Raw genomic sequence first — 144,179 nt, forward strand, 5'->3', positions numbered from 1 at the left:
TTAATCTACTCCTGTGTTTTACCTTGATCTCAGTTTCTGTAAAAAGTTTTCATACTTGCCACGAGAGGGCATTTTATTAGCTTAGTATTGACACATATGAAGTTTTTTTTTTTTTTTTTTTTTTTAAGAAAGCCCCCAATTTTATCCCGGGAATACACCACTATTATCTTGAGCAGAGCTTCTTTATTCTAGAGTATAAATTATCATTGGCACTCAGAACAAAATGCTCTTTACCATCATGTCCATGAATGAAGATGCTATCACAGCAGTGGTCTATATATGTGTCTGAAGACAAAACAGAACCCTGCTCAGGCCATACTGAGAATATTGTGGTTTTCTCGGCTAATGTTCACTGTAATACAAATCGAACAAGCAGAGGAACGGAAAACAAGATAACATGAAGAAATCTGGGAAACTCCCTCTGTATGTCATTTGATAGAGTTGTGAATTGTAGTTTGGTGTCAGAGATCTTCATGTGATGTCATGGTGCTACTGTACTTCCTGTAGGAAGGACCTTATGTTATTATATTTTTATTTATATTGTAACGTCTCACAGCATGCCAACCATCAGCGTGCCCGGGGTTATACTTAGCGCGGGCACACTGATGATTGACAACCGGTCGCTGTAATATGATGCCTGTCTCCAAAGTGACTTACGTATATCAATTATTACAAGGGCCAGTCTCTGTGGAGCAACTCAGGGAAAAGTGCCTTGCTCAAGGGCACAATGGTGGCAGCCGGGAATTCAACCCACACCTTTCCTGGCTACTGAGTGCTAGCCCAGCTCCTTTACCACTGCACTACAACAGCCCGAGCATCAGTTAGACAGGTGAATCTGTTGAGTTTCATTTGGCTTGTTGTTGATGCTTGTGAGCTGTGTCACCTCTCTGTGGTCTGCATAAGTCAAGGTAAGTCAGATATTTCACATGTTTATATTGTTTGTAGTTATGACCCTGCGCTTAATCATGTGTCTCGTCCATCAGTTTACTGTAGCTTATGTTGGCTACAGAAAACACTCGCACCTAAAAGTCATGGGAAGCTCCCACACAGTTGTAATGCACCTGTAGCTTATGTTGGCTACAGAAAACACTCGCACCTACGTCAGCAGTTTCAATATTCACCCTTGAGAGCCCTGGATTACCCTGAAAAACATACAACTGCAATAAACAAGCTGAGTGAAAAGTCCATCATAGCAAAACAGCCTATTTGGTCTCTTTAGTTAAAGGTGCAGTCAGCAATTGCACGTGAGCATTATGTTGATCACATTCAGCAATCATCACTTTCCGATCCACTTGCTACCCAATCTGTGAGTAAATGTTTCCGTCAGTGGTTGCTCAAACAATTAAATGCCCAACACTGGTGCCTAAAAGAAAAACCTCATGCAAAAATATATGATAAAGATTACAGTTAAGATAATAGGACAGTGAGTGGAGGAAGTGGTGTAGCAGGTGTGTATGGTGTAAGTTATTTATTATTCACATAGCTGTCATATTTTGAGGGTTCCTTGTCTATGACTTGGCATCTTTTGTTCTTCTAAAAAACATTATGATCCATATAGTTACAGTTATTTAAAAAACAAAAATGTTTTTTCTAAAACCACAAGTCTCATTTTCTTATGAATGAGCTACACATTGTATTATTTCAAGGAATAGCATGTTGTTTCTTTCAATATGATTTGTCGATGTTTTTTTGTTTTTTGTTTGTGTTGTTTTGTCCAGTAACTGGTCATCTACATTTGCATTGCATTTATTCATTTGCCAGACATATTTGTCCAAAGCGACTTACAGCAAGTTGGAGTTTTGTTTCGACCTATTTCAGTAATCCAGCATGAAAAAAGTCCCTGTTTATTATGTTCATGTTGTTCTTTTCCCGTGAGAACAGTGTGCACACACTATTTCTGTGGTCAGGTGCACAGAAAAAAAGAAAGATAAAAAAAATGATCACTGTCATTACTGTGGTCAGTTGCCCATGAGAGAATAGTTTGCACTCTGTATCTGTGGTCAGTTGCCCATGAGAGAATAGTTCGCACTCTCTATCTGTGGTCAGTGGTCAGGGGTCTGATGTTGAAGCTGCAACTTCTGCTTGTGTTCTGTGTGGTGCACTCAATGACAGAAAAAAACAGGCATGTGCCATGGAGTGCATGTAGTTGAAATCATACACACATTTATTTTCTGTCAAAGTTGAAATCAATATACACTCTTATGCTTTACACAATGTCATGACTTTATCTCTTCATATTGGGATATTTGCTGCTATGCATAGTGTGTGTGTGTGTGTGTTTGTGTGTGTGTGTGTGTGTGTGTACATGCCCATGTCTTTTTGTGTAAATAGATAATATGTATATATTCATAAAGGTTCTGTTCAATGTAACTGTCCTCCAGAGTACACAAAAAGAAGAAATGCTTAAAAAACAGTGTCAGTTCCTGTATGTCAGTCCACCACAAGGGTGGCTCTCTACTAAAGTGCAGAGCTGCTTGGGCTCATTTACGGACTGAACTCAGCTCTCGGTGCAGTACTTTTGTGATACTGAGCTGTTACTCATTCACTGACCTGAACCTGGCACACATTTGGAGTTTTAACAACATTCTGGTGAGTTCTTACTGAATACAGCACTTTACACAGTAGTATGCTCATAGGGAGCTAGCTGAATGTTGTTAGCTTATGTTCTTGGAAGTAGCCTACTAGTGACATAAGTTAAAGAGTTTGATGACTTTCTGTCGATGGTTGTGAGCTGATATTAATATTAATATATATATATATATATATATATATATATATATATATATATATAGGTGACCTCTCTTTCTGTGAGTAAATCAGACATTTGACATGTTTGTTTGACATGTTTGTATTGTTTGTAGTCTATCGTGTGTCTCGTCCACCAATGTGCTGTAGCTTGTGTTGGCTACATGTAGTGGGGTTGAATCGGTTGCCCATGCAGGGTTTCCCATGATTGTCATGTGACTCCGCCAAATTAATGATCAATTCCCCCAGCTGCTGCCCAAATAACTACTGGCGTGTTTAATATTATATCAAGATCAAAACAAATGTGCTTGATATGGTTTTCAGTAGAAAGAGACTTACCGAGTGCTTTCTTGTAAAATCATTTGACCTAATTTAAGAATTGATTTATTTTAAGTTATTTTAAATCCAAACCATTTCTACACGCAGAGCCACATCGGCCCTCGCGGAGAAAACTACATTACTGTGCTGCGTGCTGTGGCTCGTACAGCAGCTACAGTACTTTGTCATTCTGCAAAAAGACGGCGTCTCATAGGCTACCATTATTGGACCTGAGACAGCTAAACTGTGCTAGGCAAATACACATTGTGCATGCTCACAACAAAAAAATATATATTTTAAAGGAAATATGCAAGGGGGATTCAATTTGGGGCATAGCCAAGAGGGCTCATTCCACTCAGGACATGGCCATATCTGGGGACTGGGACTTTTCTTTGCCATGTTCAGGCCTTTGGTTACACTGAAGCAACTGGCAGAGGATGCATGCAGGCATGTCACAGGATAGACGTGGGGTGGGTCCGACATGGGATGACGTAGGACAACTCATTGGCTCTTGGTTAAAAGTAGGCCTATACACAATCTGTGTACACAGAACATCCTCTCCCCTTACTTGCCCCGAAATACATTAATTATATTCTATAGTGACACCTTATGACCGTTTAACTAGGGGGCAGAAAAAGACACTCACTCGGTTGATGAAACTGGACATAGTCATTCATCCGCTTCAAAGTCACGCTACCGTAAGGCTAATAATAACTGTGTCCTCACACTATCGTTGTAGGCTGGGCCCTAGCTGGATAGCCCAGCCTACAACCAACACACCGGCCCCAGACCAATATGTTAGCTTGGCAATGTATACCTCCTATAATGATACCTCCTCTCCTAACACATCCAATAACATAACACACATAATACATGCTTACCACACACTTCCCTCTCCTTCCTGCTCCTGCTCTTCCACCACTTTCTTGTCCTATCACATATACTACCGACACTCCCATCCTCTAGTAAAGTTAAAACATTAGTGATTGTATTGCAATGTATTGAGAGATTCAGTTGTAATTCCTAGCTAAGGTCTCTTCTGCACTGTAGCTTGAATGCTATTCTATTGCTCTAAGTTGCTTTGGATAAAAACATCTCTTAAATTGGTTACACTTTACTTGACAGTATCGACATAAGAGTGAAATGACACTGTCATGAACGTATCATAAACAAGTCATAAATGTTTATGACATAACACTTCTGTTATTAAGTGTCATTTGGTTATCATGACAAGTTAGTGTTAGGGTTATGGTTATAATAAGCGTTAGGTTAGGGGAAATAAGATTTGTGGGACTGATATAGTACTCTGGTCTATTGGTACCTTACCCTAAGCCCTTCCTAAGTATAAAGTCATGTCAAAAATGTACAATTGAGTTTCCATGGTCTAAAACTTTATTTATTTAAGATAGAATTGTAAAAAAAAAGTTACAAATGTGTAATAAATAGTTCATAAATATATAATAAATAGGTAATAGTTCATTCAATGATAGAATTTGATACATTTCAAATCTTAATTAAAATAGAAAATCCAAAGCTTTGTTTTTTGTTAAGTGCTAAAAGGCATTAGGAGTGAAAAACATGAATATAATTAAATATGAATATAGATAATACACACTCAAACACACATAAAAAAAGGGTAACACTTTACGCTAAGGGTACATGAATCATCATGAATTTATGCATGAATTAATCCATGATTTATGTATTACTTAATTCCTTAATATCTCATGAATCATCAGGAATTGACATGAGTTCATAGTTTGTCATTTGTGACCTCAGTCCTGTTGTGAACAGCACATCAACTAAAGCATTAAATATGGTGGGCACATCATTATGATTTATGATTTATTAAGAATGATCATGATGATTTATTTTTCTGCCAAAAATGTCACTACTCAAATTCCAATTTGATCACAACTTGTGCAGTTCTCTAAGCACATGCCATTGTGTTGTTCATGCATAAGGTCATGAATGAAAGACTTTGAACTCATGTCAATTCCTGATGATTCATAAGATATAAAGGAATGAAGTAATGCATAAATCATTAATTAATTCTTGCATGAATTCATGATAATTTATGTACCCTTACTGTGAAGTGTTACCTTTCTGGATAAAAGGAGCATAGATTAATTTGATTTTTCATTGAGGGTTAGGGTTCATGTGTCATGACAGTGTCACGTGTTGTCACTCTTATGTTGATACTGTCAAGTAAAGTGTTACCGAATATTTAATTAATTTGGCTCCAAAACACTATATCCACCATTTTAATGAATTTTTATAAATATTTTTTTTTTCCATTTTGTTTTCCAAGGAATTTCAGTAGAACTGTAATTGGGTATTGTTATTTGATATATTTTTACTCAATCAAAACAACACAAGTGCAATTTGGTTGATATTACACAAATACATATCTTGACTTTTTAATGTTTTTAAAAACATTGTGTTTCTGCAAATGGATACTTTGTTTTAATATTTCTTTGATCAGGGTTGTGTGACTGAGAATGATGAACTGTCCAGCCTCCCTTGCTTTGGCAATTCTGTTGACCATTCAAGGTGAATCAAATACCGTATGTGTATTTTTTCTTGTTTATGAGATTAATGTAAAGGATTAGTGATTTGGTGTTAACCTTCTAACACTGTTCCGGTCAAAAATGACCGATTTACTCATTCCCTGTACCATAAATATGGCATTTTTATTCAGATTGCCTCAAAATCTTTTGATATCCTTCACAAAAGGCTTTTGAACACATAGAATTTATTTTGACTACTTTCTTTGAATTTTGAGTGATTTATTCAACGTAGAAACACTTTTTTTGTTTACGGTCAAAAATGACCGCCATAGGAAATTAATGGGAAAGAGTATACATTTCATCCAGGAGATTAAAAGATATCTCCTTACACACACTCCTACAACTTACCACCAATGTTCCCACACACATGCATGCATGCACACACAGAAGCACACACACCCACACACACACACAAACAGACACACATACAGTACACACACATGTACACCCACTAACAGACACACACACACACACTCAGTACATGTTGTCAGTTCATGTGGTCATGTTGCCACTTGTACGTGTGAACCACCAATGTCCGTACACATAGGCATTCACGCACATACGTGAATAGGGGTGAACAGAAACACACCCACCCACACACACATAAACAGACACACACACACATGTACACCCACTCACACACACATAACACACACACACACACACACACACACACACACAGTTCATGTTGTCATGTTGCCACTTGTGCATGTGAACCACCAATGTTCGCACACACAGGCATGCATGCACACACAGAAACACACACACACACACACAGACACATACTGTACACACACATGTACACACACACACACACACACACACACACACACAGTTCATGTTGTCATGTTGCCACATGTGCAGGAAAACCACCATGTTTGCACACACATGCATTTTCATACACGGAAACACTCAGACAGATAAACACTCTCTCTCTCTCTCTCTCACACACACACACATACACACACAGTTCATGTTGTCAGTTCATGTTGTCATGTTTCCACTGTGCATGTAAACCACCAGTGTCCGCACACATTCACGCACATACAGAAACACACACACACATAAGGGTCTGTCTTATGTTCTATTAAATAATACTTTTTGTCATGGTATTGGTATTTAAGAGCAGTTAACCCTCTAGGCGCCACTGTCGAGTTTACTCGACAAGATGCGGTACTGAATAAAACGGCCGATTTAGTCAAATAGGGTGTCATATTTCGTTCGACATCCACTCCACTAGGTGGCAAACATGTCATACGTCATCCCCGAGTCCGAAAAAGGTCATGGTTTAAACAAAAGTTTTGAGCTACAGCGTATTGAATCAGTGCGTGCAATACCGGAGCTAGTGTGCGTGTGAGCCACTTAGTCAGAGCGATATTGTCAACGTTAGCGAGTATTTGCATTAGATTATCGTCTAATGGCATCAAAAAAGTTTACCTGAAATGAAGTGTTGGGTCTTCTATTCGCGGACCCTGATTCTGAAGGGGAATATCTGCCTTCAGGAAATGACGGTGATTCGTTTAGTGAGGCTTCAGATGCGTCCCTGCCTTCAATGATGCAGCTGGACAAAGTGAGAGTTTACTCCATAGTTTAGCTTACACCAAGCACAAACGTTGAATCGTTTGCCCAATGTCACTGGTGGGAATAATGTTTCACGGGTTCGGAGTGTTCATCGGGAAGTTAGCAGGGTGTTAGTGGTGTGGCGAACAAGGCTGGAGGTAGCCTAATAGCGCTAGCTTCTGTCTTTTGCCTCTCCACAATCGCGGCGACAGTAACGTGGTGGAGCCTTTGTCTAATGCGACTGGGTATGTTAGACGAGGTCGAAGTGCTCATAGGAGAGTTAGGGGGGAACGTAGTGGCAGTGTGGGGAGTCGCAATGAGCATGACAGTAGGCCTAGTCCGAGCTGCGCAAATTCTCTCCACTCGACGCGCGCGAGGCAGATCTGGCCATGCTGCTCGCATGGTGGAGGTGGTGACACGCTCTCTCCCTCTCCCCCCCCCCCCCCCCCCCCACACACACACACACACACACATTAGGTCATGCATAGTCTATCACAAGATGATGGGAATGCCGGCCCTGTATGGATAGGGATAGGGAGTCATTATCTCTACAACAAAAGGCCTGCTACATAAAAAAAAAAAAAAATGTCAGCCATTTATTAGTAATGATTTACACTGTTGATTTGCTATCTATTTCCCTGATCATTTAGGACATACACTATGTGTTCCTTTTTGTGTGTTCATGTCCTTGTGATGTGTGTGTCTTTGTCAGCTAAGAAAAAAAAACATCAACAAAAAGAAAAAAAATACTAACATTGTCTCTTGTCTTGTCTCGTCATCTCACTCCTGATCTGTGCCTTGCCGTGGCAAATGAGCTTTTGAACTAAACAGGTCTTGTCTACTTGTGTTTGTGTGTCATCTGAATAATCTATATGTGCCCCATACATGGAATCAGAGTGCCTACTGTATGTAGTAAATGGAAAATCTCTACAGCAAAAGGCCAGTCTACTGCTACATGCATTTGGTTTGTTTCGGCCATTTATTGGTAATGATTTACACAGTTTGTTCACTACTTACTATTTACCTGAGCATTCAGTATTGTGCAATATAGCATACAGAAGGTGAGGGACATTTTGGGGGGAAAGAAGTGGTGCATTTTATCATTCAAACATGCGACTTTTCATGAAAATTCTATAATCCAAGATGGCCGCCACCATATGACGTCATAATATGCAAATTAGATATAAACATTTAATCTCTACATAAACTTTGGGTCATCCTTAATATTTCTCTAATTTACAGAAAGTCTCTATCTCTTATCACTTTTAAGATATAGCCTTTTGAAATGAAGATGTCAAAATTGATCGTTTCGGAAAAAAACCTCTGGCGCCTAAAGGGTTAAAACTGTTCGGTCAAATTTGACCGCGAACAGTAAATTAAGGGGGGTAGCAACGAACAGTGTTTAAAGGTTAAATTATGTGATTTGACATAAACATTTATGTAACTGAACACAGACAAGAAATATCCTGTCTTCACCAGAATGCATATTTCTGAGAACTGATACACTGTGTGTGTGAACAAATCTTTTTATTATACATTGTTTATGTTCATTGCTTATGTTCTCTGTTGCAGGTGTATGTGGTCAGGGGTGGTTCACTTACCAACCTGAGAGTGTCTGTGCATTTGTGGGAGCTTCAGTGAACATGTCCTGCTCTTACTACCCCAGTTACTTGACCATCAAACATATGTACTGGTCAAAAGAGAGCAGTCCGAATCCTCCTGATCTTATGTTTCACCCAGACTACAGAGACAGAACCACCGTAGGCTGTCAGCAAGGAGCTAACATATGTCATTTACATATTAAATTATTAACCATGTTAGACACAGGCAAATATTACTGCAGTATAACAACAAAGACATTAGGCAAGAAATTGATTGGAGTGACAGGAGTCTACCTGGACATCAAAAGTAAGAAAAACAGAAGTGAACTTATGAGGCTGTGACTAATGTACTCTGCTCTTATCTCTGCCCATGACGTTATGTTAGAGACCCACTCAAAACTGAGATTGTAACTGGCTACAAGAGTTCACAAGTGTCAGCAAAGACCCTTGATTACTAGCAAGATAGAGCAACGTAATTCATAAACTATGGGAGCAAAACGGGACAGTTCTGGTCTGCATGTGGGAGTGTCACCTTACGTCACTAAATAAACTTTCTCTCTTAATCAGCAATAACAGCATTTTGCCACTCAAAGCATGGGAACAAAAAATGCAATATTGCGTTTTTGGCACTCAAAGTGTTAAAATCTTACCTTAGCTAGTAGGCTAGCTAGCTTGCTAGCAACCGGGCAGTAACTGACAGCAGCATGGTCTTATATTAAGTTATTTTTTTTACAAATCCAAAACCCCAAAAAATTACACTATTAGGTTTGAAATGATCATAAACACTTACAGATGATTATGACAAAATTTCCTAAAAACTCCTCAACAAATCCAGAAAGACATAATGACTAATGTATTGGTAAAATTCCAGAAGTGTCCAATTGACATAGTGCAGAGAGGGCTTACTCTGGTCTGCATAAAGGGGGATTCCCCCCTCCCCCTTGTAATAATCGAACACGGAAGTTGTCAAACGTTTGCGGCTCTCACTCCCCTTTAACCCTCTCTGGTGTCAGTCTTGTAGATCTTAGGCTATGGTTATGGTTATGGGATTTGGCAGACACCTTTGTCCAAAGTGACACACAAATACAAAACAATACAATACTTAACTTTAACAGGGAGCAATTTAAAATGTTGGTCAGACTACATTATTGAGAATAGCAATTATAAACATCAATCAATTCAATAGTGTAATAACAATAACAATAGGGTTCATATGTGTCAATCTTAGTTCTTTGGATACATGTGTTCTCTTAATGATTCATGTAATCACACCAATGATCCCTCTCACAGATACCCCACTGACTTCAGTGTCCATCAGTCCCTCTGGTGACATACAGGAAGGCACAGAGGTGAGACTGACCTGCAGCAGCAGTTCTGATCTACCAGTGCAGAGCCTCTGGTTGAAATATGACTTATCTACAACAGCTGTGCACCTGGGGACAGGTCATACATACACCATCAAACACTTCAGACAAGAACACGGTGGAGGATATTTCTGTTATTCAACATTCAAATGTGGCTACGCATACTCACCTACTGTGTACCTCCAGGTTGTCTGTGAGTAGCGTTTGCCCTTACATTTAAAAATAATACAATTCAGGAGTTCTTCTTTTCATTAATATTCGTACCCATTTAGTGGTAATGGGGTGCACATGCACTCCTAGCCTGGTTTCAGCAGACTCACTACTTTATTTCACTTCATGAAGAGAGTCTGAATACTCTTAATTTGGGAAATGTTAAGTAATGTGCATAGACTATGAAATCGTTGGTCCAGCCTAAGCAATCATAATAATCAGGGATTCTGATTGGCAGACTTTATTGCGATCAGGAAGCAATGTATTTATATTGGCTGTATACATTTACACATTATTTTGATTGTATTTGTTGATATTTGCTTCTACCATTTACCACAGCCCTTTATATTTTGAAGCTCACTGTAAAAAGTTAATTCATCATTACTTGACATGTATAACAAATTACATTTGTTAATGCCTGGTAAAAAAAAAAAAAAATGTTGAATATATTTTGTCCCTTCCAGATTCCCCAAAGAATACAACAGTTTCATTGTCAGATCCTGGTGGGACAGTCAAGGGCAGATCAATGATGCTGAACTGCAGCAGTGATGCCAACCCACCAGTGGAGAACTACACCTGGTTTAAGCTGAATGAGTCCACTGCAGTAGGATCAGGACAGCAGTACAGCATCACTAACATCAGGTCTGTGGATGGAGGACAGTACTACTGTGAGGCCAGGAATAAATATGGAGCTGAAAACTCTACTGCTGTGTTCATCATAGTTGAAGGTATCAGTGGATCAGTTTTTAGTGCATCTCCATGCCTCTTCAGTGATGAGGTAGCATCAAGGATTCCCCTTTTTACTCCATTCTTATTTCATTAATTCCTTCAGGTGGCGAGAGCTCTGTCTACGCAGCTGTGACAATCTCCATCTGTGGAGCTGTGGGACTCTTCTGCTTGGTTTTCTTTGTGAGGTGAGTGACTGTGACTAAAACACAGTCTATGTTCATGTTCCTTAAAAAATATGACACAATATATATTTTTAATATGGTTTAAAAACCAAACACTAAGCAATACACACAAATGTTTGAAAATAGAAATTGGTAACGGCGAATAGTGATTGCTAACCAGTGGTGTAGTGGGGATTTTTAAAGTGGGGGGATGCTATTTTAATGATATAATTGCAAAAACTGGCACCTCCACATACATCGGTGAGTAAGGCCAAGGCCAAATTGTTGCCAGCTTTCGTGAACATGAAATCAAATCAAAAAGTAAAAAATAAATGACTTGGATTAGCTTCAAAATGTAATGCCACCCAAACTACAAATTTCCACCATTCACCCAAACTACACTACACTATTCAGCCAAACTACACCTTTCCACCAAAGTCTATGAATATTGTCTGTAGCTTTTCATTTTGTAGTAGGATAAACAGAAGAACTGTAATGTAGAGTAGCCTATGTAATCTAGCATAGTCTAATCTCCTTGACACATAACATGCCGCTGCATGGCTTCATTCATTACCACACGTAAACCATGGCAATAATAACAGCACAAGCAGAATTCACACGCATTCAACATCAGTGGCACCGGCAGGCGTAATCTTGTACGCACTGTGCGTACATTTTTTTATTTGTGAAATCATTCAATATGAGCCTACAACAATAAAAAAACCTTGTGTGACAACTAGCCTATATTTATTGACTATCTATTGGCATTATTCCGAATAAAAACGGAATATAGTGTGCATGGAAACCATAGACTATAAAATATGAATGACATGATAACGATTGGCCTGTGGTGGTTTTCGGGCGTATCTTTGGATGGGTTAATTCTGGCACTAAAAACACAACGTTCCATCCATTCATAGGATAATAGCCAAAATCATTCAGTCATGAAAACAAAACTGTCAGGATCCTCACCTGGACTTTGGTTTTTGTCTCCCCTACCTGTCAATGTGATGACAATTCTTTGTTTTGTTTTGTTGATCTAGCCATGTGCTATCATGTGCCCAGTGCCACGCCCATAACCTTATTTGGGCAACTTCCTGCCTTTGTTCTTTTCCCTCCATTTTGTCTGTTCACCTGTCCCTTATTGTGTCAATCAGTTGGGTATTTAAACCCTGCCTTTTTAGTTTAGTTTGTCGGATTGTCACAGTTTATGCTGTTAGATGCCTGACAAGACTAACTTTTCTACCAGTTCTGGACCCTGCCTGTTTTGTAGTGACGGCGAACTGAAGCTTTCTGAACCAGTCTGGGGCGTCACTAGACCTTATTCACTGGGGCACGTGCCTTAGTAAAAGTCTCCAGTGTCCCAGTAAAATTCTAGCGCGGCTCTAGCTGGAAACGGCATTCATGAGTGCATCTCCGTGCCTGCTTTAATCATGGCTCGAGCCTGTCACTTACCAGCCAATAAATTAAAAAAAAAACAAGGAATAAAGAAAGGGGCCATAATAGCCAATCAGGAAATAGAACGAGATTGAAAAAAAGATTGAACGCAACAACCAATGAAAATCGTTCACATGATTCTTCCGAGTGTTTCGTTGTACTGCACACACACTGTGGAATCTGCTGGAGCTCGTTACATCACTTTGAGCACAGAGTAAGTCGTCCCCTGTTTAATGTTACAACAAATTCACAACTTGTTTGACAGAAAAAATGACAAGTTGATCGCTGTTAGAGAGTGTTACCCACATAACTAGCATCTGTTTTTCAATGCTTAGCGTTATTGTAGCCTAAATTTAGCAACAGTTTACCAGCTTGTGCTCTCTCACTCACACACACACTCACACCATGTGTAGGCTGCATGCACACATGCGGACAATTAATAAGGATTTGCACGTATACTGTAGAGAGAGTCCTGTAAAAGTAGCCTATACTGTTTGTGAAGCTGTCCTACTGTAAAACTAAACATAGCCTTCTGATAAACTATTCAGAGATGGACATCAGAAAATTCTTCACGAACAGAGGCAGAGGGAGAGGAACAGTGAGGAGAATGGGGGGGGTATGATCATTTTGCCCACATTAATGGTAACATTAACATGTATGCTGGTAAGTTGGGGGCCTGTGCCCCAGCAAAGCTGTAGGTCTAGAATCGCCCCTGGAACCAGTGAAGCTTTCAATCCAATTGTATCGAAAAAAGCTTCAGAACTCTATGAGGACCTCTGCTGGTGAAAGTTAAGGATAACATTGTGTCACGAAGTGTTTCAGATATTAGCCATGAATGTCTTTGAGTCGAAGATGAATAAATGTTGAGCATGAATTAATGGATAAATAAATAATGTCATAAATAGGCCTAACTAAGCCTATTTTGTACCCTGCATAAATACAAATGTAATTGCCTTCTCTACAAAAACAATAAAGGTAGTATTTTGGCTGTGAACATTTCTTGTATTCGTAAACAAATACATCAATTTAGAAGGGAGATGAATAAAGAATGGGCATGCACATTGCACACACATTTCTGTGATTATATTGAGTACGTAGCCTAGACCAATTTTAATCTGGGTTGTGTTGTGTGCGATTCAGTCCTGTACACGCCTGGACTCAAACCCGCGAAACAGACGCACCTTAGAACGGGAGTCGAGCGTGCTGATAATTGAGCTAAAAGCCCGGGGTATAAGCTTTCGTGTCAGCAGCACTATTGAGTCTGTTGACTCTCCTTCTTCAACAACCCACAATGGCGCCCCCCGTGTCGCGCAACTTTAATGCTTTGAATTAAATTTCGAAGCAGTCACGTGGGTGTGTGTAAAACGAAGCTTCGGACGTCACTGATCACGTGATTATCACAAAACGAATCAAGCTCCGATACAAAGCTTCACTCCAAATTGGTTTTTCACGGGTAACATCACTACTGTTTTGACCAAGCCCGCTGCCTGTCTCTGACCAAGTCCTCTGCCTGCCCTGTCTGGATTGTTTGCCTGAACCTGTCTGTCTACCTGCCTGTGAACTCTGCTTGTCTCCGACCAATTCCTCTGCCTGCCCTGTCTGGATTGTTTGCCTGTACCTGACTGCCTGTCTGCCTTTGAACTCTGCCCGTTCCTGGACTGTGTTTTTGCCTGCCGATTGAATTAAAAGCTAAATAAATTGTTTCTCTGCGAGTTAGACTGGATCTGCTCTTGATTCCCAATCTGTGTTCTGACAAAAACAACAGCAACAGCTTAATATTTTTCAGGCGTTTAACCGTAACGTTAAAAGACGTACTGCTATCAGTGATGCTGACACTGACAGCAGTGAGAGATTGTCCTCTATGGTCACAGTCTACACATGTCTAAAATGTTGAACTGTTTGCTTTCCTCTGTAGGCTTATTTTAAAGAAGCCCTATGCAAGTCTGGTTATTCCTTCGCTGTTTCTGGGTTTTCGCCTGATTTTGGCTCGCATTTTTCACGACATAGCTCCCCCTGCAGCATCGGTAGCAAGTGACTGCTACACTAAACCCCGACTAGCTAGCGATCTAGCCATCAAGAAACCAAGCTAAACACATACAGGGCTCACAATAAAACGGTCGAGCAAACACATTGTTCAAGAGACTATCAAACCACATTACAAAAACGAAGTTCACCCAAGGGTAGGCTACTTACAATTTCAGCAGCAACAAAGCCAAGTCGGAGTCCGTTTTGCAGTCTTCTTAGAAACTACAATCTTACTACATTTTCGAGGCCTTCCGCCGAGTCACATCCGGATTTCTTCGGTCCGAGACCAGAAAGTTGCATATTCGGTTTTTCCACGGAGAAGCACTAGGGGGAGACGAAGGACAAGACGAAGCACCCACCAAACGACCCAAAAAGGGTTGTAGAACCATCAGAACGACTCTCAACCTGCATAATTAAGGTCATTTTTGCTAAAAATTGTTGCATAGGGCCTCTTTAAAAAATAAAGCACTGTTTGGAACAGGGATTCAGTTAATGTATGGTGCGTACTATGGATATACTATACAACCCTAGCGGCGCCCCTGTTCAACATGCTGTGTGGGCAGTGTAGCTCAGTTTCAGGGGGCGTCATATGAATGTCATTGCGAATGATTCAAATGCAGAGGTGCACAGTCAATAAAACAAAACAAAAAAATTAACAGAAAGTACATTGGGCAGGCAAGTGCCAGTCATTTGAAAAAAAAATTGTTTGGATGAAAGTAGCTGCACCAATCGTACATTTTTCCTAAAGTTGTTCAGGTTCACTGTTGGGTCATTACTTGTGGTTAAATAGCCTAGGCCTATCACTTACTGTATATTGGAGCTCCCTCGATAAAAATCACTCGTATTACTCACACATGCTTATCGTGTCATTTTGACCACTGGATTAGCCTACCTGCTTTCTGCAAAACACAAACGAAGGAATTGCAACAGTGGGCCATGAAGATGCTTGCTAGATTTGGATACAGGCAGCTGTATAATCAATGGTTTTCTAGCCACTTTCTAGCTACTTTCGGGTAACGCGGAATGACGAACTGCATCGCTTTTTAACGTCTTTTACGCATGCATGACGGTCATTCTTGTAACAAATTTTATGGCAAAGACACCTAATTGGAGTCATTTGCGTGATGCGTTGTCACTGGTAACAACACTTGTTATATTATTAAATGCTTATTAAAATGCTCAAAACAATGCCCAATGGAACGGCCTTCCCCCGCGTTCAATGCCTACTACACCCCTGTTGGTAACAGTAAAGAGTGATTGGTAACAGTGAATAGTGATTGGTAACAGTCAATAATCTTGAAAAATAAATGTATACTGTGGACAATGTCTGTGCTGTTTTGTTGCAGCAAGACTTGGAAGAAAGAAGCAACACGGACAAGGCAAGAACGGGTGAGAAATGCGATATAGGGACTCTTTGTGCAAAGCACACATTATTCAGCAACAACATTCATATGTGGTTTGTTTGACTCATAAATTATTTGGTCATGTGTATGCTATTAAATTGTTTATCATATGTTTACCAGAGCATGAACCCCAGCACCACCCAACCTGATGCAGTTTATCAGAACCTGAACCTCAACACCACCCAACCTGATGCAGATTACCAGAACCTGAACCTCAACACCACCCAACTTGATGCAGTTTACCAGAGCCTGAACCCCAACAACACCCAACTTGATGCAGTTTACCAGAGCCTGAACCCCAACACCACTCCACCCAATGCACTTACTAAAGCCTGAACACCAACACCACCCAACATGAGACAGTTTACCAAATTCTAAATGCAAATACCTCTTAAAGGGGTAATCTGCCAATTTTCCACATAACACAATTGATTTTACCTGGTTTGATTTGCTACGGCCAACAGCTACAGTAGCCAGACAGCTACAGCGCTACACTCTGGGAGCAAGAACATGGGAGTTCATGAACATGCCTCCAGAGTGTAGCAGTGTAGCTTCCTCAGATATCTAACTCGACAACCTACCAACTTGTGTTAGGTAATACCCATGGTTATTTTTATTATTATTATTTTTTAATCAACAGAACTCAGTGACCTAGAAAAATAGAGATATGTGAAAAATCACTGGATTTCTCCTCTTGTTCAACCACATTAAGGGCTTGCGAAGTAGGAATATTACACCTTCACCTTACAATTATTGAGTTGCTAGTTTATGGGTATGCAGGCGAGTCTCACTGCTCTGTCTAGCATTTTGTTTTTGTTATTTTTTTTTAATCATTTTCATAATTGAATGTAATGTTTTGTTAGATTTTTTGTATGTATTTTACCTGTAATACCTAGTCGCTTTGAATGGACATTACTTTTCTGTATATTCTGCCCTGACAGTGGTATAAAGCATTGATAGTTTTTTAGCCTGCATCGGGCTACCCAAAGGTGTAGGTTTTTGAACATTCTAAGTTCCGCAACAATTGAAGGTTCTAAAATTCTATGTTGAATTCAATGAACCCAGATATTCTTTAGAATGTTCATTTCTCAACATTCCCGTCACACCGGTGTGACGGTACTCCTTTAAGGGCTAACGTTGACCTAGGAGTCCTGTGAGATCTATTGCTGCCGTCGTAATCTGCTGCTGATAGACAGTGCTCCCCTTCAAGCATCTAGCATATTGAACTTTGACACTGGTGGGGGTTTGGCTCTGTGTCACTAGATCTCATAGATCTCTGTGTCACTAGATCACATATAAGGGCATTCTCAGATGTCAGAGTCAGGTGTCAGACATCAGATGAAAAGGCATCAGGTCTCGGGAAAACCTCTGTCATGTTTATGGAATTACACCGTCAGATAAAAAAGTGTCAGGAAAATCATTGTCAGATAAAACTGCATCAGAAAAAACAGCCTCAGCCTGATATCCGATTGAGCTTTTTGTCTGACACCACTTTTTCTGTGACTTGATGGCTTTCCATCTGATGTCTGAAATCTGACAGCTTTTCGTCAGACAGCTTTTCACTAGTTGCTACTGTAGTTGTTTGCTGCCGTCTTTTGCCGCTCTGTCTGGCAATCTGTGTGTGTGGAGCGCTTTGTGTTGAATTCTGTGCATGAAAAATGGGCTATATAAATAAAAATACTTAATTACTGGCTCACCTTCCTTGCCATTACTCACTATATGTCTGGCTACATCCATTTCCCGCACACACACACACACACACACACACACACACACACACACATATATATATATATATATATATATATATATATATATATATATATATATCTTTACAGTCAAACTGATCTGGGGACTCTGAGCCTGTAGTGGTTTGCAGCACTAAGGACTTCACATGAGCTTCTACATGCTTATTTTATTTATTTTTTTATTTTTTTTATTTTTTTATTTGCAAACATCATTGACATTACAGAAAATGCAACACTACGACATGCACATGAATACTACATACGACAAACAGACGTACATTACATAAACACATACTGTAACTTAACAAGACATCACATTGACTTGGCTTCCACAAACATAACACAACATTACATTAATAACAGAAAGGCTAAGGATGATTTGCGTCCAGGATGATTACAGGGATGAAATTGATGACCGGAATGAAAAGAAGGGGGGATGGGGGGGGGCGTGCGGATGGTAGCTCTAAGAGTGTGAATGAGGTGGTGTTGGGATGGGGGTGGGGATGGGGGGTGAGGGGTAGTGAGTATGTGAGGATGTATGTGTGTGTGTGTGTGTGTGTGTGTGTGCGCATATGTATAAGGCTGGCTTGCTGTTGGGCCAGGAGGAGAGAAGCTGGAACATAGAGAGGGAGGGTTTCAGAGGAGAGGAGTTGTAACTATTCTATTAATGATAAGTATAATGATAGGAATAACTGATTGCCTGGTTGATTGCCTGGATGCTTATTTTATTTGACAGCATTTGATATAAAGTCTCACTTGAGCTTGTCAGGCAACACTTATATCTGTGTGATTTAAGTGTGTTTCTCATGTTAGATTCATGATGGTGCTGTTTTTTTTACCGATGTGTTTTCTCTTGCAGTTCCCCTGTTCAACCAGAAGGGGAGCCTTCTCCCATCTACAGCAGTGTGCAGGGCAGTCAGGATCCCTCTGTGTCCATGTTCAGCCCAGAGGCAATATTGCAAACAAGCAAATTGTTTCACCTATTTACATACTTCTTCACAAACTACCTAATTACCATATTTTCTTTATTTATGTTTTGTTATTATTTAGACCCTCCAAGGAACACAAAGGTTGTGATTGATCCTGTGTCCGTGTTCAGCCCAGAGGCAAATAGCAGGATTCAATATGACAAAAAAAAAGCATTTCATGTTTTTGTGTGTGTTTATAGATGTATGTGTTGTTAATTATTATTTTAATTTCTCATTAAAGTTCAGGACAAGCACAATTATTATAGTGTTTTTCTTTCTTTCCTTCTTTCTGAAATTCTTACCATGCCATTCTGGCTCAGTTGATAAGCTCGTCTGGTGTTAACAGTAACTTAAAACACAAACACCACATTGCAGGGAAATGACGAATGGAGAATAATCTCTCTGCTTAGAACTTCCTTCCTCATTCATTAGCAGCGTTTAATAGTTGCGTTCTGAGTGAGAGTTCTTCATTTTACTCTCCAGACATTTGCTGACATTAGCCTTTGCTGATGGTAATGAGCTGCAAAACATGGTAAGAGCTATGAGCTATATTTTTAAGAGCTTCATAAAGCATGCTGTAAAAATATAAACAAATTCAGTTTAGCTATCCTTCTAAATAACATGTTTAGGCTGCTGTTCTGTACTGCTTTAGTTTTAGGTTCAGGAAAAACCAGCATGTTTCTAGAAAGCATGCGGATAAATTATTGAACTGAAACTTTCAGGGTTTGCTGTTGTTGGTAATAACCTCTCTGTCTGTGATGATCCTGGTCACAACTAAAGGTACGTAACATCAAACACTTATGTTTTTTTTCTGTTTATGTCACTGTTTTTTGTTCTTTTGTGAAAGCTTGTTAGCCTGTTAGCTGGTATCCTTTGATGATACAGTTGGCAGTGTTGTGGTGTGGAATGTTACATACTACAGTACATAGTTAGGCTAACTACTAGGACTGGCAGGTGTGTGTTTCCTGCATATGATCGGGAAAGTATTTAACACAATGTGAATAATGTACCAAAATGGTGATGGTTAATTTCATTGACATACATGTTAAACATATATACAATATTTAGTGCATTTCATGCGAGTTAAGGCAAACAGCAAACTTCTGCATTTCTATATAGAGCTGCAGCTCTTCTGAGAAGTGATGTGTGTATGAATGTGTTAGCCACAAAGAAAAAAGATTAAGGAAGTTAGCTGTGTGTGTGAATAACTGAATCTAAGCAGATGTGGGATTGGGTTTAGTACTAGGATGGGAAACCTCTTTTTTTTAATGCTGCTTTCCTTTTCAGTATGACATACAGTTATTGTGGTGTTTGTGTTGACCTTGATTCAGAACAATGTGTTTTGTTGTGAAAGTGGTAATACTGGTCAGCTCTCCATGACATGTGTTCTCTGTTTAATGTGTTTGTGTGTTCTCTGTTTAATGTGTGTGTGTGTGTGTGTGTGTGTGTGGTAATACTGGTAATCTCTCCATGGTGTGTGTTCTCTGTTGTAGGTGTGTGTGGTCAGCAGTGGGGTGTCACTTACCAACCTGAGAGCATCTGTGCTTTTGTGGGAGATTCAGTGGACTTGTCCTGCTCTTACACCTACCCTAGTGCGCTGACCCTTAAAGAAACTTACTGGACAAAAGAGAACTATTGGGATTATCGTGATCTCTTTTCTGACAGAGACTATAACTCCAGAATCCGTGTTGATTGCAGAAGAGCTGGGAGATGCCAGTTACGTATAAACTCATTAACTACATCAGATACTGGTCCGTATAACTGCAGGATAACAACACACACTGAAGGTGGAAAGTGGATTGGAACACCAGGGGTCCAACTGTATGTCAGAGGTAAAGGGAAATAACATGTCATTATGCTTGTTTACTAAGGTTCATCACATTTGTTTGTGTGTGTGTGTGTGTGTGTGTGTGTGTGTGTGTGTGTTTGAGAGTGTGTGTATTAGTGTATGTGAAGGAAACTCATTATCTCCTGCAATTGTCTCATATAATCAGACCTATAATCAGTGTTGTGTTGTCACTCATAGAAGCCCAAGATCCCCCACAGACTACATCAGTGTCCATCTGTCCCCCTGATAATAATATAGTGGAAGGAACACACGTGACTCTGACCTGTATCAGCAGACCTGATCTACATGTACCAGTGCTGAGCTACAGCTGGTACAAGATTGGTCATCATCTGACACAAGGAACAGAGAACACATACATCATCCATTACTTCACATATAGACAAAGTGGAGATTATTACTGTTATGTGAGTTACAGTAATGGTGCCCATGAGGCATCATCTACAGTTAACCTGCAAGTTTACAGTGAGTAGCATTTTCATTACTGGCTGCCATGTGTAAGATGTTCATATCTATTGCTCATCACCACAAGTACATGTTGTACATTTCTCATATATAATTGATCTCTGTGCTAGTGATATGTAACACTATATTCATAAGTATTCAACTACTTTTCTAAAACTGATAGTTCCGGTCCTTGACTGTGATTGGCTGAATCATGTCCAATGTCGTTGTAAAATGCAGCATAAACATACACCTTGACCGCATTTCGTTCTATATTACTGCACTACCATAACTTGATACAAAAGTTAAAGTAGCTGCGTCTCAACGTTGCTTACTTACTTATTAAAGCTTTTATTGTCCCCTAAGGGCGATTTGGTTTGCAGCAAGACATCCATAGACAACATAGGACAAAAAGTACAACATGAACACCCAATGGGTGAAGAAAACATACATGCTGAAAATCAGTGCAGTGTGTATACAGGCAAAAAAAATACAATAAAAACAGGAAACACTTTCAGCTGTCCATGGATAGCCTTCATACAGCAGGACATCATACCAATAGAGTTCAATAGAGAAATGGAACAAATGAAGGTCTATATCTATTGGTTTTAACTGCAGGGAATCTGAAGCGTAACTTAGAAGGTAGCAACTGAAACTCAGGGTGAAGAGGATGAACATTTGTTGATAAAATAGATTCTGCCTTTTTTTGGACAAATCTACTGTACATGTCTGATAGGCTGCTTTGCCTGGCACCTATGATTTTGCCACTGACCTTCACTATTTTGGCGAGTGACGGGGTTGCACCTAAAATCAATGACCATGTCCTAAGTTTTGGATACATTCAAGTGTAAGTGAGCACTATCACACCAGGCTATACAATTGTTTAAAAAAGGACCATGCTCAGATTCGACTGACAATAACTGAGTCGTCTGCAAATTTTAAAATATGTCTGTTTGTACTGTATGCTGGCTGCGACAGTCATTAGTGTATAAAATGTATAAAAGAGGGGACAGGACACAACCCTGTGGTGACCCTGTAGAGGACAGTATCTCTTCTGAAAGTACCCCATTCACCCTTACTCTCTGAGTTCTGCCCGTTAAAAAATCCAAAATCCAACCTGGACTAAACTGAAATCTAAATTAAAATTACTTAACAGCTTATCAACTAACATGTGTGGTTGAATAGTGTTAAAAGCTGATGAAAAATCGACAAATACAATTTTGGCATGAGTGTTGCTACCTTCAAGGTGCTTAAGTATCAGATTAAGCAGAGTGGCTGTAGCATCCTCAACCTCCCGCCTGGCCCTATAAGCAAATTGGCACCCTTTTCATTAGTTTTTCAAAACATTTCATCACCAATGAGGTCAAGGCAATTGGTCTAAAATCATTTAAAACCTTAGGGCGACTGATTTTGGCCACTGGAACAATAGTCACATTTTTCCAAATTTTGGGGACTCTCTGTTGCTTAAATGTGTAATAAAATATTGGACCAATTTGTTCAGCACACAAAGTGAGTAGGCGACCCCCTATGTTATCAGGCCCGGGGCTCTTCTTAACCTTTGAGTGTCTGAAGCTATCTACTACTGTATGCAAATCAAAGGGCGCTGGGGCACTGTCCATTAGGTAGGTTTTTTGCTCTAAAATGGCATCATTAAATGTGGGTGAGTCAAACCTCAGATAAAACTCAATTCAATGTCTGTGCCAGCTTTCTATCACATGTGTACGACGAAGTATTAGGGCCACACATGAAGAATTTTTTTTTTTTTTTGCCTTGACGAGATTAAAGTCGCCATGTCGACATTAAACTCGACATTTCGAGAATAAAGTTGAAATATCCTGTCGACTTTAATCTCGACGTGTCGACATTAAACTCAACATTTTGAGAATAGGCTAAAGTTAGTTTGGAGAGAGAACGACCGCTCGGGACGATTGAAAGGGAGGACGAATGAAACATTGCAGTTTTCTTCGAGTGCAACAATGATTAGACATAGACATAGGCCTACATCATGTGGACAAAACATAGAACATATTAACCTCCGTTGCTCAGCCAAATACTTTACTGTTATCACGGAGTTACAGGCGATAAATGCGATGGTCAAAAGTAAACGTCATTAGCGGTTTATTTATTTATTGTAGGCCTATTATTAAAGAGTGTTTTTCATCTAAAGGTTCAACTTCATGCTTATGCACTAGACTAGGTATACTAAGTGCTCTCCCCAATCCCAGACTTTCACATTGCATATTTGTTTGTAATGGATGCAAAACAGCCTATTGCTGAATGTCTATGGAGGGACGAATGAAGCTGCAGACATGTCCTCCTGACCAGGCAACCCCATTCTAGTGAGTAAACTAAGTAAATGCACACATATTCCCTAACGGGATCAAAAGAGTATAGGCCTATATACTTATACATAGCTGTGTTATAGCCTCCTATGCAGGTGAGACATGGAAAAGCAGTTTTAGAAAAATGAGTTCCATGTTAAGCTATGGAGAATGACGGCCTGTGGGTCATGAAGGGCAGTTATTTGGATGTGCGGTGGCCTTACCCATGTAAAACAGAGTGAAATAACATTTTGTAGCCTACTGTAGAAACATTATATCATTGGAAACATGTATTATTCTAGCTATATAATAGTGCATGGTATAACCGCGAGATACAGCGCTTCACGATGATGGCAATGAGTTAACAGAAGACGCAATCTATCTGAATATCTGCAATCTAGCAATCTTTCTGAAATAACACCTATTTGAAGTAGGCCTATTATTCATGCCACATATTGTGTGTTAGTGTAGGCTACATAGCTTAAACTGTAGGCTATGTTTAAACTGTATTTCGAGTTTAATGTCGATATCAACATGTCGAGTTTAATCTCGCCAGGGCAAAAATATTTTTTTTCTTCATGTGTGTCCCTAATACTCCGTCGTACATGTGAACCCATTCAGCTCCAATTTAGAATTTCTTATTTCCTTTGTTCCGATTATGGTTTTCATGCTATCCCAAGCAGAGCCTAAATTATTGTTCCCCAATTGGTCCTCGAGCTTTTCTTTATAGCTCCGCTTTGTTCTTGCGATTTCATGTTTAACTTCCTTTTTCAGTTTTTCAAGCTCCGGAAGGTTCCCCGCTCTAAATGCCTGTCTTTTCCTGTATAGGAGTGCCCTGAGTGCTTTCGTCCAGTGGCGTCGTTAGACCTGGGCATTCGGGGCTATAGCCCCGGATCCTGTGGGGATAGCCCCGGATCTATGGGCCGTCAACAACAAAAACTCTAATCGTGAATGAAATAAATAGCCCCGTAGAAGAGACTTTTGTGTTTTGTGTCCATTGTGTGCATTAACAGCAGCGCAAGACAATCTGACGTGATCTGGGCAGGTTTAGAATTATTTGTTGCAAAATGTTGCAATTTCAATTCTCCTCTACGCTATTACGCATTGCTGTTTCGTGCTTCTACTAACTAGCCTTAGCGAAATAAGTGTACAGAAGGACAAATGGATTAGAAGTTTCTTTAGAGAAAAAAAGGGCAGAGCAGGGACAAGAAGTGGAAACTCACAGTGTGTCATCATCTCCCGCAACCCAGGAGGACATTTCGATCAGCTCAGTTTCAATATATCGTGATTTACTATTGAATCACATGCGCAGTAAATATGGTAAACCTGACCTCATTTGAGGGGGCTTCCAAGCAATGCATGTTGGGCTTGATTTTGACAGAATGGAACTTTTTCTTTGGGCAAAAGTTTGTGATATACAACCCAAATGCATTGCTTTCAAGGCACCCATAGCCCATTAATTGAAGGGGATGACGTCCGAAATGTTTATCCCGAGACGAACGCTCACACCTGTGCACTTGACAGAGGTGCATGACGATGTTTATTCTACAGGCTATTTTAATGTCATATTTTGGGTGTAGTATGTGGTGCACTTTGGCAGAAGAGATGTTCTCCTTGAACGGTCTTTAAACATCAAAATATTCAGAATGCCGTGACGTGAGTCATTATGATTGGCCTTCCTTTTCATTCTCAAAGTAGGTTAAAATTGCATGTTCATCAGCACGATTTTCAAAATCTCTCGGGGGAGAAACCCCCGAACCCCCGGACAAAAAATAACTCTAACTTCTGGGCTCTAGCCCCGAATGTTTTAAATAGCTAGCGACGCCACTGCTTTCATCACCCATGGTTTACTATTTGGGTACACCTTTACAGTTTTTTCAGGAATAACATTATCTTCACAAAAGGTGACATAACAACTGACAACATCTGTAAGAACGTCAATGTCCGAACAGGATTGCTTAAACATTTCCCATTACTCATAGCAGCCCTGCAGACTCAGTATGGATTCATCAGTCCTGACTTTAACCCGCTTGGTGACCGTTTTTCCCCTCTGCAGTGCAGTGCAGTATGATGGGATAAGCTGAATACAATTATGGTCGGCCCCCCCAAGTGGAGAAAGGGGAATAGCTTTATATGCTCCTTTGATGGAGCCATAACACAAGTCCAGCGTTTTGTTGAGTCTGGTAGGGCACTTAACATATTGATCAAAGTCCCTAATGGTTTTCTGAATAGAACAATGATTAAAATTCCCTAGGATCAGCACTGGAGCGTTGGGTGATATTGCCTGTAGTTTTTGGGTAGATTGCAATATAGTCTTTGAGGCATTGTCAGCGTTTGCTCTTGGATGGATATACACAACCATGACAAACATTTAAGGGAACTCTCGGGGAAGATAAAGGGGGCGCAGTGATACGCACAACAGTTCAAAGTCTTTAGTGCACAGTCTTTCTGTTACGAGAACATTTTTGCAGTATCTTTGGTTCACGTATAGGCAGACCCCGCCCCCTCGTGACATACCAGTCAGCCAAACCAAACCAGTGAGCCAAAGCTGTCAAGTTCGGTGTCCGAATCCCTCTCCGACAACCATGTCTCTGTGATCGCCAACAAGCAAGCGTCTCTGAATTCGTGTTGGAATCTGACATTGGCTTGCAGCTCATCGACCTTGTTTCGAAGAGACCGCGCATTCGAGAGAATTATGGAAGGCAAAGGGATACGGGAGAGGGGTTGTTTCCTTTGTTGTTAGTTGTTGTTGTTAGTCTTTGACACAGGCCAGCTCGCTTTCCTCGCTTCCTGATCTTGCGGGGAATCGCGGCGGTAGAATCCCTTTTTCCACTTGTTTGATCGGCAAGACAGTTTAGATTGGGAACCACTAGATCCACACCACAAAGATCCTGAAAGTAACTCCATTGGAGAAGACAATCTCTGCTGTATGTTATGCGCTCCGGTTTGGTGAACCCGGTTAGCGCTTCCGCGAGATAGATCACTGTCCACATAAGGAACAAGACGGTTATCTCCATGATTTGATGCTTTTCTGGTCAACTCAATAAAATATATTAAAAGTCCAGCAGTAAGATGTTTTGTTGGCCATTAAATACTATGCGTAAAAGGTGCGTAAAGACACAATCACAAAAACAAACAAACAGAGTTTACGAACAGACGTGACTTACTGCCGGTCCCTGCACGAGCATGCGCCCAGGAGATGCAGGAGATGTCTGCAGTGACTGCTGCCGGCTGACTGGCATGATCCCTTGGCAACCATTCCAATAGAGGAAATATATTTTTTAGAGGAAGAATAATTATCTAGGAATAACTTGTTATATTTCTTGTTGCCGTGCCTTTACTTTATGAAACTTTGCCAGGTATTTATAGTAACAGTTTTAGAAAAGCAATAAGCCACTCGAGTCCGTAGGTTGCACTGATTCTACAACAGCTAAGGGGGGGTTGTGCCTAACAACACCCCTTAGCTGTTGTAGAATCAGTGTAACCTACGACCTCTCGGGGCTTATTGCTTAAACACATTATGTACACGACTACATATTTTTCCTTATTTTATAAAATGGCATAAATCAATTTGATTGTGTTTTGTGTTTAGACGGTCCAAGGACTCCAGTGGTTGTGATTGAACCTCATGGGCAGATAGCTGAGGGAAGCAGAGTGACTTTGACCTGCAGCACTGATGCAAACCCACCACCACAAACATACAGCTGGTACAAGGGAACAATACCACTGAGCAACAGGGATAAGGTGCTAACCTTCACTGTCCGTGCTGAGCACAGTGGAAAATACACCTGCCAGGTCACTAACACCTATGGTCACAGCACATCTCATTACAAAGAACTACATGTTACATGTGAGTTTAAAGTAATTGTTTTATATGTCATCAGGAAAAAATGAAACATACAAGGTTTCATAGAGGTTTGGCATTGTTGGGCAGTCGTGGTCTACTGGTTAGGGCTTCAGGCTTGTAACCGGAGGGTTGCCGGTTCGATCCCCGACCCCGATATGAACGGCTGAAGTGTCCTTGAGCAAGGCACCTACCCCCTCATTGCTGATGCCAACCCACCCCCACACACATACAGCTGGTACAAGAGAGAGGGAACAATACAAGTTAACTACAGAGAGAAGGTGTTAACCTTCAGTAATGTCCGTTCTGAGGACAGTGGAAACTACAGCTGTCAGGCCACTAACACCTATGGTTCCAATACATCTCCTAATACAGAAATACATGTTTTATGTAAGTTTAAAAAGCAATGTGTCTTTAGACAAAATAACAGATAAAAGGTTGCATGGACGTTTGGCAATTTTCACACTCTGACTTGCATTTTCTCATATTTCAATAATCCCACAAATAATTTTCTCTTTAGATGGTGCAAGGACTCCAGTGATTATCATTGACCCTCCTGGTAACATAGCTGAGGGAAGCAGAGTGACTCTGACCTGCAGCAGTGATGCCAACCCACCAGTGGAGAGCTACACCTGGTTTAAGGTGAATGAGTCCACTGCAGTAGGATCAGGACAGCAGTACAGCATCACTAACATCAGCTCTGAGGATGGAGGACAGTACTACTGTGTGGCCAGGAACAGACTGGCAGGATCACAGGTGTCCACTGCAGTATCCATCACAGTTGATATCATCAGTGCATCAGGTATCAGTGCATCTCCATGTCTCTATAGTGATGATTAACTTGGGATTCCCCACCTCACATCATTCCCATTGACTGTTACAGGAGAGCAGAGTCCACTAGTGACTGCTGTGGTTGTAGTCTCTGTGTGTGGAGTGGTGGGTCTGCTGTGTATGCTTGTCTGGCTGAGGTGAGTCAATGGGACTCAGACACTCAAACTCAGACTAAACATTTCTTACAGGTTTGTATCTTATCACTATTCATAATGTATTTTTTCATTTATATGATTATATGTGTCATTCCACAGGCAGATGAAAAGGAGACAGGAACCAGGTGGACAGGTAAAGTGTCTGATTCTCCAGTGTCAGGTTCAGTCCATCCTGCTTCAGCATCTAACTCTGACTTCATCATCTGTCTCCTCAGGACCAGCACTACTTCAGTGTCACCGGCCAGAGCACAGCTGCTGAGGATGCAGGAGGAGCAGAGGATGCTGGTCACTACTCCACCGTCCAGCCCCACGGCTCCAAACAGACTGCAGGAGGAACAGAGGATGATGGTCACTACTCCACCGTCCAGCCCCACGGCTCCAGACAGACTGCAGGAGCTCAGGAGGATGATGTCCAGTACTCTAGTGTCCAGTTCAAGAAGGCCGGAGCTGCAAAGGGGTGAGTCTCTGACCTGACACCAGTGAGCACTAAAATGCAGGTGTTGATGGATGCATAGGTGATCTCTTCAGCATTTAGAGTTTATTACTGACTCTGCTGGCATGAGTTGTGAGAAACATAATTTTCACAAAAGTGAATTGTTGTATTTACATATTTGATGATTTTAAATACTTTGATGTAAAATTATATTTTATGCTGTAAAAATGCAAATTATGAGAATAACATAACTTATTTTATCCTCAGCTGATACAGTATGTGTACTGTCAGAGCCAGTGTGTTTTCTAATGTCATATCCATGATTATGACTTTGTTGATGTGTTTCTCTTGTAGTTCCCCTAGTTGTGTTCAGCCAGAAGGGGAGCCCTCTCCCATCTACAGCAGTGTGCAGCCAAGAGTGGATAACTCTGTGGTCTACAGCGGTGTTCAGCCCAGAGGCATCTAGCAAAGGAGAGACTCCACTCACACAGAAGGGATGAAATGTTTTCATGTTCAACTGTAGACTTGAACAGAGACACAGAAGGCCTAGGAATTGGCTTCATAATGTATGTTGAAATAGATATTTTAATGTAGCACTTTCTCACATAAGTCTATCTGCTGTGTTCCCACCTTTGTTAACTGCTCTTGTGAATGTATAAGGTCAACTAGGCCTTTTCATGCTATTAAGTGTTTGTTATTATTAGCACATTAGCATTTGAACTTTCTTATGTATTTGCCAGAACGAGGCTAAAGGGTAAACTTCCCATTACACCTAAGTCCAGCAGATGGTGGTGGTAATGCACTCAGTTTGCAAAACTGCCAAAACAAACTCACTGAAGAAAAAGAACAGGCCAGTGAACCCTTCTTCTTTTTCGGTGAGCTTTATTAGCCTCGTTCTGGCCGCCGGGTGAATAAGGTGAATACAGTGAAGTGTGGTAACTGCAGCTTATGACATGTACAGGATAACTGCTGTTGCAGATGCATTATAACTTTTAGAACGGCACGGTGAACCTGTAACTTAGTTTTTCTCCATGTTCTCTCAGCTTTTCTACATGATCTTTTTAGATCATGGATATTTTCGTTCATCCAAGGTGTCAGTTTGCTACAGGGCCTTTTTTTTAGTCTTTAAGGGTGCCACTCCGTCAAGCAGAGCGCCTAATTCACGATTGAGAGCCTCTACCATTTGATCAATGGGATGATGTAAAATATCTAAATTTATGGAGTCTATAAGAGCTATGAACTGCTTGTAATCAAGGCTTGTATCATGAAAACATCAGCTGTAGTATTTCAAATTAAATGTGTTTTGCTTTCTCACATCTCTAGGGTTATTTTCTTTATTTGTATCAATGTGATTCAAAATGTTGGAAATAAAGACACTTGTTAACATGTAGGTATCAGAGCCAGAGTCACATGAACTAAAACATCTGGACCACACATGACACAGCTCCAGCTCCAGTCAGGTTGGGGTGATGGTCATGCCATTGACTCCACAGTCATGTCAGCACTCTGTAGATGGTTAAGAGCATGTTCACATTTGTTGTACCTAGTCCAAAGTGGACTACAATGCCATTACAAAACATTACATTAGCATTAAAGTCAAGAGCCTATGGTTAAGTCAAATTATATAAAATGGCAATATTATTAATAGACAAAATAAAATTAACAGAATTATAACAATACATAAAGATACATCTATACAAACTGAAACTCTGAGGTATTTAAATAGTTAAAAAACATGTCTTAAACCCTTTTAGAAGAGTATTAAGCAAATAAGAAAGATAGACCGTGAGCCAGGGCCTCCAAATATGGAAACCGTTACCGAAAAAGTGGCAAAGGCTACCATACCTTTTCTGAAAGCCTGGAATCTCAGCTTTTCAATGATGTATGATGGCCATCTGACAAGAGTAGCTGTTTTGAGTTATCACACATAATGTAAACTAAGGTTGAGAAAACTAGATGTACCGCAGAGCGGTACAAAATATGACCGCCGCCCAGTCCAGCACATTTTTTCCACAAAAATAAATCACGCTGAAAGGCCTATATGATTCTAACTGTCTCACTAAATTGCATTATCCACACTCAATTCTCACTGGTATCTGCTAGACAACAGGTACCAAAACATGATTAGTTCATAGATTTCACATGTAAAATTGATTTTATACAACCCCACCCCCATCTTGCCTGTTCATAATTTTGAGAAATTCTTGAATTGTGTGCATGTGTGCGTGCACACGTTTTTGTTTATGTGTGTGGGTGTGTGTGTGTTTGTCTGCGTATGTGTGTGTGTGCATGTGCATGCATGCGTAGATATGTCTACTATGTGAGTATGTGTCATACGTATGATTACTGTGAATGTATGTGTGTGTGTGTGTGTATCTGTTTATGCACATGTGTGCACATGGAATGGAATGGCCCCCCCATGAACGAAAGTTCACAAAACTTGGCATTCATTTGGAAGGTGTCATAATGATCCTACACTTTCAATTTTGTGCAGTTTTGACCATGTCAGCCAGAGATATTATGATGAAAACACCTAATTTTTGGCTTTTTAATTTTTAACTAGGTGGCGCTATACATGAAATTAGTGGTAATGGGATGAGTTGACATGCCCCCTTAAGACCAACATACAAAAAAAGGTGGACCTCCTAGGCCCTACGGTTCTCGAGATATTCACAGAAAACTGTCTCCGGCCACCTACAGGCCAGTTGGTGTATAGTAACATAAATTAATTTATTGTGTGGCCCCCCATGAACGGAATTCCACGAAACTTGGCGTGCATTCAGAGGGTGTCATAATGATCCTACATTTCCAATTTCGTGAAGTTTTGACTATGTTAGGTCACAGATACGCTGCGCGGCGGTCATAATTACTGAATAAGGATTCAGATAGAGAGAGCCTCTGTCGGGTCAACCGTCTCGTACATCACAAACTGTCGAGAAGGTGCCCTCGCACACCAGACACATACACTGGAAAAGTGCTTCCCCTTTTTGCGCTGTGGCTGTATGGTATCTGCGTTTCGGCCATGTAGCGAATGTCATGCATGTGGCTCCAGTGGGTGTGGCTCAAACTAATGAATGGCAGTGACACTATGGGAGGGCCAGTGCTATAGGGTCCTGTGATCAAAATGGGATGTGGATTTAATGTGTTGCCCTCACATTGTAGCCTAATATAGACCCTTTCAATAAGGTAAACAAAAACAATGCTTGAACGTTCTATTTAGGCCCCAATCTACTTCCTCTGCATTAAGATAACATATGGAATGTTAAAAAGGAAGTCTTGTGGGGCCAACTATGATGCTGATAATGGAACTCTCTTGAAAGGGTCCATACAGTAAGAGCCTACTACAGAATTCCGAAAAGCAAAAAATGTCCACCATATACGTTAATATAACCTATAGACTACATACTAGTGTGTTAATATAACCTATAACCTATAGACTACATACTAGTGCGTTAATATAACCTATAGACTACATACTGTCTATATCATGTCTATGTCTATGTCTATGTCAGACAGATGTGTTGTGTCTGAAAACACAACACATCTGCTGCTCTTACATAACTTGCACCACTATGTCACTTTCTTTCTTACTTAGGTCAAACAGAACTACACAAGCCTTTTATTGGCCTGACTTTGCACTAGTATTTTATTGACTGTCTATGCACAATTTCAACCAAATTTTGCTGCTCTTATTTTTTTCATTATTATATGTGCCCTCTTATTTACTTACTTTTTTGTTTACTTGAATGTTATGTTTGTCTGTGGACTTAAATTGGTAAAATATGTCTTGTCTTCACCGTGGGATAGTGAGAAACGTAATTTCGATCTCTTTGTATGTCTGGAACATGTGAAGAAATTGACAATAAAGCTGACTTTGACTTTGACTTTGATACTAGTGCGTTAATATAACCTATAGACTACATACTAGTGTGTTAATATAACCTAGACTACATACTAGTGTGTAGCACACACACACGCATGCACGCACGCACACACACACACACACACGTGCACACACACAGGGCAATCCACCATATACGTTAATATAACCTATAGACTACATACTAGTGTGTAGCACTAAGTGTGTAGTAATAGCACTAGTGTGTTTATTAATATAGACGAGGCTACTAAAGTGTATACATGTAGCACTAGTGTGTTTATTAATATAGACGAGGCTACTAAAGTGTATAGCACTAGTGTGTTTATTAAAATAGACGAGGCTACTAAAGTGTATAGCACTAGTGTGTTTATTAATATAGACGAGGCTACTAAAGTGTATAGCACTAGTGTGTTTATTAATAAACAACAACATAGGCTACTAAAGATTAAGTGATAAATACTATACATATTTTAAAAATAACTAAGTGAAGCTAGCGACACTTTTTGCTAACAATACGTTTATTGTCATAGCCTATACGCTAGTTTATATTTCATGTGGCCTTTATTGCATTATATAGCCTAGGTTATATACAAAAATAAAATAAACTGGCACCCCCCCACTGACCCACTGCCTGCTCAATGGAGCAGCACTGGAGCTGATTCTGGCATATAGCCTATTATATATTTCAAATTTAAAAACACAGGCTACAGTTTATAGACCTATTTTACCCCCCATGTTCTGTATGTGTTTGTGTGTGTGTGTGTGTGTGTGTGTATGTGTGTGTGTGTGTGTGTGTGTATGTGTGTATGTGTGTGTGAGTGAGAGAGAGAGAGAGAGAGAGAGAGAGAGAGAGAGAGAGGGATATATTTACAATTGGATGAAATATGATGGTTACAAGATAACATTCCAGCTGCTCTGATGTTGTCTGTAAGAACACCACAGACTCTCTCCAGCTACAATCAGTGTTGGGCAAGTTACTTCAAAATCGTAGTATACATTACTTATTACTGTCATTTCAAAGTAATTTGTTACTGTCTCTGAATTGTAAGGCATTACATTACTATTGCATTACTTTTAAGTTACTTTCACCAAAATATCTAGAAATATGGATTTGCCATTATAAATGCAGTTTATTACGCTCAATGCAGCTCATTGCTCTTCCAATGGAGGGAGATGTGGTATAGCATAATGACTGAGCTAGACTTAAGGCTAACAACATACAGTAAGAATGCAATAGGTGCAGTGCCCATGATGCAAAACAAGGAACAATCATAGTCAGAATTTTGTTAAAAACCGACAAAAGGTCAAAGTCTGGTAAATTGTGATATAAATACTGTAACTTTAAGGTCTAGCCCTGCTCAATAGAGAGCCTATTGTAAATCAAAGCTTAATAAAGACATGTCAAGATGGTGGCCTACTGGCCATTTTGGTGCCCTAAGTGAGTGGCTTTGAGTGAGTGACATTTAAATGATAACTCAAACACCTAAAGTAAAATAAAAGGCCTATTATACAGACCATTACTGTGTGTTTTTTAACATTAATTTCTGAAGAAATGCTGTTTTCTTATAAATGGTGCACGGTCACTTTAAGAGCATTGATCTTTACGTTCTCATAATGCCCTTTTGCCAGCTCTTGTTTACAAGCCTTGTTTGTTGAGTTACATTGATAGCACAATATTAACAATAATATGCACAATGTTAAGTTGTTTTAAGCAGCCTTCATTGCTTTGGAAAGTATGCAATGACATTTTGCTTCACATTTCGTTTTGCAAATAAAAGTGAATTATGAGCCTGGTATCCACCTAGCTATCTGAATGGATTTTTTTGTCGACTTGGCATATTAATGTCTTCATGTAGCCTAAATGCTTGGGAAACGAATTATTGAAGACCCACCAATTCCATTCTACTAGTACTACGTGGTGGAGATTGAGAGAACCCAAAATGTATCAAACTGAAGAGTGAAACGCAGTTTGCAGTAAAGTTACTATTCATTGGTTACATTTGGGTGCCCCCTCTGTCCTTTGGTGCCCTACGCAAAGTGTGTGATGCGCATGGTGGGAGCGGTGGCACTGCCAGGCTACACAATCTTTTTCTGCATTTCTACCCTTTATTCTCTTTAATTCAAGTTCACAGCTCAACGCTGACATGCACTAGAAGAACATAGTTTGTGTTTTATCAAGAATAAAAAAGATTAGCGTGGCACCACTTTAGATGTTTCATTAAATGACTTGTGCTATTTCGCGACGCATAGTGAGATCTTTCGGTTTCGCACACAAAGTGCACTAACTATTATGTTCTTCATAGCCTTGTCTCTGACAGGCTAAAAATAATGAGCGTAGGCTTATGTCCATCCCGCAAATAGAGTCCGACTTTGAGTCTGCTGCAGCCACAGTCATCTTCAACCAGTATCAGGAGATACGTTCTACTATTTTGCGCAGATTTTTTCTCGTCTGTTGTTCTCGCGGTGGTGTTTGTGAATATGTATCAAAACAAAACAAACGCTTAATTTTGGGTTAAAATGCATTTTAACGCGCGTTACTGAAGTTTGTACCGAGTAAATATTACCCAATTTTTTTTTGTAAGGCCCTACATTACCGTGTTACCGCAAACAGCAATATATTACAGTAATTACATTACTTTTGTAACGCATTACTCCCAACACTGGCTACAATAGACCTCTCCAGAATAAGTCCCGCCTCCGTAACTTCCATGTCCATCAAACTTCCGGTCGTCAAATGTCTATGGGAAATAACATGGCGTTTCGAAAGATCGTACCTGTCAATAATAATATAATATAATATAATAATAATAATAATAATAATAATAATAATACTAATAATAATAATAAATTATTTAATATAAAAACAGAATGCAAAAACAGGACAAATAATAATGTGTAGTCCCATGAAGTAATGACATATCATACAAATGTGTGACAATTCTTCTAAGTAAAGCTGTTCAAGCTGTTGAAAAAAGGGGAAGAGTGATGGACACATTTCCATCATTATGTGCAAAAAGGAAATGGTGACACAATAAACCCTGGTCACCACAAATGTGAGTTGTGTAAAGAGCGGACAGTCAACAGCCCAAACCTCCTCCTCACAACTCAGATCTTCTCAGGTAGAAAACTAACTGTTTTAACATTTTATGTTACAGTGGATTTTAAATTGCTGTTTCAACATGTGCTTTGTTTCAACCTTAGAACGGATTTTACTTGTAGCCTACTATTATAATGTCACAGCTGATTTTAAGTAGCAATAGAAATAGCACTACAGTAATTGTATAGACACATCTGTAAGAGTATTCCGTGTAAAGTTTGTAATGATGTAGCAATGCATACAACAAAAGATGTATTTATTTATGAAGGTATTTGTTGCCCAATTACACATTACTTGAGAGGAATTATTTATCGTCTTTGTAGTCATTGTCTGTGTGAACATTAAGCATTTTTTCATAATGTCATTACCTGTAGTCGATGATATATTTTCCTGTTAATCTCTTCCATGCCCCATCATAATTTTGTTATGGGAAGACTTGCACAACATGTGAATCTTTTTCTGCCATTATAGTTTTAAAGTGAGGGATGGGTTCCGCTATACTGAAAGCTTTTGTTGGAGCAGCCGTCATTTTTGAGTGCAGCTACAGACCCGAGTACAGAGACCGGAGGAAGTACTTCTGCAAGACTGACGACACGTCTTGCTTATCCAGCGGCATCTCCCAACCCCCTGACAAGAGAATCTCTCTGTTTGACAACAACAACGGGTTGTTCCGTTCTCTCTTCACTGCGCTCACGGAAAATGATTCTGGAAATTATATGTGTATCGTAGAGACAGCTCCAAATGTTTACATTAACACTACAAAGACACTGAGAGTGGATCCAGGTGAGTTTGGCCCAACACTGCCGCTGTATTACTGTAAGCCAGACAGACACTGCACAATTTGGGTTTCTCAGTCAGCAATTCAGTCAGTAGTCAGTAGACATACTGTAACAATCAACCTTCAGCTGACCAATTAGATTGGATATATTATATATATATATAACCCAGTGGCCTCTAGGCCTACTGCCATGAGCCTGTTCTAGGCCTGCTGCCATGAGCCTGTTCTAGGCCTACTGCCATGAGCCTGTTCTTAAATTCTTCTGTTCACTGGTTAGATCCACTTTACATGCAGTCCATCGTGAAGTCGGGTTATGTCGGCGGTGACGTCATCATCGATTGTCCATACCCACCCACCAGTAACGGCAGCGTCAAGTACTTCTACAGACAGAAGGGCATGTCCGCTTACCCTGAGATCGTGTCCTCTCAGTCCTCACAGCCAAACTCAAGGTATTCCCTGGTAGCCAAAGACAACGAAACACAAGTCTCCTTGGTGACCATCAGGAAGCTAACCCCCGCAGATGCTGGGAGCTACTGGTGTGGATTTAGAACCGGGGGTTTCCTCGGAGGGATCACCATGACAACAGAGGTGAAACTGCGTGTCTTCGGTAAGCAGTTTCTGCTAGATTTATACACTTCTGCTTTCCCTTGTCCACTTGTCAAGTTGCTCATTCTGATGATTCACAGACTGATAACAAGCAGAAGAAAATGGTAATGTAATGATTGGTCTGAGGCACATGTGTGATGAGGTCATACTGGTTGCTGTCATTTCTCAGGGGGTCGACTGAGGTCGACTACCGATTATGGAAGACCGACATCACCGGTGTCAAAAACACCCCCAGTATCAACATCCTCACCACTGTCCAATGGTGAGGTTTTCTCTCGTCCACTGTGCTCTTTCTCTCTCTCTCTCTCTCTCTATATATATATATATATATATAGATATATATATATATATATCTCTACTCACTCTACAGCTCTTTCTCCCTTCCTCCTTCCACCTTTCTCTATTTCCATGTTCTACTGAAGTGATTCAGTCTGAATAACTGAACTCTACTGAAGTGATTCAGTCTGAATTAATAACTTTTATTGAATTAACTGAATTAATAACTGAATTCTACTGAAGTGATTAATAACTGAAAAACTGGATGCAACGTAAAGAGAACTTAATAGTCATTTATAGTGACATTCTATAAAGAGACTTCATTAACATCATGTTGCAGTTATAAAAAATATAGAGAATTTAAATGGCGTTGTTCTAAGATGTACCATACAGCCCCCAAATGGCCCTATTATGGCCATATTATTGTGTTTTTATGTTCAGTACTGAGCGTGATCCTCGTTTTGATCTTGGTGGTGGCTGCTATACTGTTTGGAGGCATGATGTACAGGCGTAGAGTGAAGAGGAGGAGAGGTGAGTATAGACCCTTTCAACAATAAAAACAAAAACAATGCTTGAACGTTCTATTTGGGCCCCAATCTACTTCCTCTGCATTAAGATAACATATGGAATGTTAAAAAGGAAGTCTTGTGGGGCCAACTATGATGCTGATAATGGAACTCTCTTGAAAGGGTCCATACTATGTGTCTTCCTGTCACTTTTTATTTGTCTCTTATTCTCTCGTTCTCTTATTCTCACACACTACACTATACAGCATTTTTTTCATATGGTTCTCTAAGACCAATACATATCATTCATTATCAGACTGTTTACAGCCACTTCCTGGTTCCATTCTTAAAAAGTGCACATACAGTATGGTGCATCTTATAGTGGATTTTTGGGTCCTATAAGAATACCATAAACATTTTACATGTAAAAGGTATGTGATTATATAAGATACTAATGTCATAATGTAAGAAATGACTATGAACCATTTGCCAGTTTTGGAGTTTATTCATGTATTGCATTATTCCTATGTATGATTCCTGTCCATTATTCATATGGAAAGTTGAGTGTTTGTCCGTATGCATTGGACAGGTTTCAGCATCAAGTGGTTTGTGTTAAATGCCTTCCAAGTGTTGAGTGAACAAATATTGTCTGTACATTTTATTTGTCACATACATAGAGATACTTAAAAAAACATGTAGTGAATGGCATTTAGATGCTTAACTTTTACTATGCAGATGTATGACTAATGCCACGTTTACACGTGGCCGGCTATTTTCATAAACGGACATTTCACCCTCTCCGTTTTCAAAAATAACATTGTGCACACCTGTCAGTTTTCAGAAAAGTCTAGTGTGTGTATTACAACAATAGGAAACGTAGTCTGGTGCAATCTTGTTCTGATTTGTTTCCTTAATCCACAGCGCAAGTCTCTGCCAGTCAGGCTGCGCCTCAAGGCAATGCAGTTTCTCCATCAGCAGTGAGTGGAGATGCCTACAGGTCTCATAACAGCAGTTTAAAAAACACTGTATTTCTGCTTTATAGTGAGTGGAGATGCCTACAGGTCTCATAACAGCAGTTTAAAAAACACTGTATTTCTACTTTATAGTGAGTGGAGATGCCTACAGGTCTCATAACAGCAGTTTAAAAAACACTGTATTTCTGCTTTATAGTGAGTGGAGATGCCTACAGGTCTCATAACAGCAGTTTAAAAAACACTGTATTTCTGCTTTATAGTGAGTGGAGAGGCCTACAGGTCTCATAACAGCATTAAAAAACACTGTATTTCTGCTTTATAGTGAGTGGAGAGGCCTACAGGTCTCATAACAGCATTAAAAAAACACTGTATTTCTGCTTTATAGTGAGTGGAGAGGCCTACAGGTCTCATAACAGCAGTTAAAAACACTGTATTTCTGCTTTATAGTGAGTGGAGAGGCCTACAGGTCTCATAACAGCAGTTAAAAACACTGTATTTCTGCTGTATAGCATTCCTAGCACACCATCATCCTACATACGGTAAATCTACTTATTTCTGTATTATAATAATATTTGTTTAAGGACTGCATACTAGCTAACAATCCTTACCACATTGACAGGGGTGATACAATGATCAAGAAGGTTGTTTGCCCAGGGCGAGACTGTGTGTTCACTGTGTGCTGAGTGTGTTTCACTAATTCACGGATTGGGATGAATGCAGAGACCAAATTTCCCTCACGGGTTCAAAAGAGTATATATACTTACTTACTTAATCAGATAGAATCACTAAATAATTAAATGATGAAATGATGCACCTTGGATGTGGCAGATACAAAGAGATCAATGAGAGTATATATACTTATACTAATACATTGCTGTATTTGACCTCACAAAGGCATTGCAATTTTGTCACTATACTGTAAGAAGCTAAAATAATGCTTTGGTCCAGGTATGTTCTTGCAAAAAAACAAACAAAAAAAAAAACACACATTCCTTCTATACACCTCTCCACTAGCTTTTCTGTTTACTTTAACACTCCATTGCATCTGGCATCAGGGGCTGATTCAAGCTAATAATATCACCAGACACCACCTCAGCATTGCTAGTTTCAGGGCTGATTGTTTTTTTGATATATCGGCATTGCTAGTTTCTGCTCTGCTATATTGGTACATTGCCAGTGCTAGTTTCTGAATGGCGATATTCCTGAGCGAGTAGCCCATGATTGTCTCTCTATATTGTTATATTGCCAGTGCTAGTTTCTGAATGGCGATATTCTTGAGCGAGTAGCCCATGATTATCTCTCAGTCTTGACTTTCTGTCCACCCCTGAAGGCTACCGGTGTCATGGCAATGGCTCCATGCGACAAGTCTGAGGACCGCAACAACCCGCAGCCTGAGCACGTTTACCTGATCCCCCTGCCCGACACCACTCCACCTGGCGGAGGAGATCACGAGGCAGGTGCACCCACCAGCAGCTCCTCTGAGAACATCTACGAGCCCCTAAAGTTCAGCCCCTCTCAGGCTGACGGCGGCATATACCTCACCTTAGATCCTAAACCAAAAGAATAGCTATGAATAGTTCACATGCAAAAACCTCTAAATCCGCCTGACCACTGTTCATTTGACAGAGGTTTTTTTTTTCAGGCTCCTATAAGTTTTTGCCTACAAATTATACATTTTATACATATGTCAGACCATTTAGCTATGTATACTATGTGGGGTGAGCATATTACTCACCATAATTATCTAATTTTTGACAGATGTGGCGTTTAGAAGGTTTTGTATCGGAACTTTTGTTCATACAGTTAAACACTTGGGGACAGATAATTAGCGGGGAGTTTTCTGTCCACCTGACATGTGAACCTGAGGTGTGTTTGAAGTACTTTAGTGACAAACCTATGTAAGTTCACCCAGAGGAAACAATATAAATCTCCGAATAGAACAGCCACATGGCTTATTTCTCCTGCTGTCATAGCTCAACAAATATACAACTGTAGGCCAATGATTTTAGAAGTTGAAGACACTTAACAGTGTAGAATACTCCCTGAAGTAATGGCCCAAGGAACTTAGTCATTTAAAAAAACAGCATTTTATCAGACACATTAGCCTGTTTATTTAAACTTCCTTATCTCAGAAAATAAAGTAGAAACAAGTTCAAACTTCTGCAGAGTAGTTGCTGGGTATAATAACATTATTGACCTAAATCCAATACGGTCAGGCGGGAAGTTTTTCTAAAATCTGTTGATTTGGCATGGAATGGCCTTTTTGCCATGCTGTATTAAAGGCTTTTTTGATACTTTTCCAATACAGAGTGCCTATTGTTTTTTATTTAATTTTTTCACCCATTTTAATGTTTAGTAGATCTCAGACACGATCTAATGCAAAAGTGACATTGTAGCTTCAAACAGTAGCTGTAATGGCATTAGGGTTATCCTAAACCAAAGTGCATGCCAATCGCTGCAAAGACAATGTGTGTGTGTGTGTGTGTGTGTGTGTGTGTGTGTGAAGGCAAATGCTAAAAAAAACCCTGCAACAAACACATCCCCCATTGTCAGCAGTTGGCATTAGCCTTACTCTAAAGAAATGTGCGTGCCCATCACTGCAAAGACAAAGTTTATGATTGTACTGCATGAGAGTATACTGTGTGATCAGATAGATGGTTTGAATAACCTACATTATAATCAACTGAGCAAAGCTTGATGTTTTACATACAGTACTCGTTAACCTTACTTTGAATCTCTACATTGGCTAACTATCGCTGTGTAAATTGTGCATTTTTAAGTGTCTCCAAGACTAATATATAATCAGCATAGGCTAACAAAGGGGCCATAGAGGAGGTATTGCAGTGCCCCCTGCAGTGTTTCTGGACGCAGTGTTGTCACAACATTGATATGAATGTTGAATATGAAATATTGACAAACGAGTAAGCAGACTTCTGTAACATGTCGCTTTGCATGCTGTGTATTAGTTAGGACACGCTACACTTACAACAACACCAATTACAGTGGGGATGATTAGGGGGCCAGTTTGAATGAGCCAGGTTGGAAATTTAGCCAGGACACACCGGGGAATCCCTTAGTGATGTACAACATTACTTTTTTCATGATAACGTTTGTGTGTTTGTGTTCATGTTGTGTGTTTTATGTGCATGTATGCATGCATGTGCAATGGCTTCATTAAACCTGAATTGAGTGACTCTCTCTATCTCTCTCCCAGTTTGTTCAATATCACCCAACAGCTGAAGCTTTGTACAATGAAGTCAATACATAAAAAGTGCAATAAATTGCTATTAAAGTGCAACAAATTGATATTCAAAGCAGCTGGACAATCATATCATATCGACTGAAACAGGTTTATCCAGTTGCAAGTACAGTGAAGAGTAGGACAGCAAAAGCTGACCCCCTCTATTGGCAAATGTATGAACTACGTTACTCACCCTGTTGTGCTTAGGACATTTTTGTATAATGTATAGTTATGAGGTAATTTGCATGTTTTGATAAATTAGCAGAAACAATGGGTCCAGATTGTCCAACTTGTGTTTTGGTGACGTTCTATGATTTTAGTGAATGGATTTTGTCCCCTTCAGATGTAAGGTTATCTGCAGTGCAAATTCCTTTGTACAGGAAGGCAATAATGCCTGCTGTCATCCTGGGTCAACCACAAACCCCTTACCTTGCAACATGTTTACGTTTCTCTCTCATTTCCTTCGTCTACACTGGTCATGTTTGCAGTAACACAGGGTAAGTGCACTTATCTCCTCCGTTAAACAAATCGAATATCGAACACCATGTTTAAAATGGTTATTCAAAATGCAGCATAATATTCACCTTTTTAAATCATACATCGAAACTACTCTAGCAGTGCTACTATTCACCAGTTTTAAACATATCTGATACAGTACGCTATTCACTTGCTTAAAATATCCAATACTATGCTACTGTATGCACATCGTCAAAACATATACTAAACACAATTCATATGCCTACACCATGTCATTTACATCAAAATGTGGAACAAACAAATCTGATGTATGTGGCTGTGAGTTAGTTGTGAATGTGTTGAACCAGAACACATTAGCTCTAAAACACTTGACAATGATGTGCCATGACTGTGACAACGATGTGCCATGACTGTGTGGTAATGATAATGCTTGTACCCTTTCTGTAGTGTTTAGACTTACTCTAAACTACAGTATGCATATATATAATAGCTTAATCAGTCTATTGGAAAGAACTGCATCAATAATAGAAACTATAGCTCAGCTTTAGCATAGTGTACATAGCATGCAAACAATAACATGTGGTGGTGCTCACTGCTTAGTTTCATTTAGCAGCGCCATCTCCTGGGCGACCTTGACAAACATTTCTGTCCTGTCATACAGGCCAACGCATCAAAGATGGCTGACAGTCACCCACCTAAGTATATGGTCCTCAGTCTGCAGTCTGCAGTAAATGTAAACATCTAAATTTCATATTAAATTGATGTGTTTTAGCCACTTAAAATTTTAAAGCAAAGCTCATGTTTAAAAAGTTATATAATTTGCAAAACTTAATGTTCCATACAGTTTGCTTTTATGAGAAAATATACATGATATCAGTGTACTCTAAATTCCAGGCACTTTTGGTCAGAGATGGGGAATAAGCTTAACTCATGACCACATCTGTGCTGTGAGTGGATCATCAGTGGTCATGTCCTGCTCATTCACTCATCCACCTGGTCTCACGGTGACTAAAGTCTTCTGGACCATAAATCTTCGGGCAAAAATAGAACCCACTGATCTGTTATATATGCCAACATACAAGGACCGAGTCTTGTACAGTGCAGATATTGGCAACAACTGCACACTGACTCTGAGGGAGGTGACGGTCGCAGATGCAGGAGAGTACCACCTACGGATTGTTACTGGACATGATAAAGAAAAATGGCTGCAACGACCTGGGCTCCGTTTGACAGTAACAGGTGAAGGCAAAGTGTTGTCTATTGTGAACTACCACAATGTCATCCTAATATCCTCGCGTGCTTGTTTCTCACTCCTGTTTTCATCTCCCCTTCCTAGACCTCTCTGTGTGGTTTCCCAGGCCAGTGCTTGAAGGTAAGGAGGTGAGGGTGGTCTGCAATAACTCATGCAGATTGGAAGACAACCAATGATCTTTACCTTTTAACTATTCTTTGACTATATTGCCCTTCTATGCTTTTATTTGTTATTATTGTTTGGTTTTGTTTATGTAAAGCACATTGAATGACCTCTGTGTATGAAATGTGCTATATAAATAAACTTGACTTGACTTGACAACGCCACAGTGCTATGGAGAGAAAAGGGACAAGGTGTATCTGGTGATCAAAACAAAATATGGCAGACTCATCCTCACCAACGTCAGCACTGAAGATGAGGGCAACTATTCCTGCGCACTGAGGGGCTTTGATGGACACTCATCTACAGCAGTGAAGCTTGAAGTCATGTGTAAGTAAAGTTAGTTGAATGCCATGTGGAAGTAAAATGAGTGACCAGAGAAGTACAATGTTGCTCCATAGATCATAGGTCAATAAGCTTCAGTCTATAAGTTATATGACATAAGACAGAAGTACAGTACGTGGTTGCCTTTTTTTTCAAGTTCCTCCCAAGGACACCTCAGTAGCAGTCAGTCCCTCTAGTGAAATAGTGGAGGGCAGTTCAGTGACTCTGACCTGCAGTAGTGATGCCAACCCACCAGTGGAGATCTACACCTGGTTTAAGGTGGATGAGTCCACTCCAGTAGGATCAGGACAGCAGTACAGCATCACTAACATCAGCTCTGAGGATGGAGGACAGTACTACTGTGAGGCCAGGAACAAATATGGAGCTGATAACTCTACTGCTGTGTCCATCACAGTCACAGGCATTGGTATCACTCTCTATATATTTTTTTAATTTTATTTACAGTATATTTATCTAATTGATCTATCTACTTTTGCTCGTTCTATTTGTCTCTCTTGTGCATATTGTGAGTATGTTTGTTCTTCTTTCTTTCAGTAAAACAACAGTATGCAGCATTTGTCATTATTGGCGTCCTTATTCTTGGAATTGTGAGTTTGTCTTGCGCAATACATTGGATCAGGTAGGTAGAGCATTAGATTCCAGTGTCCATCAGTGACTCATTGTCTCCGTCAGTCAGTTGATTAGTATTTCATGTTTCCTTTCTTACTTTATGATTTAGAGGAAAGAGTGGCGATGAAGACCTTGGAGGACATTTTGGCGTATGAATAACAATTGATTGATTTGATTAAATTAGTCTTTTTGATGAAATAACCATGAAACGATTAATACTTAATACTTTTTGATATTTGAAGATGATCTTATCTATTATATTTCTTTTTTTCTATGCTATGGACCATTTTTTGGTTCTGAAATAAAGTTTGAATGGAATTTCATCCAAATCTTTCTTCAGGCTATAGGACTAATGTGATGTTGTAATTCATTACTCTACTGATTTCCAGAGATCTGAAGGGAGCAAAGCTGTTAAGGGCACCAGAGGGGTGAGTCAGGACTGCACACAGGTGAGTGTTTATTCTTACCTGGAGAGAGACCCTGACCTTTTAACTTGCCGGGAAAACAGAATGAAGCCGAATTCAATCAGAAGTTTAAATGTTGCCACTTCTTAACAAAGTAAAATGTGTGATATTGTTTAGATTTTCTCTTTCATCTCGAGACCATCTCTCCACTACTTGACAGGTGGAGGAGGGGGGGGGGGGGCATTCTCCGTACATGGAATAGGTGGAGAGATGGTCTCTTCACTCAGAGAACCAGGGTTACAACATAACCCAACTTTCTTTTGGAATATTTATATTGTTTACTAAAATTTGAATACACATCAGTTAAAATAGTTGAAATATTTGAAAATTAAAAGGGATCAGGAGACTTTTATTTCATCCTCCTTCTTATTATGGGGTCATGTGACTAAAACATATTCAGCCCATCAGTGACTCACTATCTCAGTCATTCAATAAACCAAACTCTGTGTTCTCTATTTTTCTTTGTCTTGAATCCTTATTCATACATGTCAAAGTCAAAGTCAAAGTCAAAGTCAGCTTTATTGTCAATTTCTTCACATGTTCCAGACATACAAAGAGATCGAAATTACGTTTCTCACTATCCCACGGTGAAGACAAGACATATTTTACCAATTTAGGTCCACAGACAAACATAACATTCAAGTAACAAAAAAGTAAGTAAATAAGTAAATAAGAGGGCACATATAATAATGAAAAAATAAGAGCAGCAAAATGTGGTTGAAATTGTGCATAGACAGTCAATAAAAATACTAGTGCAAAGTCAGGCCAATAAAAGGCTTGGGTAGTTCTGTTTGACCTAAGTAATAAAGAAAGTGGCATAGTGGTGCAAGTTATGTAAGAGCAGCAGAAGTGTTGTGTTTTCAGGACAACAACACCAGTTGTAAAGTGTACAAGTGTGCAAGTGTGCATGTCATTTGATTTAGACGGAGGTGCAGCGATGAAGATGTTCGGAGACATTCTGACGTATGAATATCCACTGCATATCACAGACAAATCTTGCGTCTGGACTTTACAGAAAGTGTGACTTTGTGTTTCTTTACTGACTTCCAGAGATCAGATAGCATCAGAGATGCTGTTTCTGGTGGCGCCAGAGGTGTGAGTCAGGATTGCACAACCCAGTATGCTACTGTCAGTCCCCACTGACCTGCTCGCAGGTGAGTCCCCTTTCTTACCTGGAGACAGAACCTGACCATTTATAAGGGTCTGTCTCGAGAAAGAACACAAATGGGGATGTGTCAAAATGAACACTCTCAAGTAGAATTCAAGCAGATGTTAAAATGATGTAAGTCATGATGCAGACATAGAATTATACTTCTCAGTGTCAAAGTGACCCACTAGTGAGAAATGCAGAACATTAAAGGAACCATATGTAAGATTGTGGCCAAAACTGGTACTGCAATCACTTTCAAAATACCAAAGAGCGATGTATCCCCTCCCCCTCCCCCCTGACTCGAGGTTGCCAACCCTGATGGCGAAACACTACTGACTTCGTGATTAGTAGATAGGTGGAGGGTGGCGCATCAGGCCAAAACACAACATGACATGACAAAACACAACATCAACATCAGTTGAGGGCTGCAACTTCACTTTTTAAATTACAATATCCTGGCCGGACTACTGTTGTCAGTGATATAAGTATTTGAAATGAACATGATTTCTTAATGTCTAGTGACATATCAGGGCCATTTTATGATTAATTGAAATATTTTTCTTACATACGGTTCCTTTAAACTACATATTGGAATATTGGGCCCAATGCAGAACATTATCCCACATATTAGAACATTGGACATAATGCTCTATGCCACTTTTTCTTATGTTTTAATGTGGTGATAGATACGTTGTTGAGATTTCAATAGTTTCAATAGTTGTTGAGGTTTCAATAGTTCAATAGTTCAGAAGATTGACTTGCATTTATGCAGAAGACTCTTGCATAAAATTTGTTTATGAATACAAATCAGAGCCAGGGAGTGCAATAACAGGGCAAAACATGGAGTGGACAATGGAACATGGCACACATGACAAACACGGCATCACAAAAAACAGAAAACATGGAACCCGGATCCAGAGATTGTGGACCGGACCGTGACACAAATAGACAAATAGCACCGTGACACAAATAGATCTACAGAACACTAGAATAGTAGATGCACATCCACTGCTTAGTTTAACGGGGGAAATTAACTGTATCCTTCATTATGCACTGACACCACTATTTGTCTTCATTTTCTAAATTAATGTTGATTTTTTTTTTCTTTTTGCAGCTCTTCTGTTCAACAAAAATAACCTAAACTCATTATTGTGATATTACAAGTAAAAGCAAATCGTGCAAACATGTTTGATGTCATTCATTCCAATTTCATTAAAATTGTATGTTACGACATATGCATGTAACAACAGTACAAGTTCATATATCATATAGTATGTGAGTATGTGAGCTAGGGGACATTAAAGGAAAGGTCAAAACGTCAAGCAAATACTACTTTCTCCTGTTCACTTCACCACAAAACATATGTACTGATTAATGACTAAATGGACAATTAGATGATAGTATCAACTGGATACAGTGGGTATGAATTGGTGCCATCTGCAGGACTGAAATGGTAACTGCATTGTACCTGGATGTAAGTGTAGAGCTAACACAACTAACAAAATAAAACACACACAACAATTTGCACAGTTTGTGCCTCATTTGGGTCTGTACAGTATGTGTCTCTGATGACAGTTTTTATCACCAGTGATACTGATGAGGTTAAAATGTCAAAAGACATAACACTCTCCCTCTTGACCCATGTGTGACCCGTGTGTGTGTGTGTGTGTGTGTGTGTGTGTGTGTGTGTGTGTCTTACCTCGAGACAGACCCTGACCTTTTATCCTCTAGAGGAAAAAGGATGAACTATTTACACAGGTGTAAATACACACACACACACACACACACACACACACACACACACACACACACACACACACACATACACACACTCCATATCCTCAAGAGGTTGCCAGCAGCTTGTAGAGGCAAGGACTATATATCAGATAAAAACGAAATGGAAAAGGAAACAGTCATCACAGCACTATCTGCATCTACAGAGACTGTTCAAAAAGGATCTGCATAAAAAACATGGTGACGTTTGAGCAGGGCACAGACACATGCAGTAAGTCCAGGGCTACAGATTTTTCTAGGTCAACCACAAACCACACACATGCCTAATACCTCAGCTCTGCTCAGATCTGATCTGCAAGAGAGAGAGAAAGAGTGGAAGGTGTTCATACAGACAAAATGACGGTTACATGGATGGTTAGGCCTATGCCTAAGGCCATGTTTTGTATGACTAAAGTTTGAATGAATTTTGTTTGATGCGGTAGATATGTTGTTTATTTACTTACTTAATGGATTACTTACTTATTCTGTTTGGTGTTTGTCTGTGTGTCTGTACCTGTGTGTCTTTGTGTGTGTGCATATAATATATATATATATATATATATATATATATATATATATATATGTGTGTGTGTGTGTGTGTGTGTGTGTGTGTGTGTATGTGTCCTCATCAGTCATTTGTCAGAGCAGTTGAGACGTATGCAAGCATCTCAGCTCATTGTGGTTAAAAGCTGCATCAACACACATTTCCTCATCTGAGGCTGGGTAAGCTTGCTGGCAGCAACACATGGTAAGTGTGGCTTTCCACTGGTTTACAGAACATGTTTAACAGATTTTGATAAAAAAACAAAAAAAAAAACAACTGTTTTGCTTTTAAGAGTATGCTTTTTTGTTCCAGGAATACTGGGAATCACTGTTTTTCGTTTAAAAATGGCTTTGTGTGATTATTATTTTTTTTAGGCATGTTACGAACCCATCAAAAATGAGTTAAAGTTAACGCTGCATGACACTAATTGCTATACATGCGATTTGAGTCTTACTGTCTGGATTTACGATTACTGATAATGTTACAATTCAGTCATGTTTGATATAAAACTGGAAAAAAAAAAACCATATCTGTTATTTAACATATACAAAATATATATATATATATATATATATAACATATATTTCGTAAGCACATATATTTAATGAAACCATAGCAATAGTGATATAAAACAGTATATAAAAATAGTGTTTTTAAAACACTTTTACATCTACTGAAACATATTATAATTTGTTTCGCTGCTGTAAGTGAGTTTTGGATGGACATTTTGTGCCTGTGTCAGTAAGCCACTCTCTCTTCTCTACATCATCTCAGGCCCCCCAGTGTGCCATTCTGTACCACAACCTATTTTCTCTCCCCCCGCGTGGTTAAAAGAGACGCTATGAACCCACAGCAATGCACCCTGAATATACTGTATGGTTGTGTGTGGGCATTTCTGCTAGTTTCCTGTGTTCACTTAGTTTTAGTTTAAAAAAAAAAAAAACATTGAAAGTGGTGGGGCTTAATTTACTTTAGAAACAAGTTAGACATTGCATTGTACAATACAGTAATACTTGCCAACTTGTGTATTAGTCTCTAAAATGTGCTTTAAAGTTGTGTATTAGTACAAATCAACATGAACATCATCCTACTACTTTGCATTGCATAAAATCAAATCATATCACAACATTAGATATTTATACAAGCCACAGGATGTAAACTATTTTTGTATGCACATTGTTATTATAATCTAAAGGAAAGTAGGTCATCTCTATACTCTTCAATATGTTCCTAGGATCTCCAGTTAAATGTTAAATCAAACACAGATACTTCGCAATGATATTGATTAGACTATAGCGTAGTGCTCCACACAATGTCAAATTAAAAAATATTGTTGATCTCATTTTTGTTTATTCCGAGTTACCGTTAGCTCAATGTTGTTTGCTGTGCAACCGGAAATTCTTTGGGAACGGAAATGTTGTTGAAGCAGTCTTGCAATTAGTTTTAAAAACTTGTCAACTGGTGTACATAATAGCCAGTGTGCTATAAAGTAAGTCTAATAGTCAAATCAACATCAATGCTGTATACGTTTTCATATTGCATCAAATAATATCACAAATCTAGGTTTTTGTACACAAACTACAGAATGTAAACATGTTTTTTTGTGCACATACTGTATTGTTATTATAACCTGTAGGAAAGTAGAACACATCATCTCTATTACTAGAAGATTGCCAGTGAAATGTTAAAAACAAATACTGATACTATACAATGAATGTACATTAGTATACACTGGATTTTCGTCAGTATGTGGAACTGTAGATTGTCTTGTGCTTTACACAATGCCAAATTTAAAACATTTCCCCTCATTTTTTTGTTTATTCTGAGTTACCATTAGCTCAATATTGTTAGCTGTGCCACCGGGAATGTCTTGTGAATGGACATATTTATCATGTTGTTGAAACTGTTGTCTAATTGTTGCCTTTGCCCTGTCAAATCAACATGCTAACCCCTTAACTTAATTCTGTTTGCACCTGATTCAATGTTATTGTTTTTTATGCTATTTGACATGACAGATGCTGCATCACATCAATAATGGTGCAAAGACTCCGCTATATGTGTTTGGTTTTCTGTGTGGTCATGATCCAAGGTAAATATGTTCATACTTTAATCTGCACCTTGACTACTATTTTAATCCCAAGGGGAAATGCAAGTTGATCAGCGGAGCTATTTACAGGGTTCCATGACTTTCCCTGACAAAAAAACAAATATATATATATATATATATGGGCTGCCAATCGATTAAAAAAAATAAGCGAATTAATTACTCTGTGATTAATTAATCTAAATGAATCGCATTTTTGCTGTGAAAGTATTCTAAATATTTAAATTCAAATGAATCATTGATTAATCAGCATTAGTGACATTAAAGTTCAAAAACTCTTTTATTATTATTTTCACTGTTCAAATAATTGCCATAATAATCTATGATATGACCTAATATGCTGAGGAAATAAATTCAAAAGTGCTTCGGGAAGAAGTTTTGTTTTTTTCACATACAAGGCATTTCAGGCCACAGGGTCAAAGGTCATACGGAATCGATTAATCTGCACTATTTTTTTGAATCAGTTATTTTTTCTCAAATGAATTAATCAAAATTAATCAGTTATTTTGACAGCCTATATATATATATATATATATATATGAATAGATATATAAATGAATGGTACATAGAAATAAATTAACCAGCCAAATATTTTAGAGCAGCCGCATAGCGTTCTAGAATCTTGAGATTTTTTTCAAGCGGGAATAAGCGCTAACCAGAGAGTTGCGACAACCCAATAAACACAAATGCTGCATGAAAATTGTATTAATGTATCTAAAGTAAATGCCCTGATATTCCCTTACTTTGCCCCAAACATGATCAAACTTTCCATGAGTGGAATAGACTTTTCAAAATTCCATGATATTCTAAAAATTCCATGACCGGTGGGAGTCCTGTATTTAAAATGCTGTGTTGTTGTACTCACAATGCATATTACTGTCATTGAGAAGACAACCAGACTTAAACAAATCTATGGCGTAAAATAATGAATGACATATTCATATTACATATTATTTAGAATGTGTTTTGTCAAGAGTACTTTTATGATGCCTGTGCACTTTGAATTACAGGAGTTTCTTGTCAGAAATGGGGAGTAAACTTAACTCATGACCACATCTGTGCTGTGAGTGGATCATCAGTGGTCATGTCCTGCTCATTCACTCATCCACCTGGTCTCACGGTGACTAAAGTCTTCTGGACCATAAATCCTCGGGCAAACATAGAACCCACTGATCTGTTATATATGCCAACATACAAGGACAGAGTCTTGTACAGTGCAGATATTGGCAACAACTGCACACTGACTCTGAGGGAGGTGACGGTCGCAGATGCAGGAGAGTATCACCCACGGATTGTTACTGGACATGATAAAGAAAAATGGCTGCAACGACCTGGGCTCCGTTTGACAGTAACAGGTGAAGGCAAATTGTTTATTGTGAACTACAAGCGTATCATCCAAATATACTCCTGTGTCTATTGGTAATTGCTCTTTTTCTTCTCAGAACTCTCTGTGTGGATTTCCAAGCCAGTGACTGAAGGTAGTGATGTGAAGATGAGCTGCAAGCACTCCTGTGGATTGGAAGACAACCCTAGGGTGATATGGAGGAAGAATGGTAAAGAGTTACCTTTTAATCAAGGACATAATAATGACCTTATCCTTGTCAATGTCAGTACTGGAGAGGAGGGTGACTATGCCTGTGCACTGAGAGGATTTGAGGAACATTCATCTACTTCAGTGAAGCTTGATGTCAAGTGTAAGTACACAAGCAACCAACATCAATTAAAAATACCTTCAGTATTGAGCACATTTGTAATTTATTGCAACCTTTCTTTCCCTTTTAAGTTGCCCCAAAGAACACCTTCATTCCAGGCAGTGAATCTTTTGGTGTTTTTGTGGGAGGTTTAGTGACTCTGACCTGCAGCAGTGATGCCAACCCACCAGTGGAGAGCTACACCTGGTTTAAGGTGGATGAGTCCACTCCAGTAGGATCAGGACAGCAGTACAGCATCACTAACATCAGACCTGAGGATGGAGGACAGTACTACTGTGAAGCCAGGAATGAAATTGGTGCCGGGAACTCATTTCCTGTGCTCATCACAGGTATATGGTTACAGTGTAGAAAATGCCATCATTTAGTCACTATCCATAACACTCAACAGTTATTTTATTTTCTTCTTCGTTCATGCATTTATTTCCAGTCCTACCAGAAGAGCAAACCACATTTGTCGCATTTATCATCGTCGGAGTCATTGTAGCTGCAATTGTGGGCTTCTCATGTGCTCTCTTTCACATGATTAGGTACGTCCCAAATGTTAGTGAATTCATTCTGTTATACCAACCAACAGTCAAATAATCAAATAATGAATCAATGCTTTCCTTTCCATGATGGACTTTTAGAGGACAAACTAAGGAAGAGGTAAGTGTTGCAAAAAGTGTTGCAAAAAAGGCACTCAGGGACAGACTTTTTATCTTTATTTATGATAGTGTCATGATTCACACTCACTTCCAGATATCTGTGGAGAGCAGAGCTGCTGGCTCCCCCAGTGTTGCGGCTGCAGGAGCAACAGAGGATGATGTCCAGTACTCCACCGTCCAGCCCCACGGCTCCACACAGACCACAGGAGGAGCAGAGGATCACATGCAGTACTCCACCATCCAGCCCCACGGACAGACCGAAGACACTCAGCCAAAGGAGGAGGAGGAGGAGGTCCAGTATGTCACTGTGCACATCCTCAGACCTAAAAAGTCAAAGTGAGACCCTCTTCCACGTGGAGAGAGATGGCCTGGAATTATACGACATTTCGCATACAATGATATCCTGATGAAGACGTATCTTATACCGTAATCCCTCTTCTTAATCTGAAGCCTCAAATATCAACCAGACAGACGGGATTTCAGACAGACTCACACAGTCTGGAATCCCGACAACCTTGAATCTTACACCGTAATCCTACTTTTGCCTAATCATTACCTGACTATTTCTCATAGTGGGGTGTCTGGGCACTTATTCTAATGTACAGTAGTATGTGTATTGCTCAAGTAACTGTTTCATACGTTGTGAGAGTTAGGGTCAGTGCTTATTCTTACTGAGCTCTGTGATTGTGTCTGATGTCCTGCAGTTCCCCTGTCCAACCAGAGGAGGAGCTCACCACCATCTATTCTACTGTGACAGCCATCAAGAAGCCTAAGCAGAACAAACAGCAGAAGAAGAAGAAGCCTGTAGCAACACACATAGGTAGCACGGTGTAGGGGGTTTTCTAATTGTCTCCACTTCTTGTAGCACTGACGATACAGTACATTGTCTTCTGTGTATCAGCATGTGCAAACTCTGTGCATCTCTACAAACAATATGTGCACATGTATCTTAATATAGGCTATAGGCTATAGTTGTGTATTAGCATACCCTACTGTACATTTTTATTTGTTTGTTTATTTGTTTGTTATCTGAACTTTCTAATAAAGAAATTATTCAGAAGGAGTCCTCTCAGTTTCTGAATGTGATTTCCACATCATCATTTCACTGGTTTTCACATTGTTCTGTACCATGCAATGTTCTGTATCTATTTATTCTATTCCTGTCTATTTTATACTAGCAGTAACCTTCATGAACACCAGGGGTCTGCATGAGTTAAAAGTACTAACTTAATATTTAATATGCCAAGAAATAACTGTATTAGTCATATTAGTGACTTGTGTGACTATAAAGCTTTGAACAGAACATATTTGACAATGTGACCGTGACCTTGGCATGTCCCTCTTAACACCACTAGTCTCAGACACACTCGTGATGTTCTCACATACACACACAAACACACACACTGTATTTGTGGTTATAATCTCTTCCTGTACTTGCTTAGTCAGAGAGAGAGAGAGAGAGAGAGAGAGAGAGAGAGAGAGAAAGAAATAAAGAAAGAGAGAGAGATGTCAGTGTAGCATCTCGTCAGTCTCTGTTCATTTGCACAGCCTTATACTGTAGGAGCACACAAGAGTAACCAACAGTCGGTAAGATGACAGGATATTGGTTTTATTGGTACTCTCTATACACTGTAAGTTGACTGATTACAATACAGTAACTCTCACAATGCAACCACAAAGCAATAATTTAATAATTACTATCAATAATATTGAATAATGATTTGAAAGAAAACAAAATCTCTTGACTTTTCAGATCGGACAACTGACTCATTGTATGTCTGTAGAGATGACCATGTGTGCTGCAGTCAACTGACTCATTGTATGTCTTTAGAGATGACCATGTGTGCTGCAGTTTGTTTTACTGTCATTCTGCTCTTGGCTCCAGGTAATGTGGACTTTACTTCACTTTAGTAGTGCTGCCTCTTTAGTACACAGACTTGAGCTGTCAAAACAATGTTGATTTGATATAGTTGGGACAGTTATATGTTATGCATGAATATGTGTATGTATAGGTACAGTATGTTTCTGTCTGATACCAATTCAGCAACATAAGAATAATGTTTGTGTCTGTATGTGTATGTGTGTGTGTGTGTGTGTGTGTGTGTGTGTGTGTGTGTGTGTGTGTGTGTGTGAGCGAGAGAGAGAGAGAGAGAGAGAAAGAAAGAGAGTCAGAAATAGAGAGATATATATATAGAGAGAGATAGAGAGCGAGAGAGAGGGAGAGGCTGTCTTTGTTCACTGACTGTTGGTCCCCTTGTAGGTGTATGTATTTGGTTTGAACTGGGGAGAGATCATCTCATCTGATAATGTCTGTGTTCCAACTGGCTCTTCTGTCGCCATTCCATGTTCTTCCACTCTTCTGCCTAAAGAGTCATTGGATAAAGTCTTCTGGGTTTATGAAGACAAAGGAAACAAGAATGATATCGCTTTAACAGATAAATTAAAAGGTCGAGTAGAGTATAGTGACTCTTCACAAGGGAATTGTACTGTTCTGTTCAATGATGTCAAAAAGACAGATTTCAACAAATACAATGTTCACATCAAACTGAAAAGAAAAATCAATGCCTTCAGCAGACCCTCTGGTATATCTCTGACAGTCACAGGTAATGAGAGCACATCATCCTGATTTCATGTTTAAATGATAGTGTTTATTGCAACTTACAAATAATGATAATATAGTTCTGTACTGAACAAGGGTATACCAAATCGCAACAAAATAAAATACATGTATCATGAAACCAATCTCAATAGACCTGTTTTTAAGTTACAGATGATGAGAAAAAAGAGGCACTAGCTACTAATGTTATACCGTCAAGTATTTCTCATATTTGCAATGGTTTTCTCCATAAGATCTGCGTGTTTGGGGTCCTGAAGGAGTGGTCACAGGACAAAACGCACATCTTTGGTGTAATAACACCTGCAATCCAGATGTCCAGATTGTGTGGAAGAAGAACGGACAACTTTTATCTGGCCAAGGGACAAGCATCAGAGAACTCCTCTTCCAAAATGTCACTGTCGAGCATGAAGGCAACTATTCATGTGCACTTAAGGGTTATGAAGATGCCCCCTCTAATCTGTGGCAGCTTAGTGTCTGGTGTGAGTACAGTACAAAACGCCACACCATATCAGCTCTGAGCCAGGACCCAAAAGCATGCAGTGACATTATCCTGTAACTCTCTTTTTTTTCCCAGCTCCCCCGAAAGACATCTCAGATTCTGTAGGTGGAGGTTCGGTGACTCTGACCTGCAGCAGTGATGCCAACCCACCAGTGGAGAGCTACACCTGGTTTAAGGTGAATGAGTCCAATCCAGTAGGATCAGGACAGCAGTACAGCATCACTAACATCAGATCTGAGGATGGAGGACAGTACTACTGTGAGGCCAGGAACAAATATGGAGCTGAGAACTCAACTACTGTGTCCATCACAGTTACAGGCATTGGTATCACTCTCTATATATATTTTATATATATATATATATATATATATATATATATATATATATATATATATATATATATATATATATATATATATATATATATCACATTTAGAGGTATGGGGGAAATATAAAAGGGGGGAAAAAACAGTGTACACCTCTGCAATGTTTTTTTTTTTTTTTTTATCACAATTCAATTTCTCTCTAAATCTTTTTTCTCCTGTTCCCTGTCATGTCACCTCTGCTCTGGTGTTATTAGATGTATTGCTTGTTTGTTTGTATGTTTGTTTTTGAATAGGAAATAACAACCTTGACAGGTACTGTATGCACTCACTGTGGTTGGAATCTATGCAGTCGTGGGGTCCATCTGTGGCACCGTCTGGATAAGGTAGGGAAACAGTTTACATGTGAGCAAAGTACTGTTCCGCTTTCTTATTATCTCCCTACAAATGCAAGACATGTTATGTTATTATTATTATTACTATTATTACTACTACCGTTATTATTATTGCTATTCTCACCATTAGTATCTCTTGTTTTTACCTCTGGCCTTTAATTAGCCAGGACAACAGATGAACAAGACAAGGTGAAAATTAAGCATGATAATCTGTCTGTCTATCTATCTATCTATCTGCCTCTCTCTCTGTCTATCTTCCTAATGTGCTACTAATGTATCCACGATTCTCTGCTGGAACCAGCCAGGTGGGTATTACTCCAGCACTGACTTCCAGAGGTCTATTACTCCAGCACTGACTTCCAGAGGTCTGTTACTCCAGCACTGACTTCCAGAGGTCTATTACTCCAGCACTGACTTCCAGAGGTCTATTACTCCAGCACTGACTTCCAGAGGTCTGTTACTCCAGCACTGACTTCCAGAGGTCTATTACTCCAGCACTGACTTCCAGAGGTCTATTACTCCAGCACTGACTTCCAGAGGTCAGCTGCTGCTCCCCACAGGGCTGAGGCTGCAGGAGGAGCAGAGGACAAGGGTCAGTACTCTGCCATCCAGCCACGCGGCTCCAGTGAGACTGAGGAGAGTCGAGCGTGTGTATTTGCTGCCCCAGGGCCCCATTGTAAAAGAGATTTGAATATCTCAATGAGACATCAGCTGGTAAAATAAAGGATAAATAAATAAATAAATAAAGTAACCTGGCAAATGTCCAGTAAACCAGCATTCAGTTGCTTATGACTCTGGGGTGAACAAACATAATGTGGCCAACAGAGTGACTAAGAGAAGACCTTGAGGCATCAGCGGCCCGATCTAGACAAAGGCACCAACATTGTTCTCTTGGAAATATGTGTGAATTGAATCCTAAAATAGGTCACCTCAAATCTGCCTTTATTGCACATACACATACGCCTACAAGATTTGCTTTGAACCTTAACTTTGAAAACTGTTTAGCAAATCTTGTTTTTTGTCATCATCGTTAGCCTTTTTAAGTCTAAGTTTATTTTGTGCATGGCTAAGCATTTGCCATTATCCTTAAGTGTAAAGCAATTCAGCTACTTTCATCATGTTTTTTAAGTGCATAGTTATGTATTCCAATGTGATATGAATTCCACTGTGTACTGTTCTGTACGTAACATGGTTTTAACAAATACATACAATAAATTCATATTCTTTCATAGAGTGACATGATTTCAGATATATTTGACATTGCATATAAAGAAGACAGATGTCAGACCAACAGACTTGTTACAACATAGAGAGCCTTAATGCAGCCGACCACTACAGCCACTGAGACTGAAACTCAAGCGTTCATGCCACTAAAATATCTGTACAAAATGAGGTAGAAAACATAAGTGTTCAGTAGTTATTATGAGCAAATCAGTGCAATTCCGATTTGCGTGATTTAAATTGCATTAACTTTAATACCAGGTGTACCATGACAGTTATGTAAACGGTGCACAGCATATAGTCTTTTTTGTTCGATATCATTATGGCCAGTGAATTTCCAGTGGTGTGTGTGTTTGTGTTTCTGAATGTAGTTCCCCAACAACACAAGATAATAAGACAAGGAAAAAAACAAAACACCAGATAATAAGACAAGGGAAAAAACAACACCAAATAATAAAAATAAGACAAGGGAAAAAACAGAAGTGAGAGGAAATGTGCAAATCATTGCAGTCGCTCTGACTTGCGTCACTTTGAAACCATAAACCAACCGAAGACTGACAGAAAGTGTAACGTGGTCAGGCTTTAAAATACAAACACATAGATGTGACCCCCCCCCCCCCCCCCCCCAAACACACACACGCACAAACACACTTCTGCACTTGACTGTAGACACATTACTAGTGTAAGTGCTGCAACGACATACAGCCATAATCTATGTTAAGCACATTGTGTCTATGCATCACACATTGGTTCATATTTAGATGTGGCCTTTAGGTGCAGAGTTGCAAATGTCTGCTGAAAAAAATGACATGCTGTTTGCTCTTGTACACCTTTGCCCTAGTGTTCTTGTGGTCCAGAGAAGAAACAGTCAAAATAGTGAGGGCCTCTCTCTCTCTCTCTCTCTCTCGCTCTCTCTCTCACACACAAACACACACACACTCTCACACACACACATTAATTTTTGTTTCTTGGTCAGGTGTCTTTCCATTACTGCTCACTTGATTTGCACAACTGATCACTGATCGCCAACTGATCGCTGATCGCTTATTTTGCACATAAAAGTCCCAGTAAAGTATATAGATATATTTTTATTGTAACCTAATGTAGTTACCTGGCTATTCTTTCTCACATAAGCATTACATATGTAAGTTAGGTTAGGCTACATGTAGGTATTCCCCTATGTTGGTTTGTAGCATCTGGTATGTCCTCTAAGACAGATGAATTTGGCTTGTGTGAGGACAGCGCCCTCTAGTGAGTAGTGTGGGTGAAGCATACACCCACATTCTCTAGACAAGCCTGTCATATGTTAAAGTAAGATCACTCACTATCAGACATGAGATGGGACATACAGTTGTGCTCATAAGTTTACAAACCCTGTACATACACATGCTAATGTTGACAAAAAAGAGAAATGAAACAATCATCTTTTGGAAATTGATGCATTCTGATCAAGTTCGGTTGGCCTTTGAAATTGAAATAGCCCCACATCACATACCCTTCACCATATCTCACGTCTGGCATAGGGTACTTTCTATAAGATAATCTCTTAATGCAAATCAAACCAGCTATTAGGCTAACTGATATCTAAAACTCTAGGTATGGTGTAGGATATGTGATGATGTGGAGCTATTTTAAGGAAAATATACAGTATGTATGTATGTATGTATGTATGTACAGTATGTACGTATGTATGTATGTATGTCTGTAGCAGTTTGTTGGTTTTTATGTATTTTCATGTTTTGAATTTTTAGACTGCCCATTTCATTAGATTTCATTCAAGATGACGCAACAACACACAGACTTGCAAGTCATTGCCATAGTTGCCTAACTGCACAGACTTAAAATATAGAAGTTACTGTGTTTGAGAAGATAGAAAGGGGAAAACAGAGCAAAAAAGAAAGAAATACCAAACTTCCTGTATGTTGACACTCGGCTAAGCACACACACTGGCCTGCAACTATAAGGCAGGTGGACTTCACGTCCATCCCCACACCACTCTGCAGTGTCCTGTTCTCACCACCGACACTGTGCTTGAGTCATCCCTTCCCACGCCACGTCGCCCTGTTCTCACCACCGACCCTGTGCTTGAGCCACCAGCAGACCAACATGGTGAGTGCCTTATCCAGCTCTCATGTGTGTTGACGGACATATTTAGAAGTGTTTATGAACTTCTGTTCTGTTCTTGGCATGTGTTTATGTATTGTTATAGCTTTTCATTGGTGGTTGGCATACATTCATGGTTAGAAACATATGTTTGGGCCAGTGGCAGCGGTGGTGGTTTAGTGGTAAAGGAATTTGGGAGTCCAAATTCAACACCAGAGGTGTGTGTTAAATCCAAGGGGCAGCTATCATTATAAACTTAACCCTGATTTTTAGGAGGGACTCTCCCTGTAGTTAGCTAATTGTACGGTATGTTGGATTAGAGTGTCTGCTCAATAACAAAAAATGCATTGTAAATATAAGTGGAATAATGTATTTGTTTATTATTAGTGCCTGTTTACTGGCTCATTTTAGGATACAGTATATTTTCTCAGCCATTACATATATTGTAACAACAATGTCCACATTTGATTTGTCTGTTGTTAACTTCATTGGGGTCATTAATGACAGAGTGTATAACCTCATTATTGTCATCATGCAGGTTACAGAGTCATTAACGACAGAGTGTATAACCTCATTATTGTCATCATGCTGGTTACAGGGTCATTAACAACAAAGAGTATAACCTCATCATCATCATCATGCAGGTTATGGGGTCATTAATGACAGAGTGTATATCCTTTATCTTCCTGCTCCTACTCACACATAAGGGTATGTACTCATTTTTCCGAGGGCTCAAAGTAGATTCCTCATATAATGCTATACATGTAGATCACATTTTTTCTATTTTTTTTTTTTTTTTTGTGTGTAGTATCCCAGCGTTATTTGTGACACTTTGCTTGTTTAGATGCAACTTCATTTTTGTGTGGATTCTACATAAACATTTACATGCAATGATCTAGCTAACAATTTTATCTAAAGCAACATACAAATGAGGACTAATATCCATGCTACGTTCCAAATGGAGACCTTATGGTGACAATGTTACTTTGCAAATGCCACAAGACAGCCAGAGGAGGAGAATGCAGAAACTTCTTGTTTTCATGTGAGCCATAGCAGAATAGATTTAAAATAGAAAAGGGAAAGAAAACGTGGTGATTGTGACATGATTTGACAAGTGTGCACAGACAACTTGACCCTGATGTTGCATCTAAAGACATGCATGTAGAAAGTCAGCAGGCATAACTTAACAACTGTGTCCATGTTTGTTTGTTTGTTTGTGTTAGGGGTTTATGTCGGGACATGGACTGTCACCTACAGCCCTACATACATCTGTGCTCTGGAGGGATCATCAGTCACCATGTCCTGCTCTTACACCTACCCCAGTAATTATAAAGTTAAAGAAGCTTTCTGGATTAACCAAGACTCTCATATACCTGTTGATTTCTCAAAGAATGAGAGCTTCGCACGCAGGGTCACAGCGGACTGTGGAGACAAAAAAAGTCAGTGTTCTCTGCACATGACTAATCTAACCAAAGAAGATGCACATTATCAGTACTACTGTAGGATTGAAACCACTGTAGGTAAACAAAAGTGGATAGGCAAACCAGGGATCTCAGTGAATGTCACAGGTAATATGAATGAAATCTTCAACTCATGATTCACGCTTCTTTATGAGTTTGGTATATGATTGTACTGTTCAAATCCTCCATATTGCGTTCAAATGGCTTTACATTGTCAGGGGGATTTCACTTTCACCAATTCACCATCCAAATCCTTCCGCTTCGTAGACCTCAGAGTTGTTTCCACTGAAAGGACAAACAATGTAACCAAGGGGGACATCATCACTCTCACCTGCGGCACCACCTGTCCTCTAACCAGCAGCCCGTCATTCATCTGGAGCAAAGATGGACGTCCTGTAGAGAAGAAGCAGATCATCAACAACCAGCTGCAGCTCCACCCAGTCAGTTATGAAGATGAGGGCAGCTACATCTGTGCTGTTGGAGGATATGAGGATCTCCCATCTCCACCTTACGGGCTCAATGTAAAGTGTAAGTACAGGGATACGTTATAATGTAATTTACATTGTACATTGTAATGTAATTATTATGGCTCAGGATTAGGCCTATTCCATCAAGCACATGGTACACGTATATCTTGTGCAGGCTCTTTGTATGCACAAGTTTAGTAATATGAATGTTTGTAAATTCAATCTGATTTTCTGAAAATGGAATGAAATATACTTCACTTCAATTAAAATAGCCCCACATCACATACCCTTCACCATATCTCACGATTGGCATGGGGTACTTTAAGACACTGTGCTAAGGGACCGTTCTGTATTTATGGAAAGGACCATCGGAGGAAAATAGGGGAGGGTCATGTCTTTATTCTTTGTTGAGGGGAGAGTCACCCAACTTTTTTTTAGTCTAGGAGGGAGGCTCACCTAACGTTTGTATTCATGGAAACAGCAACATTTGGGCTGTCGCCTAGGGCCTCGCGTCCTTCACTGACTCCTATGGGAAAAGCTTAACATCCCAAAACAACGATCAATGATCATCAAATTTCTCTCTCATATTGCTCCTCATAACCATCTATAAAAATCTAGCCCAAAGTCAGCTAAAGTTATAGGCTATACAATTTCCCCTCTTAAAGACAAGCTGGTGTAGCTTATTAGACTACTATTAAAATGCACCAACGGTAGCCTAGGCACCAGGCTATCGCATGATTTCATGCACGTAAGTGAAAAGGGCCTCGCATCCGTCAAATTCGCACAGGGCCTCGCACCCCTTCTGACGGCCCTGCAGCTCCTCCTAAGACAGTGGAGAAAAGGTTAAAATAGGCTACGCGATAAACCAGGAAAAACTTGACAGGTTTGTTTCGGTCCCGGTGATTATTTGTGAAATTGTGCAAACGACAGCCTTTCCAAGGCATTTCAAGGAAGGAGTCGTAGCATGCAAGCTCCCAAATTGACACAGTACAGAAGGCATCAATAAATTGTTGGGACTGGGGAAGGTCATGCGTTTTTTCTCAATCACTTTGGAGGGTCATAGAAAAATGTCTTGCTGGCAGGGGAGGGTCACGTCTTTTTTGACCAACGCTCCCAAAACTCCTTCGGTAGCCCCTTAAAGACATAACGAACAGTCCCTAATCGCTGTTGTCGGAAACCGCTTAACTCCATATTTATCCGTTTCTTTTTTTTTTTTTTTGACGACACAATGTTGAAATATTTTCAAAATACACTTTTTTTTAATTCCCTGAAAACGAATGGACTTAGACATACAAGGTTTCCAGCCGACAGCAGCGTAATTTCCAAAAGTCTAATCCTCCAAAATGCATGCTAATCAGCTCAATGCTCCCACAAGCCACACAATTGCGTATGTAGCGTATCTTATCTCATGAGTGACTTTGCACTTTGCCCATCATCTAAATTAGGACCAAAAGTGTCATTTTGGGATGATGCATACTTACAGGGTACTTTTAGGGTATTTGAAATGTGAATGTATGTGAAACATGCTGTTGATTTCTATTAGCGCATACACCTTTAAAGGGACACACTGACGGCTCAGTGGGCGAGACAAACAGCCACAGACTAACTTGTGTTAGCCACTGCCAGTGAATTACGCTAACTTAGCCTGGGTGCCAGTCAGTGTCAGACTGGGTGATCGAACGCACAGAAGAGACAGTGGTTTATTGTGTCATCCAACTCATTTACCAAAATGTTCTTTTTAAAGAGGAAGATGAAAAAGAGGAACAAGCAGAAGTATCAGTTTGACACTCAGAAAGGTTAGGCCAGAGTCTGTGGTGTATTTTGTTTGGTAGGCATTGTTTGAAGTCACTTCTTGTAGACAAACATTCTGTGAAACTAAAAGGAAATGATGACATGGGGGAGAGGGAGGAAATTAGAGATCTTTGCGCTGAAATTCATCTTTGAAATTAAATGGAAATTAGAGAGATATCATCTTTGCGCTGTGAAACATGAATTATGACGCACTTCTCTATGTTTGATACTGGGTGACCACAGCATTATGTTGAATGAGAGGTGCTTTTACTGTTCTTTAAGTTTATATGCAGGGTAGAGAACAGAGATACCTGTTGCTTATTATTTTGTTGTTTTATGTTATTCACCGGTCCCTATTTTTCCCCATTTGTACTTTCCCAGGTGGCCAAAGTGCTGTGATGAATGTGCTGATCGCTGTGGCAGTCTGTGTAGCTGTTGTGGTCCTCTGTGCCGTTTTCTGGGTCTGGTGAGTAGAGAAGACTGGTGCAAAAGACACATACAGTACTCCCCGTGCCCCTCGTTCTCTAAGTCATCTCTACTCCCGTGCCCCTTGCGCCCCTATGGCTTTGCCCTCTCACAGTTTTTAAATGGTCAGTAGTGGGAACTACTGTTGCCTTCATGATTTCCTTTTAAAAGTTTCTTAAGAAGGAGATATCAATCAAGAAATCAAGAAGGAGATATCAATAATGACAAGCCAGCTGGAGCAGCTTATTTCTTCTGGTTGCCCTTTCATGTTAATTATCATCATTATTTTAGCTTTCATGTCACTCCTCATCTTTAAGTCATTTTGGATAAAAGTGCTGGCTAAGTTACTAAATGTAAATGTAAATGCACTATGTCTAAAATTCTGTTAAATCATATTAGGTTTCGCAAAAAGCACAAAGAGAGCAAAGGAGAGCTAGAGGTGAGATATTCAACTCCACCATTCACTGGCAGCCACAAATCCTCATCATATTATGTCATACAGTACTGTATATTAATAAACTATATGAAATTATTTATGCAGAGTTGATGGTCCCAGATAAAGATTATTTAATTGTTGACACGTGCATGAATACATACGTGCATACATACATACATATAAAATAATATAGCGGTATACTGTTTTAATTTTCTTTCTTTCTTTGTTTGTCTGTTTTTGTCTGTGTTTGTTTGTTTTCCCAACATGGCTAGCAATTGAGGGCAACACACAGTGCCGCGCTCAGGGCTGATGCTGCTGGAGGAGGAGGACCAGAGGGGGATGTCCAGTACTACAACATTAACTTCCAGAGCAGAGCTGCTGCTCCCCCCAGTGGTGCTGCTGCTGCAGGAGCACCAGAGGATGATGTCCAGTACTCCAACATCCAGCCCCACGGCTCCACACAGACTGCAGGAGCTCAGGGGGATGATGTACCGTATGCCAGTGTCCAGTTCAATGGCAATAAGGCAACAACGAGGTGAGTGTCTGGCCGTTGGATAATACAAGTCTCTGGCGTACACCAATAACAGAATATTGATTGATTCCTGTTTGATACATTAGGAGTGCTTAAATCACGTTACAAATAAAAAGGTTTGATACACGGATGAACAACTCATTAAAGGGAATAATAATATTAATTGGCTCCTCAATACGCAAGGATGTGAGTGCTTTGACAGATACTGTAGGTTGGATACTGACAGTCACATGTCCAACAAGTGGCACACTACTGCCATCTAGTGTTTATAATGTAGAATGATTCACTTATATTATGTTTGTACACTGCAAAAACGTATTATCTATTAAAATCTATGGTTGGTATTGTTTTCATTAACTAGCACTTTCTCGTAAAATCATTTGACTTAATTTAAGAAGAGTTTGCCTCCTTTTAAGATTCATCCTGAAAACAAGCAAATTTGTCTGCCAATGTGTTAAGCAAATTTGTCCTAAAACAAGCAAATTTGTCTGCAAGTGCGTTGAGTACATTTGCCTTGACTCCTTAAGACTCCTTAAAATAAGTCAAAATCTTCTTAAATTAAGAGAGCGCTACGTAAGTATGTTCATACTAAAAACAATACCAAATAGATATTTTGATCTTAAAGGAAAATTTGACTTTGACTCCCTTTTCTGGTTTGTTTTGGTGGTGGACACCGAAATTTTGACTTGACCTTTCTGACTCGTTTTTAATCGCCTTTGACTAGTCAGAATGGCTGCCAGCAGGCATACTGTAGGGTACTCAAACATGTCCTAAAACAACTCTAATTAACACTGGTTTCTAATTAACACTTGTTTCTTGTTTTTCTTCTTGATTTTTTTATGTTTGTTTTCTGTAGTCATTTGGGGCAACCAAAAGATGACACATCAGTGATCTATAGCCGTGTTTCCTGAGGAGCTGCCTCCGTAACCTCACAATCTGAACATCATCATCCTCATTTGCATCCTCTTCCACCTCATCATCATCATCATCATGCTCATTATCATTAACCTCCGTAACCTCACAATCTGAACATCCTCATCCTCTTCCACCTCATCATCACCATCATCATGCTCATTATCATTAACCAGAGGACCTTCTCTGCATTCATGATCCCACAGTCTCACAGGACAATCACATTGATCAGAAATTCTGAACATTACTTTCTACTACGCCTAAACTTTACAAACTGACAATAAACAGCATCAACAGTCAAGAAACTATATATGTGGGTCTACCTTTGCTGTAAATACATTTCTACTAAAAAGTGTCAGTTAAAAAGTCAAATGTTTTAAACACCAAGAAAGTATTGTTGTCTTCAAAAAAAATCAGCCTAGGCTTCATATTAATAGACATTTAGATGTGTAGATTGCATTAAAGTGACACATTTATGTCACAAGTATGTCAATATGACCCTCTGGGAAAAAAATAATTGCCCCTGGTTAGAGGCTGACAAGTTGTAATGTCAAATATCTTCCTGCAGAGGGCTCTTTAGTCTATCAGTCACTATGTGCTGACATCATGCTGGTGGTTTTGGGTTTGTGGTTCTCTGTGATGGCGTCATCAAAATGCAGAGCTGCCAACACTCACACATTGGCCGTGAGATTCATTAAATTGATTGGCTCCACGGCTCTCACGCTAATCCAACGTGTGAGGGTTGGCAGCTCTGAAAATGTGTCATGTGGTATCGCTGGCTTGTTTATTTACTTGCTTACAAACCTTTGTTGCTGTCAGGGACTTGCATAAACAAACAAATAAACGATCAAATCAGTTGATGGGTGAGAAAAGACACACCATTATCCATGTTAGAGATGCAAGTGACACCTCTCATCATTCTGTTTATAAATCCTATTACTTGGGTGTTTACATACATGTGGTATCAGAATTATCATCAACAGCTTACAGAGGAATTGTATCACCACCGTGCAGATACGCCTCGAAACTACGAAACTATATTCTATATTCTAAATGAATAAATAAATACATAAACTAAAACCATGACCTGCCATGCTTGATGGTTCTGTTCAAGTCTGGGGAAAATAATTGCCCACCCCTGGTTAAAGAGGTTGACCAGTTGTTATGTCGCATAACTTCCAGCAGAGGGCTCTGTCAGTCACTGTCAGTCTGTCAGTCACTCTACTTGTGGCTGCGCAAGCATCATGCTGTCATCAGGAAACTGTGTGGTTTGGGTTTGTGGTTCTCTGAGAGGACAGACACTTTCCATTCAGTGTTTCACAGGAGGTAAATGTATTGCTGTTGCGACTTGGATCGCAAACACTGGGTCTTACGGAAGGATTATTTAGAATTTATGCATGATGTGAGCGATGTCAAAGGTCAAATGGCAAGACAGACTCATATCCTCTGTGGCTGTGATTACGTAATGTAGATCCTAGCTACATACAGGGTTGGAGCATTGGATAACACCCTTTTCCAAGTTAGTTACCTGTCAAAGAGATGTAAGTGAAACCTCATGTGAAAACTCACCTCATTCTGTTTACAAATCACATTTCTTGGGTGTTAATACACATGTGCTATCAGAATTACCATCAACAGCGTACAGAGGAGGCTATTTATCTATATCGCTGCAGTGCAGCCTAGCCTCTTCACCACATCCTCCCTCTAGATAACCCAGTAAAATGGAAACCATATTCTAAATAAAGAAATAAATGCAAAACAATAAAACTATGTATCATTGATGGGGGCTCAGTTTCAACCAATCCTACAATAAAACAAATCATGAACATGTCTGTCTTCAGTTGATGTGTTGAATGCCCTGTTATGCTTCTGTTCAAGTTAGTCTGTTGTGGCCTCATACCTCTGAGCTTGCTGTGTAAAACAGCAGACGGTGAGTGATTACTACTGGTCTGTAAGAGCGAGAGAATGGTGTACGTGTGTTTTCATTCCAGGATGCATCTTGACTTGAAGCCACACACAGGAAGAGAGCCACCCACATCACCAGCAGCACACACACTACCTAAAGCAAGACGGTTCGACGACAAACATCCACAATGAAGGAGGTCATAATTTTCTCTCTCTGCCTCATCACAGGTAAAATACACACTAATGGAACCCATTTGACTGTAACGTTCAACATTTTAAGTTTATGTTATGCAACGTTTTAAGAGTTGATATCATCTTTTGACTGTTTTAGTGCCAGGAAGAAGCGCAGGAACTGATATTCAACAGCTGGAAAGTTTCACGACGGGTGGAATACTCATTTTCTGCAAATATGCTAATCAGCATAAGGATAAGGAGAAGTACTTCTGTAAGGGCAATGCTTCAACCTGCCCTTACAATCGACTAACCCACAACGACAGCAGAGTCCTCCTGTATAAAAGTGTTCAAAGGGACTCCTTAACCATTCTCATCACAAACCTCACCTCAGAGGATAGTGGGACTTATCACTGTGCAGTTGAAGATGGAGACTTGCATACTTCATTCATTTTGGAGATAAAAGGAGGTAATGTATGTCTAATTTCCTATCTAAGAGTGATGGCAGTTCAGCTTTCATGATGAACCTATGTATTATTTATTTATTGTTGTGTCGACCAGCCATAAACGCTAGGTCAAATGCAAGACTCTTTTCCTCAGTGGTTCCTCGTTGGTGGAAGGAGTTGCCCAGTGCTCTCCGTTCCTGTGATAGTTTTGAGTCTTTCAAGAGGGGTCCAAAGACATATCTGTTAATTAATTAAGTGGTTCTTATTAGTGATGTTTGTATATTACGGTATTTGTTTAAATAAACAGGGGTATTGATCATTGATATTCCATTGACATTATTGTTTATTATTGCTATTGCTTAATGTAGCATAGAACTAATCAGGTGGTGCTACATCTAGCAGAGGGGAGATGGGTTGTTGACTATTTGGTTATTGCCTTGACTGGCATCCTGATAAATTAATTTTATTTTACTCAACATATGTAGCTTAATCATGTCAATGGCAAACTTGGCAATCATGACAAACTAATAGACATTTATTTTGTCTTTGTCTTACATTATAGGGAGACTTACATAATCCCAATGTAAAGTATAGCCTATATACCGGTGTACATTTCAAATTAATCTTGGAACTACGTTTTAAAAAATGTCGGTGGACAATTGCATTGCAAATTGTCTGAAGCTAGCCCTCCAAATCCTGACCCCTGTTTTGAGACACTAAATTGGTCATAAATGGTTTGTGTGTAATTTTCAATGTATTCAGTGGATTCTGTGCTGTTCTCATTGGGGTTATTACGTGTTAAGTTATCACACTTTTTGACGGCATCGCCACCAATTTGCAGCTTCCTGCACACTCGCTCGTCTGTTCCATTGTGGGTTTTCCGAATGCTAAGAAAAAGCCTTGCCTCGTCTTTCAAGAATTTGAATCGACAGGGCTCGTTCTACCAAGCACGAATCCTTGACTTTGAGAAACAGCTAATAACTATGTGGCTTCTATTCTGTTGTGCTATATGCGAGTGTCTGTGCTGCACACCCTTAATCAACATGACTCCTAACCTTGGTTGAAAGATTACAGAAGCTAGATTTAGCTGTGACAAAATCCTGGGTAACATAACATATACTATCAACAGTTAATGCTATTTTTCACAGTAGAATCCACATTTGAAAGCCAGGGGGGTATTCCAGAAAGCAGGTTTACTGGCTTAACTGGGTATGTAAACCCAAAGTAAACGGTAAACCTGGGATTTCAGTTCCAGAAAGCTCAAAAATAATCAGGCTATGTAAGTAACTATGGTAACATAGGCTCTGAACTTAACCTGGTAGGGGGTAGGTTTTTGTTCAGGTTATGTTCAATTATGTTCGGTTATTTCAGTGCATGTTCAAACAGGCTATTTTTACACTTGTCACACAAAGGCATTTCATTTTGACGAAGGTCCGATTGACAAAGAAGCACAAAATCATGTAATATTCATCCGTGCAATTCACCGTGAGAGGGCGATAAGACCACGACATCACATGATAGCCTATCCATTCTTTTCCAAACAAGTTTTTCAATTATTCAGTGAGGCGCAGTGGTTTATGGGATGAGTAGTTCCTTCGCTCGGAAATGAAAATATGTACACAGTCTTGTACCTTTGACTTTTTTTGGATTTTCTCTTCGTTTTTTCACTCGAAATGATATGTTGTATGCTTATGAGTTATGCCATAGCTGGTTAGCCTAAGACATGCTGTAAAACTCTTTAGATACAGATTTTTCCAAAACGTCAATGGGAAAAATGAATGAGAATCTTACTTCCGGCACCTAACCGCATTTCGGCTGTGGGCGGGACTGTGATGCTCTATTGTAAACAAGGCACATGAGAACAGGACGCACCACTGTCAAGTTTGGTTACGCACCAACCAATCACACCTTAATGTCTTTTGAAGTCAGGCAATTGTCATACCATTTTAAAGCTGAAAACCAGTACTATTGGATAAAACAGGTGTCAATCAGGTCAGGAACCATGGTTAAAAGAATCATCATGTTAGATGCACTGGTTTCAAATTCGGAAGTAGTTTAGCACTAAACATGGAAACTGTTATAAAACAAGGAGTATAATGTATTTGAGGGTAACACTTTATTTTAATGTGTCGCTGTTACAGTGTACCTACCTAATTAGGTACAGTGGTACAACCTGTGTAACAACATGTACTATCAGGTACTATCATTGTACTTGCATTATGTGTTTGTGGGTACCTACATATAGTTGTTACATTGTAATACTGAGTGCTTTTACAAAACTTTGCCAATTTGCCTAAATTTTCATCAGAGGCAAAGAGCTGACCTGAGACCTGCTGGATGGGGTAAATCTGGTCATGATAGATTTGATATACAAACCATTCTTAGCTCCAGTCAAGGCCTCATTGTCTTCAGTGTACATGTAACAGCTGTGCTGCTACAACCTTGTTACTCTTTGATACAGTGGAATAAACCTATTAAGTGTACCAGTTAATTACTTACATGTACATATGACATGTATGTTATGTCTTCGACGTCTTGGAACAGGTCTACTCAGAGGCCTCTAACAGGCCTCTGAGTCTGACAGTAACACTTTTAGCTCCAGCTCATTGAATCAGATTAGAACGTTATCTTATAGGAGAGATGCTAACGGTCTAATCTGATTCAATGAGCTGGAGCTAAAAGTGTTGCTGTCAGACTAGGAGAATGGCTGGATGAACTGGGGAAAGGTAAAACTCAATTGTTTAAGTCAGGGAGGTGGGAAATGAGTGTAATTGCCCAAATGGTGAAATATCCCTTTAAGTTGCGATCACAGTCAAGTAGGGTTTGATAGCTCATCTCTTCATGTTGAATTTGGTGGCTTCGATACAGTGGAATAAACCTATTAAGTGTAAGTGGGGATGGTGATGGGAGATTAGGGGGGTTTGGGTGGCCTGGGGAGTTTGATTGGGTAGGGACATGATTGGGTGTGGGTGGTGATGGGAAATCAAGGAGGTTGGGGTTGAAAATTGATCCAGAGTCTCCATCTGCCTGCTGAGGTTCTGGGAAGTTTGTTGCAGACGCTCCGCTTTCAGCATGTATTCAGTGTATTCCTTGTTGTTGTGTCTTTGTGGTGACAAGGAGTCGACGGAGGGATATTTGTACTGGTGTTACAACATGACCCTTCCTTTCCGATAGCCTCCTAGCAGCTTTGATAGGTGCTATCTCCTCATGCTCATCAGGGCCGTTTCAAGGAATTTGGGGGCCCCAAGCAAAATAGACATGGAGGCCCCCCCACCCACCCCACCGCACGCAAAGCCTACAGGAACCACCGCATAGCCATACAGTTTAAGTTCACCCACACTTTATATAAATAAAACATGTTGGCAGTGCAAATACTGCTGTTGCATATAGATAGGCTACTGTGCATTAGTTTTGAACATTTGCAAAAACACCACCACCATAAAATCCAATATAAATGTAAAAAAGTGCACAATAACTAAATCCAACATACTTAAACACACACACACACGCACACACACACACACACACTCACATTAACATTTTTTCGTTCTCACAAAGTGAGAAAATAAAACACTGCCATCTTATGCAGAAAAAGGATGCATTGTTCAAACTATAAAGAGTGCAGGTTGTATAGCAATTTAAAAATCCAACATAAATACAAGTACACACACACACATAAGATTAACCTTTCAGGCCATCTTCATCAGTGGAGGTATCCTTAGGAAGAGCCTGAGGGCTGAGAAATTTAAGCAAAGCACCTTGAGGGAGAAAGAAAAGATATGTTAGCATTTCCATATTTTGATATTTAGAAGGGATGCAGCTTATTTCACAACTACCGATGCTTACTGTAAAAACATCCCAAGCTAATGTTATACATTGACCTAGGCCTACTTGTAGCTTAACATAGCATTTAAGCATTCTGCTGTTTGAGAATTAGACAGACGCACCTGATGATTTAAAGACAGTAAACAGCTGGCGTGCATGAATACTACTAGACATGAATGTTGCAGTCTGCTTTGATGGACGGAATTTATCGTGTTTTCCTAACCCCCATTTGGTAAATAGATTATCACGGTCGAATAGTTAGTATAGCAGAGAAGCTATGCCACTTTCATCAAAACCTATTACAAAGCTATAGCAATGTTATGTCATTAAATACGATAAACAGTGATTCTGGAACAGATCTGCGTCTTCCTTATCCCGTTAATAAACATATTACAGTATGTAACCATATTCCGTCCGTTCGAAAAAAAAAGTTGCGCTAACTGTTCTAGTTTGTTACAAGCAGCATGGGCCGTCAGGCAGGTAGTTAACATAAACATTTTTTGCTAGGCTAGCCTTCCTGCTGCGACATTACACCATTTGTACAAGACAAGTAGAGCTATTTTATCCAGTGTAATTTATCACTTACCACTATCTTGTTTTTTCTTGTCATCCTCTTCCTTTCTCTTCTGGCTTCCGGACGCATAACTCCGCTTCATTATGACTCCTGGGGTTTTATATTTTCGCTGCAGCAGCAGAGACCACAAACCTGGCTAGCTGGCTGCTGTCAGCGACTACTGAGAGGGGCCCCCTTGAGGGGGATCCCGGTATTGCCGGTAACAGTGTCGTTGCACTTTACTGCATTACTGGTTTGCTTGCCTTCTAGCGACGGGCCTGAACGCAGGAATGGATGTTAAAGTTATTCAGTAATTGTAACGAATTACTGGGGGGGGGGGATCCTCTGCAGCAGTAAAGGCATCACCTGGTTTAATATCACAAAATACTGGTTTCTGGTTATGATGTCTGTTTACTTACAGTAGCAGACGAGTTTTCCTATGACAACTGACTTTTTACATATATTTTAATCTGCGGCCATGAACAGAGTACTAATTGTTGTCTTGTTAAAAAGCCATTCTTGTATGAAAATTAAATATAATGCTGTAATTCAGTTGCATGACTGTTGACACACTTACACCCAACCCCCATCACCACACAACCACACGCGCACACACACACACACATAGGGCTTGCTCGCACCCTCATAACGCTGAGACATAAACACACAGGGTTACCCAAAGGGAGGCTGAAACTCGGAAGCTTGAAAACATCAGAAGAAATACATACATTAAATTGGTCGATTTAGCAATGCTCAACAGACAGACATTGACATCTAAATATCTATCAGTATTGATCTGAGTACTTTGTTATTTTTTGACAGGTGACTGCTGTGACTCCCCTATCACAATTATTGGACGTGAGGGAGACAATATCAACATTCCGTGCTGGTACCCTGAGGAATCCAAAGGAATTGTGAAACACTTCTGTAAGCAAAATAAAAACGTCTTCGTGTCGGAACTAATCAATTTAGATAAGGCAAAGTATTCTCTGTCTGACAAAAAAAATGGAAACATCTTTAATGTGACTATTCATAACCTGAAGAAGTGGAATGCTGGGACCTACTGGTGTGGATTAAGAACTGGTGAGGATAATGTGGCTTTGACCAGAATGGTGGATCTAAAGTTCACAGGTGAGAGTAATATGTGATGATGTCAACAACTCACACCTATTTTTCAAAACAATATTAGCATATTCTCACTATTCTCAACCTAGCCACTTTGGAGGTTATTGTTTGATCTTGCTTGCAACCTAATGATTGTCCTGCTGTTGTTGATTGTCTAACTACATATTGCCCGACCAAATGCACATTCTTGGATTCATTGCACTTTACACTTATTCTGGTATGCAATTTCAGGAAGAAAAGTGAAGGGATTTACAAGGGGAGGCATCGTAATGTTTTGCAAATTTGGTCAGCGAAACAAGAACAGATACTTCTGCAAAGGAGATGCTACAACCTGCATTTCTAATCACTTCAAACATGACAGCAGATTTAAGCAGCATAACAATGATCTCTTGGACTACCTAACAGTTGTTATTACAAACCTCACCTCAGATGATGCTGGTACCTACCACTGTGTAGAAGATGAAAAAGTGCACACTGAAATCCATCTCAGCATAGAAGAGGGTAATGACTTTGTTTGTTCTGTGTGGTTAATAAGAACTTAACAAGAGAAAGAGAGAGCCTTTCCAAAACTATCCCTACTCACACCCACTCGATTACTGAGTGCACTCAGGTGGAATGACTCTCACAGCTTTATCTTTATCTTTTTGGCTGACACTTTATTGTCAATACAGGGCCAATTCCCTGAAGCAACTCAAATTATAGACGGGTCAATATAGGGTTCAACGTCAAAAAAAAAATGATACAAAGGTTTTTTTCATGGATTCTGGTACTGCTCCTTAGCCAAACTGCTAGCATATAAACTCTGCTCCTTAGCCAAACTGCTAGCATACAAACTCTGCTCCTTAGCAGTACAGACTCTGCTCCTTAGCCAAACTGCTAGCATACAGACTCTGCTCCTTAGCCAAACTTCTAGCATACAAACTCTGCTCCTTAGCCAAACTGCTAGCATACAAACTATGCTCCTTAGCCAAACTGCTAGCATACAAACTCTCTGCTCCTTAGCCAAACTGCTAGCATACAAACTATGCTCCTTAGCCAAACTGCTAGCATATAAACTCTGCTCCTTATCCAAACTCTGCTCCTTAGCCAAACTGCTAGCATACAAACTCTGCTCCTTAGCCAAACTGCTAGCATACAGACTCTGCTCCTTAGCCAAACTGCTAGCATACAAACTCTGCTCCTTAGCCAAACTGCTAAACTCTGCTCCTTAGCCAAACTGCTAGCATACAAACTCTCTGCTGCTTCCTTAGCCAAACTGCTAGCATACAAACTATGCTCCTTAGCCAAACTGCTAGCATATAAACTCTGCTCCTTATCCAAACTCTGCTCCTTAGCCAAACTGCTAGCATACAAACTCTGCTCCTTAGCAGTACAGACTCTGCTCCTTAGCCAAACTGCTAGCATACAGACTCTGCTCCTTAGCCAAACTGCTAGCATACAAACTCTGCTCCTTAGCCAAACTGCTAAACTCTGCTCCTTAGCCAAACTGCTAGCATACAAACTCTCTGCTGCTTCCTTAGCCAAACTGCTAACATACAAACTATGCTCCTTAGCCAGACGAACAGGACGAAAGAACAGGACAGACAGGAGTGTAAGGGGGGGGGGGGTTAGTCCCAGAAGATGGAGGAGGATGGGGCTGGGAGCATATTCAAGTTCAAAAGGAACTGCTGTTAGTCCTAGCCAGAGGATAGCGCAAATACAATGACATTGAAATTACATGAATATTTCATGTAACTTAACTTTAAACAATTAATTGAAATAACTTGATCAAATTGTGTAATCACGGCATGAATCAATTTTGTAAACTGAAAGAGAAATGCCAGACTGATTTTAGACATGTCACTCATGTGCAACCAGTGTACACAATAAAATCAGGTAAATCCAGCGGTTATTATTGTTTCAGTGTATCGCATGTATGCACACACAAACACCACACTGTAAAATCAAATAGCTATCCTTATTTAAGATGTTTAGTAATCTATATAACTCGGATTTTGTCTTTTGTTTATTTTGTCTTTTGAGACTACTGGCCTAAAATGAGTTTAATTTAATGCTGTGGAAAAGTAACTAGCGGTAATTTTTGTTTTTCAATGCAGCTAACTGTTGAAAGCTCACTGAGAACTTAAGCTTGACAAATGTCTTAATGTTTGACAGGTGACTGTTGTGACCTACCCATAGAAGCAACTGGAGACAAGGGAGGAAATGTGTCTATTCAGTGCAGATATTCTGTGGAATTTACAAACCACACCAAGCATTTCTGTAAAGCAAGTGAGGGGTGTAAAAACCTTGATTCTACATCAAAAGTAAATCAAAAGTATTCTCTGTCTGACAACAAAATTGAGAAAGTCTTTACTGTGACCATCTATAACCTGGAGGTTGAGGATGCTGGTAAATACTCGTGTGGAGTTAGACCTGGTGAAGGTTATGTCATTTTACTCAGAGGAGTGGAGCTGCAGGTGCAGGTCTCAGGTGAGCAAGGCATTATTACTTCACACATCCTTTCTTGACTTGAGAAATGGCTACATGCTAACCATCATGCTACATCCATTACTGAATTCATGTGATGGAATATAAGCTGGCAGGTAGAATTCCAATATTTTGCATAATGGACAGAAACATGCAGTAGATCCAGTCAAAACTAATCAGCTTTATATATAATGAAAGTCATGGAAAGAATGCGAGAAGTAAGCCGTGTGTGTTAGAAGTCCAACCTGTGTTGTACTGTTACAATGCTAGCATCTATTGCTGCATTCTCATGGGGGCTGCTAAAATGCTAGAACCCAGTGCTTTGTATCACCCATTGCTTGTATAGAGGCTTCTAAAATGATAGCAGTAAAGCTAACACAAACGCAAACATCCATGTCTAGCTCATATACAGCATCTGTAAATATATTTGCATATACAGGTCAACCCCTTGAACCTGACTAAACCCAGACAAATCTAAATCATGGTACTGTTGTTTTGACTTTTGGGGCATTTTGGCTAAATTAATATAAATGACGTTCGTATCCACACTGCACACTAGCCTGGAGATTCCTGGAGACAGGTGTGAGCCACGAACAACAAAACGAGCCACCCTTAGGGTCAGTCAACAAGGACCCTTACAAAAATGAAATGTTTGCGGCAGATTTGCAGCAAACTTGTGGGTGATTTGTGGGAAACAAATGAGTTCACTAGAACAGTGTTTCCCAAACTTTTTTTCTGGGGACCCACTTTTTAAAAATGACAGACTATCACGACCCAACTCGTGACTGTGGTAGTTAACAAACTAGATCCTAACGGAAAGCTGTTAGCTTTCCTAAGCTATATAAGGTATAAGATAGGGGTATTACACAACATAAATTGTCACTAAGCTATGCTGGCGACCCAAATAAAATCTCCTACGACCCACCAGTGGGTCGGGACCCAGTCTTTGGGAACCAATGCACTAGAAAATATTGCCAGAAGTTTGCCAATGTTGGCCATTAGACGCAAACTTCCAGCAAAGTTCTGGCAACAATGAGAAGTTTGCCACTAGTGGCGAATGTGTTCGCCAGTGATTTGCCACCACACTTAGCCAATAATGGCAAACTTCCAGTGAAATTCTGGTGACAAATTTAATTTGCATATGACATTGCTGCAAACTTGCTGCAACATTGCAAAAGGTTAACACACCTGTTTGCCAGAAACCTAATTTGCATGTGAAAATAAATAATATATATATATATATATATATATATATATATATATATATATATATATAAAATAATACAAAAATATTATACAAAAATATTTGCATTTAAGAATAAATAATAGTGAAAATATGGCTGTTTGCCTGAAACCTGAAATTTCTGTAAAGGGAGGCTTAAATTAATTTAGTGTTAGTCATGACTGTACCTGGCAAGGCATTAAAGGTATTAGAGGGAGAGCAGATAGCTAACAAACATTCAGAAAAAGTCCTGTTGGCAAATTTGAGGAAAAGTCGGTAAAGGGGCTGTTTCACACAATTTGAGGGTGCTGAATTCAAATATTTTGTTTACCAAGCTCAATTTTGAGTTTTAAGCTTGCTAATTAGCATAATTCACATACTTTTTGGTTTTGCCATCAGATATCGTAGGAATTGCAAAAATATAAGGCATTAATACTCTGTGTATCAGATATGTTGTAGGACAGGACAGGAATTATCCCAATGACCTTCAAGTAGCAAATGAAAATACGCTAAAATTAAAATATAAAGATTCAGTATGACGTTTAGAAACAAAATAGATTCCTTGATAATAAATTGATAGAATAGTAGGTGACTGCTTATTTTTCTGTAGAAAGTCCTTTGTCACTAACTATCATGAACAGTTGTCAGTCTTTACAAAGGATTTACACTGTATTTTTTTTTTCTGTAAAAGCGACTGTGCTTGCCTAGTTAAAACATCTCTTTCCTAAAAAATACGCTAAAATTAAAATATAAAGATTCAGTATGACGTTTAGAAACAAAATAGATTCCTTGATAATAAATTGATAGAATAGTAGGTGACTGCTTATTTTTCTGTAGAAAGTCCTTTGTCACTAACTATCATGAACAGTTGTCAGGATTTACACTGTTTTTTTTTTTTTTTTACTGTAAAAGCGACTGTGCTTGCCTAGTTAAAACATCTCTTTCCTATCATTCAAATTCCAGCAATGCAGAAAAATGGAAGAGTGTGCATGTTTGAGGAGTGCTGAAGAGTGCTATGGAGATTGCATTATTTGCAAAGAATTTAGACAAGATATCCTTTATAGTGCAACAAAAAGAAACATTCTCCAGTGCATCATTACTACATATGATGCTGAAAGGAAAGTGGACCTAGAACAAATCCTCAGCTATGAACTGATTAATGTCCCTGTAGCTATTGCAGATAGCAATGGTTATTTGTGAAGTGGAAATAAGTCTATCCTCACTCAGGTGCTGTCTAGCGATGTGGAATGTCCAGTAGTGATCACTGCAAAAACTGCTCATTCAACACTGGTAATAGATGCTCAAGATCTAGTTATGTCTTTAGGACACCCATCTGACTGCAGCACATTTAAGAAGTATGCAGGAAAGTTTGTGAGAAACTTTCGTATTGGTATTTGTTGTTTGGTAGCAAATGATGTTAACTATCAAAGAAATAGACCTAATGTAGGAATGCACACAGATATTGCAACAGATAATGGTGTAGGCCTCTGATTAAGACCTGAGTGGTTGAAACATACTTATTAAATTACACTGTCTGGGAGCTGACTTTCTTGACTAAGATGACTTTCTTCACTTTTTTCCCTTTGCAACTGTCAAAGAAATCCCATAAACACGGGAAGGCGTGTAGGGAAGGGTAGCCTACATCAGATGGCTTAAAGATTAGGCTCTTCTGCATAGCTTTAAGTGATTTGCATGCAGTAATTTGAACACTGACCTTGATCTAGCCTACTTTGGCTATTTAAAGGTGCAATGTGTAAGAATTGAGGTAAAAATATCCAAAAAATGAGCTACACGCATCAAAAGAATCAGAAGAAGTAAGGGCGATGGTGTCATTAAAAAAAATGACAAGGTATAGTGCTGCAGAGATATCAACCTAAATTAGCATGCTAAATTACTAGCCACAGCCCGACAGGTGTCATAATACCAGTTTCGGCCATGGGAGGCGGTATGCGGGCAACATAACAGCCAGTCAAACTGCAATACACGTGTCTCGGTTGTTACTCTAGGGTAGACCAACTCATTTTCTGGAGGTATACTGCCCCATCTTTTATGGAATGTGGAGTATGAATTAATTTTTTGGCAGACATTACACATGGTACCTTTAAAGGTAATTTATTGCCAAAACACCACACAATATAAATGAGCTATAACAAACAATAAAGGACTTAATCACACACAAACTACTATTTTACTGACTACAAAAATAATAATTATGTAGTTTAGAAGTTTAAAACCCAGAATTTACCAAAAGTGCACCAAATTCAACACAAATGACTCAATACACTTGGAGGAGGCCTGTGTGATTTGGATATCGTTTCAGTATCGAGTATCAAGATATTTATGGCAGGTATCGTATCAAAGTCATAATTTCGGTATCGTGACAACACTATATGCCAGAGCCACTCTGTTTTCTAGACGTCAAGGATCAGAGGCTCTACCACCAAGTGATGCTTCTCAATGGCATATTAGAAGAGCACATTATCAAGCTCTATGGAGGCAAGCACACATACCAAATCCAGTGTTGTCGGTTGTTGTTGCTGACGGTAGATGCAGTTCTGCATTAGGCTTGTTCCCGCTATCTAAGTTCATATGTACTGTAGGATATATTCTGAGTTGAAGGTTATCTGTGCAACTTGTTATTGTGATGAAATGCATTGAACACCACATGAGTGCCTCACTATGTTAGCAATAAAAATATGGTTGTGTTTTGATTAGAATTTTCGAGTTTATTACATGTAATAATGTTCCCATTAAATATGTTAATAAAATATAGCATGGCTTCTTTAATGCTCAAACATGTATTTAAAGAACACTTTTATTTGGTTTTAGTGATTACTTCTGAAATAAACCCAATTTTGGGAAAATTAAGCAAAAAAACGCTATTTTATGTTAAAATGCTGATTATGCAGCTTAAAACTCAGAATTGAGCTTGGTAAACAAAATATTCAGAATCAGCACCCTCAAATTAGGTGAGAAGGGTGGTTTACCAACTTTTCCTCAAATTTGCCGTCAGAAGTTCTCTTCTGTGAAGCTGCTCTCCCTCTATATATAAATTATGTGATTTCAAGCCCATAATATTTTGTCACATTCAGTAAGCATCTCCTCATGATCTCCTAGCTGCCAGAAAGAAAAAAAAAACATATTGAAAGGAAGTATTTATGCAACTCTCCTCGTATGCACCAGAGTGTCATACACTTCCTCACACCTAATGTCATCAAGCTCACACCTGACCTTGAACTTGATTTTTTAAAAGGAAACATTGAATGGAAATCATTTTAGCCTTGGTTTTGATGAATTAGGAAAAGTTGTGCATAACCATATCCCTTTAAAAACTAGAAGATAAAAACCAAAGTGCCTCATAGTTACATTTTCACATGCAAAATAGTTCAGTCCTCTCATCGCAATGTCAAGCTTCTCCTGAAATATCCTTGTAGGTGAAGTCTGACCCCAAGTCTGAACATTTCTGTTTCTGACAAAGTTTTGCGGGAATCAGAATGCCACTGCCACTCAGTAGGATAGACAGCAGTTTACTTTGTCCTTTATCCTCCTGGATATACCACTTTTCACGTAATGTATTTTGTTCCCACAGATGGCAAAATGATTCTTCAGAACACACAGACAGCTGTATTGATAGTAGCACTGGTGTTAGCAGTTACCCTTTTCCTGTGCTACAAAAACAGAGAGAGAGGGAAACATGGTAGGTAGTCACAAGACACACACACACACATTTAGACAAAATGTTACATTTCCTCATGTTGACAGTATATCTGTGTTCTTCAGATAGATCAAACGTAGTGATTTACCACAGTGCAGAGGTGAGTAAATGTGATAATGATTGAAATAATATGTCATGATGTATAGTGTGATATTACTGCACTCTTGCCCGTGTGTGTTTGCTAGTCAAGTGTGTTTCTCAGTAGGGTCCAGTTCTGATGGCATGAAAACTATGATTTAATGTGACCTTTACTAATAATTATGACCGCCGTGCAGCGAAGCGGCGGTCATATAGGTTTAGTCAGATTTTTTATTTGTATTTTTCGTATGGCCAATTTTCCGTCAAGGATTCCCGGGACACTCAAAGACCGGGTGAACGAAACTTGGTGGGCATGTAGCCCCACAAGGATAGCATGGAACCATCGCTTTTCGTTTTGATCGAAAGGAGGGTAGGGCAGACACAGTTTTCTGTGAATATCTCGAGAACCGTAGGGTTTAGGAGGACCACTTTTTTTGTATGTTAATCTTAAGGGGCCCATTCCATAACCACTCATTTCATGTATAGCGCCACCTAGATAAAAACAAAAAAGTAAAAATGAGGTGTTGTAATCGCAGGTATCTGTGACCTAACATGGTCAAAACTGCACGAAATTGAAAGTGTAGGATCATTATGACACCCTCTGAATGCATGCCAAGTTTTGTGGATTTTTGTTCATGGGGGGGCCATACAATAAATTAATTTATGTGTACATTTAGTGACCGTACACCAACAGAGTTTTCTGTGAATATCTTGAGAACCGTAGGGCCTAGGATGACCATTTTTTGCATATGTTTGCCTCCAGGGGTCATGTTAACCCATTCCATATGCACACATGTGCATAAACAGACATTCACACACACACATACATTCACACTAATCATACGTATGACACATACACACACAGTAGACATATGTATGCATGCATGTACATGCACACTCACAGGCACACCCACAAGCACATGCACACACACGCACACACATGAACACGTACACAAGCACACAATTCAATAATTTCTCAGAATTATGAACAGGCAAGATGGGGGTGGGGTTGTATAAAATGTATTTTACATGTGAAATCTATGAACTAATCATGTTTTGGTACTTGTTGTCTAGCAGATACCAGTGAGAATTGAGTGTGCATAATGCAATTCAGTGAGACAGTTAGAATCGTATATGCCTTTCCCCTTTTGTTTTTAGCCAGCAGCCAGACCGGCAGTGCCCTGACTTTGCTGAATTACTGAAGCTAAGCAGGCTTAGTTTAGTTAATTACATTTGTTAATTAGTTAATTAGTTAATTACATTTGCTGCCAGGGCTAGTCTAGCAACTCTCCGTTGGCTTGTGAGCTCCAGAAATCGAAACTCAATCAGGCCAATGAAATCGTGTATAGAGTCGTTAGGTGGGCTTAACATAATGATGGATGGCAGAGTTGCAACGGTTGGGCTTGAATTCCCTGCTACTTGAAAACAAATAAGATGGATGTTGCTGTTGGCGAACAGTGTGACACAAGCTTTTATTAAGTTGGCAAACGTTTGAACAAGCCAACTAGCTCCACTGGTGGGAAACGCATGGGACTCATAGCGCTGCCGCTGTCCTATTGCGTGCAGAGGGAATTTGAAAGACAACTGATTATCCCGCCCCTCGGACTGAGCACTGCAAACGGTGAGTGCCCAGACCCTACATTTTATTGTGAGTCTGGCTCGTCAGGCTAGGCTTAGTTAGTACTTGGATAAGAAACCTCCTTGGAAGAGTAGGTTCCTGCTGGAAGTGGTGTTGGCGGCTGGCCAGTAGGTGGCACTCTTCCCTGTGGCCAAAAGCCACCAAATGTCAATCCCAATGTCCTATTGCAGTGACAGGGACACTGTACTGCAGGAGATGTTTTCCTTTGCATAAATGTTAAATTGAGGTTCTGACTCACCATGGTTGTTAAAGATCTCATGGCACTTATCGCAAAGAGTAGGTGGTTCCCAGATTTGCTTTATTTATGTACACATGCATAAAGACACACACACATAAACACACACACACACACAAAAGACACGTAAACACACACACACTACACATGCACACACACGACACGCACAAACACACACAAACACATAAACACACATTCACCCATACAAACACACCTACATACACAAACACAAGCACACACACACACAAACACATATACACAAAAACAATCACACACTCAATTACAAATACACAAAAAAGGAACAAAGTAGGAAATGAACACAATTTGACAAGCGTGACATTTTTGTGGAGAAAATGTGCTGGACTGGGCGGCGGTCATATTTTGTACCGCTCTGCCGTACATCTAGTTGTTTTACTAGCAATTTCATGTATTTTATTTTAAAAAAGTGTTGCCCTCACTCGGTCGGAAAATAATACCTTTACAGCAACTGTTGCTTTCCCCATGAAGAAAAAAATATATGAAGTGAGGCCAAATTTGATGTGGTATAAGTTATTTGTATTTTCTCTATCTCTGTCAGAACCCTGAACCAAATGGTATTTATGAGGAGATTGAGGACATTTGTCCTCCTCCTCCTCTTCCTCTGACTTCAAGATGCAACTATACCAAGGTAGACAATGCAGGTGACCCTACCTACTACACTATCCAATCACCCCCAAAGCTTCCTGACGATACAGGCCTCCACCTTCTCTCCAAGACATCTCACACCCAGATCAACACTGTCTATGCCACCGCTGAATTACCCACAATCCCCGGCAATGTCCCCACATACTCAAACATCCAGTCACCAATACACACTTCTGCTGACACACACATTAGCACTGGTACTGATGAAATTGATACTACAGAGAGCACTGTCTATACTACTGTACAATGTCCTAATACTCCTAGTGGCATCCCCACACCATGCACTGATAATCCAGACCCCACAAACCCAGCTAATCAGGAACCCAAATACACCAGCGAGGACACGGTGTGTAAAACCCCTCATTCACCAACACACACTTCTGATGATACTGACTATTCTGCAATCTGTAGTCCAACAAGTACTCAAACAAATATGGTTTATGTCAATGCAGAAATTATTACAAATGCAAATAATGACGACGTAATGTGCACTGAAAAAGTACCTTTAAAACCAATTGACTGATCCCAAGCCCTGCCTCCTTTTACAATGTCACAATGAGGACTTTGGAGGACCTCAGTCAATTTTCTAGTGCCCACTCTGTATGAGGTTATGTGAATGCTATGCTTGTTTTGTGAGTAGCCTAAGTAAATAAATAACAAAACAGTTCAAAATGGTTAAAATATATGTCTGGGATAATTGTAGAAGTCACACCCGATACCCGGGCCGTGTGAAAGACACATAACCAAATGTTGTTAACCAAACATTACTTTGCATTGAGCCAATTTAGCCTAGGCTAGGCTACTGTTTTGCAGTAAAGAAATCTACGTAAGTTTGTAGGAATATGTTCCCTTTATGTTTTTATCACCTTTAGAAAAGCCAACTATTGGTTTAGTGTTATTAAGTTTTCAGAGATTATCTTATTGTACTTCATCTTCGCTAACCTAGGCTTAGCATTACCATTGTTTATTGCACTGCATTGTTTATCACATTAGCAAATATTGTGTGAATGCATGTGCATTACCTTGCATGTGCATTTTCATAAGAAATGAATTATATGTTTTTAATAAGATATTCATTCATATTTAATTAAATATTAAATATGTTCTTCAAGTCTCTGTGTTTGCCATTATTTGAGATGATTGTCAATGTACATATGTGAAAGATAAAAGAACAGCTAAACATTATCTTCTTTATGTAAAACATTATTTGTGTACATTTGTAGTCTTGACTGTCTATATTTCTGTCATCAATAAACTACAGAAATAAATGATCAAACTACTATGTTGCATTTAATTAGCTTTGTTCTATTCTTTATATTTTATTATATTTCTCTATCTAGCAATGTGTTTATCTGTCTATCTATCTGATGTCAAGCAATCTAAAATGTCACTGAAGCCAAGACATACTTACATACACTACATACCCCTATTTCTATTGTTTTGTGTGTGTGTGGTTATCTTTACTATCAATTTGTAGGCTCTATGTCCACATTAATTTGAATACTTACTTGAGTGATTCCTAACATACAACACTTTCTAGAAAATTCAGGAAATACAGGTGCTGGTCATATAATTAAAATATCATGGAAAAAGTAGATTTTTTTCAGTAATTCTGTTAAAAAAGTGAAACTTGTACAATGTATACATTCATTCCACACAGACTGATATAATTTCAAGTGTGTATTTCTTTTAATTTTGATGATTATAACTGACAACTAATGCAAACCCCAAATTTAGTATCTCAGAAAATTTGAATATTGTGAAAAGGTTCAATATGACACCTGGTGCCTCAGCTAATTAACTCAAAACTTAACATCTGCAAAGGCCTTTAAATGGTCTCCCAGTCAAGTTCTGTAGGCTACACAATAATGGGGAAGACTGCTGACTTAACAGTTGTCCAAAAGAAGACCATTGACATCTCGCACAAGGAGGGCAAGACACAAAAGGTCATTGCTAAAGAGGCTGGCTGTTCACAGAGCTCTGTGTCCAAGCACATTAATAGAGAGGTGAAGGGAAGGAAAATATGTGGTAGAAAAAAGTGTACAAGCAATAGGGATAACTGCACCCTGGAGAGGATTGTGAAACAAAACCCATTCAAAAATGTGGGGGAGATTCACAAAGAGTGGACTGCAGCTGGAGTCAGTGCTTCAAGAACCACCACGCACAGATATATGCAAGACATGGTTTTCAGCTGTCGCATTCCTTGTGTCAAGCCACTCTTGAACAAGAGACAGCGTCAGAAGTGTTTCGCCTGGGATAAAGACAAAAAAAGACTGGACTGCTACTTAGTGGTCCAAAGCTATGCCCTCTGATTAAAGTACATTTTGCATTTCCTTTGGAAATCAAGGTTCCAGAGCCTGGAGGAAGAGAGGAGAGACACAGTATCCACGTTGCTTGAAGTCCAGTGTAAAGTTCCCACTGTCAGTATTGGTTTGGGGTGCCATGTCATCTGCTGGTGTATTTTCTGAGGTTTAAGGTCAATGCAGCCATCTACCAGGAAGGTTTAGAGCACTTCATGCTTCCTTCTGCTGACCAACTTTATGGAGATGCAGATTTCATTTTCCAACAGGACTTGGCACCTTCACACAGTGCCAAAGCTACCAGTACTTGGTTTAAGGACCATGGCATCCCTGTTCTTCATTGGCCCGCAAACTCGCCTGACCTTAAGGCATTGTTCAAGCAGACCTAGCTGTGTTTCAGTTTTAACAAAATATCCTGTTGTTTGTGGTACCACTTGTGTGTGTATACATGGGTGTTTGTGTGTATGAGTGCGTGTATGTATTTCGTCATTGCATCACTTCCTATCTCCCTCCTTACTCTCGCTCTGTGTGACGTAGCCTGACGTAGCGCTGGCCTCATGCCGTCTCCAGGAAACTACAGTATGTGGTTTTGCGTCTGTGGTTTTCTGAAAACGACAGAAATGGTTCCTCTGTCAGTGTTTCACAGCAGGTTGATGTGTTGCTGTTAGGACTCGACTAACAGCCCCAGTAAATTAAATAGTAAGCACTATATTTAGACAATCATAATCACCCACATGTTTTTCTTTTTTCAAGAAGCCAAATGTCTTTGAAAGTACCAGCAATCTTAGTGGTCATTAACATACTGTATTCCTCTTCCTGAGTAACTTGGTGATGATTTATGTCTGTGCATAGGCATGTGTGTGTGTGTGTGTATTCAAGGGTTGGTGTATTTGCTCCCTCACCTCTCACCCTGTGCAACATAGCGTGAGGCTGCGCTGGCATCATGCTGTCTCCAGGAAACGCTGTGGTTTTGGGTCTGTGGTTTTCTGAGACGTCAGAAACTTCAGGTTGATGTGTTGCTATTATGACTCGACTAACAGCCTGTCTAGCTCACATAGGAAGCACTATATTTAGACAACCTTCATCACCAGAGTTTGTTTCAGGATGCTAAAGTACCTAAATATGTGGGGTACATATAAGTGATTGATAACATATTATTCTTCCTGAGTGACTTGTCCAACAGTGAGGAGAGACAAAATGTGTATGCATGTGCCTGTGTGTTAGTGTGTGTGTGAGTTCCATCATATGCCCTATGCCTAAAAAGAGTAACCCCACCTGCGACAATGACTACCGACCTGTGGCCTTAACATCCCTGGTCATAAAAGGCTTTGAGAGGCTAATGATCACACAACTACAGGCGGAAGTCAGTAAGTACGTTGACCCGCTTCAGTTTGCGTACAAACATCACAGAGGGGTAGACAACGCCACACTGACGCTGCTGCATGGAGCCTGTACCCACCTTGAGAAGCCTAAGTCATTTGTACGGCTGGTGTTCATAGACTTCTCAAGGGCCTTTAACACTGTGCAACCCCATCTAATGGGACAACATCTTATCCAGATGGAGGTCAATCCCCACCTCATACTCTGGGTGCTCTCATTCCTGACAGACAGACACCAGAGAGAGAGAGTTATCGGCCACCTCAGCTCATCCAGAAGGATCTCTACAGGTGCTCCACAGGGCTCTGTCATCTCACCAGTTCTTTACACTCTCTACACCAACAACTGCAGAAGTACAAACCCAGACATTACATACATCAAGTATACTGACGACATTGTCATTATGGACTCCACCAACTCATCCGATCAGTTACAGTCTGAGCTGGCCACTTTTTCAGACTGGTGCAGCCGGAACTGCCTTGATCTCAATATCACTAAACCAACTAATAATAGACTTCAGAAAGGCCCCCTCCACCATCCACACTCTGACTGTCAACAACCAGCCGATAGAGAGGGTTGACACATACAGATATCTTGGGACAATAATCGACCACAACTCGAACTCAACTTCAAAACAAATACCGATACCATTTACTCCAAGTGTCAGCAGCTTCTCTTTTTCCTTCGTAAACTCCGCAAACTCCAGATCCACCAATCTGTTCTAACAGCATTCTACAGATGTTTCATTGAATCCATAATCACCTTCAACATCACTTCCTGGTTTGGAGCACTGTCCAACATCCATAGGAACCCACTAAACAGAATCATCAAACTGAGCAGCAAAATAACTGGACAACAGCAGGAATCACTTATCAGCATATCCAACAAAAGCAAAAAGCAAAACAAAACACTTTGGACATCACACACTCTACACAGTCAGTATTGCCTCCCATCCTCAGCCCACAGATACAGAGCACCTACACTAAGGACAAATAGAGCCCTGTCAAGCTTGGTCCCAGCATCCATTAGACCAGGGGTGTCAAACTCATTCATAGAGGGCAAACAACATTGAATTTATAAGGTTACTATAGGGCCACATAATCGGCGAACATTGTGCCTGGTGCAGCCATGAAATCTGTATTGCAGTATGGTTTATTCAAATTTGGTGTGAAATAATGGTCCTAACCACTTTAAAACAGTGGCTGAAATAAAAAACAAACATAGCCTACAACAGTAACATTTTCAAATGCAACTTCTAGGCCTATTATTTAACAACTGATCTATATTTATTCATGGACTTACATTGATGACAATAAACTGCTGTCAATAATGTGCATAACAATGTCCATAACACTTGTTTGTGCACACAAAAACACACACACACTACACATGCACACACACGACACGCACAAACACACACACACACATTCACCCATACAAACACACCTACAGTACATACACAAACACAAACACACACAAAACACATATACACAAAAACAACCACACATTCAATTACAAATACACAAAAAAGGAACAAAGTAGGAAATTAACACAATTTGACAAGCGTGACTTATTTTTGTGGAAAAAAATGTGCTGGACTGGGCGGCGGTCATATTTTGTACCGCTCTGCCGTACATCTAGTTGTTTTACTAGCAATTTCATGTATTTTATTTTAAAGGGACACCAGGCAAGCCTGATGCTTTTTCTCTACGAAACTCCCCCTCGCTCGGTCTGAAGCTCTTTTCCTTTTCTTTGCGTCTTCCATTCGCTGCTTCTTCGCCGAATGGGAGAGAGAGCAGGGGTGGGATCCGGAAAAGACCACGGGGCGGGAATCGAACCCGGGTCGCCGGCGTACGGTGCAGGTGCCCCAGCCAGTTGTGCCACAGCTGGGGCCAACAAATTAATTTTTGACAAACATTTATGTTCAGTTAGTCGTAAACTCATTAAGTTAATTGGTTACCTGCATCTTTTTTGTATTGCTTCCTTATCAGAGAGACAAACTGTTGTTGATTTGTTGTTGACTTCATATGTGTATATGAAGAGTTTAGCTGGATTTCATAATCCATATGTTACAAAATGGCACATTCTTGACTGTCCAGTTGTCCGACGTATGGCCTTTTCACCTTTTTCTAACTTTTATAACATATTGATGCTGTGTTGGCCTAGCAGAGGTGCATCTGTGCAGAAGTTGCATCAGTATATCCTGCTGTCAACATGTGAAGTTGTGCTGTGTCGAAACCATTTGTTTTGACTGTTTTATTGCCAGGAAGAAGTGCAGGAACTGGAATTCAACAGCTGAAAAGTTTCACGACGGGTGGAATACTCATTTTCTGCAAATATACTTATCAGCATAAAGATAAGGAGAAGTACTTCTGTAAGGGCAATGCTTCAACCTGCCCTTACAATCGACTAACCCACAACGACAGCAGAGTCTTCCTGTATAACAGTGTTCAAAAGGACTCCTTAACCGTTCTCATCACAAACCTCACCTCAGAGGATAGTGGGACTTATCACTGTGCAGTTGAAGATGAAGACTTGCATACTTCATTCATTTTGGAGATTAAAGAAGGTAATGGGTCTAAATCTATATCTAAAAGTGATGACAGTTCTCCTTCAAAAATGTTCATGATTAGCCTATTTATTAGAGATGTCAAAATTGAAGCTACAATAAGGCATTAACACAATACCATACTTTAACACAGTTAAACAAAAATAGTGCTGTTCTAACCCAGGCAGGTTCTTACCAGCAGTCAGTTGTCATATTGACAAAGAAGCAATGCAGTAGTCTCAAACCAAGACTTAGGGCTCGATGTACTAACACATTTACGCCCACTCAAGGTGTAATTTCATTGCATCGTGCACCTAAAAACATGGCGTGGTATGTACAAAAAGTTGCACTTTTCTGTCATACATATGCATTTATGGTAGGGTCAGGGGGAAAGTGGGAGCTTGCCAGCCCTTTCCCAGTCACAGTACTGCGCAAAGTTGTGAAATATAATCGCATATTCCGTTTTTTGAATCCGGGCGACTGTCTACATTTTTTTTTTTTTTAAATAACCACATCTTACAATGTGTTCATAATAACGTGCATATCGGGATGAAACCAGCAGTTTTTCAGCAGAAACACAGGAACCGTCAAAACTAATCGGTGATTTCATGCATTTTTAAAAGAAGTAAATGGTTTTACAATATTTCAGTCAAGCTTTGTTGGTTTAGATAGCTGAGAAGTTAGATAGAACATATAATGAAAAGTAGCCCAATGTATTAACTTTGATTTGCTATGTCTGCATACTGGACAATAGATGCACATCGTAAATTAGGCCTATATGAAGTATTAATTGTTTTTATTCATTGTTTGTAAGTATTAAAATGATTGTTTAAAATAGTATGAAGTGAACTTGATGTGTCAAACTGCAGATTTGGAGGAAATATTTGCAGTTCTTATGCAGGAAATGCAGTATTTTGGACACACAAAAAACTGCATTGTACTCCATAGTACTGTTCTTTACTGCAGAAATACAGTATTTTGGACATGAAAATATAAAACTACTGCACAAAACCCTACTGTTATATATATATTTATTTATACCATACACAACGACATCAACATCAACATCAAATTTGACTCCCTGTCTGTTTTACCTACCAGGACTGCAAGAAATCTAGGAGTTGTTCTCGACAACCAATTAAACTTCTCAGATCATGTTGCCTCAGTCGCCCGGTCATGCCGTTTCGCACTCTACAACATACGGAAAATCAGGACTTACTTGACTCAAGATGCTACCCAACTTCTGGTTCAGGCAATAGTCATCTCACGACTCGACTACTGCAATGCCCTCCTGACAGGTCTCCCAGCCTGCGCAGTGAAACCACTTCAGATGATCCAGAACGCAGCGGCGCGCCTGGTCTACAACCAACCCAAAAGGGCACATGTTACCCCGCTGCTCATCCAGCTACACTGGCTACCTATGGCGGCCCGCATCAAATTTAAGGCTCTAACGCTTGCCTACAAAGTAGTGTGGTGATTTTATCTAGACATAATAACTTGTGTGTGTGTGCATACTGGTTTATTAGAAGCATGCTGGTTTATCAGAAAACATTCCATCTTATATAAGGATATTGTTGTATACTGTAAGAGTGTATATGTTTTAACATTAAATAAATAAACATTAAATAAACATTAAATAAATTTCATTTTCAGTGTACCCTTTCTTAAAATGGTACACATATTCCTAATATAGGCTAAAGTACATTAAACTGACCTTGATTTGGCTTGCTTAAGTTTTGCTGCTGGCATCAGTCTACTGTGTATAATCCACTGACAAGCTAAACTATCCAGTCTCAAGCTTTTGGTTAATTTATAAGCGTGATTCAGATATGGGCATTCAGATACGGGCATTCATAAAGCGGTCCTAGTTAAATCAACCTTAAACGTTCGTTTTCAAAGATGTGCAACTCACAGAGTGGTTAGTGGTGTTTGCTGATGTTCCAAAACGAGTGTCTTAGCGAAATACAGTTTCTGTCGTGTTTAATTTTGCCATTTTGTATTCCAAATATCAAGGGGAAGTTAAGGAATGTTTAGCTTGGGTTGATTTAATGATAATTTTATGAATGCCTGTAGCCAACCATTCTGATGCAGGGGGTGATTCCAAATTAGCCAAAAGCTCGAGACTGGACCATTTATCAACATTTTGATGTCAAACACTCTTTCATCCAAGACAACCCATAAAGGGAGCTTAACGTGCTAAATAGTGAGATAGGAGATACAGTTTACCATGTTTTTAAGTCATTGATATGTAGCTAGCTAGCAATTCAGTTACTCAGCCAACAAGCTAGTGTTGGCTTTGATTCAAAACTTACCGTTCTTTGTGTAACTTTGTGTTCAAATGTCGGACGAAGTTCGAAGTTGTCGCGTCTCCGTCTGTAATCTTGCTCCTGCATGTTTTACAAACTGCAATTCTTTTTTTGTTTATCACCTCATAGTTTTTGTACCCAAACGAAACTACCTTTGGTATCATTTTTGCCTACTGTTGCACGCGTTTAGTTTGTTCCTCTTTATTGGATGCTCATACTTTGATTGGTTGGATGCTGTCAGGTCGAAACAACGTGGATCTAATTTGATTGGATGTCGTGCCATACACACTTCACGCTGCATGAATCACGCACACAGATGCACACAGGTGCAAAGGGAGAAAGAGCGAACAGTGTGAACATACTTTTTAATCTTTGGGTTCGAGGAAAGTAGCAAGTCTTTTCAAGTCAAAAGGGTCAAGTCCAAGTGAAATCACGAGTCCCTGATGTTAAAGTCCAAGTCAAGTTGCAAGTCTTTTAAGATTTTGTCAAGTCGAGTCTAAAGTCATCAAATTTATGACTCGAGTCCAAGTCATGTGACTCGAGTCCACAACTCTGACATCTAGTGTTAATGTTAGCTAGGCCTAACTTCTGGATGTGTTGCTATCAGAGCAAAACGTTATAATGATGGCGCATGACGTGCAGTGATGCCTCGTATATATATATAAAAAAAAAGCCAGATATCTAAGTGGCACCGAAATGAGGCACCGGAATCCACATTGTTATTCGATGTTGTTACTACCGTTTGCGTCGGCACCGGTGCCACATTAGAACCGTGTTTCGGTGCCCAACCCTACACGCTAACAAATATACAACATGGTAAACGCAAATACAACTATAAAAGCCGACATTACACATTATAGCATTCACTCGCACTGCATTCTGGGAAACAGTTATTCAACATCTGACCTGTACATCCACTGACGCTACATAACCCCGTCCCGAGCCATTGCCGTCCCTGGCAATGACAGCTCAGCTCACCGCTTGCAGTTACGTCGGTGTCAGTCCCAGTGCTTAGTCCAAGTGAACCGAAAAGCTTCTGGCTGCAAATGGAGAGTCCAAGGCGGCCGGAGCTTCTCTGTAAACATAGGATCCCCAGGCTGTCAACTCCGACCCCCAGGCGATCAGTCCTCAGAGCCGCTCCCACAGAAAGGCCCAGCACTCTCCCAACGATAACCCCTCCCGACTGGAAGGCTGCCTCTGCCACGTCAGTTCCCCCCGCACAAGCACCAGAACCGGCCAGTCGTGGTGTCGCTTGGGCCCTCGGCCTCCCCGCAGTGCAGCTGCGCCACCTTAAACAACAAACAAACAGTCCCACTGCAGCCGAATCCCCGGATACGCTGGAACCCCTGGACGTTCGGTAGCCCCTTCTGGCTACTGTGACAGCTTGTGGCCGTTGCCACCTACCCACAGTGTGCCGATCTCTAGGCGGTCAGCAGTCCACGTCGAGGTCCCTTCTCGCGCTGCCCTCTCGTAGAACTCTTGTCGGCTGTCTCGAGCACAACGATGCTCCACTGTGGCGGGGAATGGAGACCCCGACCCTCCCAGCAGGCTCGGGACACACTTAGGAATTCACACACAAAACGTGAAAACATTGCTCAGACTTCTGTCGACTGGAACGGTGCGCACATCAAATCTCAAACAGTCCACAAAATGAAAGTTCCCAAGACTCTACAGGTCAATGCTGTCCTCTTGGCCACCAGCTGGGGCACCGCAAGCCCCAAACTAGCAGCATCCATCACACTCTCGGCCGGCAGCTGATGGAAGTTCTTCCGTTGCTGGCGGTAGAAACCTGGCCGCTGTGGTTGTCTTCCAAGGTCACCCAAGAGTTTTCGCTCTTTAGGGATGAGATTCTCAGACGACGGCAGCATTGGCGTCGAGCCAGGAACTTCTTGCTGGCCGCGGACACCTCCTCGACATTAGCCAGGGCCACTTCCTCCAGTGCTGGCTGCTCTCGTCGGCTATGCAGGGCTGCTTCCGCTGGTTGCCTGCACAGATCCCGCGTCGGGCTGGAAGGTCCTCCATCCTCCGCAGTGGCGAGCTCAGTGAGATGGCTAGACCTTAAAAGGATTATTGGAACATTTGCTGAGTTTGCTGCCATCTTGCTGGTCTCGTCTTCGGCCTTCTTCTCCATATTGATCCGTGTGCGTAGATCTTGGATCACGCCCCGGGAGGGGTCCATCCCACTTCTGACAACAGTGTACAGTGGGTAGTAGTTAAGAATGGACACTTCATTCACAAACAACGTGATTCACGCGGATGGGTGAAATGTAAGAACAACTGCAGCATAAGTCCGCTGTGGCGTTCCGCGGTCGAACCGGATGGAGCGTTCGACAGTAAGGCTGTGATTGGCCAAGTTTTCAGTGTGTTGTTTCTCGTGTTTTTAGCAACCCCTGCAACATGTTAGTCCACTCTAGCCTATATGCTTTGCACATAATGTCAAACATAGTTTTGGATTCAGTGGCAAGATTGTACAGTGCCCGTTTCTCAGTAATGTTTTAAAATGAGAGCTTCGTCAGCTGGCAGTTGGCTACTTTGTCGACAGTCGTGAGAAGTTCGCTTGCTAACAGAACATATGCTGCCCACAAACCAGAAACCTTGTGAATGGTTCTGAATTTTTTTACTGCACTAACAAGGTTGAAATAGCCTTTGCCTACAGCATCTCCACAACAGTAATGTTAACAAAATGACAGCATTCATATGACAAAGGAAAACAAATTCGGTCACTCAACCAGTGTAGGCTACAGTCCTACCCAATAGGCATACTTGAAGCAGCTAGCGTCTGACGGTCGAGTGGGTTAATGCACGTATTTGCTTCCATTGATGCATATGCCTGCCTAAACAGATTTGCTCTGCTCTTGGGTTTGGCCTCGCAGCGAACTCAACCCTTGTGTTGCTTGCAGTTTGTTAAATAAAGCGATGCAGATTACATTATTTATTTCTGATTAATTGCGTCTTTTGCAACATCTGCTTGTTAGGCTGGGCTACTGTCAATGTCCTTGTTCAGGTAAATGTTCAACAATTACTGGTGTACAGGCTATAATCAATTAGCTAAATCATTTGTCCAGCTATTTAAACATTTTTTGGGCTACATTCAAATGCAAAAAGTGCTTTGATATATTTTTTGTTGTCGTTTGAACGTCGGCAAGCTGGCATGTTGCGGTTGCAATTTTGTGAAATTTATACAATATCCCAACCTATCCCACTGCATGATGATACAGCTTTTATTACACAACTGAGAAGTAGGCGATTGGGCTCGTCCTTTACAGCAACAGGACACAATATTCCTAACTCTAGCCTCACCCACCACTTGTTGACTTCATATTTTTCTTTTCAAATTTGTGATATCACTCAAGTCTTGCTTTAGTTAATTACCAAGTTACTACTAGAAGCAAATTACACATTATTTTGACATTATTTTCAACTATAATATTAAGGTATATCATACTATCTGCGTCTTTGCAGTGGCAAAATGACTTTGCGTGCCGAGACCAGGAAGCACTCACACGTGGGTGCATTTGCAAATTTGCATTCAGTTGATCTACCACGCCTACTCCTGTTGTTTTACAAAAATAGCCATGATTCCCCATTCCTAAAAGGACAACTTTACTTCATTGTTAGACTATATCAAAAGCATTTGTTCACTTTGTGTGAATGACGCTATTTTCCGCGTCTTTTTTATTCCAACCTTGGCCACTTGAAGAAGAAACGAGAACGCACACACATCCTGAATTACTTACACCTGGCTTCACATAGTCGCTCCAACTCATCCTGGATTGGCATTAGTGAAACAAGTTGAGCTAATATTTTTTCAGAAAACCCTCAGGAAATAAGGTTATTTAGTCTAGAATGCCATATGATTCTAGGCATTTTAGGAGTAAATGGGTTAATTCTGCCTTTATGAAATGCCCCCTTAGCTATCACTAGGAAAAGCGGCTGGCAATTTGAGTGTGAAGCAAATTATTACTTGCTAACACTACTGCCACCACTGCACACAACCGCGAACCTAGAGATATTCCAGAGATATCTAACTGACATAATAACTTACCCACTGAATCCTCAGTTATCGCTTAATCAAGTTATGAACTTACTCAACGTAATACCAATATTATCAAACTAGCTAGAGTTAAACTGAAAGAATAATTCCGGTATTTAGCACTGTGAGTCCCTTTTGACAATTGGTCCTGTCTTGACTTTTCTGACTCGTTTTGATTCGCCTTTACTGCTTCAGAGTGGCTGCCTATGGGCATGCACAAAGATGTCCTTAAAACAACCCTCAACATTTGTTTTCAAAACTGAAACTCGAGACAGGACCCATCATCAAAATTTCGGTGTCCACCACTCTAGTTCATCCAAAACAAACCAGAAAAGGGACTCAAAATGCTAAATAACAGAATTATCCCTTAACGTCCTCTCTAGACGTAGCAGATATGAGTTTGTTGCTAATCAATGATGGGTCATGCCAGTAGGGGTGGGCATATCGATCCAAATATCGATACCAACATTGGTATTGGTATCTGATCGATACCAGCGTTATGGGATCGATACTTTAATTTCTGTTCAGTTCCAATATCTCTCAATTTGCTCAAAATGCATTGTTCCGGTTTCACCAAGGGATAGCCTACAGTCATACAAACCATTCCTTTCACATGTTGCATGCCCACTTTGCAATGTTTTGTTGCTGAAATATTTGTAAATTATTAACAGTGGAAAATCATAAAATCATTAGTGGTCATGGAAACGTATTCAAATTTAGCATATTGATGTTTTATTCACATCATAAATCATGACACACTTTTATGTAGGGGGGAACAGTATATTTAACTGTAGAAGGGGGTCACTTGCGCTTCAGCCTTGTTGGTGCTCACGGAACAGGACGCAGAAGTCAAAAAGTGAGATCCAAGGTCTAACATATACGTATATTTAACTGTTTTAATTACAAATATCAGTATTGGTATCGGTAATACTGGCCCTATATTTAATTGGTATTGGATCAAAACGAAATTTTACAGTATAGCACACGGTTACATGCAGCTATTCCGACATGCCGCTACTTAGACATTGGCGTCTAATTGTCGAAGTGGCGGAATTAACATTCATTTTCAAGCGTCCCACTACTGCGACAATTTTTTTTTCCATTGTCGGAGTAGCGACACTTGACCTTTTTTTTTTCAAACGTCCTGCCATTCCGACATGAGGTCATTAACAGGATTTTTCAACAGAGTGGACTTTTGCTAAGTAGGCCTAGGGTGGGCCTTTATTTTTTTTATTCCAATATGGGCAGTATAGCCTAGGCCTACAGTAATCCCAACTTTAAGCAACACACGATTTCATCACAGCTCAGATGATTCATGGCAAAAAACAATAAAAGGCTACATTGATAAATAGCAGCAGCAACAGGATTGGATTCTATAATAGCCTACGCACAATAACTTCAACCGAAAGGTTAGTCGCGTCTCAAGGAGTCCAAGAGTGCGCCTCACACACACCAGCTCCGTTGAACAGTGTATTTTTTGTGTTCAAGAGCTAAAAAAGTTGATTAGAGAGTCACATTTGAAATGTCGGGTAGCCTAAATTATAGCCTATAGCGCGTGCATCTCAGAGGAAGAGATTTTTGAGAGAGAGAGAGGATTTAACCTACGAGTACGGATACCTACGAATTTGAATAAAAAAAAAGATAAGACAACAAATTAAATGTGACCCTGCAAGGCAAACCAGTAATTTTGTTAAAATTTACAAAATTAAGTTATTGTAGGCCTACTCACACGAACAGCCATAAACTAAGCTTTCCAACAATATGTATATCAAGGGTATTGCAAATAGTATTGGGTATTGGATAGTCGCCGACCCTCATTAGATGTGGATATCTGGAGGTATAAGGATAGCCTTCAAGAAACAAGGTTATCGCAGTTGCTGTGAGACATACGGCCCTTCTCCAGTCTCTCTCAAAATCAAAACACATCCAATTCACGCTTGGTCTTTTCGATTATGTTTCTAAATGTTGGGACTGATGGACACTGAACTCTGGGGGTTATTTGAACGTTCGTTGTGAAGTGGTTTACTGTAAAAGGAGCGTCAGATATCCCGCCTGTCTTTGCACAATTATAGGGCCATGATAATGCATGCACTAGCCTAGAGTCGAAAGAAAGAAGACTAAATAAATATGACATATAAAAGATATATTCCTAGCCTACATTATTCTGTAGTAAATTGAGTTTATCCAACCTGCTGGCAAGCCAAAATGCGTTGCACATGGCTTTATCATTGTCCTCTAAAATGCAATATAAGCAACTTGAATATATCGCACATCCAATTTGAACACCATGATGGACACTGAACTCTGGGGGTTATTTGAACGTTCACTGAAGTGGCTTAGGCTACTGGAGCGTAAGAATTCCGCCCGTCTTTGCGCAATTGGCCATTGATTGACGGCCGTTAATTAATTTATTAATATAGGTGGCCTGCACACACAGAGTTTGTTTGATGCATGGAGTTTGTGGTGATATTATCTAGACACATTTAATAATGACACAGTTAATAATAATGCTTGTGTGTGTACTGGTCTATTAAGGAGACCTTCCATTTGATATGCAAACATTTACTGGCAGTCTGTGCAGCTGTTATGCAAACAATGTACTGGAACATGTAGTCTGCCTGTTATGCAAACATAGTCTGTGCAGCTGTTATGCAAACAATGTACTGGAACATGTAGTCTGCCTGTTATGCAAACATTTACTGGAAGTCATGAGACTGGAACGGTCAAAAGGCTAAGAGTGGCTGGTATGCAAAACATTTACTGGAAGTCAAAGAGTGGAAATAGAAGGGGCTAGCAGAAAAGGACAAGCAGGGACTTCCAGAGAGAGGAAGTGAAACCAGATGTTGAAGTGACACATAGAACCAAATCAAAACGTACCCTGCCTGGCAACAGATTACACATAGAACCTGGACACATGTATTCTGCCTAGCAACACACATTTTTCAATGTCTATATGAGGAGGAGTTTCCACCAATATCTCAAGTCCCAAAACGCTCTGATTGGCTAAAAGGGGCCTGGTGACGTTCCTGGGGATAGGAACGCCTCTCAGGCCCCTGAGAGTATAAAGGAGAGAGCTCAGGCACATTCAGATCAGATCTCATCGGGGTAGCAGCTGCCACTCACCACTCTATTGCCTGACGGTCCAGTCCTGACTCTGTTTGGATTGTATTATCACTGCAATACGGTGAATAAAGGATCAACAGTCTTCAGCTTCTCTCGTCTTGGTGTTCTCCTTCGGGTCTTTGACATCAGAGTGCTAGTTGGATTGGAGGTTTTTGGAAGTGGATGATTTCCACGACAGATCTGGAGGTTCCCACCGAGATTTGAAAGGATTCAACAAGGGAAGCAGTTCCGTCCCGGGTGAAGCAGACTTCTCCAGTGCAGTTCTCCGGGCCCAAAAAGGTAAGCACTTTTGCTTATTATTAGGGAGAACTGTACTGTGGGAGTCGGTGGGTAGGCCGGGAAGGAGTGTTAACCTGAATCCTCAAAAGAATAGTGGAGACACAAGACAGAGATTGGGTTGTACTGTTGGTCTTAAAAAGCGTTGTGCAATTTTGTGAACCGGTTAAAAATAGTTTTCAAGGAGAAAACTGAGTTAAATGGCCATGTAATAAATTCCAAGGAGGAAATCTAGTTTTCAAGGAGAAAGCTAAAATAGTGTTTTAATTTCCAAGGAGGAAATCTAGTTTTCAAGGAGAAAGCTAAAATAGTATTTTAATTTCCAAGGAGGAAATCTAGTTTTCAAGGAGAAAACTAAAATAGTATTTGTGTAAAGGGAGCACGGGCTACCCTAAAAATATATGTGTGTTTCATAAAATATATGTGTGTTTCAGAGAATAAAATATATGTGTAAAAGAACGGGTTAAGAGGTAAAAACTGCAATATTAGCCGTAAGTTGAACGTGTGAAACTATCCTGAGCAAAGAGTGATGAACAAAATACATTTTATTATAATCTGCTGTTGTTTCTGTAAAAACTGAGTGTGCGCCGTTGTGTTTTCTTTTGACCGCCTGGGCATGGGCCCACAATAGATGCAAGACAAGCGCACATACAAATTTGAGGTAGAGGAGTTCGGCGAGGGAAGAAGGATCGCCACGCTAACAGACGGACGTCAAACTCACATGATAGAAGTTGCAGCTGCAATATTCATAAGACAGTTGCACAGCAACCATAGCCTGGACATAAGGAGATTGTTACAGTTGTTGGAGGTTTTTGCAGATGCCCCCCCCGAGCCCCCTGTTAGAGTAACAATATTGCCCAAGATTAGGATTGTGAGAGACCATAGGCCAGAGACCCTAGGAAAAGTCCTCTACCGCTTTGAAATTTCTGATGATTCAGGTGAGGAAGAACCAGACACAGACTCCCCAGAAGAGTTCACTCCAAACAGTAGTGTGAGAGAGGAAGAGGCAGACAGTGAGCCAGGGGAGGTAAGTGCCCCGCCAGAGACAGGATACAGCAGCCTAGGGTCAGAGGAAGAGGGGCACCAGGAGTCAGGTCAAGGGGGTCTAGTGAGAGCTCCAACTCCCTATCCAGGCAACACCGTATCCCACCAGCTGATTCGCAGCCCATTCCGTGTAGTTAACAGCCCAGCCGCCCCCCAATACAGCCCACCGCCCTCTACAAGCTATAGCCCGACCAACCCCCGGTCTAACTCAAGCTACAGTCCAACTGTGCCCCAACAGGAGGAGGTCCACGGCCCGACTGAGCCCCAGCCAGTGCGGGATATAGAACAGGCGCTGAAAGAGATAGTTGGCCGAGATAGAGGAAGGTTGGCCGATTTTATGAGAGAGTCTTTATCAGTGTCAGTGTTCTGGAACAAGGAAGGGAGCACTAGGGATAAATATTCAGTTCATGTTGACCACCGTGACAAATACGGAGGAACCCACTCAAGACTAGGCACCAGCGTAGCACCATTGGCACTGCAGACAGTAATAGAGCAGGTAGGAAAGTTTGTGGGGGTGAACACAAGGCCAGTGGTTGACCAGCTCTTTGCCCCACCTGAGGGAAGGAAGCGCAAGTTTGAGAGGGATTCCCCAGCTGCAAGAAGGAGAAGGACAAATAGAGATTATAGATAGGAAGGGGAGGCACTGCTGCAGGGCCTCCATAACGACTGCTTGAACTGAATAAACCCCACAGTAACGGCTTAGCAAAAACTTGTAATCCGCTAACTTTGCTTAAAGTAAAAGTGTTGTACCTGTTTCAATAAAATAAAGAGAAAATAAAGCCAATAAATGTACTTTGTAAAAGAAAAATAAAAGGTTAAAAGGTAATCTTGAGTGAAGAAGTATTATTGAAAAGAAAAGATAAGGACTCAAAGCCCCCACTGATATAATAACGTTGGTGAAATAGGAAGGATAGTTATAATATTAAAATAAAAACAGGGACTAGAGGGAATAAGCAGAGTAACGCCCACAAATAGCGAATGAACTTAGAAAGTAAGTGGCATATCACTTTCATTCGGCTACAGGATAATAAGTGGTGCATATTTACAAGAAACCGAGAGGGTCTCGTGAACGGGGCATATCGGTGCCACAGTCACACAGAGCTACTAGGGAAAATAGAATATCTGATAGGGAGAGCTTACCCGTTAGAGTTAGGGACACCTATGGACACAAGGAGCGACGATAGCGATACATCGAATTAACAAAGCACAGAAGCCTATTGAGCAGGTCCAGGAGAAACGTTGAAAGTATATGGAACAGGGACAGCAGAACGTGCTCTGGGCCATAGAAATCGTTGAATACGACGAACACGACTGGGAGACAAGCGTCAGAGACGGAGAGGGCCGAGAATACGTAGGATACGTGGGTGAGGTCCCCTTTGAGTGCAAATTCCCGTATAGGTGCAAATATCGAGACGACATAGACCTAAAAGCGACGCTTTCTTTGTTGAGTAAACTAACCCCTAATAACCTGCCAGTGAGGAAACAGGAGGAACCACAGCCCCAAGCGGCCGGAAGTAAAGGAGAGGCTACATCGGGTGACCTGAAGATAAAAGAGAAGTGGACAATAAGAATCTCTGAGCACGGGAGTGACGGGTGGAGCGTAAGCGCAGTGAACGATAGAGGAAAAGCATTTGAAGAAAGGAGAGGCAAACTGAATACGGTCTTCCAGGAGTGGGGCGACGTGCGGAACTCTATACTGTACTTGGTGAGCGACCTACGACTGGACTGGGAGGAAAAAGACCAGAACAGATACAGGAGGGAGAGAAAAAGACGATACGAAAAGGATTATCGCCTGTTCTGCACTGACCGGGAGGACATAAACGAACTAGACTACGGCAAAAATCCCCATTCCACCGAAGACAACGACCTCTAAGAAAAATGGCAACCAGAGTAATGACACCGCTGGAGGAAGTAGTAAGGGAAAATGCCATCGCTGAAAAGGACGTAAAAACCATCAACCACAAGTGGTTCCTAAGATACAAAGGAGACCACACAGCATGGCCAAAAGAAGGGTCACTCAACCCGACAATAATTGCCCAAATGAGGGAAAAAATCATGAACCACAAGGGTTATGACAAAGGCCCACGGAGGCAGGAAAAAAGAGAGAAGGAATTGAAAACTCTGGAGGCCTTCGCTAAGATATCGGAGAGAAAGAGAAGGCAAAGGGCGGACCAGAATGACACGCCGCCTGAAACGCCCACCACAGAGAAGTGCCCCCAATCACAGCCCACAGAGAAAGAGCTGGACGCCCCGACCCAAGCAGCAGAGCCAGGAGCTCCGCCCATGGAGGAGCTGCGTCCTCCCCCATACAGGGAAAAGGACAAGCTGTACCCAGAGGTGCCGCAAGGAGAGGATAACGTGCGGGAAATAATCCGGCGCCTGGAAGAAAGGGACCCACGGGCCCTGGCAATACAAGCACCGGGGTATGGGTCACAGGCCCCTACGGTGCACCTGGCAGTACAGGCCCCACTAATGGTGAAGGGGATCACCCTGGAAGGGACCTGTGCGGAGGTGCTGAAAGAAGTAAAGAGAATAAGGTGGGAACAGGCCAACCCCCAGCCGAGACCATCAACATCCCAACCGGCGTCCGCACAGTCATCGCCACCATCATCCCCCACCAGAGAAACGCTCCCAGAACACCTTCTGGAAAGGACAGAACCAGGTGAAGAAAAGGGGTGGGATGAGGAAGGAAAAGCTGCAAGGGAATTGGAGGAGCAGGTGGTGAGTGACTACCACACAAGCCTAAGAGGCCACCGGGAAGCAGACGAATCCCCAGTGACCAGCCCCCGAGAGCTCTGTGGGGAGAGCCAAAAGAGGCGTGCAGGTGATCCAGGAGCTGGGGGAAGCGAGCCCCCACGCCTTCCAGGCCAAAGGAAGGAACAAGCCCCTGAGGAGGGAGAAGAGGAACAGAGACAATGGTATGGGAGGCTGTGGGACCACCTGAAGACGGTCATGAGGAAGTGGGTAGAGGCCACAGGGGAGGAAGAGAGAGAAGCCCAAGATAGAGAGGCCATGAAAACCCTGGCCTGGGTGAGGTCACAGATGGACAAGGAACCGGTAAAGGAGGGGTGCAGAGAGTCATGGCGGAAGCTCGAGGAATACACCCAGGTGTGCTGGAGGAGAGTGGAAGTAGCCATTAGGCAAGCGGAAGAAAGACACCGAAACAAAAGAAGAGAGGAACAGAGGGTTGAAGAACGGTATGAGGAAAAAATGGAAAAAATGGAAAAAGGTCTGAAGGAGTTGAAAGCCGCTAAAAAGATTGGATCACAGGAGGTAGAACTGGCCGAGGAGATGATAGAGGAATTAGCAAAGATGGAAAAGTGGGGAGACAAGGGGACAGGCCCAGGAAACACGCCAGAACATGCCAGGTATAAAAAGGATTGCAGGAACTGCAGCGAAAGCCTGAAAAGAGAAATGACGGAAGTCCTGAAAAGAATGGAGGAGATGGGAGTACGAGAGAAAGAAGAAGGAAGGCTCAGAGAGGAAGAGATGAAGAAGAGTGAGGAGCTGAGAAGGAAACAGGAGAGTGGGAAAAGGGAAAGCCGTCGAGAATCCAGACGAGAGTCCTCCGATAGTGGAAGAGCCCGCCGACTGACCTTCGAACTGACCTGCAGTCCAACCACGATGGTGGAAGAAGAGGAGGAAGATACGGACGGGACAGACAGCCAGGCTGGCTCAGGAGAGGACTATGAGTCAGCGGAAGGCGAGGAGGTAGGACTGGGAGTCCTGGAACAGTTCCTCGAAGAACAAAATCAGAGAGAACTGCCACAGGGTCCGAGGGGAGAGGACCCCTCGGTGTGTCTCGGCTGCGGAAGGACGTTCAAAGGAGAGAGGGGTGTGAGGACCCACCAGCGACAAACAGAGGCATGTAGAGGGCGGGCCGGAATACTCCCAGTGATGATCCCACCCAGTGTGCTCGCCACAGGACTGTTTGGAATCAGCAGGATGAAGAAAGGAGTGGAGAAAGGCCTGGACGAGATCAGAAAAGGAGTGCGAAAGGGGCTCGACGAGATCGAAGGGGGAGTCAAGAAAGGCCTAAAGGAAAACAAGAAGGAGCTGGAAAAACTGGAAAAGGAGGGAAAGAAAGAAAGAGAGAGGGCACGGAAAGGAAGAGAAAGAATGGAAGCCATCCCAGAAGAGTTGGATGAGGAAGAGACGGTTGTGATGGCACCATTAATAACAAAAAACCAAACGGCCCACTACCAGCCATGGACCCACTCAGATGTAAATGGCCTCATTTCACGGCTCCCTGTCCTGCATGAGGGAGCGGGCAGATGGATAAGTCGGCTGGAGTCAGAGACTCAAGGCCGAAACCTGGCCGTGGGAGATATAAAATATCTGCTCGGCCTGATACTGGGAAAGGCTGACACAGAGGCTGTACTGGAGAGAGAAAACCTAGGGCGGTTGATGAATCCCAGCAGAGACGCCCTGTGTTTTGATAGCGTCCGGAACAACGTGTGGAAGGCCCTAAGGGCGGCTTACCCCAACCACTACAGCCCCTCAGCCGTCTGGATAGAGAAGCTCAAAGACAGTGATAACCCCGCAGCCTTCGTAGAAAGGGCAGCGCAGGAATGGACAATAAGGATGGAACAAAGACCAGAAGATTCAGGTCCCCTCACCATGCAGTTCAGAAGAGCGGTTATGGACGCACTACCAAGAGAAGTCAGGACGCAGCTGGAAAGCGACTGGCGCCTGGCAGCCATGCCAAAAGAAGAATTTAGACTGGCAGTGGTGCACCACGTAACTCTGTACAGACAAGGGAAAGACAAGGAGGAGCAACAGGAGAAGGAAGCGATAAGGAAGCTGACCCATGTGCAGCTCCAGGAGGCAAAGGGGGCAAAGAAGGCAGTTACCCAAGCTCCGGTAATGCCTGCTACGGCCCCTACCACACAGCCACCACCACCGGTGATGCAGCAACCTATGGCGCAACAACCAGTAATGATGCAACCGCAACCCATGCAGCCCATGATGCAAACATGGCAACAAGCGCCATATGGACCCCCACAACAACAGCAACAGAGACAACAATGGTACCAGCCAAGAGGAAGAGGAGGATTCCGCCAGGGAAGAAGTGGACAAGGCAGAGGAGGCTATGGAAGAGGACAATACCAAGGCCAGCAAAGCCAAGGAAACGGCATTCAATGTTGGATGTGTGGAGGAACGGGACACATCTCCAGGGATTGCCCGACAAAGACCGGAGGCCAGAACAACCAAGGAGGACAGGCAAATCAAGGACAAATGCAAGGAGGGAACTATGCTCCCCAACAAGGGAGAGCCCCACAGCAAATGCAGGGACCCTCTGGCCCAGTCTCCCCTTACGGGGGAAACTGGAATTGACGAGGCCCAGAAAACCCAGGGGAGGGTCAGTTCCCCGCCCTGACAAGGGGAGCTGACGCAGAACCAATGCTGCAGGTTCTAATCGAGGGCATGGAAGTCAAATGTTTAGTGGATACAGGGGCAACATATACTTGTCTTCACCCAAAAGATGCCCAACACCTCCCCAGATCTTCAGGAAAGTTTATGAAGACAGTGGGTTTTTCGGGAAAAACGCAGCTAATTCCAATGACGGCCCCAGTATCGATCCAAATAGAAGACAAGGAAATCAGGATACCAGTCTTAATAGCAGAGCACACGCCCGTCAACCTATTGGGAAGGGACGCACTGTGCAACCTAAGACTCCAAATTGAGTGTTCCCCAACAGGAGTACAAATAACAGGGCTGGCAACCCAAATGGCCCTAAGGATAAGTGCCCCAACTCAAACTGAAACTCACCAGGTCTACTGGATTGGACAATTGGAACCAAGCATAGAGCGAGTAGTCTACAACGAGTATGCTTTCCAAATAAACAGCCTTCATGCTCGACTAAGGACGCCAAGATGCCCATTTCACTGTACGATAAAATTCGACCAAACGCCAAGCAAGGAAAGAGAGGAAAGATGGCATAGGGACGTGAGTAAGTGGGGACGCATCCCACTTGACATACACGCACTGGTGGTGGCCAAGGAAGGAGTGGCCGCTGAGGTGAAATTTGCGAAAGGATGGGATCTAGGCTTGATCTTCGACATGCCCGGAACAAGGCCGCACATTACTCTAAGAGTGGCCAGAGGTCACAGAGCGAGAGAGATGGGCCCAGTGATGCTCAAGGCCCTGTGCGTCAAGTGGAAGGACACAGGAAATGATCGACTCCAAACGGCTGTCAGTAGAGGAGGAGAGCCAATGTTCAGGATAAAATTGGACAACCCGGTCACCGTGTGGGGAGTCCCACAGATAATCGAAATCATGGACACAGAACCGCAGGAGAGAGAGGAGATACCCTATGTTGAAGGATGTCCATATGGGAATCAATATTGCCTCTACCGCCTATTCCCAGGAGCGGGGCGCCGCTGCTGGGACAAAACGAGACATGTACCGTTCAGCAAAGAAGACGCGGAATGGAGCATGTACATGCGACATCTGTCATGGTGCCCAAAGAAAAGGGAAGCACAACCAGCAGTATATCTCCCGGAGAAGGTTTATGACATACCCTACGTCAAAGGATGCCCCTACGGCAACCCATACTGCATGTATGGCCTGCTGGGAGGAGCAGGATACCGATGCTGGGATAAGGAGAACCATGTGCCCATCGACAAGTCCGACCTAGAATGGGAGGAATATAAGAAGTACTACCTAGACGGCGAGGCGGACAAGAAGACAGGGAGGCCGGGACCGACCCCCTGGAAAATGATGATGCTGCAAGAGGCGACAGAAACAGACGCCGAACGGGCAGAGAGAATATTGAGAAAAGTGCCGCCTGCGGTATGGTCACAAGGAGATGGGGACATAGGGCTGGTCAAGTCAGCAAGCCCTGTGGAGTTCAGGCTGAAACCAGGGGCGACGCTGCCTTTCCAGCCACAGTACCCCATTTCAGCAGAGGCAGCTGAAGGGATAAGAGGGACAATTGAAGACCTCCTGGGAGCAGGAGTCTTAGAGGAAGTCCCAAGTGCAAGGTGCAACACACCCATATTTCCCGTGCTAAAGGCGGATGGAGTGCGATGGAGAATGGTCCAGGACCTCAGACCCGTCAACGAGCGCATTGAGGACTATCCGGCGGACGTCCCACATGCTAACGTACTAATGACCAACATCCCGGCAAGTGCAACAACGTTCTCCGCCATTGACCTGGTTCAAGCATTTTTCACAATACGGGTGGCCCCCGCAAGTAGGGAATTTTTCGCATTTAAGTATCAGGGCAAGACGTTCCAGTACACAAGGCTCCCACAAGGGTTTAAGCACTCACCGCACATCTTCAACCAAGCCCTCAAGGAGGACTTAAAGCACATCACATGCCAAAGCACGATTCTGCAGTATGTTGACGATGTCTTGGTATGCTCACCGGACCAGGAAACGTGTGAAAGGGATACGGCCCACGTGCTGACCGTTCTGGCCGAAGGGGGGTACAAAGCATCAAGGAAAAAGCTACAGTTTGCACAGCCCCAAGTGATCTACCTAGGCCGCCGGATCTCACATGGGCACAAGGGCATCGCCCCGGAACACATTGAGGCAATTGCCAAGGCACCGAAGCCAAACACGGTGAAGCAAATGATGTCGTTCATTGGACTCATAGGTTTCAGCAGCGACTGGGTGGAGTGCTATGAACAAAAGATAGCCCCACTACGAGCCATGATCGTGCAGGCTGGAACCAGCCACCTGAGGAATCGTCTCACATGGACGATGGACGGAAACGAGGCGTTTGAACGCATTAAAGGAGAACTACAGCAAGCACCGGCACTTGCACTGCCGGATTACGGAAGACCCTTCTATCTGTACGTATCGGTCAGGAAGGAAGCAGGAAAAGACGCGTACATGACCGCAATCATGGCACAAACACAGTGCCATGGACGCGGCAAACAAGCCATTGCCTACTACAGCTCAAAGCTGGATGCGGTGGCCCAGGGCTACCCACCATGCTTCCAGGGTCTCGAAGCCGTATATTCGGCTTACGTCAAAGCCTCTAACATCACCATGGGATGGCCAGTGGTGATACACACCAGTCACGCAATAGCACAGTTGGTGGAACAAGGAAAATTCTGTGTGACGCCTCAGAGGCAATTGAGGTACTACAATCTGTCACTCTGCCCAGATGTCACCATAAAGGCATGTGACACCGCGGGAAACCCGGCGGATCTCATCCCACTTGAATATGAGGGCGAACCACATGACTGCGTGGCTGACTCAATCGCCTTCTCCAAGCTGAGGGAAGACCTACAGAGCGAGCCATTAGGACAGGGAATCACCTACTTTGTGGACGGCTCTAGCCATAACTATGACAACAAGACACATGCAGGATTCAGCGTAGTGCAGATGACAGGGCCAGAAACATTTGCGACAATCATGAGTGAGCCATGCACACAACCATGTTCAGCGCAACTAGCTGAATTAAAGGCGCTGACAGCAGCGTGCTCTCTGGCGGAGGGACAGGATGCAACCGTACACACGGACAGCGCCTATGCCCACAACGTCTGCCATGTGCATGGCGCTCAATGGAAACAGAGAGGGTTCAAGAAATCGGATGGGAGCCCCATCCAGCATTTGGAGCAGATTCAGTTGTTGTTAGCAGCGATGATGCGTCCAAAGACGCTGGCAATATGCAAATGCAAGGCGCATTGTAAGGGACAGGACTACATTACTCTAGGGAATGCAAAGGCAGATGAGGCAGCAAAGGAAGCGGCATTGGAGGCTAGAAAGTCAAACGCCGCCCCGAAATCTCCACAGGATAACGAACCACATAAAATACTGCTCAACAGGACGGGGCACAGCGTGCCCTGCCCTACAAAATGCCCCTACCCTTACAACACATGCATGTGGTGCTCCCAATGGTGTGATGACGACCACGAGCACAAGGTAGATCCCGTCTGTTGCGCGCTATGCCAGAGGGCCAGTTGCCCCGAGTGCGGGGACAAGCCCTGTGAGGCCAGGTACTCGCCAGGCGTAATTGATCGTTTTTTCACGGCAACCGACACAGTGATACAAGCCCCAGTGGTTCGAACCTTGCCTGACGGACGAACGCTTAGAATTGTGGATCCCATGCTCACGCTTAGCGCCATCAAAGACGCACAGAGTGAGGCACCGCGTGCCGAAACACTGCTGTGGGAGGAAAGGGGTGCGTCGAAAGGCAGAAATGGGGTGTGGAGGAGTCATGATGGAAGGGTGGTGGCCCCAAGTAGACTCCTTGATCTCCTCATTCATGATGCGCATGATGTGGATCATTGCGCAAGGGGGGAGGTCAAGCGGCAGATACTTGACAAGGGGTTCTGGGCCCCATACCTTCAAGATCGCATCAATTACGTGCTAAGAAATTGCCACACCTGTGCCACGCACAATTACAGAAACAACATAACAATAGGCATAGGACCACGGCCCCTGGGACACGTGCCACTCCCAGAGGGACCGTTCAAACACCTGGTAATGGACTACATCGACATGGGTCGAACGGTAAACGCGTACAAACACGTACTGGTGATAATATGCCGCTACTCACGATGGGTAGAAGCCTGCCCAAGCCGAGGGCAGGACGAGAAAACGGTGATTCGATTCCTAGCAAGGGAAGTGATACCCAGGTTTGGGATCCCAGAAATAATCAGTAGCGACAATGGCCGAGCGTTTACGGCCAACACGTGGAAAAGGATTGCGCAGGCGCTGTGCATCAAGACTCGGTTTGGTTGTGTTTACCACCCGCAGTCTCAGGGGATGGTTGAAAGGGCAAACGGCACGCTGAAAAATAAGATAGCGAAGATCGTCCAAAGCGCACATGACGATCCAAATCTGCCAAACTTAAATTGGGTTGACGCGCTGCCAATCGCGCTGATGAAAATGCGTTGCGAAAAAAATCGAACCACGCATCTGACCCCGCACGAGATGGTGACGGGGCGGGCAATGCCCACCCCACGGTTCAGAGGGGATCAGAGGCCTCCGCTGGAAATTTTAGAACAGGAAGTAAGCAGTTACATTAAACAGCTTTCTCAAGTTCACAGGGCAGTTTTCAACGAGCAGAAGAGAAGAGAAAGAGCTCGGGAGCGGAGGACTGAGCCCGGACCGATCCAAGTGGGAGACTGGGTATACCTGAGGGTGTTTAAGAGATCGTGTCTCGACCCCAGGGCAGAGGGGCCCTACCGAGTGACCCAGGCTACCCCCCGGGCGGTAAGAGTGCAAGGATCAGATTTGTGGTATCACCTTAACTCTTGTTACAGGGCGGTGCCACCAGAAGGAGCGAGAGGTCCAGAGGAGGCGGAAGACGATGACGGGGACCAGGGCCCGCCAGGACCCCCACCAGACTCCCCCGGGGAGGATGATGGTGGTGGGGAACAAAGGGGAGGACCAGGTGCGCGTAGGAGTACGAGGCGGAGGATACTGCCGGCTCCTGCTGATGACCCTGGGCGGAATGTACCTAGGGTGCCTGCTGTTCTCCCTCCCCTATCTATGCCTACAGGTGCTGGCGATGCTGGAGCCGAGCCAGGCTCGAGGATGGGAAGGCGACATCCACCTGAAGTGGGAGCCACTCCCGAATCCCAAGTATCCAGACCTGCCACCGCCTCGACCAGCGGTGATCCACCAGCTGACCCCACAGCCCACTCTCGGGCCACGACTACACCCGACCTCGCGGGGAGTGACGCCGAAGAAACGCGGAGGTCGGAAGAAGAAGCCCCGCCACCGCCACCACCACACCAGCAAGGGAACGACACCATCGACTTTGGGGACTTCTACGCCGACTGGGACTACCCATACCCAGCCAACGCCCCCGCTGACGACCAGACTGGAGCACAGCCATCCGCCGCAGAGATCGCCGAGGCCCTCGACGCGCTCAGGCTACCCGCTGTCCTTACGCCTCCTCCCCGGACACCTCCTCGACAGGGCTCGCAGCTTCCTGCGGAGCCTGGGGAGAGGCCGACGGACTCAGGGCACACTACGGGTGGTCCCCACTTCGGGGACAGCCACCCAGGGACCAGCCAAGAGACAAGACGAGTACTCCAAGGGATCGGCCTGGACGACTCCCCCGATGCCCACTGGACGGGGGGCTTCGAGGAGGCCATTGATTGGCCTCTCCGGAGATTCCCAGAGGACGACGAAAGTGACGGAGGGGGTACGGACTGCCGCCCCCAATAACGCTCTGCGAGGGGACAGAGTGGAGCTGCTCGACGACAGAGCCCTGGACACGGACAATATTCTGTACATAGGGGAATCAGGAGATGGGATGCCCACACCAGAATTAGAAGCATCGGGAAGTAACGAATACATCCCGGTGCTGGACAGTGCAACGACTCCGGTGCTGGACAGTGCAACGACTCCGGTGCTGGACAGTGCAACGACTCAAAGCAAGAATGAGAGCAAAAATGTAAATAGTACAGACACGCTTCCAGAAAACCTGTCAAAGAACCAGACTGATGGGACTCAGGCCAAAGGGAGAAGAAAGAGATCAACAAGCGCTCTGGAGGCGTGGGAGGACAATTCATGGATGCAATGGGCCAAATATACAGCAAAGACAGTGAAGCCAGAAGGAGGGTGTTATGTGTGCTCAGCAGTGAAACCCAAGCTGGCCATACTACCAGCGCCAGGAAGTGGAGAAGAGGATGCGGTATATCGAGCGTCGGGAAGGCAGTACGAAGAAGACAAGCTGTCTCCCTTTGCATGTTTTGAGCAATTAGGAAGCGAGAAGTTACGTAAGTGGAATACTGGTATAGGCCCCTCATCTGCAGGAAGAAAAGAAGGAAAGAAACCGCACAAGACCCAAGAAAACGAGGCGAGATGTGAAAAAGACTACCCAGGCATAGGAACCAGGGTAGCAAGGAAAACACACCGCCTCTATGAAATACCAGAAGACGTAGAGTTTGAATGCTTTGAAGTACCCCCCAATGAAGGCATGGTCGAGGGGGGCACGAAGGATGTAGGAGCATTTGAAGGACGCTGCGCAGCAAAATGGGTCCACGAATACGGCTACTTGTTTCGCCTAGTAGAGAGGAGCAAAAACGGGAAGAGGATTGGAGTCGAAACAAACATCACGATGTTGGGTGTAAACTGGATGAGCGAACGGGATGTTCCGCTGGCAGACTTATGGTGGGCCTGTGGAAGACGATGGGGACTGCGAAACACCCTTCCGAAATACTGGAGGGGAAAGTGTGCAAGGGTCACCCTGGCCCAGCAAACCTACATAGTCCCCTGGTCAGAATGCAACTCAACATTGAACTCGACCGGCCCAGGGCGTAACCAGCAGACACCCGTAAAAGGGAACCTGAGGAGAAGTCGGAGGGGCGCCGACGATGGAGTATATATGGACATGTTCGGACAGCCCCACAACGTCCCGAGACAGTTCAAAGCACGAGACGAGGTGCTCGCCGGATTTGAAGCCGCCATCCCCGTCTATGGAGCATCCATAGGCATCGCCAAGAATGTTCAATGGATCAACTACATCCACTACAACGCCCTACGGTTCATGAACGCCACAGTGGAGGCGTTCAGCGCGCTTGATAGAAGGCTGAACGCCACCACAAAAATGGCAATGGAAACCAGGATAGCGGTGGACTGGATACTGGCAAAGGAAGGTGGAGTGTGCGCAATCGTCGGGACAGATTCGTGCTGTACGTACGTCCCAGGTGAAGGCGAGAACATGGATGACTTCACGAACGCGATGAACAGGCTCAAGGCCGTCAACAAGGAGGCCCACGAGAACTCTGGATTGGCACCGACATTTGCGGGACTCCCGGATATTTTTGCCCCCGTAACCAAGTGGCTAACGGACACCTTTGGGTCATGGGGGGGTAAGATTGTAGCATTTCTGGGAAAATTACTGTTTGGAGCAGCCTTAGTGGTAGGAATGTTTTGCTGTATTACTCAATGTTGTGGTAAGGGTTGCTCCAAGGTGGTCGCTAGACAACTAGTGGTCCAAAATATAAGGATGCCCTGGGACGAGGAGGATGCGAGTGAAAGGATCCTTTTAGTACAAACTAGTGTGAGACGAATAATGGAAAGCGAATTCAACGAGGGTTATGTAATGGAGCAGGGGCAGGAGTTTCCTCCCCCGGAGTTTCCCCTCCCGAATATATACGAGTAGGGGTGGGGCCCTGCGAGTCACCCACCTCTACACACACACACTGACGCACACTCACATACACAACACTGACAGGTAATTCACAAGGCATGTGACTGCACGCCCAGGTGACAGAGTCAAAGGGTACTAGAGTCAAGGGGTATTATGGGCTGTGACCTGATACGAATGGGTCGCCTTAAGCGATCTTGATTCAATTTTACATCTTAGCGCTTCGCTATACATAGACGGTAACTTAAGTTTTATGGAGGTGTAGCCCTCCAATGCAAGGCCATCCAAACCTGGATAGATGTAACCAAAGCTTGCTACCAAGAAGTAATCACCTCACCCCAAGTTACCGCGCGTCGGACCTGGCCCGCCTAGTGGTGTGGCAGGTGTGTGGCGCGGTCAGGGCTCGAGGACGGGTACGACCCCATTGGCCAGCAGGGGCAACCTAAGACAGAGCATGGCGGCCCGTCCCCTCGGTGTAGCGCGCCTGCGGCCGGTGTGCTCACCCATTCTCACGCTAGTGTGAATGCCCGGAGGACTCCGGAGGAGAAAGGGGATGACGTTGCGAGTAACGAAGGGGGGTGTAGTGTGACGCATAGAGGCCGGAAAGGGGCCGTATATACCAGTTACTGCTAAAGAAGCCAGTAGGGGATGGGCAAGCGACGAGTAGGATCATGAAGTTGTTATGTAATTCCGATTTGGCACCGATGGCCGTTGCATGAAATTCTTTTATGCTCAAAGTAACTAGCACATTAGCCGCTTTGGGGACAAATCCGTCTCGGGTCCTAGCCATATGTTCATAACAAGGAATTGGTCCTTCTGTCACTTGATCTGGGCGTTCAGGGCTTGCTTACCGATGTTATTTACTCTCGTAAAGGCAATGATGCCAACACATCTACTAGTTATAAGGTTTAAGATTTTACGTGCGCAATAAGGTTTGTAGTAGTAGACACTATTCCCCTGTAAACTCGCTCATGTGCACATAGCCTGAGGTGTCATGACAACATACGAGGTTATGACACACTCCTTTGTTTAAATGATGCTTATGCTGCATAGCGAGGCTAATTTAGCCTCGAAGGGGGGAATATGTGGTGATATTATCTAGACACATTTAATAATGACACAGTTAATAATAATGCTTGTGTGTGTACTGGTCTATTAAGGAGACCTTCCATTTGATATGCAAACATTTACTGGCAGTCTGTGCAGCTGTTATGCAAACAATGTACTGGAACATGTAGTCTGCCTGTTATGCAAACATAGTCTGTGCAGCTGTTATGCAAACAATGTACTGGAACATGTAGTCTGCCTGTTATGCAAACATTTACTGGAAGTCATGAGACTGGAACGGTCAAAAGGCTAAGAGTGGCTGGTATGCAAAACATTTACTGGAAGTCAAAGAGTGGAAATAGAAGGGGCTAGCAGAAAAGGACAAGCAGGGACTTCCAGAGAGAGGAAGTGAAACCAGATGTTGAAGTGACACATAGAACCAAATCAAAACGTACCCTGCCTGGCAACAGATTACACATAGAACCTGGACACATGTATTCTGCCTAGCAACACACATTTTTCAATGTCTATATGAGGAGGAGTTTCCACCAATATCTCAAGTCCCAAAACGCTCTGATTGGCTAAAAGGGGCCTGGTGACGTTCCTGGGGATAGGAACGCCTCTCAGGCCCCTGAGAGTATAAAGGAGAGAGCTCAGGCACATTCAGATCAGATCTCATCGGGGTAGCAGCTGCCACTCACCACTCTATTGCCTGACGGTCCAGTCCTGACTCTGTTTGGATTGTATTATCACTGCAATACGGTGAATAAAGGATCAACAGTCTTCAGCTTCTCTCGTCTTGGTGTTCTCCTTCGGGTCTTTGACATCAGAGTGCTAGTTGGATTGGAGGTTTTTGGAAGTGGATGATTTCCACGACAAGTTTCCGACCGTTTTCCCATGAGAGCTTAGAGAATAAAATGAGGAGAGCTACCTGTGTTTTACATAATGTGTAACATTTATTCACATGGCCAGTTCAAAATCACCTGAGGTTTTGACTGAAATGTGTGCCGACGTGTCTACCGGTAGTAGCCTGCTACTATTTTCATTCCGGAACATGCCCGTTCCAGCGGCCATTGTTGTGTGGGCTGTGCTGGTTCATCTACGTCTGGTTAATCAACAAAGATATTCGTGTTCATGTGAACGCCAGAACACACACCTTAAATACTGACAAAACTACCCAGATCAGATATATAACGTTATTTGATGGGCAGACTCAAAGCACTCAGCAGATATCATGAGAACATCGTCAGATAGCTTCATGAGATATTTTCTAACATTAGTGTTCAAAACTCAACAGTCCATCAGATGTGCATCATACTCCAACATATTTTGAAATTTTAATATGCATATTTGCGAAAATATATGAAAAATGTGGCCGGCTTGCTGAGCTCGCACTGTATCCTGGGTGATTTCATCTCCCACTTCGTTTTAAGCCTGCATCGGTCCTGGCTATATTTTGAGGGTTGATTTTAAGGGGAAAATAGCACTTCCCCTTGCTCCCTAAAGTAATGGGACACCCTAGCCCTACACGTGCACGCGCAAAAACGAAATGAAAGTGGTTTGTTGCTAATCGATTACAGGCAACACCAGGGGCCTGTACTCTACAAAGGGAGCTTAACCTACCCAGATGTAACCCAGGGTTACTTTGTTAAACCGGGGTTGTCAAAACCTGGTTATCGCAAGTGGTGTTAATCTGTACTACAACGCTGATTAAGAAGTTGATTTGTTGAACCGGGGTTAACCTAATTGGAGTTTGTGCGCATTCACATAAAAGGGGCGGGTTGCAGCGCAAGCAGACTTTCTAATGAGGGACACAGCACTCCATAGAAATGCATGGGGCTAGTTTGTAACGCCATTGTCTACACATATCACACCCCTTCCTCGGGCAAAACGTCGGCATGTGAAAACATTGAGCTAATCAAGTGGTGTGATGTAAATACATTGAGCCAATCATATGGTGTGCTCACCCCTATGAGTGCCCAAAAAGTGTTGCAATATGGCCGCCAAGTGGAGGGACTTGCCTAAAAGGACTTTGGCACAAGTCACCACTTTCAATGATGACGCGATCACCTTATTTTACGGATGAGGAATGCACAATTATTATGACAAGTTACGAGGAATTAAAACTCACTCGACGACAAAAATCAAACAAACAAAGCAAGGCAAGGCTATTGGCAACGTATTGCAGAACGGGTAGCCTAAATGCCTTAAAGTAAAGTTTTATTTCCCCATGTTCTTCAAATATGTGCTATGGAGGATTAATAGCTTGCGGAATGTCTGAAATGAGTTGAAATAATTAAATTGCCTATTTTGAGTTCATAAAAAGGCCTACATATTTAACACAATTCAGAAAGTGGGCATATAGATTAATAAGGATAATTGGATGTTTAAGTAGCCCCCATTGACTGATTTAGTGAATGCCTAAGCCTGTGAACATTTGATGCAACACCATTGCCAAACGCACACAGCAAAATGAAACACAAAAACATTATTCAGAATAGTAGGTTTATATAGGCTAGCTTTACACGACAACAATCTGAACACAATCCGCAAAAGTGGCGTTGCGTTCCCACTTTTTATTTTGCGTTTAGACGAGCGTCTTTGGGTGGAAATCTGCATGCACACGGTGACGCAAAAGTGTGTGAAATAGTATGCATGCCAGGTGGCTAGGTGGTACTGTGAAGCACTGCCATACAAAAACACCAAGAGCGCGCGCATGCGTTGAAACTTCCTTCTACTTCTCTCCGTAGTAGTGCTTCACATCCCAGAGTTCTGTTTTCCCAAGGCGCCTGCCTGTATGTGAACGATAATGTGTTTCTTTTTAATAAACTGCCTGTACACTTACAAAGTTCTCAATGCTTCGGTTTACATGTAGAGACACTCATTATGCTACTGAAAGGACTCCTGAATAGCTATCATAAGCAGCTATGGCAACTTGAATGTCCGACTGATGGAAATAATACGACATTTGTTGTTGTTTGGCTGTACTGCACATGGATATGATGTCAACGCGTATGCGAGAATAGACAGTGTGAGCAGCTCAGAGCACACTTTTGCGTTTTCAACCCTTTAGACGGGAACGTCTTTAAGATTTCCACTCTGGAGGGTGGGTTCAGTTTTTTGCATTTTTAAGCCCCCGAAACGCTGTCGCCGTCTAAACGAAAGGCACAACTGCTAAAATATTTTGTCGGTTTCACCCGAGAGCGTTGTCGTGTAAAGCCGGCCATAGTTATAGCTTGCATTAATATTTCTTAATTATGAAAACATGTTGTATGCTTATAGCCTTCACTGGCCTCTGTTTTACAGCTAACAAGAAAAAGTTGTCTTTGAATACTACTGTAGGAGGAAAGGCACCAGAGTGTTTTACAGTAGCAGAGGAGTTGGCCATCGCTAATAATAGTGGAAGGCCGATTATGGAGGGGGTTGAGGCAGGCATTCGGTCGTATTCTGGTGCTGTGGAAATGTGTAGCCTTTATGTGCAGAGTAATATGACATTCAAGTTTATGTTAAAATGGTGACTTTAATTTATTAGGCCTAACGTAGGCCCTACTGTAGCCTATGTCCGATTTGTTTTCGGACATACAGGGCCAGATGTAACAACGCTTTTCGCCCACTTCAGGCGTATTTGTTTCGCAATGTGCGTGTAAAATCACTGGGAGGTATGTACAAACAGACCGCAATGATGTAAAAGCACAAACTGCCCGACACGGGAGCTGAAAGTGGCAGATTGCGTTTGTCATGACATGCATATGCATTCATGGGAGGATACAGGGGAAAGTGGGAGTTTAGCTTAAAAATATGGGAGGGGAAGAGTAAAGAGCGCCTAATTATGTAGTTAAGCATAAGTCTAGAAAGTTTGGTGTGTGAAAGTGCTTCTGAAGTGGAGTTTTCTTGCTCCGAGTAGGAAAGGAAACTCATTTTGAGAAAACAGCCTTGACATTCCGTTTGCAGCCTAGACTCGCCTTTGAACTTTAGCGATTGGTTGCTGATACAAAGGAAGTGTTCATATATGGATCACATAGCGTGATACAGGAAAAACGGAGCTTTCCAACGGTACTACACATGATATGTTTTTGACCATGGTCGCGGGAGTGCATGCAAGGTTAGAATGCTAACTTTTGCTGAATGTAGGAGAAATATACAGGCGTGAGTAGACACAATATTATGAAATAAACACCTAAATGTGTAAATCGGTCTTTTTTGTTGTAGTAGTGTGATAAAATACATGCTAAGGTAACATACTAGCTCAAAATCTCGAAACTGACCAGTGCATGAAAAACGATGTTTTCACCTACTGTGTCTCGCCTTAAAACCTATCCACCTTTACGAAGCGGACACCAAGAACGTAAACTTTCTTGAAGAGCAGTGTGGTTCAAGCGATTAATTACAGGATGTGTAGGACTAGTTTAGGGCGCGCCAGATTGTATGCAAGTGGACCCGCTCCTGATTACTCTACACACCTTCTAAATAAACCTCCTTTGTGATGTCAGAGAGAAAAATGTGTTTCTTTAAAAAATTTTATTAATTTTTAAACCTATTTCTCAATAAGTATAAACTTTGAAAAATCTGAAATGATAGCTCTCTTGTCCAATTCCAGACCTACACAACGGTTATTTCAACATGTCTGTATGTTAAGGGGTTAGAGCCGCATTCTTTTTGAAAAGGTAAAAAGAAGCCAGGAGATTTCAATATATAACTACATAAACAACCACACAACAAAGATAAAAGATAGGAAGAAACATTTGCATACACAGAAATCATAAAAAAAATCTATGAAACTACACCAAAATACATACTCTAGAAAACATATTTTTTTGATATTACAATTTCTTTGGTATTTTTTTTAATGAGAAGAAAAAATACATGAAAAAAACACAACCAACATCACAGAACAAAAAAGAACATAGAAACAGTACCACACACAGAAATCTGAACAATTATATGGAACTACACCTAAATACAGTCTCAAAATATTTTTTTTGGTCTTTCAAAGGAACAACATCCCTTGTGTAGCTGTGGAACAACATAGCTTTTTTACAGATAAGAAAAACTACATGAAAAACACACAACCAAGATCACAGAACAAAAAAGAACATATAGAAACAAAGACACACACAGAGAAATAAACTAAATAAAACCAAATGTTGGTGCTTGTAATACCCCTGACTCCATGTGAGTCACAGAGTCCTCGTAGGTCAGGTGGAGGGGCAGGCGTAAAATCACCTCATAGGTGTTCGCCTCCGGGTACATCCTGTTGTACCCATCATCAGCACCTGAGGCAAAGGCCAGCACTTGCCCCAGGGTGACAGGTCTTGTTCCGTCTAAAAGTTAAGTAAAATGTTAGGCTACCACATTTATAGCACACCAGTATTTTACATCATCCCAACTTCTGATTACAAACTGCAATGATAAATACATTCGCTGGCTAACATTGACTAAAACAGTATGATTTGGAGCATCTCTGTGTTTCACCAATACATCGAATTCTTGGTCATAAGAAATTTGGGGAGGGGGTGCATTTAACTTGAATGAAACATTACTGAAATATCTTTAGCATGGTTATATCACATTGCTATTTAAAAAAACAAAATCAAAACCTTGCCTTTTGGAGCCTTTCACGCAGGTCCCAGTCGTCCACCGCCTCCAAATCGACTGGTGGAGGGGGCACCTGGGAGATTCCACAGTACAGCCTTCTTGAAAAGAATGCAGGGTTTATCCCTCCCTGCACAACACATACTGCCAGCATCTGGCCAAGGAGCCTATATGCCCCATTATCCACAGCTGAAAAAGCAATTGTAACCACACAAACATTAGCGTTGAAGGAAATATTTATATAAATATAAATATTTGGCTTTATTTATAGGCCTTGTTTTTTGTAAATGATGGAGACAATGGCTATCAATGTCCATATCAATAGGCCTACATATAGCCTCTTTAAGTGAAATGCTCATACCACGGGACACCAGGGCCAGGTTTCTGCTGTCCTCGGGACCACTAAAATATACACTGTCCCGTATCCCGACAGCAGGAAGGCGCAGAAATTCCCTGGTTGGGCCCCCGTCATCCACTGCTCCTTCTTCAGAACCGTTGTCATCCACAAAGACGATGTTCAGACGGTGTTCTGGAGAGAACCTTGGCCTCCGAAAGGCTCGTAAGGCACTCTCCAGAACACGGTCACAAATTACATTTACCGTGTTAGATGACGGTATGGCCCCTGTATTTACATTTGTCTGTAAACCAGCCAGGATGGTCCTGACATCAATGGGTCTACCAAACAATAATAAATAAAAAAAATACATAATTATCAGAAAAATTATGTGCTTTTCTAAAATTCATATTACAGCTGCAAGTTGTTCAAATCGATGTACATAACAAATGCATGTCTTGAAGTTCAGAAGTTGTCCTTTAAATTGTTTTTTTCAAATGTCTTTAAAAAAACAATAAAACAGTAATGCATTACAGACAGTACATCTCAATATCCGATGGGCATTACATAGCCCCTCTTAACATGAACATCCCTTATGTAGACATACTCTGTTTATTATTGCACTTCTCAACTACCAGCGATCCTATGAGAAAATATTACTTTGTGCTGCTTAACCATCAACAAAGGAAATACTGTCATCCATGAATTTATTTTCATATTTAATTAAAAAACACATTTGTCTAAAAACAAACTGTATAAGACTTAATATAATAATATAATCCCCCCCCCCCAAAAAAAACAATTAATTTTCTTCAATATTAATACTCCTTCGCAATAAATATAAGCACACTATATAACATTAAAACTATGATGTTCCGTAAACCACTAATTTTTTTTTTTACTTTTGCTTACTCCATCTCTTGCCTCTCCACGTCTTCCGGCGTCTGAACAGGAGCATTCAAATTACATGCAGTGAGCTTTTAAAAAAATCTCTTTACAAAACATTGCCAAATACATACGTAAACACCACTTAGTACAATCACCTAATTGGAACAAGGAATATTTGTTGTGATAACACATTGGTACATGTGTTACACATCCATGCCTTTACTTTTGGAAGTATGAGTATAATTTACTTACAGAGAGATTATTTCAATTACATATTAATTGACTCTACAGTTTAAGGTGGTAATTCCACACAATTCATGCGTTAGAAAAAAACACAAACAATACACACAATTTTACAATTGTTAAAAGTACAGTTCTTTTGTTTATTGTTTCTTTAGGTGCCTCACTTTCTCATAATTGACTACACAATGTTCCGACCTTTAAGGTTGTATCGGCGATGGCGGGGTAACGTCACTTCTGTTGATATTCAAACAAAACAGAGAGCTAACGCGCTACTCCCTCCCCCTCTCTTCCGTGCAATTGAAACTCTCCTAAACGCGCATCTCGTTGGTTATTGGTTGGACCACTTTTTTTTTGCCTTTGAGTGGTTGGTTAACACTTGGTTGGTTAACCAGGGCATGAAATCGCTTAAACAATCTTTAAGGTCTTAGTCTTGTTTTTGAGTACCCCCAACAAATTGAAGAGTTAAAAACTATTTATTCACTTTTTTCATTCTTTCACTTATGTACTTCCATTGTGTATCTTAAAAAAATAAATAAATATCAATAGCTGATCAGCGAGGACTAAAAATACATACCAGCAGAGACTCCTGGATCACAAATGCAAGATCCTCATCAGCGCTTCTATAATTAGACAAATGAATACCATCATGTTATGATTTCTTTCTGTAAACTTATAAAAATAGCGTTATTTCTTTTTCATGCTATGTTACACACCCGCACTCAGAAGGTGGTGGTGCCTGTGGCTCCTGTTCCTCAAATCTGATGGTGACAAAAAGGAGTACTCACATATTGTATCACAACTGTCGATTGCAAAAGTAACAGGATATTTAGTATGGAACCTTCTATGATACTGACATTACAGTCCCAGTTGGCTGTTTCCATGTGACTTACCAATCAGTGATGTATGTAAACTTTGTTACTCAACTTTAATTGGCCTTATTACAGACTAACACACCTTTAACATATCAAATCAACATGAACTTCCCAATTATGCCCAAACATGGTCTTCCAACACATCCCTAAATTGAATGTTACAGCAACGTAACATTTGTGCAAAAAAGCCTTTCTGAAGATTCTGCTAGTCTCGCAGGGGAGGAAATGCAGAGTAGAGGGTCTCCATCCCATTCTACGAAGACCACCACTTTCTTTCCAATACCGCACGAGGCGTAGAAGTGTGCCTCCTCCAAACCGGGCACTGTGTCACTGTCCGGTTCGGGGAGGCACACAAACACATGGCTCCAGGGTCCCTTATTTTTTCTTGCCTCAACTGTTGCCCTCCATCCTCCTGCTGTCCGGGACCTGGGGCGGAATAACCTGGCCAGGTTTGCCTGGATCAGGTCCTCTGTGATGCGGGGCTGATGGACAGTGGCTGAGGTGGAGGCAGAGGGGAAGGAGAATGGGTGGGATGTTGTGAAGGCGGTGCGGGTGGAGGTTGATGCGGTGGTGGTGGTAGAGGCGGAGGCAGTGGTGGAGGTGGAGATGGATGAAAAGGTGGAGTTTTGGAGCCTTTGACGAAGGTCCCAGACGTCCACCTACTCCAAATCGGCTGGTGGAGGGGGCACCTGGGAGATTCCGCAGTATAACCTTCTTGGAAAAGAATGCAGGGTGTATCCCTCACTGCACTACACATACTGCCAGCATCTGGCCAAGGAGCCTATACGCCCCATTATCTACAGCTGAAAAAGAAATTGTAGCCACAAAAACATTAGCGTTGAAGCAAAATATTGATCTGTCGTACACTGACATAATATAAGTATTTGTGTTACGTAATAACAAAATATGTAAATATTTGGCTTTATTTTTAGTCCAGGTTCTTTGTAAATGATGGAGACAATGGCTATCAATGTCCATATCAATAGATCTAGCCTCTTTAAGGCGAGACACTACAGGTGAATAGGGTAACATTTTTAAATAATAGACATCACCATGAAACTTCCTCAGTTGATTACTTACACAAGTAAGGCGTACGGGCACCGTGTCAATGTCAGGTTCGGGGAGGCACCACATGGCTCCAGGATCCCTTTTTTTTCCTTGCCTCGACTGTTGCCCTCCATCCTCCTGCTGTCCTGGGCCGGAATAACCTGGCCAGGTTTGCCTGTATCAGGTCCTGTGATGCGAGGCTGATGGACAGTGGCTGAGGTGAAGAAGGCAGAGGGGAATGAGAATGGGTGGGATGCTGTGAAGGCGGTGCGGGTGGAGGTTGATGCGGTGGTGGTGGTGGAGGCATAGATGGGTGAAAAGGTGGAGTTTTGGAGGGCCTGGGCCAACAGGCCATTAGTTTGCTGCATTTGGACCAGCAGCTCCCTTACGTCCACAGGCCTGGAAAAACAACAGATACATTTATGAAATTTTACACCACTTTATATCACAATTCATGTTTTATAAACAGATTGTTAGGGCAATTTGGCAAAAGGTTCAGCAAGAGTTATAGTGCAAAGCATGTACTTTCATCAGTAAGTTTATTGTTACTACAGTACATGGTCATGCACTTAACTCCCTTCTATGTTTAAAAATTACTGAAAAACAAAATATATTAAATCTGATTTCTTGCAGTCATGTCCTGTGAAATTCATGTCAATTCAACACATACTTATGTTTCAAAACATTACGCACAGGCCACCAGTTAAGTGTGCATACACAGGGCATTACATAAACTAAATTAAATATATTATGGCTGTGACAATGGGAAAAGGAGATAAACCATAAAAAAAAACTGTTTGACCTCTCGGCATTTACTGCCTTATGAGCAACAGACCTACGCTCTGTGTCAGTACATTCATAGCCTCCAATAAAACAGTGCCCTCGAGTCATAATATTCGACAGGTCACAGAATTTGGTGCAACACCTGTTACGAGAACTCTGGAGCACTCGTAGATCTCGTAGTGTTTTCACAATGAATATTCTAAATGTATGCACAGTCAAACGACAGGGGAGTCGACCTGCACTACAGCAGAGAAAACGACATGAACAGCAGAATGAAATGACACAGCAAGCGACACAACATTAAAACCAAAGGACAGGGAGGACGACACACAACAGCAGAATCAAACGACACGCACAATAGCTGATTCAAACAACACAGAAGACGACACCCACAACATTAAAACCAAACGACGTAGAAGACGACGACATGCACAACAGCAGAATCAAACGACACAGCAAGCGACATCCATAGCTGAATCAAACGACATAGAAGATGACATGCACAACAGCTGATCCAAACGACACAGAAGACAACATGCACAACATTAAAACCAAACGACATAGAAGACGACATGAACAACAGCAGAATCAAACGACAGGCAAGACGACATGTGCAACAACAGAGTCATGGCACAACATCACAGTCAACACTAGGGGGTGTCGTTTTGTAAGGTGAGCAATTACATGAACGAAGGCCGTTTTGTCACGTCTGTCATAAAGTGAATGTGGCATAGACATTTTCAGTGGACATAAGTAGTCGACAAAAGCAATTTTTAGTTGACATAAGCATTATTTTGGCACTAACGGAACGCCATAGTGAGCACATATACTGTGCGTTACTAAAGAGAAAGACGTGAAGTCTGATCAACTGCTATAAATCATGATGTTCAGCAGATTTCATTGTGTGTGCGTGTGTGTATCTATATGTTATTGTTTCTAGCACATAGTTAATAGCATGCTCTCTGTGATTTATTATGAAGTTCAGTTCAAGTATAGTAACAAAGTGTATTTCAGCTTTAACAAAATATTGTGCTGCTATAAATCATAATGTCCAGCAGAGGTCTCTGCTGTCTGCCAAGGAGTGTGTGTGTGTGTGTGTATGTGTGAGTGTGTAAGAGGGAGAAAGATTGTCTGTGTATAATATACATATTATGTGTGTGTGTGTTTGTGTGTAAGAGGGAGAGAGAGTGTCTATGTTTGTGTGTGTGAGCCTGTGTGTATTTATCTCCCTCACTCCTCTCACTGTGCAACGTAGCGTGAGGCATCACGCCGTCTGCGCTGTTATCATGCTGCTGTGGTTTTGGGTCTGTTGTCAGCAACTTTACCCTTTTTCAGTGTTTCACAGCAGGTTGATGTGTTGCTATAAGGACTCGACTAACATCCTGTCTAGCTCACATAGGAAGCACTATATTTAGACAATCTTCATCACCAGAGGTTTTTTCAGGAAGCTAAACTACCTAAATATAAAGGGTATACAATACAAGTAATCAATAACATATTACTCATTATGTATTAAAAACATAATAGTGAACCATCAAATACCCCCAAATGTCAGTGCCCATCTGTCCCAAAATTTAGCAATATAATCAAACAGTCCAAAAGTAAATTAAATCCCAAACCAAACCGAAAATGTTATGCTTTTGATAGCCTATGGTATGCCGCTCCAAACGAAACGCATGTCTAAATGCAGGATAGAAATTAAAAAAAATAAATAATTTATGATGGTTGTAAACAAACTGGCTTGATATCCAACAGAATGAATACAAGGTTGTTTGTGATGTGATTTGCAGATGGCTGTTGTTTGTGATGTGATGCTGTTAATGGGGAGTTTTACATATCTAGCGTAAACCTATAGATTATTATTTATTCAGCCTATACCAGGCTTTTTTCCCTTATCAAATGTGAGGGGGACGACGGCCACCTCTTCAGCACAGCAGGGGAAATATCCCCAACGTCCCCTGTGCCGCCGGAACACCTGTGTGTCTGTGTGTCAGCATTTGGACATTAGAAACAATCTCTTTATCTCCCTCCTCTATTTGCGCATGCATGTGTGTGTGTGTGTGTGTGTGTGTGCTTTTGGTCATTTGCAAAATGACTCCCTATCTCACTTCCTCTCCTCTCGCTCTGTGCAACATAGCGTGAGGCTGCGCTGGCATCATGCCGTCTCCAGGAAACGCTGTGGTTTTGGGTCTGTGATTTACGTCAGAAACGTTAGGTTCATGTCTTGCTATTAGGACTTGACTAACAGCCTGTGTAGCTCAAATAGGAAGCACTATATTTAGACAATCTTGTTTGTTTCAGGAAGCTAAACTATCTAAATATGTACGGTAAGTAATCGACAACATATTACTCTTCCTGAGTGACTTGTCCAACAGTGGGGAGAGTCTTATGTATGTGTATTAATGCGCCTGGATGTTAGTGTGTGTGTGTGTGTGTGAAAGATAGAGAGTGTGTGCAGGTTGCAGGTGTGCATGCTCAACCAGCAGTACCATGCATTCGCCTGTCAAACCATGGAAATTCTAAAATTCTATTAATTAAGCAGAGAAAATATACTTTGGACACTGTGCATGTATAGAGCACCGGAGCCATGACCTAGTGTTGTCAAGGCAGCAATTTCACTGGATCTAAACAAATCAATCCAGCCATTATATTCACCATAGCGGTGACTCTCTTAATCTATTTAAATAATTTTTCAAGGCTTCCAAGACGTTAGTATATTTTTTTACACAGTTGGAATCACACACTACTACATATTCATACCAACATTGTTTTAGCATGGGCTTCCTCCATAAAAGAGACATGCATGTAACTTCACAGCATGCGGTTAAAATCCTTAAATTCACAGATGTGTCGTGGCTTTATTTTTGAGGCAAAAAACAACACTTAACAGCCGCCAGTCTTTGATAAGATGTGAAATATTCACTGGAATTTTGTCTCTTTCTACTACACCTGCCAGGGAATCCGTGTTATGTGGCTAAGCTGCTGCCGAGCAGGTAAAATTTGTTTAATGGCTATAGCCTACATTTAAAACAATTTATTAGCTAGAAACAATCCCACATGTCTACATTCATTGATATGAAGCCACTTCGAAAGTTGGTTTAAACTTTAGATCAAAGATTCTAGAGCGCTCCGCTGTAGAATCTTTGGTTTAGATCCAGTGACACTGCCGTCATGGTACTCTATTTAGTTTTTCTCACGTTGAGTAGCCTATCTCACTGCTGGTTAGCATGTTGCTGTTGGGACCTGCAGACCCAGACTGCAGACTTTATTCAGCGCTTACAGAGGAAGAGGCTAGAGTCACAGCCTCTCTGACACAACCGTCTCTAAGCCACAGCCTCTCTGACACAACCGTCTCTAAGCCACCACCCCCTTTTATGTTTTATTACATATGCATAAAGTCAATCAAAACCTATTTTAAAAAGGACTTCATCATGAAATCATATCTGGTCCCAAAGGCACAGGTTGGCTGCTATAAATGGAAACTGCATCTTTTCAAAGGTTGTTGAGCGACCACTGTGAGAGTTGACAAAGAGTGTAGAAAATGATGGTTATCTCTGTTATGTAATGATAGTCATTGTTCAGTCACAATCACAAGACCTGCTAACCTGATTGGCTTTTCTAGGTACTGTACAGGCCTCGTTGATCTGAGTTTGCTGTGTAAAGTAGTGGGCAACGAGGGGTTAATGCTGCTAGTGCTGTATGAAAGGGGGATTACAGCGATGACTGAAAAGTGTTTTTTTAGGCCAGAATGCATCATGAGGTAAAGTCACACGCTAACAGGAAGAAAGCCACCCACATTGCCAGCAGCACATGCGCTACCTAAACCAACTTGTGTCGACAAACGATAAAGAAGGTCACAGGATGATATGCTCATTCAGAATGAAGGGGATCTTATTTTTCGCTCTGTGCCTTATTTCAGGTAAATGATACACACATGAAATCAATGCTAGTGAATATGGGCAGCTTCTTGCTTTGAGAACGTAATGTTTTGGTTCATGCTCTGTTGACTTCTGCACAAGTGCATCCATGCTGCTCGGGCTCTCTTCATGACTCTTTGTGACTCTAGCTCTTTTCTCTTCTCTTTGTCTGTTTTAGTACCAGGAAGAAGTGCAAAAAGTAGAACGCTGAAAGCTTATGTCAATGGGGGAATACTAATTTTCTGCCAATTTGGTGACACACATAGAGAAAAACAGAAGTACTTATGCAAAGGTGAAGCTTCAACATGCCCTTACAATCGGCTAGCCCACAACGACAGCAGAGTCATCCAGTATGAGAACGCTCGCAGGGACTATTTAACCATTCTCATCAAAAACCTCACCTCAGAGGACAGTGGGACATATCACTGTGGGATCGAAGATGGACGCTTAGATGATAAAATCACTTTGAATGTAAAATCAGGTAATATTTATGTAACTATGTATTTCAATGCCATATGAGTTCTAATTGAATTAGATTTCACAATTATATTATGTTTAAAATGACTGGATAAAAGAAAAGAAAGAGACTGACGATAGATCTGAAAACTTTATGGATGTTTACATTTACATTTATTTACATTTACAGGTGACTGCTGTGACACACCGTTTTTTAGAACTGGTGTTGAGGGACAGAATATCAACATTCAGTGCAAGTACTCTGCTGCAGAAAATAGAGACAATACCAAGCACTTCTGTAAGCAACAAAATGATGTTATTGAGACAAATCTAATAGAGTCAAAACCATCAGATACAGAACAAAAGTATTCCCTGTCTGACAACAGAAGTGCAAACCTTTTTTCTGTGACTATTCATGAGCTGGAGAAAAAGGATGCTGGAATCTACTGGTGCGGAGTGAGAACCGGTACAGAAGATGTGGCTTTGACCAGCCAGGTGAATTTACAGATCACAGGTGAGATTCAGGCAGATATGAATAAATATGAAGATTTTACAATGTTAGCAACAAAGCAAATATATATTATTTAAACATTAGTATGTTATTTTCACTTAACTTTAGACACAACTTAAGTCGTAACTTAACCTTTAACACAGTTTGGATTCAAGTAAGGGATAATGTTAGCCTGGGTTTTCCCATGCTGCATTCTGCAAGCGATTTTATTCATGCTGCTAGGCAGCCTGGATTCCATGGAGCAAATTTTCGCCTCAGTTAGGGGACCAATCACAGAACGGAGGGAGGGCAGCAAGACGATGACGACACACCGAAGCCGTTATGAGCTACGTACAGACGCATTTGATAGACATTCGTAGCGCCCAATAAACAGCTCTGGGCATTCGTAAACCACGTTTCAAATACAAGAAAATGAATGTCTAGTTCCCAGACCCCATCTCAATGAGATGAGGTCTGACGTTAGCCAGGCTAGGATAATGTATAGAACGCTGGTCATTCTCGGGAAATAGGTCCCGACAGGGCGAACCGGACTTGTTCCGACCTGAAGGGACCTATTTCCCGAAAATGACCGGCGATCTATACATTATCCCGCTTATTACACAGCTACTTGCCAAAGCGAAACAATAAACTCCCCACGATATGACTCTTCATGTATGTAGGTCATATATGACGATATGACCTACATAGCCTATTTGTTACCGTTTCATGGTGGCTTTTGCTGAGAAACAAATAGTTCGCTACACACACTGAACTTCAATCAAACATTGTTTTTGTGGAGTGATATGAAAGACATTAATTAGAAGCACAAAACCCATTTTCCTTGACAGTGGTCTGTTATACTTACCAACAGTCTGTTATCGAGAATTATCAGACCTCCGAACGTTGGGCTGGCCCACTCAAGTGAATGGAGCATTCTGCAGAATTATGAAAGGCCATGTAATAACTGTAGATTAGTAATTATTGCTGTCAGTGCTGTCAGCAATTATTATATTCTGTCAGTGTTAGGCTTACTTGAATGTCAGACATGTATGCTATTTTTGAGTAAATGTTTCAGATTTGTTTTATTTGTTTTATTTCACTGTAAACTCATTCTGTTTCCTCATTACAGAAAAACAAAAGGGTCCAGTGACTCTGAGAGGATTTAATACGGGAGGCATTGCAATTCTTTGCAAATTTAATAACAAGCGTAAACACAAGAAGAGATTCTTCTGCAAAGGCAATTCTACAACCTGCCCTCACTACCGCTTCACAAATGGTACTGACAGCAGGTTCCTCCAGTATGAAAATGTTCAGGAGGACCATCTAACAGTTCTGCTCACAAACCTCACCTCAAAGGATGCCGGGATATATCACTGTGCTGTTGAAGATGAAGAAATGCATACAGCATTCAACTTGAATATAAAAGAAGGTAATGTGTTTTAGTTTATATTTGAAAGCAATGGCATTTCTTGTTCAATGAGCTTTGAATATTGTTTACATTGTGGGAAGGTGGCATTTAGGTCTTTGAAATATGGACCCAGTCACTATGTGAATGTTTGACAGGTGGCTGCTGTGAATCACCTAATACAACTACTGGACATGAGGGAGGACATATAGAGATTCAGTGCAAGTACCCCGAAGTAGCAAAAACAAACGTAAAGCACTTCTGTAAGCAACATGAGGCATTCATTGAGTTGGATTGGATCGTTTCAAAGCCTTTGCCGAAGAATAGAAAGTATTCTCTGTCTGACAACAAAACTGCAAACGTTTTTACTGTGACTATCCATGACCTGAAGAGGGAGGATGCTGGAATCTACTGGTGCGGAGTGAGAACTAGTGGGAATAATGTAGCTTTGACCGGACAGGTGAATCTACAGATCACAGGTGAGAGTTACTTATTCATATTACGTAGTTTTCAAAGAACATTAGTAGGGCTGGGACAACGCGTTGACGTAATCGATGACGTCGACGCAAAATATGCACATCAATGTATCAAACATAACGTGTGCCACTAAATAATTGTACACCTTCAGTGTTTCCCATACGTTGACTAATCTGTCGTTGGGCGGCACGAAATCAAAACCGGCCACCACACATTGATGTTCTATGTTGTACTATTTAAATTAAAGATAAGATAAAATCCTTTCATTGAGCTGTGCTTTTTACGCACTAAGCCTTTCCTTGCCCCACCCGCTCTCTCTGGTAAAGAGCCCGCTGCCCCTCCTCTGCATACGAGTGCATTTAACAAAATATTCACGATTGTTGAAGGATTGCTGTTGCCACATAGAAGCATTGCATAGAACACGGCGGGCTAAATTGCTATTAAATCCACTTAGCATCGTGACTATGCTGCGCAAATTTGTTCAAAACTCAAAAACCTGCTGCATTAAAGTTAACTCAGCTAAGGTCTTATCACAACATAGTTCAGTCTACTCAATTTACTAAGTTAAGTTATGCAATCAAGCAGTATCTCAAAGCTAACGTTAGAATACTGTTTGGATGTCAAGTTTAGCATGCTTACTTGCAGTTGCTTGTCAATTTCGTTACTCATGCAGGGCTCATTTTATTGACTCTGACACTGAACTGTTTGCAAAATCCCGATGTAAATGGAAAAGTGTTTTCCAAGACTCAAAAGTGCTTGTCCCAAGGAGAAGAACGAACTGTTGTTTGTTTAAACTAACTACGTTATGAATTGCATCCCCACATCAGCAGCCTTTTAACTCTGTTAATGTTACAATTGCAAGGATTCCCTCACGAACGTTTTAAAGTGACAAGCACTCAATTAGACCAATTCACTACTGAATGCTACCTCTGACTAAGAATGCATTACTTAGCACTTGTATAGTCTTTTATTTTGGAATTTTAAGCGCAATAAACATATATTGCAATGTTAAGGAATTCATGTTTTTTTCATTCAAATATGTAAATCAACATGTATAAGCTGCTATTAGTCAATTAATGGGGAGATAATCGATAATTGAATAGAAATCGAATCCAACTGAAAAAATGAATCGTTAGATTAATCGATGCACCGATCGTTAATAGTTTATCCCAGCCCTAAACATTAGCACATAATCTCTGAAAATTAAAGTTTGGATTAAGCTATTGGGTCAGTACTGTAGCTTTACTATTGTAATTTTGACTTGCTACGTATTGCCTAAAGCAAAGTGTCCACATTAGTGGATGGACTAATTTGAAGTTTCACTGTTGGTGTGCCAAGGTCACATTCACGTATCTTTGTGGAAATGCATCTCTAATTATATCCAATTATATCCCGGTGACATAGAACACTGCATTAGCCATTTATATATATATATATATATATATATATATATATAATTTATGGTATATGGAATTTTAGTACAGAGCCCAGGCAAGTTTCTGGTATATTGGATTCTAGTATGGGGCCCAGACATCTGTTGCTAGCTCATATCTCGAAGAGTGCATCTTTTATACTTCGAGCTTTGTAAGTGACTATTCTGTCCTAGCAATTGCGTCCTTGCAAGGCGCAAGGTAGACAATAAAACATGCCTATCCACAGTTGTTCTTTCACTCTTTAGTCAAACTCTTGCCACGTTGAGGACAGTGGTACGACATCTTTCCTGTATGAACACGCTGCCTCACTGGGTGCAGTGGTATATCTTCCCAGTGTATTGTAGAACAGGATACAGGAGACCCCGTGGCAGAAAGAGATCTTTTTCTTTTCAAAGGACAACCACAGTGTTCTTCACTCTCCTCTTCTTCCTCAGCTGTTGCCGTTGTAATTCTGTCAACTGGTACAGTAGCAGCAAAGCTTGTTTAGGGCGGGCCAACATTCTTTTGTAACAGCGTGTAGCTAGCGAATGCTGTGCCCCAAGCTACACGTGTCTCGGTCTCAACCATAGGTTATTCGGTCCAAGCTACTACGTGATCTTTATATACCCTCATTTGCCTAAACCCCATTTCCGTGATACCTTGTTTGGAGGACCACCATGATACACGCTAGGTGATAGCCTATTAAACCAGGAAGCTAAGACTCATGAAAGCTACGAGCATATCTCTAAATGTGTCAGTATACAAACATTTTCTTAAGTCTATGAACATAACCTTGGTTACTGAAACCAGAATGTTCTGATATATATTACGAAGACTCTAGGGTAGATTTACTAACACTTGTGCAGTTTGCGTTGCGTCTGTTTATGCGAGTTCAGTATTAGGGCACATTGTGGTTCCTCATTGTGCGCAGTATTTATCAAACCAGCAGTTCATCTGGTAACTAACTTTTCTCCGCCCTCTACCGCAATTTACAAGCATCTACAACTGAATGGCATTCTTCAATCAGAAGGGCAGTTGAATGCTGCGTTACGATTGTTGGATTTTTATTTTGAAACGTTGTTGTTGTTATGTCTTCCACATTCATGACATTTTTGGTATGAATGTTGAGTCGTGTCTCATGAAACAGTCATGAATGCTTTATTTGCAGTTTATGACAGCTGCTACGAATGTGTTATAAACTCACCCGTCAAGTAAAGTGTTACCAACATATGTAGGCAGTTACTATTAGGATGGATATGATAAGCAAGTTGCTATAACCAGCTTGCCATGCACAATCATATATCTGTGCTGTTTCCACAGAAAAAGCCCATGTTGAGGACATGAAGACCCCTGTAGTCATGGTAGCCATAGTGATAGTAGTCATGGTGATAGTAGCACTGGTGTTAGCAGTCACATTCTTCCTGTGTTACACACAGAGCAGGAAGCATGGTAGGTTTTGACACCCTACCACACACACACACGTACACACATGTATAACCACACACATTCACACTTTTGACACACACACATATCAAAACATATACTGTGTATGCAGACACATACATACACTCAAAAGGAGTGGGACAACATCAAATAATATATGTATATATTTTTTTTATCAGACAGGTCAGGCACATTCATTTACTATAAAGCAGAGGTGAGTACACCTAATCTGTAAAGTTAATCCTTTTTAGAGTCTTGGTTTGTAAATTTACTATAAAACAGAGGTGAGGACACCTAATCTGTAAAGATTTAGAGGTCAGTACACTTAATCTCTAAAGTTAATCCTTTTTAGAGTCATGGTTTGTAAATATTTATAGTTATTGTTCTAATAAAGACTTGCTGTTGTTATTGCCAATATTGGTAGCCCTATGCAGACTACATGATTTCAGCTCAATTTTGCCGTAGCCGACACATTTACAATGTCCTGCCCTAATATGAAAAATTGGGACCGACACAGACGGAGTCTTATAATGTGGCATGTTCAATGACCCACGATTTATTGTCTGTGACTGTTCCACAACTCCTTAACCAAAAGTCTAGCATGTCAGATTTTTTTGTTTTGGATAATCTCCTACTGCTCTCATGTTGACGAGACAGGAAGGCTACAATAGCTAGACTACATGATCTTGTAATGTGGCTCCAAAATTTGGAGTTCTCTTAATTTCTAGTCTGACATGGTCAATCGTAAAAGACCATCGTGGAAGATAAAAAAAATTGCTTAATCTGCAAAGGGCATTAAAGGTTAAAAAAAAAAAAAAACACATGATTATGTTTTACATGTTGATGCCCACACAACAGTAATGTGCTGTGGTTTGTCTTCGTTCATTTATCTCTGTCAGAATCCGGACCCAGATGGTATTTATGAGGAGATTGAGGACATTGGTACTCCTCCCCCTCCTCTGACTTCAAGATGCAACTATACCAAGGTAGACAATGCAGGTGACCCTACGTACTACACTATCCAGTCACCCCCAAACCTTCCTGATGATACAGGCCTCCACCTTCTCCCCAAGACATCTCACACCCAGATCAGCACTGTCTATGCCACCGCTGAATTACCCACAATCCCTGGTGATGTCTCCACATACTTAAACATCCAGTCACCGATACACACTTCGGCTGACACACACTTTAATACTGGTTCTGATGAAACAGATAAAACAATCAACACCGTCTATGCCACTGCACAAATACCTAATAATCCTAGTGGCATCAGGTCACCAATACACACTTCTGCTGACACACACCTTAGCACTGGTACTGATGAAATTGATAGTACAGTGAGCACTGTCTATACTACTGCACAATGTCCCATTAATCCTAGTGGCATCCCCACACCATGCACTGATAATCCAGACGCAACAAACCCAGCTAATCAGGAACCCAAATACACCAATGACGACACGGTGTGTAAAACCCCTGATTCACCCACACACACTTCTGATGATACTGACTATTCTGTGGTCTGTAGTCCAACAAGTACTCAAATAAATATGGTTTATGTTAGAGATGCACCGATAGATCGGCTGGTGACCGGAATCGGCCGATTTTCACGTGATCGGCCATGACTAGGGCTATGTCTTAAAATACCCTAGTCTAGCAGATTGAGAAGTGGATGTCGTGAAAGTGAACAAACGATAGCCTATTAGAAAGGCAAACAAATGTTAAAGTTGCTTTTGACATAGTAGCCTACAATGAAGAAAACTGATGCTCTGAATACTGAATCAGTCGTCTCTGAAAGTTTCTATAGCCTAATTGATGCATTTAATCGGAATTTGGATTTAAATCTTTCACCGCAAAACAGACGTGCACTGTTTTCATATGGTGGACCACCTAATCGCTATTAGCACTTCTCCCCTGTGTTTGCGTGATAGCCTAGGCTGCTACCACTTTTCCCTCGCCCTCCCATAAATTCATCAATGCATATGAAAATATGTTACATGGTAGTATGTTCAAATGTATCATGAAAATTGTTCTTAAATCTTTAGTTAGATATTGGATGTGAGAAGCATAAAATGGGTGTTCCATAACTTAACTTAATCCATAATTTGATACTGCATCTGAAGTTAGACTTGAAAAAGAATCTGTCTGCTCACCGGTTCCATTTTTTTTTAACAGCTAGTTCATCATTGATAAGTTGATTACACGTCTATATTAACATGTTCTATCAAAGAAAAGATAGAACATAACTATTTGTGTGTGTGCTGTAAAATGGTTAGAAGAAATGAAATCGGAATCGGCTAAAATCGGTATCGGCAGGTCAAACTCTATGAAAAATCGGAGATCGGTATCGGCCCAGAAAATTGCAATCGGTGCATCTCTAATAGATACTTTATTGATCCCCAAGGGGAAATTCAAGAAACAACATGACTGATCCTACATTCTGCCCACAGCCAGCCCTACGGAACACATGACACACATAACCATGTTGGCTCCACATTTTTTATCATAAGCTTAACTGTCATCTTGACAGCGCTCACAAGTTGAGTGTCAATGCAAACACACACACACAGACATGCACACACACACAAAAACACACATACTCTCTCTCTCTCTCTCTCTCTCTCTCTCTCTCACACACACACACCCTTGATTTGTTCCTTGATGGTTTCTGTTTTGTACATGTTTGTTCATTTTCTTGGCCTACATAAAAAGCGTGTCCTTGAAATGTTTTGTAGAAAAGATTTAAGTGCATCATTTGAAGATATTCATATTATTTGAAATGTCTGTCAATGTACATACGCACAACATTTTAGCACTGCCAAATATGTTCCTTTCATATAAAATGTTATTTAGTTACATCTTGAATCTTGCTAATTGTCAAACTGTATTTCTAATCTCAATAATAAACAACTGAATCAATCAATCACACAAGAGTATGTTATACATTTTTATCACTTTATCTTCACATCACCTATCTTTCTTTTATGTAAATTATATTTAGATAGATAGAGTCTATCTATCTATCTATCTATCTATCTATCTGTCTGTCTCTTACCTGACATCAAAAACAGCATAATAAATCCACACCATCTTCATTTTAGTCCTTTTACCGTGTCCTAATGATCAAGTCTGTTCAAAAGTGACTTCAGGCTATTGAGGTGAGAAAGATAGACTTCTGCTTTTCAATCAGTTTTGGCACAACCCACTGAACTATTATTGGTTCCTATCTCTCTCACAGTCCACAAGATTATAAAAAATAGATAGATAAATAGACAGATAGATATATAGTTTATCGGAGTGTCTATTTACACCCCTGGTACGAATAGCCTTGGCCACACAGCTGAGCTATTCATACCCTGTGACATAACAACAAAAAGACGTTGCTCACGTGCACAAAAAACATGGCGGACATTCGTTTTTCGTCAGCAGAAAGTGAAGAATTCTGAAAGGTTTCGGCACTATATCTGTTCAGATTAAGTTCAAGATTGAAAAGTTGTGTTTTATTTTCATAATCTTGGTTCAGTGAACACATACAACCGTCAGTTTGTTAGTCAGAAATTTCATAAATATGACGTTCAGGCCATTTGCAAACACCATTTCCTTGTGGAAGAAGATAGTGCAGTGGTCACAGACAAGGGTTAGCACATAGGAGACTGGGGTTTGATTCCCGTGTGATGCGTTTTGGCAGAGTGAGTGTGCATGTGTACCAACGTCTCTGGAGAAGAAGGTGCACAATTTGAACAAGAAATCGGTTCTCAAACAAAAGTTTTGATTGCAACAATTAGCCAGCTCATGCACCAGGGTGTAAATAGCATGCAGTACTATAAACACCAGGGTACGAATAGCATCCACTTCTAACTGTACATTGATGCAAACAACATGCCTTATTCAGAGTGTCTATTACACAGCTGAGCTATTCACACCCTGTTACATAACAACAACAAAAACATGTTGCTTGTTTTTTTTTTTTTTTATATATTATTACATTGTGTGATCAATATGCCAGAATAAATGCACAGGAGTGCAAATAGCATACACTGATATTTGTACCAGACGGGGTACTAATAGAACACATTGCTGTGTGCACCGGGGTACGAATAGCATACATTGATATTTGTACCAGACGGGGTACTAATAGGACACATTGCTGTGTGCACCGGAGTACGAATAGAATTCACTTCTTATTGCACCAGGGTACGAATAGCATACACTGCTAATTTTACCAGGGGTGGAAATAGCCTTACCCATAGTTTATTCATCCCGAGGGAAATTTTAGAAAGCATTTACACTGAGGGAAAGGGAAAGTGCCCTTCCAGCAGATTGTAATCCCATCTCTTTATATTTCAGCTAATGAGCTGTGCATGTATGAATGAATGACTGATTAAATAAATGGTGTGAATTGCCCCCCCCCCCCCAGAAAAGGGAGAGCTCATAGAACAAACCCCCTCTCTGATCAATAATGATATCTGCCACAGAAGTGCATTTATACTGTTTGGCCACTAGAGTCTCATGTCTGTGACTCCATTAGAGAGCCATTAGAAAGGAAGAGAGATAGAGGCAGGGACGGATTAAACAAATATGGGCCCCTGTGCACAATATCAAAAAAGCCCCCCCCCCTCACCCTGACCGCGACGCGTGCGGGCGCGTTTGCGCGTGCAAGTGACGTGCGCGTGCAGCCAGCGCTTCTCTCTTTGCTGTCACTGTGCAGGCTGGTGCACAATTGCACACAATGAAAATGTAGTACATTATGTCATATATTATAACTCAGGCCCACACAGAAATGAATTCCAGCAGCTGTTTTTACTATTAGGCTGTAATCTCCCTTTGCTGTCCAAACAGTCTACAGCAACATTTTTCAAACGGACCGGACACAGTTGTCATATCTGACGGACCGGTAGCAGGGACGTTGATAGTTTTTTGTGAGAGGTGGTGCTGATCATATTACGGGGGATTCGGGGGTGTCTCCCCCTGGAAAATTTCAAAATTCTGGCTGTTAAATATACCCTTTTAACGCAGTTTGGAAGGGGCATACAAACTTTGTATGACTCAGGTGACGTGAACATTGGCTACCTGCATGATAAGGTTTTCACTTCACTGCTGCTTGACACTACCTTGCATGGAGACATATTTCACGTTAACAGTGGAAATGTTAGCAAAACTATAGCGTTTGGTAAATGGAGATGCAGATCATCTCCCTAATTAATTTCTTTGCGCAACAGCCCACATTATGCGCTCACTCAGCGAGACGAGTGAAATAAGTGTAGGCCTATCTGTCATCGGCATCGCCATAGGCTATTTGCTACGATATAAGATACTGTTAGGCCTACAACAAGTCGCGATTTATTTGGCTATCCAATCGCTATGCTGTTTTCATGAACATTGCAGGAATCCACTTCATTCACCTACCCACGAGTGGGTCAGTTTCACTTTCGCAAACACGCATACACATTGAATGAGCACTCATAGCCAACCACTTCCACCTAATGTTATGCCTCTATATTTTATGAATTAAGAAGTATTTATTGATCAGGAAAACATTTAGTTTATTTTTCTTTCGGTCCGCGGTTCCATAACATCATTCAGTTGTGCCGCAAATTAACAGACAGAAGCACCGGGCATTAAGCACTAGCCTAAATTCATGGCATTTTTTTTTTTAAATCCGAGGGCCCCCATTGGCTGAGGGCCCCTGTGCACGTGCACACTTGGCACAAGCCATGACCCGTCCCTAGATAGAGGGAAAGAAAAAGAGATATGAACTCACATACTCAAGTCATGAATATGAAATGGGGGCAGTCGTGGCCTACTAGGAGAGCTGCTGGTTCAAACCCCGACCAGTAGGCCACGGCTGAAGTGCCCTTGAGCAAGGCACCTAACCCCTCAATGCTCCACGAGTGCCGCTGTTGTAGCAGGTAGCTCACTGCGCCAGGATTAGTGTGTGCTTCCCATCACTGTGTGCTGAGTGTGTATCACTAATTCACGAATTGGGATAAATGCAGAGACCAAATTTCCCTCACGGGATCAAAAGAGTATATATACTTACTGTATACTATGAATAGCCCAGCCATATGTATGCCTACACACATACACACACAAACACACACACGCACACACCCCACACACACACTAAACACAATCATTCTCTCCCTCTTACATAATTTCACTGCATTTCTTACTTCCAGTAACTATATGCATGTGACAATAAACTTCCTTGTATCCTTAAGCCTACACCCATTGTCTTTGTTTGAAAGCCTGTCAAAAGAGGAAGTAGCAGGATTTTGTAATGGCAGCAGAAACGAGAAACAAACCCTTCAGAGTTTCCACACACTCAAGAACAAAGAGGCACTCTCAGGTGGGAGCCATAGCCTCTCTGCGTCCACAGCGATGAGCTGTCTCTGACTACCGGAGCGTATCACATTCCAAACGAAACCAGGCGAGATGAGAGCCGCCGTCATGTCCTTCATTCTCCTTATCGTAGGTAAAAACAATGTTTCTGTAATGGCACCCGGATTAGATTCACAATTTTGATCGGTCAATTCTTGTTTTGAGAGTTCCTTCTTTCAGTTGTGTTGTTATCGTTTAACCATGTTCACTTGTGTATTTGTTGACTATGTAAATAAAGTTAAACATAATAACATAAATCGGCACTATTTACATGAATTTACCATGTAGAATAGCTACACATCAAACATCAAAATGAGAATGGCGTGAAATGGGACTGGTCATATGAAAGACTGCTGTGGTGACACATTTGCCCGTCAGATTAAAACTGCTGATGTTGAAACCAGCTTCCTTATGCACAGGGTCTGGATGTTTTTTATTACTTTCATGTGTATTTCAGGTAATATCAGTTGCAGTTGTTTTGTTTTCATTAAGACAAATCAAATAACAATAATCCAACAGAAGTTTCACTGATATTACCATACAGTAATCAAGGTGTATAACGGGACAGTGTAACAGAATATAACTTGTATGAAAAGATTGGACTGGTTTATGTTTTGTTTTGTTGGGGCAGCCGTGGCCTACTGGTTAGCGCTTCGGACTTGTAACCGGAGGGTTGCCGGTTCGAACCCCGACCAGTAGGCATGGAGTGCCCTTGAGCAAGGCACATAACCTCTCACTGCTCCCCGAGCACCGCTGTTGTTGCAGGCAGCTCACTGCGCTGGTATTAGTGTGTGTTCTCTGTGTGCTGAGTGTTTCACTAATTCACAGATTGGGATAAATGCAGACACCAAATTTCCCTCACGGGATCAAAAGAGTATATATACTTATACTATACTTACTTATACTACACATTCTATAGTGTAATAGTGTATATCAAAAGCTGCTTTCTAGAGCAGAACACAGGGATCACAGTGATGGATGAAAGTCTATTTATAAACAATGTTGTGGGCTCTTTCATTCCTTCTGATGACTGAATCTCAACTGTCTTCTCTTGCAGTGTCGGAGAGCGTGTGTGACATACAAGTTAAAGGATTTGTAGGTGGTGCCCTCCTCATTAAGTGTAAATTTGACGAGAAGTATAAAGACAAGAACAAGTTTTTCTGCAAGAGCAGGGACAACAGGTGTCCATTCGAAAGTCAGGCCAAGGACAGCAGATATAAAGAGTTCCATGAAAGAGCTGAGCGGCTGTATGTGGTCTTCATCAAACAACTGGCCCTTACGGACACTGGGGATTACCGCTGTGTGCTGGACAATGATGAGAACAAGTACACTGAGGTGACGATTAACATTAGACCAGGTGATTAATTCTGACAGTGCAGAATCCTGATGAGTAGGCCAGCCCAGCCAGTATGGATGTTAATGTTGCTTTATAAAACTGATGATGATGATTTATCAGTGCTTGTTGCATATCTTAGTTGTACATCTTAGACATTTTACATTTACAAGTTGAAATGAAATATCTGAAGTCATTGTGAATGATTGGCAGATGATTGCTGCACCCAGACCCTCACAGTCAACAGTCATGTTGGAGGACATGCTGACATCCCCTGCAAGTATCCGAGTGAGTCAAAGGACAACAGGAAGTTTTTCTGCAGGCAGAGGAATGTATTCACCTGTGGCAACCTGATCTCAGCCTCCAGCAGGAGGTTCTCTGTTGCTGACGATAAGGCCCAGAGCATCTTCACCGTGCGCATAAGTAACGTGTCCAGCAGCAGGGATTCTGGGGTGTACTGGTGTGGAGTCAGGACCGGGGGCAACACTGACAGCGTGACTCTCCTCACAGAGGTCACACTAAAAGTGCAAGGTCAGAGCATTTCACATTTTACATCTTTGGTCGTTTATTTTCTTTAAAGGGACACCAGGCAACGGTTTCGTGTTAATTACTTATCTTCGTAAGTCGGTATATGGTTAAATGACTCGTTACAGGGCGAATGAAGACTCTCTCGCCCGCCCCTACAGCCTGTAGGAAGAATATCCCGCTTGCAAGTTCAGTGTATCCTACCCGCCGACCGAAGCAGGCAGGCTAAAGAAACGCTAGCGATTATTGCAAACGTGTGTATAATGTCAGAGCCGGCGAAGAAGCAACGAAAACCCTTGACAGAAGACGCATAGAAAAGGAAAAGAGCTTCAGACCAAGCGAGGGGGAGTTTCGTAGAGAAAAAGCATCAGGCTTGCCTGGTGTCCCTTTAAACTGTATTCAAAATTAACTTTTTAAAAAATGTTATCTCAGTTTTATTTGTATCCTCCCTGCTCATAGTCCTTTGCATTACCAATCTGAATCTTTTATTTGCAATGAATTAAAGTAGGACAGCACTCAACAACACTGTTTACCTAGGTTTACAAACTACTTTTCTTTTTTAATCAGTCCACAATTAGCTGTTTAGAAACAAGAAGTGGGTTAGCTGTTTTGAAAAAGCAGAAGTGTGAAAAGCAGTTGTGTCCTCCCTCCTTCCTTAACCACAAGTAAACGACATCTTGGCTGGGGAGGAACAGTGCCAAATGTACTTAGTTGTGTGTTTAAAGACATCGACGAACACGTGTTTGCACTCACTACAATGCTTATACCACTGCTAGGTTGAATTTCTTATTGTGATGCACTCTTTAGAATGTCAATAGAGTACCAAAGTGTGACGTTCTGTTTCCATGACGGCAGTGTCACTGGATCTA

General features: G+C 41.4%; 6 protein-coding genes and 1 long non-coding RNA gene across 9 annotated transcripts in view; all 7 read left to right on the plus strand.

The window, feature by feature from the left end:
• Positions 1-35,575: 35,575 nt before the first annotated feature.
• On the plus strand, positions 35,576-42,024 carry LOC121719523 (polymeric immunoglobulin receptor-like). Its single transcript, XM_042105245.1, has 7 exons — positions 35,576-35,712; positions 36,162-36,473; positions 36,746-37,075; positions 37,244-37,336; positions 37,792-37,881; positions 38,778-38,833; positions 40,161-42,024. The coding sequence occupies exons 2-7, from the start codon at positions 36,176-36,178 to the stop codon at positions 40,395-40,397; spliced, it is 1,104 nt and encodes a 367-aa protein (XP_041961179.1). The 5' UTR covers positions 35,576-35,712; positions 36,162-36,175; the 3' UTR covers positions 40,398-42,024.
• Positions 42,025-44,122: 2,098 nt separating this feature from the next.
• On the plus strand, positions 44,123-57,158 carry LOC121718497 (B-cell receptor CD22-like). The gene is made up of 20 exons (XM_042103509.1): positions 44,123-44,289; positions 44,441-44,710; positions 44,839-44,923; positions 45,023-45,062; positions 45,303-45,362; positions 46,428-46,505; positions 48,990-49,048; positions 49,619-49,717; positions 50,860-50,933; positions 51,959-52,303; positions 52,391-52,642; positions 52,732-52,989; positions 53,088-53,187; positions 53,287-53,305; positions 53,399-53,640; positions 54,009-54,132; positions 55,565-55,907; positions 56,179-56,400; positions 56,496-56,744; positions 57,040-57,158. Exons 1-20 carry the CDS (start codon positions 44,286-44,288, stop codon positions 57,126-57,128), a joined length of 3,012 nt encoding a protein of 1,003 aa, XP_041959443.1. The 5' UTR covers positions 44,123-44,285; the 3' UTR covers positions 57,129-57,158.
• On the plus strand, positions 46,284-47,710 carry LOC121719701. The gene is made up of 3 exons (XR_006034314.1): positions 46,284-46,340; positions 46,428-46,531; positions 47,642-47,710. It is a non-coding gene; the product is annotated as an uncharacterized LOC121719701 (long non-coding RNA).
• Positions 57,159-60,291: 3,133 nt separating the features above from the next.
• On the plus strand, positions 60,292-67,586 carry LOC121719606. The gene is made up of 8 exons (XM_042105378.1): positions 60,292-60,468; positions 61,107-61,170; positions 61,686-62,030; positions 62,190-62,450; positions 64,562-64,646; positions 65,045-65,084; positions 65,354-65,616; positions 66,470-67,586. The coding sequence occupies exons 1-8, from the start codon at positions 60,466-60,468 to the stop codon at positions 66,522-66,524; spliced, it is 1,116 nt and encodes a 371-aa protein (XP_041961312.1). The 5' UTR covers positions 60,292-60,465; the 3' UTR covers positions 66,525-67,586.
• A 958-nt stretch (positions 67,587-68,544) lies between these two features.
• LOC121719439 (polymeric immunoglobulin receptor-like) lies at positions 68,545-85,785 on the plus strand. The gene is made up of 8 exons (XM_042105076.1): positions 68,545-68,658; positions 68,762-69,070; positions 74,248-74,556; positions 74,782-75,051; positions 76,705-77,019; positions 81,828-81,935; positions 82,019-82,053; positions 84,483-85,785. The coding sequence occupies exons 1-8, from the start codon at positions 68,619-68,621 to the stop codon at positions 85,110-85,112; spliced, it is 2,016 nt and encodes a 671-aa protein (XP_041961010.1). The 5' UTR covers positions 68,545-68,618; the 3' UTR covers positions 85,113-85,785.
• Positions 85,786-129,198: 43,413 nt separating this feature from the next.
• On the plus strand, positions 129,199-136,789 carry LOC121719426 (polymeric immunoglobulin receptor-like). 2 transcript variants are annotated; one of them, XM_042105048.1, is made up of 9 exons: positions 129,199-129,387; positions 129,564-129,866; positions 130,032-130,355; positions 131,461-131,760; positions 131,895-132,215; positions 134,946-135,074; positions 135,248-135,282; positions 135,968-136,227; positions 136,345-136,789. In XM_042105048.1, the coding sequence occupies exons 1-9, from the start codon at positions 129,279-129,281 to the stop codon at positions 136,694-136,696; spliced, it is 2,133 nt and encodes a 710-aa protein (XP_041960982.1). In that variant the 5' UTR covers positions 129,199-129,278; the 3' UTR covers positions 136,697-136,789. The 2 variants fall into 2 exon arrangements, with proteins under 2 accessions (XP_041960982.1, XP_041960981.1); XM_042105047.1 differs by having other exon boundaries at positions 129,200-129,387; positions 135,968-136,789.
• Positions 136,790-141,346: 4,557 nt separating this feature from the next.
• Positions 141,347-144,179, plus strand: part of LOC121719521 (polymeric immunoglobulin receptor-like) — a 10,049-nt gene continuing 7,216 nt past the window's right edge. For both annotated transcript variants that reach the window (XM_042105241.1, XM_042105242.1), the window contains exons 1-3: positions 141,347-141,546; positions 142,510-142,809; positions 142,999-143,316. In XM_042105241.1, the coding sequence (XP_041961175.1) occupies positions 141,507-141,546; positions 142,510-142,809; positions 142,999-143,316 (658 nt within the window). In that variant the 5' untranslated portion in view covers positions 141,347-141,506. The remainder of the gene's footprint in view (positions 141,547-142,509; positions 142,810-142,998; positions 143,317-144,179) is intronic.

This window comes from Alosa sapidissima, chromosome 9 (genome assembly GCF_018492685.1).
Source record: "Alosa sapidissima isolate fAloSap1 chromosome 9, fAloSap1.pri, whole genome shotgun sequence".
In the NCBI taxonomy this organism is placed as follows: Eukaryota; Metazoa; Chordata; class Actinopteri; order Clupeiformes; family Clupeidae; genus Alosa; species Alosa sapidissima.

Coding starts and splice junctions, on each gene's coding strand:
- LOC121719426 (XM_042105047.1), top strand. CDS start 129,279: ATGCGCTACCTAAACCAACTTGTGTCGACAAACGATAAAGAAGGTCAC. Junction 132,216..134,945: donor GGTGAATCTACAGATCACAG/GTGAGAGTTACT, acceptor CTGTTTCCACAG/AAAAAGCCCATGTTGAGGAC. Junction 135,075..135,247: donor CACACAGAGCAGGAAGCATG/GTAGGTTTTGAC, acceptor TTTTTTTATCAG/ACAGGTCAGGCACATTCATT.
- LOC121719439 (XM_042105076.1), top strand. CDS start 68,619: ATGAAGGAGGTCATAATTTTCTCTCTCTGCCTCATCACAG. Junction 77,020..81,827: donor GCTGCAGGTGCAGGTCTCAG/GTGAGCAAGGCA, acceptor TTGTTCCCACAG/ATGGCAAAATGATTCTTCAG. Junction 82,054..84,482: donor TGATTTACCACAGTGCAGAG/GTGAGTAAATGT, acceptor TATCTCTGTCAG/AACCCTGAACCAAATGGTAT.
- LOC121719606 (XM_042105378.1), top strand. Junction 61,171..61,685: donor GCTCCTACTCACACATAAGG/GTATGTACTCAT, acceptor TGTTTGTGTTAG/GGGTTTATGTCGGGACATGG. Junction 65,085..65,353: donor AGAGCAAAGGAGAGCTAGAG/GTGAGATATTCA, acceptor CAACATGGCTAG/CAATTGAGGGCAACACACAG.
- LOC121719523 (XM_042105245.1), top strand. CDS start 36,176: ATGGGTTCCGCTATACTGAAAGCTTTTGTTGGAGCAGCCGTCATTTTT. Junction 37,337..37,791: donor ATCCTCACCACTGTCCAATG/GTGAGGTTTTCT, acceptor TTTTATGTTCAG/TACTGAGCGTGATCCTCGTT. Junction 37,882..38,777: donor TAGAGTGAAGAGGAGGAGAG/GTGAGTATAGAC, acceptor CTTAATCCACAG/CGCAAGTCTCTGCCAGTCAG.
- LOC121718497 (XM_042103509.1), top strand. Junction 45,063..45,302: donor ACCTTGGAGGACATTTTGGC/GTATGAATAACA, acceptor ACTGATTTCCAG/AGATCTGAAGGGAGCAAAGC. Junction 52,643..52,731: donor AGTGAAGCTTGATGTCAAGT/GTAAGTACACAA, acceptor TTCCCTTTTAAG/TTGCCCCAAAGAACACCTTC.